Here is a 144,179-nt window from a genome sequence, read left to right as displayed (position 1 = left end):
ATTATTGTAAACCATTTTATTATCTTCCTGGGCACCAAGCATAATGATTTAACCAGCCCCCTCCCACCCCATACTTGAGAGGGGTCATAAAACTAATTCTGACTGATGAAGTGTGGGCAGATATGATGTACTGATATGACACTTTCAGGCTAGCCCATTAACATATCATGCACACCTAATCCTTTGTCTCTTCTGTGGCAAATTTAGAGTCACATGTTGGAGAGTGAAGTATTCCAAGATGGAAGGAGTCACCAAGATCTCCGACTCACTGCCTGAAGGGGCTGTGCTAACTGGAAAATTCTCATTAAACATTGGGTGGATGAGAAATGAACATATATTTTATTGAGCCACTGAAATGTGGGGATCATTTGCAATAACTAGAATGATGTATTTAATACCATGGAAATTGGTATCTTGCAATCAGTTGCTGCTGTGGCAAAACAAAAGGGGGGAGCATTTTCTCACCAGTTTGGCAAGAGGTGAGTAAGAAACAAAGCATGGTGCTGGGTGGCTGGACATTTGTGTTATGTTGTGACAAACCATTTGGCAAAATGGTCACCTACAGAGAAGACTAGGAAGGCAGACCCTGTAACTATGTGCATGTAGGGGGAGTCATTGGAAAATGGATTGTTAGAAATTTGTCTTAATTGGAATTGGCTCTGTTTGGAAAGGCAAAATAAGGAAGAGATGAAGTTAAGAAGTAATTGGCTGTTTTGTAAGCAGAAAATGGAAGGTAATAGAGAGCCCAAACTGCAGGGCATTGTAGGGGTGTAATAGGTAACTACTTCTAGTCTCCAAACAGTTAAATATGGTAAATGAAAAAATAATTTGAGCTGACAAAGTTATGATGAACTTTATGAATGAAATAAAATGTCTCAGGTAAAGGTGTGAGTAAGCATGTAGACTTCTCACTCAAGGCAATGTCCTCAAAGAGGCGACCATTATGTTGAGAGAGAATCATAGGGGTGAGGAGGCAAGGAAATATAGGCAATTCCAGAATGATGTCCAGGAAAGGTTTTGGAGTATGGTTATTGGTACATGGAACTGACTGAAGGCAAATAGATCAGAAGTCACTAAGTTTTTGAGATGATTGTGCTACTGAGAATACCATGAGTCTGGATCAAAACATCCTTTGATTGTTTGGGACTTCAAAACAATCTTAGCATTCTCAAATGTTTCCTAAACAGGATGTGAGCTTCCAAAGCTGTACTGTTCCAAGAAGAACTCATTATGTAAAGTTTATTATTATGTGGCCGTGGATAATAATGAGCGAGGAGCCCCCCAAAGGGTGAACTCTGCAGCCTTATCCACAGAGTTCCAGATAGCAAATACAGGGTCTAATCAGAGTTTCCCCAGTGTCCAGAGTAGGGAACTATCAGCACACCTGTCCTGCAAGACTGAAGTACACCTATGGGCCAGTGATGGCGGTGAGATTTTCGTTCTTCTTTTCTCCAAATTGGAAAGTTTCATGCAGGTCTCCTGTCCTGATCCATTGCTGTATTTTGGAGATCACGAAAGTGGGGCGGCAGATCTTGTCTCTCAGATTATAGAAGACAAGATCAAAAAGAACTGCTGTGGTTTTCATGGAGAGGCCGGAACTATGCAAAAATCCTGGGCTCTGAGTTGCATACTATAACTGGATGTATGTCTGAGTTCTCTCTCTTGGGAAGAAGGTGAGCAAGTGGTATGATGTGGGGAGAAAAAAATAAAGCAATTTTGTGACTAGAGGGTGGCCAGTGGCAGAGAAATGCTGTAACTTCATTTTCCTCCTGGGATCCAGGAAACTACACTTCCCTAATCTGTTGCATGACCATATGATTAATTTAGACCAATGTAATATGGGAAGAAATTATGTGAATATGTATTGGCTTGTGTTTTATATATATCTCTATCTATCTCAAACATATATCACACACACACACACATATGACAAACTTCGAAATGCACTTCTTTTTCCTCCCTTCTGTGGTGATCTTAGAGGCTATTTGTTGAGGATGGCAGTGCCCCGAGATGTTTCCACCACTTGGAGGAGAACTTCCCAGGAGAACCACCCAACCAGGGATATCCACATGAGAACTTAAGTGACAGAAATGAACTGTTGTGATGTTTAGGCACTAAGATGTGGGGGCTTTGTAGCTTCCAGCATTGCTTGCCTGAATAATCGTTGTCGGCAGCCGTCCGTCTCGAGAGACGATGGTGTAGCTTCTTAAGAGTCTATCTGCACCGCCGAGAATGGTTGTGCAGTCCAACTCGGGAGTGACACGGTATCTGTCTCCTCCCGTGTTGAATCAACATCTTGTGATGACGCTGGAGTGTCCTCTCCAGTGAAGCTGAAGCTACAGAGCCTGGGCAGGGTGATATGGAGGGTCTGCTGTTGCCCATGCAGCAGACCCCCCCTCACTTCGCAGCTGAAGGGTCCAAGGGAAGGACGGAATCAATACAGCTTGGCTTCAGGTGCGCCGCAGGAGTTGCCGGTGTTGACTACAACGTCGAACCGCCTTAGGGACTCCGGCTCCGGATTTTCTGTTGGGGTTTACTCCCTTAGCCTTTCCCCTGAAGAGGTATGCCACAAGGCAGCGGAGGTGCCTGAATAATAGTGTCTTGAATAATGCTAGGAGTTCACATGATGGATATGGAGGAAGGAAAATCAGATTTTAAGTGTAGTGAGGATGAAGATGCTGGAGCATATTTATTAGAGGGGGTTCAGGATGACTGCAGAATTAACTGGTTCTAAAGGCTATGAAGAGGATGAAATGACAGATCAAATGATCAAGAGTCCATTTGTCCAGATGGAAAGTTTAAGGTATTATTCTGTAAGTGATATGGAAATAGATAGGAATTTTAAGCTAGAGGTAATATGATGTAATATTGTCTTTTAAAATACTTCACATGATACATATTGAGAGACATTCTGAAATACCTAACTGGTATTCTTCAAATTTCCCCTGGCTGGTTTGGCTCAGTGGATTGAGCGTCGGCCTGCGAGCTAAGTGTCGCTGGTTCGATCTTCCAGTCAGGGCACATCAGAGAAGGAAAACTCTGACTCCAAAAAACCTCCGCTGCCTTGCGGCATACCTCTTCAGGGGAAAGGCTAAGGGAGTAAACCCCAACAGAAAATCCGGAGCCGGAGTCCCTAAGGCGGTTTGACGTTGTAGTCAACACCGGCAACTCCTGCGGCGCACCTGAAGCCAAGCTGTATTGACTCCGTCCTTCCCTTGGACCCTTCAGCTGCGAAGTGAGGGGGGGTCTGCTGCATGGGCAACAGCAGACCCTCCATATCACCCTGCCCAGGCTCTGTAGCTTCAGCTCCACTGGAGAGGACACTCCAGCGTCATCGCAAGACGTCGATTCAACACGGGAGGAGACAGATACCGTGTCACTCCCGAGTCGGACTGCACAGCCATTCTCGGCGGTGCAGATAGACTCTTTTTTTTTTTTTTTTTTTGACACTGTAGTTTTATTTTAACTGATTTTATACATACAGCATGTATTATTTTTTTTTAAAGTATATTTTATTGATTATGTTGTTACAGTAGTTCCAATTTTTTCCCCTTTACTCCCCTCCACCCAGTATCTCCCTCCCCCAGCATCCCCCCCCAAGTCCGTACGCATGGTTCGTAAAAAATAACTATCCCTCCCTCTCAGATATTAAGACCCTTTGTAATCTTGTAAAGGACAATGGGCGAAGGTCTCAAGCTCCTCTAGCTGCTTCAAGCTGGACATGGTCGTCGTCCTACCTACCCTTGGGTCCAGAAATCCCTAATAATAGTGGGGGTGTGGAGGGGAGGGTGGCCTTCCCACATGGGGAAGGATTGTGCAGACTCCAGGTCAGTTGGCTATCTCCGGACAACGGCGTGCTTGGTTTAGCAGGTTGGCATCCTTGTTGTGTTCTGGGGGGAACAGATTTGGCAAAAAGGGTTAAAAAGCATCATTCAATCCATAACTACTAGGTGACAAAAGGCAGGGATTAATTTTTCAATGTTCCACATTAGGAGAAAAAAAAAAGGGGGGGGGCTTCTTTGGAGGAAGGTGTGCTAGGCACATCTCTCCTGTCCAAAACCCTTTTGCCCATTATATTTAGTTTGGGCTGAGGGAAATAGTTTATGTTTCCCCCTTCTCAGACCTCTGGGCCCTTTCTGTCCAAGCCATTAGGATAGAAAAGAGAATTCAGTTTTAAAGTGAAGCCCACAGACCACCCTATTCTTCATCAACCCAGCCATTTAGTTCAGCCAAACCGTTGAGTCTCAGGAGGCAGCGCTGCAGAGAGGATTAAGTGAGCCTTTTGCGTACAGACAATCACTGAGGTAATGCGGTCATAGGCTTATGCCCTTTGAAAACAGAAAACACATGTTAATTTATGTAACATAGCCAACAAACAAGTCTCTAAATCTGTAAGACTGTCTTATTGGGAAGACATCCAGTTGCAAGGCACTTGACATTCTACTTGCCTGCAACTTGAATCTCTTTGGTGATATCACAGATATGGTTTAATTTTCAAGTGAAACCATTTTTTAAGTGAGAAGAAACTTTTAAGACGGTTAGCTGCCCTACTTTACAGTCTGCCACTGGTCATTGTGATTTTCCTTGAATAATGATTTTTCTCCCTAAGATTACTCTCCTTGTCTTTAAAGGGGCTACATTAAGTCCATTTTTAATTTATCCTGTTCGTTTGCATAAACATAACCAGAGCAGCAAATGATCACTTATGATCTTTAGTTCTGTTTTGCTGGAACTTACCCAAGGAACATTTAGGGTGGCCCTCAGTCTGCTCTTCAGGGCACAGAAGCTGGGCCACATACCTGGCATTCATCCTTGCCTGTACACACCTGTCCTTTCCAAGTCTTTCTGGTTTTCCATTGTGCCTTAAGGTCCCTTCTAGCCATCTTTCAGGAAAACAACCTTCATTCTTTCCCTGGAGAGATTGCTGTGGACCGCACAACCAACCATGGCAGCAGGCCTTTTATTTCGCGGGCTTTTATTACCTTTGAAAGTCATTCCCAGTCATTCCCATGCCCATTTGCTTGAAATACTTTTTTCCATCCCTTTACTTTCAGTCTGTGTAGATCTTTTGTTCTAAGGTGGGTCTCTTGTAGACAGCATATATGTGGGTCATTCTTTCTAATCCATTCAGCTACCCTATGTCTTTTAATTGGAGCATTTAATGCATTTACATTTAAGGTTATTACCGATAAGTACTTATTCACTGTCATTTTTCCCCTTTGTACTTGTGTTCTTCTCTGTCTCTCTCTGTTTCTTTATCTTCTTAGAGCAGACCCTTTAGCATCTCTTGCATTGCTGGTTTGGTGGAGATGTATTCTTTTAGCCTTCTTTTGTCTTGGAAGCTCCTTATTTCACCCTCCATTTTGAATGAGAGTTTTGCTGGGTATAGTATTCTAGGTTGTAGACCTTTGTTTTTCATTGCTTGGAATATTTTTTGCCATTCCCTTCTGGCTTGTAGTGTTTCTGCTGAGAAATCTGATGATAGCCTTATTGGAGTACCCTTGTATGTTATTAGTTGTTTTTCTCTTGCTGCTTTTAGGATCCTCTCTTTGTCTTTGAATGTTGCCATTTTAATTATGATGTGTCTTGAGGTGGGCCTGTTGGGGTTCATCTTCATTGGGACCCTCTGTGCTTCCTGGACTTGCGTGACTCTTTCTCTCGTCATGTTAGGGAAGTTTTCTGTCATTAGTTTTTCAAAGAGGTTTTCTATCCCTTGCTCTTCTTCTTCTCCTTCTGGAATTCCTATGATACGGATATTATTACGTTTCATGTTGTCCTGCAGCTGTCTTAGAACCTCTTCAGTCTTGTTCAGTCTTTTTTCATTTTGTTGCATTGTCTGGGAGTTTTTGTGTAGGTTGTCCTCCAGCTCGCTGATCCGATCTTCTGCTTCCTCTAGCCTGCTTTTAATTCCTTCTACTGTGTTCTTCAATTCAGAGATCGTATTCTTCATTTCCTCCTGGCTCTTATTGATAGCTTCTATGTCCTTTTTCATGCTCACGTAATTTTCTGTGAGTTCCTTGTAGTTTTTCTGGAGTTCTTTGAAGTTTCCGCTGAGCTCATTCAGCTTCTCCATAATCCATGTTTTGAATTCCATATCTGATAGTTCGCTCCCCTCTATTTCATTTAGCACTCTTTCTGGGGATTCTACCTTTCCTTTTGATGGGAGGTTGTTTCTCTGTCTCCCCATTTTTTTGACTCCTATTGTTTGTTGGTGCTTCCTAGAATGATCTGCACTTCCTGGATCTGCCTCTGGTGGCGTCAGATCATGTACCAGTCTGGCCCTAGGCAGCCTGTTGGAGACTTCCAGGGATCTACTGCTGTTGTCTGTCTTCTTTGATTGTTAATCTGCTCAATCTGTGATTAGCTGTCAGGCTTAAGGACTGTGGGTGTGGCAGCTTAATTCCCGTCGGCAGGGCTTTTGCTTCCCCTCAGGCTGACGCCACTTGGAGGGGAATGGTCTACCCGCAGCACTGGGGATGAGTCAGCACCGGGACCCAGTCGGCCGCTCCTCCAGTTCTTCCCCCAAAGCCACCGTGCCAAACTCTCCCCAAGTGTCTCCAGTCCCCTCTGCCCTCCCTCTGCTTGAGCCCAGGGTAAGTGGTGGCCAAAATATTTTCGTATGTGATCCACTTAAGAGCTCTTTTTCTCCTGCTGTTTCTCTCCGGCTAGCAAGAAACCCTGTGGCTTTTCGCTTTTCACAGCTGATACTGTTTTACTTTCCACTCTGTTGCTGTAGGCTGGGAAGCCCAGCTGGGGGTTTAGACCCTGCCCTTCTCAGGGGGAATCCCCGGCTGCTGAGCTGTTTCTCAGTCCCTTCAGCTGCCACCCATGTGAGCCCAGCCAGCCCTTCCGCGTCTCCGCACTCCCTACCGGTCACGTTGTGATGTAGCGGCCCTTTCTGTCTCTCCGTGGTTATAAGACTTCTTTCCAGCTAGTGTTCGTTGGTTGTTCCAGATGATTTCTCCAAAATTAAGTTGTGAACCCAGACTGGTCCTGGGAGGAGGTTAGTGTAGCTTCCATTTACTCCTCCGCCATCTTGGATCTCCGCAGATAGACTCTTAAGAAGCTACACCATCGTCTCTCGAGACGGACGGCTGCCGACGACGATTCTTCAAATATGTCAGGATCATGAAGAGAAGTAAAGACTGAAGAACTGTCACAGACTGAAGAAGAAGGCTAAAGAGACATCACAATTAAATGAGGTGGAATCCTGGATTGTGTACTGGGAGAGTAAAAGGACATTCATAGGGGGAAAAAAACACCTAAATTTCAACAAGATCAATGGTTAATGAAGTGAGCTCTACCTTCATTAGTTTCCTAGTTTGATAATTGCAGGAAGAATATATGAGAAATTTCTACTATTTTGTAACTTTTCTGTGATTATCTAAACTTATTACAAAGTAAAAGAATTGGAAAATATGTTGCAAAGCATGGTATCAAATTGAATATCTAAGCAGGTATCAAGATATTCTGTCAAAAGGGCCTCTGGCAAGAGGTGGGCAGGGGGGCAGATGAGTGGGGCAGAAGGAGGCAAGTGGGATCCTATCCAGCAAATTACCACCTAAAGCCGAGGCCTCAAACTCTAAGGCACCAGATGTCCAAGAACTTGTATGGGGCATGAATTCTGAGTCAAATGGATGTCAAAGGTGACTTGATATTCAGTCTCAGAGAGTGGGCTGGTGATTCTTTAATCCTTTTTGTTTATCCAAGATTCACCCTTAGAGCTGAGACTTGGGAAAACTCAGACATGAAGGCCAGTGAGGTAAGTAGGGGAAAAGAGACTGTCTTCACCAAAAGAGGTTGAGAGATGGCCAAGATTCAGTAATCTGGATACCTAAGATCTGGTCCCATCAAGTTGTCACCAATGGGGAGACCCAGGAACACAGACGCACCCTTGGGTACTGGGCACTCTTCATGACTGGTCTTGAGGATCTTTGGTTCCAAACCTTTGTGTGAGCTGGACCGAGAGCTGAGTGTGTTCCTTTCCCACAACTCTTTCCTGGTTCATTCATTTGGAAGGTACTCATGTGCTGCCTCTGTGTCAGGCACTATGCTTAGTTCTGGGAATATGAGGATGAGCCAAGTGACATAACCCCTGTGTTTATGTAGTTCAAGAGAGAACCATCATTTAACAAATAATTGCATGACTGGAGACTCTGAGACTTTGCCACAAGTATATTCTGTAAATCACCCTCCAAGCTTTCCCCAAAAGGACCAGTACCCATTTAGTAGGATGGAAGTGCAGTGGAGAAACAGCAACTCTCAGACTTTTGTGGGTCAATAGACACTGACTTGGAATTGATGCTAATTTTTGGAAATAATAATGCCACTGTGTTTCATCAAAGTGAAGACTTATGCTGGTCAAATATTAAATGGGGTGTAGTCCAAATCCCACAGTGGGTCCAGTTGGCTCATAGACCCAGTTTGTTGTTATTTTTCCAGTGTCTGACAGTAGTGATTGGAGTACACACTAGAAGACTCTGCACATTGTGTCTCTCATGCTTGGATAGCAGGAAGTAACAAGTGAAAGTCCCTTGAACTTTTCCTTTATTCTAAGAGAATAAACAAACAAACAAGCAAAATACCATGGCTCTGAGTGGATTGCAGAGATTACTATGATCATCAAAGACTTGAAAGATTCAGCAGTGGTGACTTAATAGTATTTCTGTAGTAAGTTTTGCCCAGGTTATTCTTTTTGTGTAACCTAAAAGAGCATTACATTACTATTTAACTTACTTCTTGGGCCTTCTTGGAAAGTAATGGAACTATGGACACCATAAATTTAATTACATGGTGAATCCAGTAGCAGCTGTTTTTCCAGATGTGGTATCTTTACTGGACAATATCAGCACATCTGGTATTTGATCATTTGATACATAACTATTATTCTAACAACATATATATATACATATATACATATGTATATATATATATACATATATACATATGTGTATATATATATATGTGTGTGTGTGTGTGTGTGTATGTGTGTATTTCTCCCTCCCTCCCTCTGTTTTTTTTCCTAACTTGCTCTCACTTGGCAGGGCCAACAGTATGCCTTTATAATCTTGCCTCAGAGTTATGTGTATCTTTTTTCTCTGCCATAATCCAGTCTGTGGAGAGCTTGATTATTTTGATACCCTACAAAATATTACACTGACCCTCTAATTCTTGGAATTATTCAGATTTAATCTGATGATAAAAAGGTAACAAGTACCTTAAATGCTGTCTTAGTTTGGGCTGACATAACAAAATACCACAGTAGGTGGATTAAACAACAGAAATTTATTTTCTCACGGTTTTGGAGGCTAGATGTCCAAGTTTAAAGTGCCAGCGGGATTGGTTTCTGGCAAGACTTCTCTTCCTGGTTTGCAGTTGGCTGCCTTCTCTCTGTGTCCTCATATGGCCTTTTCTTTGTGCACTGCATGGGGAGAGCTCCAATACCTCCTCTGCTTCTTATAAGAACACCAGTCCTATAGGATTAGGGCCCCACATTCTGATCTTATCTATCCTTAATGACCTCTTCAAAGGCCCTCTCTCCAAATACAGTAATAGTTGGGGTTAGAGCATCAGTCTAGAAATTGGGGTGGGAAGGCAAACCAACTCAGCCCATAATAGATGCCTTACAAAAATCCATGACAGTCAGAGGACAAGAGATAAATGCCAGCACAATTCATAGGACCACACCCTGAATAAGCTTCCTGAGCATCTAGTAGTCTGGAGCATGTCAGAATATTCTTTTCCAGGATAAAGAAAAGTTGCTATGTGTTGTTCCACCCACAATTTAAAAAATGTTCCACACTTAGGGGGCTTCTGGATTTTGGAGGCAATATTTATTACATTTACTGAATAACCTGAAAGGTTACCACTTTTTAATGGGGTTTCTGAGCAAGAGAAGATTCTGTAGCAAGTCCAGGTTGCAATGCAAATTGCACTGTCACTTGAGACTTATGACAGAGCAGATCAAATGATGCTTTAAGAGAGTGGCATTTCTGGCAAGCTCCAACAATAGAACTGTAGCACCAAGCCACAGAATTTTGGAGTCAAGATCTGTCTTCTGCCGAGCAATATTCTCCATTTTGAATAGAAGTGTCTTGATTGTTACTTTGCCCTGAAAAATACCGAACTTCTGACCACAGAATCAGCGTCAGTGTCCATGAGACCAGACTTTCCATTGTAGAACTAGGTACTATTTGATCAAGTGATTTTGGGTGAGGGCAGCAGCATTTCGTCATCAGGTGGACATTGCATATCTATGTAATTGGCCTCTAGCAGGTACAGGAGGCACAAATAAGTTGCATAAGCACATGTTTCAGGCTCTGACACCTGTGCCTACTGCAATGCCTCTGTTTCCTTATGGAGTTCTTTATGTGTAGTTGACTGGGGAGGAAAAGCCCCCCTGTTTGCTTTAAAGTTGGTTCTGCACAACAGGAAGGAACCAACTGGAACAAGTGCAGTATGTCAACCCAACCAGGAAAGTCCCAAGAAAACTGGGCCTGAGGGAGATCTTCTCAAAGGGCAGAATGTTAGGCAATTCATTTGCTTGTCCACGTTGTCCAGATAAAATGACTAGAAGAACAGATCTGCACTCATTTATGGATGTCAGCTACTGATTTGTGTGGATGCTCAGAGACTTATAAGGCAAAAAACTGGAAGACTGGTCACAAGGAGGTGTGAGAGAGAATGATATGCCTGATTCTCTCAAAATTTCATATGAAATCTTTGGGTTTTTAAATGTGAGCAACTAATTCAAAAATATCAAAACATTGCACAGGCCAAAAGATGTCCTTGGGCTTAACCTGGGCTTTGGGACACTTGTAGATTATAAAAACAATATTAAACAAAATAAAAATTAGAATTAGAGAGCCGACATGTACCCAAGCCTGCCAACAATCAGGACAAATGAGACAAAAGGGTAAATGTGTGGATTTCTTCACCTTGGGCTCCAAAGATTGAGTCTGGGAATTCAAGAGAACAGGGGATGCTGTGGAATGGCTGTGACACAATCTATGGCATGATACACATCATATTTCTTGACATTATATACAGTCAGTTTTGTTATTCTCATTAGTGATATTCTATACAGCTGCCACAAGCACCAAATTGGCAAATACTGAACCATTGTTCCTAAAGGAAATGCAATTAGGTTTCTATGAGCTTCTGGTTACAATATCTTTATCAGCCCACCAATATAACTTTGTTTTATTGTTTGTTAATTGTTTATTAAATACATATATTTAATATATATTTTTGATCAATTAACATTGAATTCATAGTCAATAGCACTATAATTTATGCCCGGATAAAGCTTATCTAACATACAAGTATGGTTTTACTACCTTTTACATTCAACCTTTCTATGTTCTGATAACTAAAGGCTGTTTCTTCTAAGCAGAACATAATTGGATAGTGTTTATTTTTAAATTATATTTTATTGATTATGCTATTATAGGTGTCCCAATTTTCCACTTTTTCCCACCTCTACCCAGCACCACCCAATCCCTCAGGCAATCCCCACACCTTTGTTCGTGTCCATTGGTCATGTGTATTAGTACTTTGGCTACTCCATTTCTTATACCATAGTACTTTACATTCTGTAACTACCTATTTGTACTTCTTAGTCACCTTACCACTTCACCCATTCCCCCATACCCACCTCCCATCTGGCAACCATCAAAACATTCTCTGTATTTATGATTCTGTCTTTGTTCTTCTGTTTGCTTAGTTTGTTTTTTAGATTCAGTTGCTGATAGATATGTATTTATTGTCATTTTATTGTTCAGAATTTTTATCTTTTTCTTAAATAAGTCCCTTTAACATTTCATATAATAATGGTTTGGTGATGATGATCTTCTTTAGCTTTACCTTGCCTGGGAAGCACTTTATCTGCCCTTTAATTCTAAATGATAGCTTTGCTGGGTAGAGCAATATTGGCTATAGGTCTCTGCTTTTCATAACTTTGAATATTTCTTGCCAATCCATTTTGGCCTGCAAAGTTTCTTTTGACAAATCAGCTGTCTTACAGAAACTCCCTTGTAGGTAACTAACTGGTTTTCTTTTGCTGCTTTTAAGATTCTCTCTTTATCTTTAACATTTGGCATGTTAATTATGATGTGTCTTTGAATGGGTCTCTTTATATCCATCTTGTTTGAGATGCCCTATGCTTCCTGGACTTGCATGTCTATTTCCTTCACTAAATTAGGGAAGTTTTCTTACATTATTTTTTCAAATAGATTTCCAATTTCTTGTTCTTGCTCTTCTCCTTCTGGCACCCCTATGATGTGAATATTGGATCTCTTGAAATTGTCCCAGAAGCTGCTTATACTGCACTCATTTTTTTGCTTCTCCGTTCTTCTTGTTGTTCTGATAGGTTGTTTTTTGTTTCCTTGTGTCCCACATCATTGATTTGTTTCTCAGCTCCATCCACTCTACTGTTGATTCCCTGTAAATTGTTGGTTATTTCAATTAGTGTACCCTTCATTTCTGACTGGATATTTTTTATGCTGTTGAGGTCCTCACTAAGTTCCCTGAGCATCCTTATACCAGTGTTTTGAACTCTGCATCTGATAGATTGCTTACCCCCATTTTGTTTAGTTCTTTTCCTGGCATTTTGATCTCTTCTTTCATTTGGGCCATGTTTCTTTGTCTTCTCATTTGGCAGCCTCCTGTGTTTGTTTCTATGTATTAGGTAGAGCTGCTATGACTCCCTGACTTGGTAGTACGGCCTAATGTAGTAAGTGTCCTATAGGGTCCAGAGGCACAGCCTCCCCTATCACCCAAGCTGTGTACTTAAGGTGTGTCCTCCGTGTGGGCTGAGTACACCTTCCTCTTGTAGTTGAGGCTTGGTTGCTGTTGGTAGATCAATGGGAGGGATTTACACAGGACAGTCAGCTGCAAGGACTGGCTGTAACCACTGACCAGCAACCTCTGTCCTCCATGGGTGGTGGTGCTCCAATGTGGTCTGTATCTGTCCACTAAGTGCACTAGCCCTGGGGTTTCCTGGGTAGTGCAGGACAAGATCAGTCCCCAGCTGTGTTCTGCCAGAGGCCACACTGCCTGAGCTACAAAGCAATCTGAAATGGCTGCTACTTGTGCTGGGTTAGGAGGTTCCCAAGTGAAGTTAAGCTGTAAACCTAGGCTGGCTGTTGCTAGTGCAGGGTCTGGGGCCACTTAGCAAGAGGTAAGGAGGCTGGGGGCTCACTGAGGATAGCTGTTGCTTGTTTGAGAGAATTTAAGAAGTTGTGAAGCATGAGCCAAGACCAGCCATTTATATGGAAAAACCACTCTTGACAGCTTTGGTGGGCTCATAAGTTGGGTGAGGAGGAGTCTCAGGGTATCTCTATGGCAGGGCAGTGTTAGATAGGTTGATGGAATCTCATATACGGCACTCTGTCGGGAGGTGGGGTTCAGAAAAGGAACAATGGCCACTGCCTGCAGTTCTGACTGGGAAAAAGCTGTCCCTCAGCTCTTGTCTTGATGCCAGATACTTCAGTTCCTCCCCGTGTGCCACTGGTCTCTTTCAAGCTGCTACCCCAGTCCTGGATCTCAGAGGGGGTGAGTTTTAGTAAGTCCATGTTGAGTTCTTTAAGAGGAACTGCTTGAGACTCCAGAAGTTTCTTCCACCAATTCAATCCCCACTGGTTTTGCAGCCATAGGTTATGTGGACTTATCTTCCTGGCAATGGAACCCTGGGTTGGGGGGCCTGGTGTGGGGCTGGTACTCCTCATTCCCAAGATATCCCTCCTAAATTTTTATCCACTACACGTGGGTGTAGAACCAGCCCATCCCACATCTCTAAGTCTTTGCCTTTTCTACCAATTTGGATGGATGTGGTTTCTTTAATTTTGTAGTTGCCAGATTTCCATTCAACTCAATTTCTGAGCGTTCTGAGTGATGGTTGTTCTCTAGTTTAGTTTAATTTTGATGTGATTGTGTGAGGAGGCAAGCCTTGTTTGCCTACACCTCCATCTTGACTGGAAGTCTCACATCATTGGATTTTAAAAGCTTTGACTGACAGTCTTAATCTTTTTCATGAAATATTTAGACCACTTATATTTAATGTAATTACTGATATAGTTTTATTTATATCTGCCATCTTATTATTTGCTTGTTATTTTCCTTTTCCTCTTTTCGTAACTTATGAATTAATTGAATATTTGCAACATTTTATTTCTTCTATATTTACATGATGGTTACACATTCTTTTTACCCTGGCTGGTTTGGCTCAGTGGATTGAGCGTTGGCCTGCGAGCTAAGTGTCGCTGGTTCGATCTTCCAGTCAGGGCACATCAAAGAAGGAAAACTCTGACTCCAAAAAACCTCCGCTGCCTTGCGGCATACCTCTTCAGGGGAAAGGCTAAGGGAGTAAACCCTGACAGAAAATCCGGAGCCGGAGTCCCTAAGGCGGTTTGACGTTGTAGTCAACACCGGCAACTCCTGCGGTGCACCTGAAGCTAAGCTGTATTGACTCCGTCTTTCCCTTGGACCCTTCAGCTGCAAAGAGAGGGGGGGTCTGCTGCATGGGCAAGAGCAGACCCTCCATATCACCCTGCCCAGGCTCTGTAGCTTCAGCTTCACTGGAGAGGACACTCCAGCGTCATCGCAAGATGTCGATTCAACACGGGAGGAGACAGATACCGTGTCACTCCCGAGTCGGACTGCACAGCCATTCTCGGCGGTGCAGATAGACTCTTAAGAAGCTACACCATCGTCTCTCGAGACGGACGGCTGCCGATATTACACATTCTTTTATTCTATTAGTGATTAGAGAACTTATTATTTTAAAATCAGAAAAACTATTAAACAAGTATCAAAGTATGCTCTAAGACATATTGGGAAAATACATCAAAATAAAAATAGCCATTACAAATTAATATTAGACAAAATATAATATAATGTGTTGGCTTAAGTTATATAAACTTGGTGAAGGCTGTGAACTACATTTTATAGAATCGCCTTCTCTGTGTGATTTTGGTTAGAGTTGAGCAAAGAAGAAATGTACAAAATTTGGAAGGTGGAAATCATTAATCTTAGAAATAGAAATCACTGATCTTAGAAGGTTACCATGGTCTGGTATAATGATAGAGAAATGCAAAGACAACTTGTCAACTCTTGTTTGTCTTTACTCTCTCTTGCTCTGAATCTAACTCATCCTCATGACTGCTGGTCCTGTTGACCAACCGTATCCGTGGGCCAGCACCAGGTACTTGGTTGTGGACTTTCACAGGTAGCAGTTAATTAGGGACAACATTTTTATTGAAGCAGTTTACCTAGACCTTTCCATAGGTTTTCCCTTTGTGGTCCCAAGTCAGAGGCTAAATCAGCAAGCTCCCATTTGTCTACCAGCTCCTATACTTCAGGTGAGCTAGCGAGCAATTGTTTCTCTGATCCTCCACTTCCCTTTACAGACCTTCACTCCCTTAGCTTTTCCCACTCCATTAGGCCCTAATTCCTGGAAATCCCTTATGTTAATAATACTGATAGTGGCTCTCTTGTTCTGAAAGAACAAGGCAAAAATAATTAAAAGGAGAACAGGAGGTCATTTTGTACTGTTAGATTGTACAATTCAGAATAATATATAACTTTAGTGAATCATCAGTTACCAAGCAACAGTGCTTAAAAACAGACAAAAACAATTTAGAAATACAAAAACCATATTGGTAGAAAAGAAATTGATAGACAACTTTTCGCCCTACATATAACTAGAAAACACCGATATTTTGCTAGAAAGATGGATTTGATAAGAATAGAAAATCAGAAAAGAACTATTAAAATTCTAACTTTTCAAAATTCTGTCTTCAATAATGTTGTTGCAGCCAGATTTTACAAATCATCACCATAAAATCTTTAAGAAAAAAAGTGCCACTATTTAAACTATGTAAGAGTCTTACAGATACAAGCACTTAAATAAAATATTCATGTGTTTAGTAGTCTATTCCAGTGATAACCCACTATGTCTAAATATATTTGATTACTGGAATGTAAGAATTATTTAACATAAATGAAGATATTCTATATTTATTTATTTTCTACTTTATTTTTTATTGTTTATTCTACTACAGTTGTCCCATTTTTCCCTTTTGCCCCCTTCCACCCAGCCACCCCCTTGACCACAGTCAATCTCCTCTCTGTTGTCAATTTCCATGAATCATTCATACACGTCCTTTGACTAATCTCTTCCCCTTCCTTTCCCCACTCCTCCCTCCCTCTTCCTTTCTTCCAGCTATCAGTCTGTTCCAAGTTTTCCTATCTCTGGACTTGCATGACTTTTTCCCTCATCAGGTTAGGAAAGTTTTCTGTCATTATTTTTTCAAAAAGGTTTTCTATCTCTTGTTCCTTTTCTTCTCTTTCTGATATTCCTATGAAGCAAATTTTGTTACATTTCATGTTGTCCTGAAGTTATCTTCAGGACAGTCCTTAAATTATCTTCATATTTCTTGAGTCTTTCTGTTTTGTTGCTCTGACTAGGTATTTCTTTCTACCTTGTCTTCCAGCTCGCTGATTTGGTCCTCTGCGTCATCTAGCCTGCTTTTAATTCCTCCTCGTGTATTCTTCACTTCTTCCTGGTTCTTACTCATAGTTTCTATGTCCTTTATCATTCTGCTGTAGTTCCCACTAAGTTCCTTGTAGCTGCCATAAAGTTCCTTGTGGTTCTCACTGAGTTCCTTGAGCATCTTTATAACCATTATTTTGAATTCTATGTCTGATAGCTTGCTTGCCTCAATTTCATTTAGCTCTTTTTTCTGGGGAGTCCTCCTTTTCTTTCAATTGGGGGGTTACTTCTTTGTCTCCACATTTTCTTTTTTTGTCTCCACATTTTAGGTGACTCTTTTGTTTGCTCCTGCATCTCAGTTGGCTCAGCTTTGCCTGCCTGTCTTTGTAGGGGTGGACTTCTATGGAAGAAGTCTGTGGGATTCAGTGGTGCAGTCTCTTTGGCCTTGTGATCTGGCTGCTCTAGGATTGCCCTTTATTCAGTTTATGTGGGCTCTCCTTTTGTACTTGGGCTTTGATTATTGAGGCTCATTCATTGTTGGATTCTCCCCTCTGGCTGGCTAACTGGGAGTCAACCCCTGCCACATCCTGTATGCTGTTGTACAGGTGCTGATTGACAAAGCAATATACCCAGAAAACAAACCCACACCTCCAAAAGTACCCCCTCCCACATCAGTAATATCAATAGTATTGAGCTAGATTAATAAAGGTGGAGAGAGATTAAGAATATTATAAGATAGGAAAAAGGGACTATGAGATGACTAGAGGAGAGAAAAATGATTTTGAGCAGGAAGAGGGAGGAGAAATAATAAGAGTAGGGAATAGAAACAAGGCAAAGAAAGGGAGAAAAATAGTAAAAATGTAACTAAAACAGGGAAGGGCAATGGCCAAATGGAGTAAGAAAAGGGAAGAGTATAATCTGAGCTTTGAAATAAAATTTAAAATGTAGTGAGCCAAAGGAACAAAATTGCAGAAAAACCACAGCAGGGCTAATAACAATGACAGGTGAGCAAAGATTAATAAAGGTGGAAAGAGAATAAGAATATTATACAAAAGAGAATATGAGATGTCTACAGTAAAGAAAAATGATTTTGAGAAGATGGGGGGAGGAGAAATAATGAAAGTAAGGAATAGAACCTAGGCTCAGAAAGGGAAAACAAATAAAAATCCAAACTCCAATAAGCAAGTTCAGGAGGAAGGCAAAACGAAATAAGATGGGGAGAGTAACCTATGAGATTTGAAATTTAAAAAATAATGAACAAATAGGAATACAGTTGAAGAAGAACAGCAATGACTGTAATATCCACACCAAATGAGCCACGATTTATAAAGGTGGGAAGGAAATAAGAATTTTATAAGAAGGGGAAAATGAATGTGAGCTGGCTAAAGGAAAGAAGAATGCTTTTGAGAAGATAGAGGGAGGAGAAATAGTAAGGAATAGGAACAAGGCATAGCGTGGAGGAAAATAAAACTTACAACGCAAATAAGTAAGGACAGGAAGAAGGCAAGATGGAGTAAGACAAGGGAAGGCTACAATGTGGCATATAAAATATAAATAAAAAGATTAAAATTAAAAGACAAAGAATAGTGAATTAGTTGGAATACAACTGAAGCAAAAGAAGAAATACTAAAAAGCTATGTGAAAGGAAGAAAAAAAACACAAATTCTGAAGGAGAATGAGGTGAAATTCATCTCAGCAGTTTGCTGTTTGCCTTTTGACTTCTCTTTCTGTATCTGCTTCTGGCTTTTTTCAGCTCAAGATCCCAGGGTGGGTTGTCCAATTTTTGGCAGCACCACCTGTACCACCTTCACCAGCCTCTAGAGGGAGCTTCTGATGCGACAGGAAGGGTGGGACCTCTGAGTCTCCCCTGGGAGACACTGTTCAGTCTTCTGGGAAATTGTGGGTGTGGATTACCCGTCTTGGTCTGTCCCAGCTTATATCCAATAATGTATAGTTTCTTCTGAATTAGCTGTCCATTTCAAAGGAGCTGATCTGTGTAGAAGGGTCAGTTCTCTCCGGCTTGGTGTTGATGGCAGCTTTGCGTGTGAGGCAAGGCTGGGCGGGGCCCTGATAACCCTTTGCTGCCCCAATTTCTGATCTCCCTCCTTTGCTGGCCTCAGTGAAATTGGGCCTTAGGAACCAGTGTATTTTGTCTCACTGAGAGAAGTTCAAAATTGGCCCTTTGGGTGTTCCTCTCTCTGTCTTCCTCTTGCGGATATGCACCATGCAGGGAATTCTTGAGCCTGATCTACCTGTTTTGAGGATCTTCCCCTTTGGTGGTGCTTTCGATCCTGCTGGAGGTGGGGGCTGGGTATGACTTTCCCTTCCTGGAGGTTTGATCTCTACTAGGGAAGGGGGCTCTGTCTGGCTGTAAATAATCTCAGGTGCTCAACTCCCGCCCTTCCAGTTCCCAGTCCACTGCCTGCCCTCCCAACGGAGTCCCAAACTCTCCACTCTGTGCAGCCTCTGCCCTGCCAGCTGCACCAGACTGGAGCTGAGAAACCCCCTCGCTGTGCACCTTTCTGATCTCTCTGCTCAGCTGCACTCAGTGGGAGCAAATGAAGCCCTCGATCCTCTCTCCTTGTTGGCAGGGCAGCTGCACGTGGGGTCCCTGCCCAGCATGCATCAGCTCTCCTTTTAAAAACTTTCTCTGGGCACTCCCACTGCAGCACTGAGTCACTGTCTGGCTTTCTGTACACACCATCTCTCCAAAAAGCCAAGAATCTCCCACAGTCATGGCTGGCCTTGACCCACCTCCTCTGCCTGTCTCTCAGGTGCAGATAGAATCTCTCTCTCTCTCTCTCTCTCTCTCTGTCTCTCTCTCTCTCTCTCTCTCTGACTGTCCCACTTGGTATTTGCCACTGCAGCTATGGGTGTGCTGCTCGGTGTGTGTACTCCTTGGCTTCCAAACTTCGTATCAGCTAAGATTCTGTTGAATGTTCAGTTTATTTTTTGGAAGATCAGCCAAGTCTCCAGGTTGGGGGCAGAGCGAGTGGACTCAGCTTACACCTACTTGGCCGTCATATTTACCCCAATTGCTCAAGAGTTGGTTCTTTAAAAGGGTAAACAAGATTTGACAGACCTCTAACCAGATTCATCAAGAAAAAAAGAGAGAGGACCCAAATAAATTAAATCAGAAATAAAAGAGGAGAAGTAACAACTGACACCAAGAAATACAAAGGATTGTCAGAAGATATTATGAATAACTATATGCCAACAAATTGGATAACCTGGGAGAAATTGATAAATTCCTAGAAGCATACAATCTTCCAAAGCTTAATGAGGAAAAAGCAAAAAACCAGAATAGATCAATTATAACTAATGAAACTGAAGTGGTAATCAAAAAACTCCCTGCAAACAAGTCCTGGAATGAATGGCTTTGCAGGCAAATTTCACCAAACTTTCAAAGCAGAACTAACACCTATCCTTCTCAAACTATTCCAAAAAATTCGAGAGGGAAAACTTCCAAGCCATTTTTACAAGGCCAGCATTATCCTAATTCCAAAACCAAATAAAGCCATTACAGAGAAAGAAAATTATAGGCCAATACTCCTGATGAACATAAATGCTAAAATCCTCAACAAAATATTAGTAAACTGGATCCAGCAATATATTAAAAAAGTCATACTCCATAATCAAGTGGGGTACAATAAAGTTGGTACAATATTTTCTAAGAAATAAACATGATACACCACATAAAAAAGAAAGATAAAAATTATATGATCCTATCAATAGATGCAGGGAAAGAATCTAATAAAATCCAGGACCCATTTATGATAAAAACTCTCAGCAAAGTGGGAATAGAGGGATTATACCTCAACATAATAAAGGCCATCTATTACGAACCCATAGCCAACATCATGCTCAATAGGCAAAAACTGAAAACAGTTTCACTTAAGATCAGAAACAAGATAGGGATGCCTGCTTTCACCACTCCTATTTAACATAGTACTGGAAGTACTAGCCACAATAATCAGACAAGAAGAAGAAATAAAAGGCATCCAAGTTGAAAAAGAGGTAGCAAAATTGTCATTATTCATAGATGACATGATAGTGTACATAAAAAACCCCAAATATTCCACCAGAAAAACTACTATAGCCAATAAAATGAATCTGGCGAAATAGCAGGATACAAAATTAACATTCAGAAATGGTTGAGTAAATTCTAAGCATGACTCACAATAGAAAAAATATTCTTAGAATAGTTCTCTTTACCTTGGTTCATTATTCTTAAAATATTACACTAACCCATTGAACCATTGTTTTATGCTTCATGATCCACCAGGTGAAAACAGTATGCATGTTTTTTTCCCTCAAATTATTTCCTCATTAAAAACTCACTAGAATCTGGACAAGAGGTGGCATAGGCAGACCTAGCTCACCTCTTTGCACAACCACATCAAAATTACAACTAAAATATAGAACCACCACCACCAGCCAGAACTGTCAGAAATCAAGATGAGTGAAAGTCTGACAACTACAGAATTAAAGAAACAACGTTCACTGAAATGGGTAGGAGGGTTATAGATGCTGAATGGGCTGGTCTCTTACCCACATGTGATGGATAAAAACTCAGGAGGGATATTTCAGGAGCAAGGAGTCCCAGCCTCACACCAGGTCCACCAGCCCAGGGTTCCAGTGTCAGGAAGATAAGTCTCCACAACTTCTGTTGCAAAAACCAGAAGGGACTGAGTCAGTGGAAGAAACTTCTGGAGACTCAAGCAGTTCCTCTTTAAAAACCCACACAAGGACTTACCTACTCAGACTCACTCCCTCTGAGCTGTAGCACTCGGGTAGCAGTTTGCTACCAGTGGCACACAGGAAGAAACTGAAGCGTCTGGCATCAAGGTGAGCAGAGGCCATTGTCTCTTTCCTAAACCCTTCCCCCACAGAGCAGGCAAGCTGGTACTATATCTGAGACCCCATCAAGCTGGCTAACACTGTTTGATCCATCTTGGAAATCCCCAGAGACTCCACTCCACCCAACTTAGGAGCCCACCCAAGTTGCTTTTCTATATGAATAGCTGGTCTTGGCTCATGCTCCCCAACTTCCTAAACCCTCTCAAACAAGTAACAGCTGGCCTCAGTGAGCTCCAGGCCCAGCACTAGAGCAGCCAGCTTAGATTCACAGCTTGACTTTGCCTAGGAATCTCCAAGCTCAGTATAAGTAGCAGCCATCTCAGATCGCTTTGTAGCTCAGGCAGGGTGCCTCAGGCGAAACACAGGTTGGGGCTCACGTTGGCCTGAACCACCTTGGAAACCCCAGGGCCAACATATGCAGTGGACAGCTATAGACCATGTCAAAGCACAACCTGCACAGTGATCCTTCATGGACGGCAGAGATTGGTGGTCAGTGATCACAGCCAGTCCTTGCAGCTGACTTTCCTATGTAAATCCCTCCCATTGATCTACCAACAGCAACTAAAGCTCAACTACAAGAGGAGGGTATACTCAGGCCACATGGAGTGTGCACCACAAGGACCCAGTTTAGGTGATAGGGGAGACTGTGTCCCTGGACCTTACAGATACCTACTACATTAGGCTATACTACCAAGACAGAGTCAAAGCAGCTCTATGCAAAACACAGAAACAAATACAGGGAGGCTTCCAAATTGAGGAGGCAAAGAAATACGGCCCATATGAAAGAACAGAACAAAACCCAAGAAAAAGAATGAAACAAAATGGAGATAGCCAACCAGCAGATGCACAATTCAAAATACTGGTGATCAGGATGTTCAAAGAAATGATTAATTATGGCCACGAAATAAAGGAAGAAGTGAAGGTTATACAAAGTGAAATAAAGAAAAATATACCTGGAAGCAACAGTAATGGGAAGGAAGGCAGGATTCAAATCAACCATTTGGAATAAAAGGAAGAAATAAACATTCACTCAGAACAGAAAGAAGAAACAAGAATTGAAAAAAAAAAAAAAAAAAACGAGGAGAGGAACCTCTGGGGCAACTTTAAGTGTACCAACATCTGAATCATAGGAGAGGCAGAAGGAGAAGAGGAAGAGCAAGAAATTGAAAAATTATTTGAAAAAATAATGAAAGAAAACTTTCTTAATTTGGTGAAGCAAATAGACAAGTCCAGGAAGCACAGAGAGTCCCAAAGAAGATGGATGCAAAGAGGACCACACCAAGACACATCACAATTAAAATGCCAAAGGTTAAAGATAAAGAGAGAATCTTAAAAGCAGCAAGAGAAAAGCAGAGAGTACCTACAAAGGAGTTCCCATAAGACAGTCAGCTGATTTCTCAAAAGAAACTTTGCAGGCAAGAGGGACTGGCAACAAGTATTCAAAGTGATGAAAAGCAAGGACCTACAACCTAGATTACTCTATCCAACAAAGCTATCATTCAGAATGGAAGGGCAGATAAAGTGCTTCCCAGACAAGGTAAAGCTAAAGGAGTTCATCATTACCAAGCCATTATTATATGAAATGCTAAAGAGACTTATTTAAGAAAAAGAAGAAGGTCAAATAAAAACAAAAACAAACTAAGCAAAGAACTGAACAGGAACAGAATCATAGGCATGGGGATCATTTATAGGGTTATCAACTGGGAGGGGGAAGGGGAAGAAAGGAGGAAAAGGTGCAAGGATCAAGAAGCATAGCTGGTAGGTATAAAATAAACAGGGGAGATGTTAAGAATAGCAAAGGAAATGGAGAAGTCAAAGAACTTACATGCATGACCCATGGACATGAACTAAGGTGGGGGTATTATTGGAGGGAAGGGGTGACTGGGTGGAGGGGGCAAAGGGAAAAAATTGGGACAACTGTAACAGAATAATTAATAAAATATAGTTAAAAATGTAAATGTAGAAGATAGTTTTCTAGTGTTGGGCTTATATTTACCATAATGTTTTCCCCCATGAACTTATATGTTGTATTTTAGACATGAGGAGACTGGGTCTTAAATGGTCACAATTTGAATTTAAACTTGTCTAGCTTTTAAAAACGTTAACTAGCAGATTATAAATAATATGCTAGTTTGGCAATGATCATTCACAGTTATTTTAATATTTTGAATTCTGGAAATGCCTTTACCTTCACAGCATGTTTTGTTCACTTTAGATAGTTTGCAAATAAAATGCTCTTGGAATGGAACTTTCTCTCTCACCCTGAAATAATCTGAGAAACACACCCATGCTTGTGTCTTTGTCACTAATTAAGCCCTTATTAACTAATAACACAATTACAGCATTTATACATATATGTCCAGTGACACGTCAAATTTCACAAACTCATTCTTAGAAATTCTTAGAAGAACAAAGTGAAAGTCACTCTCCCCTCCCCCTCATTGCTGTGTGTCCTGTATAAAACATTTGCTATGATCTGTGTCTCTAAAATATGCTAAATGCATTGTCCTGAAGAGCCAGCTTCTTTGGGGAAAAATAAGAAATAAGAAATCTGAACCAAGATCACTCTCTCTTACTTTATGATAAAATGTAGTGTTCAGATTAAAGAGCACATATTCTATTTGAAAATAAATGAAAATAAATTTTAGAAATATTTAATTGAGCCAATGATGAAGAAAAAATAAATAGAATACCTTCTTTTACTCTAACTGACATTTTCTTTATAAGTTTTGGCACTCAGATTTCAGCAATTTTATTGAATCATAAATACTACTTGACCAATATAATTAAGTGACTCATTTCAACCTTTTAATTTTTATTTAATAACTGCTTACATTTTCAAACCAGTGTGAAAAACCTCTTTCTCTCTTGCTCTCTCTCTAGTTCCCTAAGTTGAGGTCGTCTGGAAGGTAGCTGGTTCAGAGCCTGGCACCCTTGGAATGGAGTAGTTGCTCCTTAAATATTATGGATTCAAATGCATGTCTGTCCTCAGACTCTTCCTTCTGCTCTCTGGAGCATTTGGAGGAGAACACTGTCTGTCTCATGTTACTTTGGGAATTCTGTAGTTCTTTTAAAATATCTATACCAATTGCTATTAGGCATGTTTCTTCCCACTTGATTGTGGGGTTGCCTGTTGCAGTCCCAGGACCACCCTCACCTGCTCTGCCTGATGAGAGACAGAGGAGCAGAGAAGCTGGCAGGCAAATTCATTACCATCCACTGGTATTGAGCGCCTCCTGTCTGCAAGTGGAGGGTTGGGGCCAGTGAAGAGATCAGATCCCCAGGAGGTAAGATACCTGCTATAATACAGCCTACAGTCCAGTTGGGACACTGAATTAATGAGTGAAATTTGAAGCAGAGCAAGGTTTACCTAATTCCAGGCGATGATAGCAGCCCATCGCTAATTTTCAAAATCACTATGGTTATTTTCACACTGACTAAATCTCTACATGCGGAAGAAGGGCTGTTCCATGACATGACCACTGTGTCTTGTGAGCTAGACCCAGGCAAAAATGAAGGTTGCTTTCCACAACACCCCCTTAGAGACTGTCTGATCATAACTGATGTTCATTCTGACATAAATCAGCACCCCTGCACTGCCTCCTGCTATATGCTAGTTCCTGGAACAGGCTATTGTCCTGACCTAGACAAGAGAGTAAAGTAGTTTTTCTAGCTGGTAGCATTCATGTACTAGCATCCATGACTGTCTCTTTCCCCTATATAATTCTCTGGTAACTGCCAAGCGGTTTGGGAAACTATTTCACCCTGCATCCATCCAAGACATGCCTTGTATGTAAGTTTCCCTTAATGAAGTCCATTGCTTTTCAGACTGGAGTTGCCATCCTCTTTCTTTGGTCTTTCCTTGCCTTCCTACACAGAGGTAGAGTTTCAGTCTCCACATATACTAAGACTAACCTCCTAATTCTATCACTTTAGGTTGATGTGGCCAAGAAAACTTTACAAAAGTTTTCACTGGACCTTGGTCCAGGTTTGGGCTGCACTGGGAGAGGCAAAGACCATATTGAGAAAAGCTTCCAAAAAACTGGTGCATTCTGAACCAAAGGTCAGAGACAGCAAAGCCGGTGGCTTGCTCAGGGGCCATAAGCAAAGAGATCTGAGGCCTTGGGCTTCAGCAAATGATGAGTGGTTGGAGATTGAGGTCTGGCTGGGAAGATCTTGAATATCAGTTCTTTTATTCAGCTGACATTGTGTATAGGACACAGCTCTCAGCCAGGCCTCTGTTCTGAGTGGACAGGGCTGGCACTCTCCCTGACCCCAGTAGGGGGTCACTTTTGGAGGAACATAAATGTGTAAACTTACAGTGACCTGACACATAAAATGGAAAACAGCATATTAGCACAATGCAAATAACAGTGTGTGCCAACAGTGTGTCTTCTCTACTGTTTCTATCCCTTAGAAACTCTGGTTTCAGAACGATTAGTGGAAAACACCAACTTCTCTTCCCTATGAGATGGCTCACATTCCATCCATTGCATACATTGTCCGTCACACTGGGATTTTGTTTACCCAGAATATTTAGCACCTGCTCTGAAGGATTTGCCTTTTACTCAGAGGTAAGTGTCCAATTTCCATCCAGGTGACCTGAGACTCCTTCCATTGTCACTTTGAGATATCATACTTTTCCAAAGTGTCTGTGTGGGGACAGGTGGATACAGCCTGGGAAACCCCCAGGCAGGAGTAGACCTTCTTCAGCCCTTTTGTGCAGGGGGATTTGTTCACCTAGCCCACCCCCTTTGAATGGCGGACTCTTGAAATGCAGTTGCCAACCAGAGTCCAGATCAGGAATTGGGCCCTCAAACTCCAAGGAATGACCATGTTCTCTAAGCTGCACTAAGGCCTTTAATGACTGAAATCAAACACTCCTCCCCTTCAAGGGAGTAAATAAATGGAGAACAACAATGAAGAACACCTTCTCCTGTGCTTTTTAATTAAATGTTGGTACCTGTCATTAGTTCTTTGCTGGTGGTGAAAGCCACACCTTTTTCACAACTGATGTGATCTATTAGGAAACACTGTAGCATCATTTACTAAATTGAAACTTAGCAATGGATTCCTTCAATTACACATCCATTTTAAGAGATGTCACCCTGTGTTTTTCCCATCTGTCATCTTGTTTCTGTTGTGGTTGTCCATTGAGATGGGGACCTCCAACCACCGTCCCTTCATGACTTTGAATTCCAAGGGAAGGCAACATTATGATGAGCACTTTTTTTCCCACAAATAGCCGATTGGTGGACTAGTAAGAGCCCAGACATCACCTATGTCTGTTTTTCTGGCTGCACAGAATTCACTGGAAAGGTCTCTGCCAGTGAGTCTCTGTGTCCATCCTCTGTAGGTGCCTCTAAGGGGGGGCCTGGCCTCCCAGGCTGCCTGGCTGGGACTTGTAGGCTTCACTGTCATGAGAAAAGAATCCACAGGTCTGTAAACTCACTATTTTTAGGCCTCAGTGGATTTGAGCCAGCTTCCCAAGTGCAGTACTTACCCAAATATTTTATTGAATAGGGCCTTGAAAACTGACAACACACATCTTAAAAATCTACTCAGAAATTTAAGCAGGTTTAAATTGCCATGCAGCTAATTCACAAAGACAAATGGCAAGCCTCCTGGTTCTGGTCCCACCCAGCCCTGCTCTTCTGCTCTTGTCCCTCCACCCACTGGGTGAGCTCACCCAGAGCTGCAGGTTACATGCCAGCCAGCAGGAAAGTGCTCACTCCCAGACACGCCTTTCCAAACCAACTTGTCTGCCAAACACAGGACTTGTGCATCTAACTGCCTCCTGGATATCTCAAATCTAATGTTCCCAAAAGGGACTATTTCCTGCTCCCCTGAGCAAGCTCCACCTGGGGAAAGGAAGACCTCCTTCAGTCGCTCAGACCACCAACCAGGGATGGACCCTTTCTTCTTCCCTTTGCCTCATGCCCCATTTGATCCTGATGCCTCTACCTTCAAACTCCAAGCTGAATCTGCCTCAAGGTCCTCCTCATCCCTCACCCTCCCTCCACCCCTGGACCAGTGCCCGTGTCTCTTTCTGTGGAATGGCCTTAATCCCAAAATGGCTTCCTCCCTCCCTCGCTCTGCTGCTCAGTTACGGTTCACATAGTGTGTTGGTGAACTGTTAGAGAATGTAAATTCCATCTTGTTTGATGGGCATGGAATCCTCCAGTTTTTCACCGCTAGTCCTGGACTGTGATGAAAGATATGCATGTCTGTGGGTCTTGAGTGTGCTCTTGTCTCTGGTTGTCCAATGTCAGGCATAGAAGCTAATGACTTGAGTGATGCTTTAGCATCATAGGAATTAGAGGCACCTCCAGCCTCCTTTCCGTGTTCTGGTATGCTCAACAGAACAACACACACCCAGAAGGATCAGCTAAGAGCAGGGAACAGTTAGAGAAATAGAAAAATTAATCAGTTCATTAGACCTGGGGAGAAATAAGATAGTCAATTCCATCAACATGGAAGTTGGAGCCTGACCAAGAGTGGCAAGTGGGGAGCAGCACCCTCACTGTGTCTTCCCCTTAATTAGAGGAGATAAGTAGGAGACAAAAGATACAAACAGAATTTTAGCTTCATTAAGAATCTCAGAGAAATAACATCAGAAACACACCTGTAGTACTGGTACTGTGTGCTGATCACTCTGCTAAGCCCCTCATGTCTTCACTCAGTGCTAAGCATAAGTTATAACTATTGTCCCCGTTCTGTAGATAAGGAAACTGAGGCCTTTGAGGTTAATCAGCTTGCCCAAAGCCTCACAGTGAGGAAATAGCAGTGATTGCAAAGTAAACTGGCTCTGCAGTCTCTGTTCTTAACCAAAGAAACAGATCTGAGTTTTAGAATGGGCTGTGTGCCCTGATTCAAGTCCTAAAACAGACGGAAATTTTAGCAACCTCCGTGAGACAGTCAGGATTTGTTTACCTAGAACTGCTTCCCTGTACAAAGCCACAGTTTACTAATACCTTGGGCTATGGCAATAAGGTTTAGACTGACTGTTAATGACCTCAGTGGGAGAGGGGTACAGCAGCCCAGGGATGTCTCCAGCTGCAGGTGGTGTCTGGAATGGCAGTGCCAGCTGAGGAGCTGGTGTGTAAACACTAAGTGCTTCTTGCTGTGAAGATTAACACCAGGGTGTAGGAGAAATAATGAAGTGAAGGGGCCTATACTAGATAAGAATGAAATACTGAAAAGTGAGACTTTCCCTGTTTTACAATGTCTTTTTACATCACAGGTTTATGTATATTCATTTATATGATTCCATTACGTCAATTTAAATAAGATCCCTACCTTCAACCATGTTCATCACAATTCCATCTGCTAAGGCAGAGTAAGCCTCTCAAATATATATACGGAAGTATTTCTCCTATAAATGGAATGCAGGTCACACAGTAAAACAGGCAGTAAATGCTAAGTGTTCTATGGTGCTTTTAAAATAGACTACTGACTTCTTTGCTAAGGCAGTGGCTCTCGTGTTGACCATCCAGGGTGTCCTGCCCTAAGCTCCTCAGTGGAAACCTGGATGCTCTCCAGATTCTCCCCTTCCTCCACGTGGAATCAATTATACGGCTCTGATGATTTTACCTCCAAAACATTTTGTGGCAGAGTTTTTATTGCTGTGTTAGCCAGACCCATTTCCTTTCTGTTCTGAGCTCTCAACTCCACTACATTTGCTAGACTCCCGCACATTGGGTTGGGCCATGAGTCTGAGTTCTGACAACTGGGATGTGGGATGGAGTTGTGTGTTGGCCAGTAAGTTGGGTGAGCTCCAGATACTGTGTTTTAACTAACCAGCATATCTAATTCTGATGCAGGTAGTCCATGGTAGGCCACAGTTTGGAAACCATTTGTCTGTGAGAACAAACCATTGAGACCATAATGTAATCTCTACGATTAATCCTCCTCTAATGAGAGAGAGAGAGAGAGAGAGAGAGAGAAAGAGAGAGAGAGAGAGAGAGAGAGAGAGAGAGAGAGAGAGAGAGAGAGAGAGAGAGAGAGAGAGAGAGAGAGAGAGAGAGAGACGGATTTTGGCCAAAAACAGAAAATGCTGGGATTATCTGTGAAACTAGGTAAGCAATGAGAAAGACCTCCCCTGCCCAGAGTCTCAGGGACTGCAGTTTACTCTCAGTATTGCTTCCTGATTTACATTAAGAAATACATATATTGCTTCTAATCTACATAAAAAGATTTATGACCAAATATACAAAGAGTAAAATGCCAGATCTAATTCAGGAAGTTGACTGGTGGCTAATGAATCAAACTGAGATTAGCTACAGGCAAACAGCAAAGATGGAACATGAGGCCATAGGCAAAAAAGCTTAAAATGTTGAAAAGAAATAAACAATGAAAACCCATATAATAGATCTTGGAAGCTGGTAAGGCAAGTGCCTGCTTTCTTTCCCATTGGGTCAGTCAGCAGACCTTTCATCATTCCACCAGTGTTCACTGAGGACCCAGTCCTCGAGGTGACCCACAGCAAGGAAAAGGACAAATGAAAATTCTTCTTTTTGGAACTTACATTCTAGTGGGGAGGGGTGGCACAGATGATAAAAAAGATAAGTAAAATTTATATTAGATGGTGTAGAGGGATTAAGTTGTCTTCCCCCAAAAGATATGTTTAAGTACTAAACTTGGGTACCAGTAAAATGTAACCTCATTTAGAAATAGGGTCTTTGCAGATGTAGTCAAGTTAAGATGAGGCTATTAGGGAGCCCTAATCCAATATGACTGATGTCCTTACAACAAGAAGAGAAGAGATCTGAGAATTCCATGCACTGACACAGGATGCAGAGATTGGAGATTAGAATGATGCATCTATAAGCCGAAAAGTCCCAAGAATTGCCCCAACACCAGAAGCTAAGAGACAACAGATTCCCCCTTACAGCCCTTAGAGACAGCATGGCCCTACCAACAACTTGATTTCAGACTTTTAGCCTCTAGAACTATGAGAGAATTTCTGTTGTTTTAAGCCACCCAGCTTGTGGTATTTTGTTACATGCCCCTAGGAAACTAATGGAGATAAATGCTAACAGAAAAATAAAGCAAGGAAGGGAAGTAGAGTGTTGAGGGTTAGGTTTGTAGTTTAAATAATCACTTGGAAGTCTTCACCAAGACCTGAGATCGGGAGAGGGAGCCATGTGGATGTCTGAGGGAGGAGTACCCCAAGGATGGAACGGTAAGTGCAAAGGCTCTGAGGAGGGAGTGTATTACCTGTGCTGTGGCTGGAGTAGGCTGGGTTAAGGGAAGAGCTGGGAAAGGAGGTGGGAGGAAGAGGGAGGACCAGACTTGCAGGCCATAGTAAAGTTGAGTAAGAAAGAAAGCCACTGGAGGGTTGTGAGTACAAGAGCGAAAAGATCTGAATTTTTAGAGTAACACTTTTGAAAAAAAAAAATAACCCAAGCTGCTGTTTTGAGAAAATGCCAAAAAAAAAAAATGGGCAAGAATGGAATATGGGAAACTAGCTAGGAGGCACTCTTTTACAATAGGCTAGAAAAAGTGGTGGCTTAAAGAAGGTATAGGTGGGGGACTGAAAGGGGTAGGTAGCTTTTGGATTTTGGCTGTTACTTGCAGGTGGAGCCAAGAGGATGTGTGGGTTATGGAGAGAGAGGAGCCTGGTATGGCTGCAAGGATTTTGGCCTGAGTCAGTAGAAGCAGAGTTCTAGAATAATGACTGAACTTTGTGTGATTTTCTGTAGTTTATTTAAAGCACATATTCTAATCTTTGTCATAATTTCCACATGTATAATATACAAGTATTGAAAAATGTATGAACCAAAATATTTTTTAAAATATTAACACCATTTGCTGTAAAGCCACAGTATGCAACACACGATCTTTCGTGTTGGCACAATGTTTGAAGTGCCAAGCACTTAGTAGTATGTACTCACCTATGGCGTACACGGGGAAGAGAGCATTTAACATATAACGCTGTTAAAAAGACCTTGCTTAGGTTATGTTTAAAAGCAATGGTGCTCGTGTTGTGGCGCTGGGGAGCAAGGCAAACACTTTCAGGGAACTGGCTCTGGTTTCTTGAAGTTGCCTGCCAGGGAGTGCAATCATTGGGCTCAGACCAGAAAGGGCGGGGTCACTCTGTGGCCCTGGAGTCGGGTGGGGACTGTGGTGTTTCGTCACACTGTCTGCGCTTGCAAGGCATGTCCAGGTTTATATGAACTCTGGCGTTTGCTTTGGACTTCACAAAATGTGTGGTTAGCCTTGTATTCCAAACAATATCATTGTCAAACGTGGCTCACAGCATCCTCTGGACACCGGGACCTCAAACAGCAGACAGCTGGGTGATTCTCTAAGTCCTGCCAACACTGTGCCAGCTTGAATAATCAAAGCCACGAGGCCCCACAGCTAAGTACACTAGCTGTTTCTCTGATGGGCAGCACTGCCAAGTTTAGCTCTGGAAATCGCACCAGTGAGTTGACTTGGAAATCTGAATTTCGTTTAACGCACACAAAACCATTGAAAAAAAACCGAAACAAATAAAACCGGTAGGGTGACCCGAAGAGGATACTGCCAGGCCACCCTCGGGTCCTGCTCGGGTGCAGTGCTGCCCAGGCCGCAAGGTGTAGGACAGTCTCCTTCGGGAGGACGCTGGAGAGCACGTGTGCCGGAGCGGACACGAGTGACTGTAACGTGACCGGCTACACACGGAACCCTGATGATGGACAGGAAGGGGCTTGGGGCATTTTTGTCTTTTCCCCGGAGCAGCCGGCGCAGCGCGGTTAAGCTGGCCTGGCCCTTACATAACGCGGGCGGGCACGGCTCGAGGCTGCGTCCGCGGTCCCCACCCGACTGCACGGAAACTTCCACTCAGCGGCAGAGACCTCTTGCTTTTGCGCATGCGCAGCGTGTCGGGCATCTGAAAGGGACCCCACTCCCACCTCCAAGTCTCGGTCTGCGTACAGCGGTAGGAGGTGGGACAGGCGGACGCATCAGGGCAAAGGAAGCGCACTGGGCTCCCTGATACTCTTACTACAGCTAAATCTAGGCTAGAAGGGTCCACACCACTACTGCCGCCAACCCTTCAGCTCCTCCCAGTCGCGTAACCTTCCGAGACACTGCTCTCCCCACCCGCACCGAGGAGCACACAGTACGCAGGCGCGGTAACCAAGGCGGCGGTGTCTAGTGAGGGTTTGAAATTAGCCGCGCGTGCGCGCTGGCGTGCCGGCCTCGCAAGGGAGGCCGTACTCCCCCGGCGCCCGCCCCGCCCCCGCCCCGCTTCCTCTCCGCCCCTCATTGGAGCGGAGGCGGCGGCGCCCCCTCCTGCTCCTGCTCCCTGTCGCCGCCGAGAGTGTCTTTTCGCCGCCACCGCTGCCGCCGCTGCAGGAGCACGGAGCCAGCGGCGCGAGCGTGACTGAGGGCCCGGCGCACGGCGGCGACCGTCCCTTGGGTCCCGGGCTGCGCGGCGCCTGGGCCCGCCCCCTCGGCCCGGCCGCCCGCCCCACTCCCATGGCCTCTCTTCGCGGCCCTTGTGGAACGCCGCCGCCGCGACCCCCGCGCCCGCCCCGCGCCGCCTGAAGGAGCCCGACAGGCCCGAGACAACCCGCGGCCAGCTCGGGCCGACCTGCGCTGCGCCGGAATCCTGCAAACCGCCTACGCGAGCCGGCCGGAACCGCAGGGCAGGTCCGTCTGCCCGCCCGTCTGTCCACCCGCAGCCCGTCCGTCGGTCCGTGCGCGGCGCGGCCGGGCTCGGGGCGCGGCGGGGGCGGGGCCGCGGCGGGGCGGGCGGGCGCGCGGGCCCGCGGGGCGGCGCGTGGATGGATCCGCGCGTGGCCTGGATCCAGCCGGAGCAGAAGGGGCCGGCCAATGCCCTGTGGATGCAGATCTGGGAGACCTCGCAGGGCGTGGGCCGCGGCGGCTCGGGCTTTGCGTCCTACTTCTGTCTCAACTCGCCCGCGCTAGACACGGCGGCCGCGGCGGGGGCTGCCGGGCTGGGCGGCGGCGGCGGCGGCCTGGCCGGGCCGGTGCTGCCCGCCGCGTCGCCCCCGCCGCCCGCGCCTGGCCCCGCCGCGCTGCCCCCAGCGCTGCTCACGGCGCTCGGGCCTTCAGCAGAGGGTGCTCGGCGCCTACACAAGTCGCCGTCGCTGTCGTCGTCGTCCTCGTCTTCGTCCAACGCCGAGTCAGGCACCGAGAGCCCTGGGTGCTCCTCGTCGTCCTCAAGCAGCGCTTCGCTCGGACGAGCGGGCGGCGGCCGCGGCGGTGCCTTCTTCCACTTCGCAGACGGCTCGCCCAGCACCCCCGGCGCGGCCAACGGGCATTCCGGGCCACGCGGCCCCGCGCCCGCCGGCTCCCCGTCGCAGCACCAGTTCCACCCGGGCCGCCGGAAACGCGAGAACAAGGCCAGCACGTATGGCCTCAACTATCTGCTGTCAGGCAGCCGCGCGGCCGCGCTGAGCGGAGGGGGCGGCCCCGGATCCCAGGCACCCCGGCCCGGCACACCGTGGAAGAGCCGGGAATACAGCCCAGGCATCCAGGGGTGAGTGCGTGCGGGCGGCGGCGGCGGCGGCGGCGACGACGACGACGACAACAACATAGGGCCGGAGGAGGGACCGGCAGGGCAGGGCACCGGAGGGGGCGGGGAGGTTGGGACCCCGGCCTGGCGGGTGCGCAATCCGGAGGTGGATGCCGCGGACGCTCGGACATCCCCTTCTGGGCTCCCGTTTTATTTCAGAGATGGATGTTGGAGGCTAAGGTTCTACTCTGCTATAAGGTTTTAATTTATTTTTGGAAATATTAGTTTTCAGACTCCTGGTATTGCCTAGTTGTGTTACCATATTTGCAGATCCTATGACCCTTGAATAAATATCATGTATTTCCAAAAAAAAAAAAAAAAAAATACCGACTTGTGCAGATGTTTGCCTTATTTGCCTCTTGAGATTGCAAAGGGGTATCGGATACTTTCCTCTTTTTTCTTCTGCAAGACATACTAGGGACCCTTTGTCAAAGTGGGGTGAAGATAAATGTTGCGTTTTATGTAAGTTAAGTTGCGCAGTACTGCTAGGAACTTGAATCAAAGTGCAGGTAAACACGTAACATTTTTTCTTTTTTGGCGAAGTGTTAAAAAAGAGATGACTTTTTTTTGAGGGGGAAGTAGTGATAAAATTTAACCTAACAATGGATTTAAAGGTGACTCTTTGGGATGGAGCTTGTCTATTATGATTTAATTTTGTCCTGAAATTAACATAAAAAGCATCAATGTAGCTTTATTTTTAAACGAATAGTGTTCCAATAAAAACGTTTGTTGCACATATTTACTCTTTGGAAGATAACTACCTTTCTTTTAAATGTTTCTTCATTAGACTAGAGGGACTTAGAAATTCTACTTCAGTTTAGTGCGATTACAGATGGGCAGGGCTGGTAAAAACGAGTGTGGTTGGGTGGAGCTGTCCCAGGTGAGACTGCTCAGGTGCGAATATTACTTACCCAGTCCCTATGCCTTTCTGTGATTTTCTCAGCATCCAGAAATAAAATATTTGTACGTAGGTTTTATTTCAATATTTTAAGACTTACATCAGAAACTTTCCTTGCACAATTGTGTGCTTATTTAAAGGGCACCAGAGGACTTCTCAGGGTATTGGGTTAGCACAAACATTAGAATCCTACTATTGCGCAGTTGTTAGGTATTGGGATTATTTTTTAAAGGAACTCTTTTTTATAGTTCTGTTTATTCTCATTGGAAGTGTGTTGGATAACTGATTGATCCTACTTTAAAGCATGTGTGGTACATATTAAAACTGCATGTTCTGCAACTTGTTTCACCTGGTTTCATTTCGAAGTATTAACTTTCTTAATTCCCTGAAGCCTGAGTGTGCACTTCAGACCCAAGTAGGAGCCCAGTCTCCTCTTCCTCTTTCCTTCCAGTTCTTTCTTGTAGAACTTGCTTAGAAGAGGTGGTGGGAGCAGTTTCTTGATGTATGACATTATACCTAGAGTTATTTGGGAGACTTCCAGGTTTCCAAGCCTGCCATGTAACTGGAATTGACTCTGTGTCTTAGTACTAGGAAGTAGAAAGATCTGTGGTCTTCACTGTAGAGCATTTTTGGACCCAGGCAGCTGAGAGTCCCACTTCTTCCCTTTGTGAGCTTCTAGCAGTGGCAGCATCATGCCCTTGTGCAGATCACTGGGGCTTTGCATGCTCTTGCCTCATCTGTAGGTTTCTATCTGGTAAGCCTCAGTATGTACCTTGCTGCTGCTTTTCTTAATTAATGAGCCAACTACATGTCAGGTCTCTGCTAGGATCTGGGGCAGGGGTTGGCGTGAGAGACAGTCTTATGATCCTGACCCCAAAACCTGGCGCTCCTCTGAGAGTACCCCTGCCTAGTGCACGTGATCACTGTGTCCAGGTATGCACATCTCATGCCCATTACTCTCGTGTCCAGTGTTTCATCACTGTCCTGTTTAATCACTCTGCATCTCATCCTCCTTGTCCTTATGCAGACTGCTGTTATCTCTAGTGGAGAGTCTCAAGTAGCCCCAGGTGGTTGTCTTGCATGCACTCTTGCCCTACTCTGGGCCTTTCCCATCACTGTCAATGCAGTGATCTCCTGCTAGCAGGTTTGATCAGGTCCCACCTCCTTGGAACCCTGATGGCACCACTTCCATTGCCCTTTGGTTAAACTCTCAGCACTGCTGCTCTGGGACCTGCCCCAGTCTGCCCCCCATCTCTGCCAGCATCCCACCCTGCCACCCCCTGCCATCCTGTTATATCTCAGCTCAGAGGCCATGTTGTATAAGAGCTAAGGGTGGGTGCTGAAGCAGCCAGAAGGTCTGTTTGTTTTAACCCATCTAATAGGGACTTCTGCAGTAATGCTTATGTTAATGCTTTTCTTTTTTTCTCTTTTGCTGGCCATCCTTTCTTGTTTGCCTGGGGTGGGGGTGGGGTGTTGTACAATGCCCCCAGTATGGCCTTAGTGAATCCATTTCCTGCTACCTCTGCCTAGAGGAGAGCCTGCTGGGATTGCCTGCCATGCGCATGAAAGGGCAGGTGCCCTCTGCTTGGTTTGCTACTCCCCATCCTTCTATTAGACTGCCCTTTCAGAGGGGACAGGGAGGAGGAATAGTAAACCAGAGTAGTGGTTGAGCTGTGCCTATGATTATAGGAGGAAGGTGACTGATGATCATTAATGTGGGGCCCCTGGGCTGAAGGGAACTAACCTTTTGATATCAAGAAATAGCTCTGTCTGGAACTTGCTCCTCCTGGCTACTAGCTTACCCAGAATGATGGGAAAGCCACTGAAAACTTTCACTTGTGCCTTAGAAAGGGAAAGACCTGAGATAAGAGAGCCCCTGGCCTGGCCAGTAGAAAAGGACCTTCTTGATGAGACACTGCTCAGACTTACTGCATTGTCCTAGGACAAGCATTTCTGGAAAGACAGTCTGTAGTCCTCAAGAGAGGATAAGCAGTTGCCTGGTGTGGTGGGAGTTTGAGTAGCATCAACTGAACCCAAATGGGCTTTTGCGTGGTGGTCCATGTAGTAGCAGCCTGCACTGTTAGTTCTTTTCTGGAGAGGAGGTTTCTGCTCTTGGAAATCTTGCCTGGTGACCTGGCTTTGTGGGCTTGCCATTCTGGTTTCATCCTTGAGTGAGATAAAGAAAAAGTAGGTGAGAGGATAGGGATTAGTACAAGAACCTTTGGAGCAGTGAAGGTGAAATGCTTGTTCTGGAGCTGCCATTGGCTCTAGTTCTTATTTCATCTTTTGGTTGAACTCTCACACTTTTTGAGAACGTGGGCAGTGTGAGATGTGCTCTCTACCTGGGCTTTGACATAGAGTTGTGGGCAGGCTTGTGGGCCTGTGCATCTGGGCCTCTGGTTACTGTCGCTTTCACATGCTCTCACCTCCTGAGCGCTCACTCATCTTCTGACCCAGTAGTGCTTTGTTACTTTGCACCTCATCAATTTAAAGGTAAAGAAAAGTTCTGCTCAAGTGAGGGTGGGAGCATGGACCTCAGATACTTTGCCGCGTCCTTACCAGTGCCCTGTAAAGCCCCAGGAAGGGCATAGTGAAACAAGGGAAGTCCCCCAGCCCCTTAGCAGACCCCTTCAGTCCTGGACTCTGACCAGGCCTCAGTTGGAGGCTTGGCCCTTTGAACGTTGTCCTCTCAGGCATGCTTGCAGTGTACAGTAGTCATAAGTAGTATCCTCTCTGCAGATTCTGACCGTGTTTAATTTTTAACGTTTTTATTCCCCTAAAAAGAATTCTGTTCTTCTTGTGAAGTTTGTGAGAAACTGATAGATGCCATTCGTAGGACATGGTCTGCCACATGCTCGGGGTCCCAGGCATGGATTCTTTCTAATTCCATGTGTGTTCTCGTTCCTCTGTTCTCCTGAGGGAATCAGAGCCTGGAGGAGCAGCCAAGATCCCTCCTCTCTATGTGGCTCCAGCCTGACTTGCACTAACTAAAGTAGAGCCAATGTGACCTCCCCCAGCACATCCTTAGGGGGACCAAGTGGGAGGGCACAGGTGAGAGTCCAGCAGGGCCTGCCTCGGACTGAAGTCATCATCACTCTAGTTTTCTTTCTCTAACTCTAATCCCATCCTGTAAACATCATGAATGCAGGGAGGACTTATTGTGAAATCTGCCTCAGAAGGTGGTGGGGGCACAAGTGGGCCTTATTTCCTGATTGTTCATTCTTGAGACCCCAAGAGTATAAGGTTGTAAAGGGGAAGCAAGAATGATCACACTTTGCACTTACCATTTATGAAATGAGTGCAAACACTCCTCCCTACCTAATAATAGCATCACTCATTCCTGCCCATTGCACTGCCTCCAGTTTCTTCTGCAAAGTGAAATTGAAAATCTAGTGCAAGAGGCTGGCTGTGACAAAATTGAGAAAAGTTATGCCTGTTCACTGATAAAGGAGATTGGATGAAGTTAGGACAGCCGACACTCGAGGAAGGGGCTGCTGATGAGGAGGAAGAGAAGGGTTGAGGGTAGGACAGATGCTCTAGAAAAGGAGGATTGGAATATCCAACAGGCTGGGGAGCGTCCCTTGGGAAAATGGAGGCTTTGAATACTGTATTTCTGCAAAAAATCGCCACCTTAATGCTTAGGCCCTAGAGGTCAGAGTGAAGTAAAATGGAGCCCGTCTTGCTGCCATAGCATTGGCTTCCTGGAATAACACATGATTGTGACTCAATGCTTTTGTAAGTAAATATTTTAAGTAAAAAGTTACGTTTTTATAATTTACTTTCAAGTTAAAGTTTCAGATCTTTAGGTCAGTAATATGAAATTTTGGTCTCCATTTTAAATGGATTCCTATAAGCGGTTTATGGGAGGAGAGATAACAGTTAGACCTAGAAAAGAAGGACTTTCTGTGCCTTTGTTAGGTCCTTAGAGTTTAGGATCTGGCTTTTTAGTTGTGAAGTAAGAGGGCTGTAGTAAAAAAAACCAAAAAACTTTGTAATGTTCAAATTCAGAAACTTGATTTTGATGATGCGGCCAGAATCAGGCTAATAGGAGAGGGGTGACCGAGTCACACTAACCAGATTCATAGGAGGTTGTGAAAGCTGCAGTATCACCTAGAAATTGCCACTGGTCAGTGTGACTCTAGAGAAGCCTATCTAGAAGGCTCTAGTTAGCTTGTCAGTGATTTTTCCTCTCAAAAGGCTGCTGAGTGAGTGTGGCACCTGAATGAGGGCAGAGAGGGCGTCACAGTCGTGGAAACAGATGCTCCAGACCCCTACCCCCAGTGCAAATGTACCTCGCAAGTGAGATGGTCAGGGTCCATCTCCCCCGACAGTTTGGGACTTGCACTACAAATTAAATGTCTCACCCTAAGATTTCCATGCTGCACTAGTTTTCTGTGGCTGTGTAACAGGCAATTCAGTGCCTTAAAACACTTGTTTATTGTCTCACAGTTTCTGTGGGTTAGAAGTCGGGGACGGCTGGGTCAGACTCAAGGTTTTGGTTGCTGTGTCCTCAGTTGGAGCTCAGGGTCCTTTTGCAAGCTCATTCCTGTTATTGGCACAATTCAATTCCTTGCAGTTGTCGGCTGGGATCCCTTGCTGGCAGCCAGCTGGGGGCCTCTCTCAGCTACTTTAGGCCTCTGGTATTCCTTGGCTTGTGGCCTCTCTATCTTCAAATTGGCAACAGCTCCCTGAATCTCTCTGACCATCTCTTTGCCAACTGGAGGAAGCCCTCTGCCTTAAGGGCTCATGTAATTGGGTCAGGCCCACCCAGGTACTATCTTAAAGGCATGTCACATGATTGATGATGATCTCATCATAGTCACAGGTTCCAGGGATTAAGGTATTGAATTTTCTGGGGCTGTGTGCCACATGCAGACATTCTCCTAAAGGTAGACTCCCCCGCCATGGTAAAACAGGCTACGAGGAGGTGGTGGCTTTCTTTTCCAGCACATCTGTCTTTTGACTCCAACCCATTAGGATGACTCTTAATAGATTGCTGGTTTTGTCCTCTGGCTTGGTTGTCACCGTTGAACTCGGGCAACCGGAGTGACCATTGCTATGAGTGCTTTCCTATGCCTCTATTATGTAGACAGTTCTTAAAATATGTCATCTAAGAAAAGTTTTCATGAAAGCCATGTGAATGAATACATGAAAATTACAGTAATTGAAAAGTCCTGTTCGTGAGGTAGTCTGCATTGACCAGACTAGGAAAGGTGCCATTCCTCTGCTGGGAGAAAGGGTTGGTTGGTAACTCACCCAAGTTGTCTCTGGAATCTGGTGCTGAGTACATACCAGTCCATCTTTGAAAAAGACCCCATAGTAGTTGTTCTGCAGCCCAGAGCCCCACTTCAGTGCCCTGTGCTTCCTTCAGAAGAAGGAGAAAGAGGAATCCCACGTGGTTCTCCTGTGGTCCCTTTCTATGGCTTTACCACTGCTCTTAACAAAACTGACCACTGGTCCCCTGCATTCCCTCAGGGGAAGAAGAGCAGTGTCTCAGTCTGCATTTTCAGAGCCAAGTATGTTAGCTGCTACATCTGAATAGATGTTGGGTGGATGGATGGATGAAAAAAGAAGAAGAAAGGATCTGCCAGCTTAGATGAGCAAGTAAGGAGTGGCAAGTCTGCATAATTTAAATAAACCAAGTTCTTATTTTATTGGAATTTCTAAAGATTTGATTGTTATGTCTGAAATTATTTGAATGCAAAATATTTAGATCCATTGCAGTTTTATTTGCCCATTTTCCTGAAGAGTGTGGTAAAGGCAGTTTTATCCCTTGCAATATCAAATGCAAAACAAAACATTCAAAAAATTATCCTGTATTTGAAAGACATCCTCATTTAGTTGTAATTGTCCTCTTAATATAAAAGTAATACCTAACATGAAAAATTAAAGAACTTTGCCTGTGACCAGTTCATGCATGGCTTTAGAGGTGTGTGTTCCTTTTGTTGTAGTGTAGGAGGAGAAAGAGGAGGTGGCAGCAGGGGATGAAATTGGTGCTGGGTCAGGTGAGTCGTTATGCAGAGATTTGTCCATCTCCCACTGATCGATGGACTAGATGGGAGAGGCACCGAGTTCCCATTGGCAGGAAATATGTTTGACTAGCAGCAACATGACTTTTTATGTTGGGTTTCTGCTCTTTTTAATTACCAAATCAGCTGTTCTGTACAGTCACTTAGGCTTTTCTGTGAGTCAAGATTACAGTTAACTTCCTAAGTGATAACATATGCGTATAGGTAGTTTGTAGCTTTCCAAGTTTGAAAGATTTCAGACTATAATAATGTTTCTTGGATCTTGGGGGTCTGAAGGAATGACTAGAATGCAGGGCTTGAAGGGCAATGAAAAATCAGATTATTTCCTTTTTTTTTTTTTGGTTTGAACCCTTTGGCTGGTATTTGTTTCCCAGCATTGGGAAGCATGCATATAGCCATGAGCTTGCTTGGTTAGCCTGCATCATGCTCTTGTATTCCTGGTTGACAGGTCTGGTTTTGACTGACTTTATCCTGGGTTCTGACTTCTGAGCCTCAGTTTCCCCACCTGTGAAGTGGGGTGTAGGACATCCTTATCGAAGGACATGTTAAATTGAGGAGACTTGGAAGCACTGTGTGACTTGTCATATGAGGGATTAGAAAAACTTCTGCTTTCCTTTTCTTCTCTTTTCTGAGGAAATTGAAACCGAAAATTAGGTGGTTTCTTTTGCCAGCTGGACTGAAAAACCCTTTTGCTTGGTTTTTGAAAATACAGACAAATTTCACTCTCAGGCCAAAACTTTTCTCTTGGAGAAGCTATTAAAGATTGAAGTTTGAGTCTTCAGAGAAAGCTGTGGACACAGCTGGAGGCCAACATGAAGCTTTGGAAATACTTTCTCCCTTTGAATCAAGATATACTTTTCTATTTTTAAAAATGTAAACAATGCCCAAATAATGTCTTCTCTAGTTCATAAATAAGAACCTTACCTCCCCAGAGCTTTAAGGCTACTCTTGAAGTATTTTATCAGGTATGCGGGTGTTGCTGTATGTAACCTGTTTTAAGTTATTCAGAAATTTTCTTTTTGTTCTATGCACATGGTATTATTTCTCTGAGCTCTGAAGCTCTGACGTATTTGGTGTACAATGGAGAAAACAAAAGTAAGAGGAAAGGGAAGTTAGAGCTAGAGCAGCTCTGTCCTGTAGATGGTCTGTGAAGATGGGAGAGTCCTAGTTTTGTGTGGTACAATGCAATAGCCCTTGAGCACTTGAAATGTGACCAGCGCAACTGAGGAACTGGATTTTAATTGTATTTAATTTAAATTTAAATAGCCTTATGTTTGGACTGCACGGAACTGGAGTAACTTTAGACTATTCGAAACACAGTGTTTGATTCAGTGACTATTGCCTAAACACATTCAAACTCAAAAAACAGCAAAAGCTATGCTAACCAGCAAGTCACCACTATAAAGCTCTAGGAATTGTCTCTGAGTTTCTAGTGAAAATCCTTACAAAGGGCTGCTGTTCAATAACACATGAAGCATAAAAACAGGTTCATAGCAGAGTGTGACCTGGCACAACTTTTATGGCCTGGAGTGCCTAGTCCAAGAATGCAGGTGATAGGTCTTGGCACTTTTGCACTCTGGGTTACTGACATCATCCAACAGTCTACCTGGTCCTCAGTTATGCAGCAACAGCAGCAGCAATTCACAGTACACAGAGCTCTTGTGGGACTCGTCTCTGCCTGAGTGTCACCTCTGAGTTCTCAGAGCAGGCTCATGAAACAGGTAATGTTACTCCTGTCTTTAGACAGAAAACCAAAGGCTAGCCTTTGGCATGGCACTGCACTTGGAAATGTCAGTCAGTGCTGACTTCTGGGAGCTCCAAGCGGTGTTAAGTGAAGAAGACATCCTCAAGATGTAGGGGATGGAAGCTAGCAAGTTATGCAACCTGCAAACCTGGTTTCAATGTGTCTGTAGAGACCAGATTCGAGGGAGGTGGTGGCTAGCTCCTCCTGGAAGGACTCTGACAGTCAAGTACAGAATGAAGAAGATGGGGAGCATTGCAGGGGGATTCCAGGGACGGGAAACCAGTCCTGCTCTCTAGTATGTTGGAACCTCCTGCTTTCAGAGGCATTCCAGAACTGGCCTGGAGAGAAGTTGGGGAAGAGGGAGCAGGACTCCTACCATCTGGATTATTCTTAGAAATTACATTCTACCAAAAAAGGAGCATTTGCTGAATTGCTGCTTTATCTGAAGACAATGGAAAGACCAAAAGCAGGACCAGTGAGCATCTGCCGACTGCCTCCTTGGTGTCAGGTGCTGCCCTGGTGTGCAACCTGCATTCTCATTCTTCTTGACAACAGCTCATTTTAAAGAGAGACAAATTAAGCTTCAGTAGGTGTAAGGGTCTTGCTTGAGGTGCAACCAGAAAATATTTAAAAGAACTGGACTCGAAGTAATGGAGTACTGATTGATAAAAAAGCCCATGCACTTCATTACTGTCTCCTCAGGGAAGGAATTAGTGCACTTGAGTTAAGAGGGAAAAGCAAGAACCTGGTGAATTGGCAAAGGTGGGAACCATGATGCAATGCCCTAAAGTCTATTTCTGTTATGGGCATCTTTAAATTTAAGCAAACAGATTTTTAAGGATTGAAGGGCAACTCTATAAAGTGATGGCCAAAAATATAAAAGAGAATAGCCTTGTATGGCCTGTGAAAAGTTAAGAAATTCAAAAGTAATGTTATAAGTTATCTCATGGAAGAAGAGCAGAAGATGAATCTGTCTAAAGAGTTTGTGGCTTTAGCAAAGACTCACAGGAAACTGATGTACAAACCTCAGTACAAGCATGAAGGATAGGAATAAGAATAAAGAACTGAGACCAAATTCCAAAGAATGGGAACCTGTGAGGACTGTCACAGGGTAAGGCTTAGAATGAACTGAAGCCTGCAAAATTGTTAAGAGTACAAAGGGTCTTTTAGGGTGGATTTTAGAGTAAGGCCAGAGGAAATAAAAGGCCTGTGGATGGGGAAAAGGGTTCATTGTGCGTAGAGCCTTCCTTAGCTGGTGGGTGCTTCAGCTTTTCCTCTGTCTCATCAAGTGAGTGGTCTTCAGTACCTGTCACAGTAACAATCGTCACTGGCCCTACTGAACCCTCACCTTCTTTCTATGCAATATCTCCTGCAGCCCGCCCTGGACAGGGAGAAGGTCTTGTTTTCTCACCTAGCATAAGATGAAGTGAAGCTTGGTGAAACGGCCTGCCCAGGCTCACACATTGCTTATATGTGCAGAAGTGGCATTGGAGTCCAGGTGATTTGATCTATAGCCCATCTTTTTAACCACTGGACCTGTAGAACAAAGAGGGACTTGTCTAAAGAGGTATAATAGGAAGAATACATTTAATTACATTAAGTTCCAGATCTCTAAGCCCATCTGTGAATGGATACATGGATTAACCAAAAGAAATACTTACATCACAATTCATACCCTCTTTAAATAGAGTTGAGATTAAGTTAAAAAAAAAGATTAAAACCAAAGTGGTTAGGTACAAAAAAAAAAAGAAAATTAGAGTAAAAGTAATGAAACCATAGTGACTTACTTGCTTTCTGTTATGTAGGATAGAGATGTTAGCCCTTGCTATGAACTGAATTGTATCCCACCAAATTCATATGTTGAAGCCCCAGACCTTAATGTCATGGTATTTGGAGCTGTGCTTTAGGGAGGTGATTAGCTTCATATGAGGTGATAGGGCTGGGGCCTCATCGTGGGCTTAGAGCCCTTGTAAGGAGAGGCCAGGGAGCTCAGTAGTGTTCTCTTTCCACCATATGAGGACACAATAAGAGCGTGGCTGTCTGCAAGCTAGGAAGAGGGCCCTCCCCATAACCTGGCCATATTGGTACGCTGATCTTGGACTGTAGCTTCCAGAACTGTGAGAAATAAATGTCTCTTATTTAAGATGGCCAGTCTGTGGTATAGCAGCCCAACCTGACTAAGCCCTTTTGAATATCTTCCCACCTCCTGATTTGCATTATCTTGTTTGTTACCATGAGTTAAATATTTGTATTTTGTTCTGTAATTATAATTGCTACTGTTTACTGAGCCCTTACTGTAGTGCCAGGCCCTATTCTGAGTACTTTGACTGCATTCATTAAATCCTCATGACAGTGTCACATGGGAGGTACCATTGACATTCTCATGTTTCACGTGAGGAAACTGAGGCAGAGAGCAGCTGAGAGTCCTGGGAGTTCTCTTAGCTGTAAAGCAGCTGGCAGATCTGACCCCAGGTAGTCTTGGTTCTGGATGACTCTGCCATCCTGCCTCAACACAGGAAACCAGAGTTTGCAATTCATTAGTCATGGTTTTATGTTTACATAGACTTCATGCTCCCTGCCAGGACTTTTATGGGGACTCCTTCAGATCTCAAAGTTTTGTGTGGTCCAGGTTCTGGTGGGCTTCACTGAGGGTGTGTCTTGCTTTGGCAGGGCTGATAGGCATGGGCCTGTCTTTGTTGCCTTTGTGGGCCATATCAGCTTTGCAGGGTCTTGCAGGGTCAGCGCCTTCCTTGGACACAGCTGGCAGTGCTCCTCTGGCTCTGACCCTGCGCCATGCTTCACTTTGACCAGGTGCCATGCTCCTCCCACTGAGACCCTCCAAGTTGCCTGGGGCGTGGGCAGCCCTTCAGCTGCAGCTCTTCCACCTGTCAGTATCTTTTTGTTTTGTGTGTTAATTGGCCAATTTTCTAAAGAGGAGCTAATTGATGCCATATTCCCTGAAGACCGATGTGTGATATGCCTGAGTGACAGGTTTCTATGCCTCAGAACTTCTAATAGTCCCTGGTGCCTCTGGCTTTGAATGTTGTGGAGAAATCTGAAGCAGGTTTGATTCCACCTTTGGGAATGCCCACTGTGTGCATGTCCACAGGCACACAGAACTGGACATGATTCAGGTTTCACCTGGTGCTTTTTCAGCTTTGGTGATGTGGAAGGTGATTGTCAAGTCCTCCATCAGTTGTGTTCCATGCATGGGCTGTCCTGCTCTGAGGGGTTTTGAGATGACTCCTACCAGGACATCAGCACTGGTACTTGTGAGAGGCTGTGTCTATCTGCTGCTGCTGTTAAATGCTCAGGGCCCGTCAAATAGCTGGCAGGGAAGGAGCAGCTTAACGAGGTGCAGGTAGATGGGGTTCAGAGCTCTCAGAGTTCTGCAGGAAGCAGACAGGGAGACTACACGGAGTGCTTTGAGCAGCAGGGAGACAGGTGCTGTAGAGGTGATGTCCTGCTCCGAACATGCTGCTCAGGCAGGTGGTTTAACTTCTGAGCTGTCTGGAAACGGGTGATGATGGTGGTTATCAGCCCGTACTTGGTGAAGTGTGTTAAGTAGTGCCTGGACAGAGTAAGCAGGTGGTAAATCTCAGCTAATAATATTGATGATGGTATCACTAATGAATTTTAAGTTTTTTTCTACTAAGTCAGAATACAGCTGCAGAATTATGCTCAGCACAGCCCTGTGGCAGCATTGCCTTTAATGAGAGCTGGCACAGGGTAGAAAGCCTGTTTGTCGTCGCTGGTGTGGCATGGCCAGAGAGATGGGGTACTGGAGAGACCCCCCTGCTCTTGCTCACTCACACCTCATCTGGGTTCGGTCTTCCACATCTGCGGAGGTTTTTCTGGGATTGTGGGGCAGCTTCTTCAGGAGGTATCTTTTGGGGGGGGAGGGGTATATGCTGCTGTGAGGGGTAGCTTCCTAAACCAGTAGCTGAAGAAAGGGAGAGGAAGGGAGAGAGAAACATTGATGTAAGAGAGAGCCATTGATTGATTGTCTCCCATACACTCCCAGATCAGGGATCAGACCTGCAACCTAGGTATGTGCCCTGACCGGGAATTGAACCTGTAATCCGCAAGCTTTTGATTACGGGACGATGCTCCAACTAACTGAGCCACACATTCCAGATTCTTAAAGAAGACTTAAGATCTTAAGATAAGTATTGTGATATTTGCCCTTTGACCTTCAGAGGTAAGGTCAATGTGAGAGAAAAGCTTTAAGGTGTCTTGAACGTATTTTTCTTACTAACAACTAACTCTATCTATACATAAGTATAGAAAATCTTACTAATTGCTAAACCTCATTCCAGACATGTTGCAACCACAAAGGAAGAGGGGAAGGACAGTAAGCATAAAATAGCTTATTTTTAGATTTAGGAAAACAGTTATGCATGGCACAATAAATAGGAGAAAGAGCTCATTTACTCACAAAAAGGGAAGTCTGACAAAAGATTATTGCTAGAGAGAACAAGGGGAAAATATCCAATAAAAATTAGACACATTTGGACTAGATTGTAACTCTGTAGTACCCGGCCAATGGGGGAACAGAGGAGGGCACCTTGCGTTAGGGTTTTAAAACCAACATCTTCCTTACTTCAGTGTGCCTACCCCAGGTTGTGCACCTGTTTCTGCAGAAATCGTGAATAAAAGCCTCGCTTTGCTGCTAAGTCCTGTGTCCGGGTGTTCTATTGTGATCGTTTTTCACAAGTGTTAGTTAGTAAAGATGAAATGGTAACACTTTGTTTTGGTTATGATTATAAAAGCAATAATGCACTTATTGAAGAGATCTGGAAAATAGAGAAAAGTAACTACTTATAATTTTCCTGCTAGCATTTGAGCATATTTTGTTGTTATTTTTAATGCTGCTTTAAATTTGTTGCAAAGGTATCTTTTTTTGTTTGTTTAAATCTAATTTTAGATAAGTGGTTTCTCCTGTCATTGAAATGCTTTTATAAACAATTTTTAAATACTATATGGATGGACATTATTTCATAAACAATTAGAAAATTATATTTACAACTTTTTATTCTTCATAAAGGGACTACAGTGAGCTTTCACACATGTTTCTGTAGTCGGGTCACCTAAGTGTGGCTTTCCAGCTCTGTGGCTAAACACTCATCTTGGAGAGCTATATACTCTGGGTTTGAGTCCTGGCCATGTGATCCTGGACCAGTTACCATCGGTCTAATGAATACTTAGTTTGTAAATTGGAGACAATAGTATTTGCTTCAAAGACAGTTTGCGTGGCTCTAATGAAAATGCTGGTAACGTGAATAGTATTGTATAACATCTCAGAATATTAATGTTATCAGACTTATTACATCTTGCTTTCTCACCTTCCCATCTAAGCTAAGGATCTCGGGGAAGATGACAGAAAATAGAATTATTTTCATTCCAAAATTGATTCAGCTACTTGAGGTAGTAAGCAAGGCTTGGGGACCCTGATTTTCAGATGTAGCCATGTAGTTCCCTCTGAACACCCCAGAGGGGGCCTGCAGTGGTTTGTAATTGTGCTGTTAATCGCATGCAAGGCTGGGTGGCACGTGGCCTCAGCCAGCACACAGGGTTCAGCCAAGTGTCTTCTTGGTGCTTTCCTTGTGCCCCAGCAGCTTGCCTGGCTGTAATCCTCTCCATTGCATTGTGGGTTCCTTGGGATACCAGTGTCAGGAGACTTAGGCCCTTTGGTAATTTGTGCCTTGTGGTAGGTTGAGGACATACTAATCAAGTGGGATGCTTCTGCTATGTTTGCTCTGATGGGTGCTTGTGGCATGGGGTAGTCCTTGGGGTTATAATGCAAAATGGCATAGTAATGATTCTGAGCAGTTGTTAACTACCCTGCAACATTTGCTCACTCCGTTTGTGAAGTGCTAGAGTGGGCTTTCTCCTGGTCTGTGGGAACCTTTCAGGTGCCTCCCCCCCTACCCCCCAAGTTCTCTCTGTAGAAATGTGTCAGCACATTTTCTCTAGCGCTGGGTTCAGAGGAAATGCACTCAATTAAATACTCTGCCATGGCTTAATCGTATGCTTCAGGTACCTGAGCTCTTGCTTTCTGTTCTGAGGGGAAGAGATTGTTGTTCTCTGGTCTCCAAGTGGACCCAACACCTTTACCTGGTATTTGTAGTGTGCCTGAGTTTGCTCTGCCAGGGAGGGTGTCATTTCCTCTGTTCCTCTCACTTTAGGTTCTGAAAAGCTCTTGGACATCTCCCTGCACCAGGAGTCAATGGGATTCCAGGGAAGGTCTTGAAGGGAAGAGGAGAGTAAGCTCACTTCTGCTGGGGGCTGAATTACATGGGTCTCAGTTACTACATTGATGATTCCAAAGCTGCAGAGCCCTTCTGTCCTGTTTTGTGAATGCTAGTAGGTCTTAGCCTTTTCAGCCTTGTGGTTAGCCTTGTACTGCCACACACCAGCAGTGCTCTCCCAGCGCAGCTCCTGCCTGCTTCTCCTTGGAGATGCACCCTCCTCCTGTCTGTTGCTGAGCCCTCAGGTCCTCTCTCTGCATCAGCTTCTTCCAGGGGCCTCATTCTTCCATTAACATTTTAAAACCATACACCCTTGCAGCTTTTTTTAAAGCCCCTCTGAAGAAAGACAGACGCACAAGTATGTGTCTGCGAGGAGGGGTGAGAGCTGAAGACCAGACTGAGAACGGGCTCATGGGAGCCCTGGCTCGGCAGCCATCACACTAGAACATACAAGGACGCTCTGGGAACACAGGTCTCTACCTTGCGGTTTCAGTAATTTCCTTCCACTTTTGAGCTTAGATTTTTAAAAAATCTTTGAAAGCCTGATGCGAGGTTTTCCAAGTAATTGGAGCAGATATTGTCTTGTAACATGATTAAAAAGAAATAAAAATGATTTATAATTAGCTCATTAACTGTATTAGTAAACAAACAGGTACTTTAAAGAGGGTGGCCTACCCCTGACAATAGAAGTGATTTAGCCATTCATTCCCTCATTTGCTTAGCAGCCCATTCTTTCTAGTTAGTGAAGAGGGTGCTAACTCAGACCCTAACTATGTGGTGAAGTGGACTCTGAATCCGCCCTCTCACTGTAGAAGCATCGAATTGTGCTTTAAAATCTATAAAACTTCAGTAAGTAATTCCAAATATTTTAACTAAGGCATGGGTTTGCAAAAAAGACAACTTTGTGGAGCTGAGGGGAGGGAGCTCTAATTTCTGAGAAATCATTGGTTTTTTAAAACTTGAAGTTTTTATGTTGGAGGGAGGGGAAAGAGTAACAGTTGAAGACAGTTTCTAGTATTTTCTGTTGCATTTTACATCATAATGGAAAAGCCTGGATTTTCTCCAAGCATTTGGAATTGACCAGGTTCATGGAGGATATTAAACGTAAACTACCTCACCTGGTTAACAAGATGACACATGATTAACAGTGGGAACAGGTACTGTGGGGACCAGTGTGTAGAATTCTAAGAGTTCTAAGAGTTCAGTGAGTTGGAAAGATTGGACATGTTAACACTTCAGAGCACAGCCCTATTTGGTGGGTTGAGGTGCTAAAACTTCTTATAAGCACACCAGAGGAGGGTGTATTCATTCATCTGGCTTCTCTCTTTCCTTAACAAAATGATGAATGAAATCTGAACTCTTGACCATAGCTTTGCTCAGAAGCAGCCATGGGATTTACAGTCTAGATGAGCCGGCAAACATGCCTGTACTTCCCCCTTGCTGAATAGACCAGACCAGCATTCCTGACTGATTGAAGTGTTTCCTTTGCCCCTTTTGTTTCCACAGTTTTATTATGAACACATGTTGTTGTCCTCCTTGGTCAAGTACAAAGAGGTCACCTTTAAACTGGCTACAGATTATAGAGGTGGGAGCGGGAGGTTGGGGTGGGGAGCCAGCTCTGCCTGGGGCTGGATACCAAGTCTCCCTGGTGGAAGAGTCACAGTAACAGGGAGGGATAGGCCTGCCTCCTCTCCCTGCACCCTTTCAGAGCCAGCCAGACCTTTTCAGATTTAGACACTGTTGGGAACCATGAACCCTGTCAGCTGAGCTCCTAAAATCAAAAACCATCTCCTCAAATGGCCATCTGTTTTCATCAGTAGCTTCATTAGCTATGAAATTAGGTAGTTTGGTTCTCTAACAGAGTAATCCATCTTGTGCTCTTTAAAACAGCTCTCAGGAGGATTTTATAAATATTTACTGCAGCCATGTACCAAATACTGTATGTCCTAGGATAGATACTAAAACATTGCCGATCTTATATTTGCTACTAAAAGCAGAAGTTAAATTTAGGAAATATGCTAAAAATTGAGAAGTTGGTCATTACCTTTTGAATGGGTCTGTACTCTTATAAGAGAGACTTTGTAGATGAGAATGTTTGGTTTAAAAGTACCCTAGAAAACAATGCTTCAGAAGTCTGTTCTCCAGAAGTTTTGTGATTAAAACAAATTCACTGAAAATGAAAACCAGAAAAGGAATCATTCAAACCTTTTTCCATTATGATGTGTCAATCTGAGATACTTCCAGTATGAATCTCAAAGTCGCACCTGATCTGTAACGGCAAGTAGTCATCACCAGAGTCTCAGAATTCCTCTTCTCAGAGGCAAGCCATCAGAGGTGAGCCGCATTCACACATCCCGATGCTTGCAGTGCTCCTTTGTACACCTGACAGCAATCCTTCTTTCCCCCATGCATGTCCACATTGATAACAAAACCTAAGATGAGGCTAAAGCCACCACTACAAAGCATTTGGACACTCTGCTCCCCTTCCATTGTCTCTTGCAGCCCCACAGCAGTCTGGACATGCAGTTTATGGAGTTTGTTCATTACCCCATAGCTGGAGAGTGGCAGGGCAGGCCTCATGCCGCAGTGGGTTCTTGCTGTTACTCTTGCTGCCTCCCCAAGATGCCTTGTGGTCAACATCTAGTTCCCATATTTTGTTGGATATTAAGTGCCATTGCTTGCAAAAAGTTGACCTATTTGAAATTGTTTTCAGTGGGTCAGAAATATAAGCTCCATAGAGACAACTTCCTATAGATCAGCTGACCTAAAAAGATGCACGTTTGTGAAATGTACCATGAAGAAAGAAAAGCATTTAATTTTAAACTGATCTGATGCTTAGCCATTAATTGTTTTGATGCTCTCAACTGAAATCATACATGACATGTTACATTAAGAAAAAGGAGAATTTTAGTGATGATGGAAGAATAGTCTGTGCTTTGCTCAATTCCATAATTACATCAGTTACTTTGGAAAGTGCCCAAATTTAGCACCATTGTTACTAACATCTAGTTAAGCTATTAAACCATAGTTTCATAATTGTAGCAGTATTGTGTTTATATCAAGAACTATAATGCTTAATTTTGACTCACATTGCTCTTATTTGTCCACATTTAACCCTAAGATTTTAAAATGTTTATTTTAGAGAAAGTTTGGAGAGAGGGCCTCTAGACCTACTATAAAGTGTTTTATCACTTGACTTGGTCTCCTCTGGTGGGTGTGTGCAGGTGGTGAGGGCTGCTCAAGTCAGGCCTGGCATTCTCTAGGGGGGGCCACTTCTTATTTCCTTGGCTTCTGTGCCTCCAAGGATGAAAGGAAGGAGTGAGGATCTGGGAGAGGAGATGGAGACCATTTGTCCAGTTTGGAAAACCTCAAGAAATGTGTTCTCGTGGGGCTGTCCACGTCAGCCTTCTTTTGAGTTTAGCATTGCTCAGCTGTCTTGGGTTGAGTTAAGGAAGAAACAGCCAGAACTGCGCAATTCCAGATGGTAGCCACTGGCCACATATGACTATTTAGATCAGGAAATTAAAAATCGAGGTCCTCAGTTACCACATTCCAAGTGCTCCATGCAGGAAGTCTTCTCCGCAGTGTCCTGCTAGATTCGCATGGGTTGTGTCTCTCCTTTCCCTGTGGCAGCACTGCTAGCCTGTTGGGTTGCTGCTCATGCTATTGCCAGGGCCTGGCCTCCATAACCCACACTCGGGTGGACTGGTCACACTCTGTCAGTGCGCTGCTTTTTATGAGCTGGAATGGGAAGGGGCATTAGGGCTTAGAAGCCTGACTGACTTGATATTCTTTTTCTTCTAAAAGTAAGGAATCTGTATTCGTTGTTAAAATCAGAAAATGCACATAGCAAAAAGACTATCAAAGTCACAGGTAATCTTGTGAGTAGAAAGATAGCTGACTTGTTTTGTATTGTATTTAACACTTTGTTATTTTAAAATGTTAAATATAAGTAATGATGTAATGAAAATTTTCATGGGTGAACTTTTGTGTATGCCTTTATTGTCTTTCTTCTAGAAAGTACAATCTTTTTTTCCTTTTCCTTTTTAAATTTGTGTGTATGATGAGTACATTCTTGTAAAAACAACTCAAGCAGTACAAAGGTATCTGGAGCAGAAAGTGGGTGTTCTTCTGCCCAGCTCACCCCGGTCTCCTGTTGGTATGTGGTCTTTTAGACCTTTGGTGTGTTCAGGTGCATATGCAGCTAACATTCTTCTCTAAGTGGGGCCATGCCTTTCCTTTGTCTTTACACAGAGAATCTGTTGTGAGATTGTTCCATATCAGCGCACACATCATTCTCCTTCTTAAGGAGTAGACAGCGTCTCCTCATGTGGGAATGTCCTTATAACCAATAGTCCTGCAGTGAGCATGCCTTACAGATTCTCATGTATGTTTCAGTGTTTTGGAGCACTGGTTTCCAGAAGTGGAATTGTGTGGGCTCAGAGACGAATGAATTGCCAGCTTCTTGTAGAGTGTGCCGGGTCCAGATCCCCATGCACTTTGTGAGAGGACTGTTCTTTCTGCATAGTCAGATCCTTTTTATTTTTGCCGTGTGGAGTTGTCATTTGCTTTTGAATTTGTTTACACTCAGCATGTTTTCTGATGTGATTTCTTTATAATTATTTGAGTCTATCAGTTTTTGCATTGTGATTGCTGTTTTTGAATTGGAGTCTGGAAAGTCCTCCTTCAAGTTGGTGGTAGCTAAAGGGTCCTTGTGGTATCTTTCTTCTTCTGTTTGATTATTTTCAGGTAAAATTTTAAACTCTGTGTCTGTAACATTTTCAAATGTAGAACAAAGTGGCAATCTAACTTTGTTGTTTTTAGTCTACTCTGTGAGGATTAGTTTTGGCTACAAAGAACAAAAGTAATGGAATAATGGTGATGTAATTCCATTGGGATTTGACCTGCCTTCTGGCTGCACACCTGGCTGCTGTTTGCAGAGCCACATGGGGATTGTGGTTCTGGAACCCAGCCACAGCCCGGCACTCCATGACTGAGGAAGGGGAGAGCAAAAGGACTATGGGAACTACCCGCTAAAGAAAGCTTCTGAGAAAGTCTCCTGGTAGCTTCTTCCTGGAGCTGCTGGAGAGGGTGGTCCGTGTGTCCTGTTAGCACACTAGGTGGGCAGTCAGCAGCCTCTGCCACTGAAGTAGGGTTGGAACAATGTCCCAGGGCCTCCTGATAGATGAACTTAGGTTCTTGCTGGTTTTTGAGATACCATCTCTGTGATTTCATTTGAGAGATTTTTCTGTGATGGTCACAGCCGAGAAAGCTTCTTAGAAGATTTGAAGACTGAATTCTAGTGGACTGATATTGAGCTGTAAGAGATAACAATGCCTAAATTATCTGTTGGTAAGGTGACTTAGTGTAGTTTTTATGTAGCTCACTTGTTATCTGTGAAATTCCTTTGATATTTTGATATGTGAGAAGAGTATACTTATTTTTGTTTTTGAGGAGAAATGATCAAAACTTTTTATGGACATAATTCGGTGAAACTAGAGAATCGAGTGTATGGGTATATTCAGTATTGCAAGTAATAGATTAATAAAATGACCTGTGTTGTATCTGATGCTGGCGGCTAGACACGTGACTGGTAGCACCCAATTGTGAAGTATATTTTTCTTACCCAAATATGCAGTTTCTTAAAGTGATGAAAACTACTCGTAATGTTAGTATTGAGTGAAGTAATCCAAACTGTTTTATTTACACCGTTTATATTTCTAAAAGGACAGTTGGCCATTTAAATGGGTTCTCCTAACAAATCAAGTTAACCACTATAGGGGTAAAATATTATTTCTTGGGATGTTAATTTTTGATGTCATTTTGTAGGGAACGTAGGTTTTAAATGACAAGGTCATAACAAAATACTTACCAAACTTGATTCATTCCACACATTTATTGAATGAGCAAACACTGTTCTGGTGCTGGAGATCAGTCAGTGAGCAGGTGAACCCTTTTTCTTCTAGAGGTTGGTAGGTTGCCTTCCCTGGGTGGAGACAGACTCCAATATATTACCACTTGGCCCTGAAGAATGCAGGGGGGTGGGGGCAGAGGGAGTGTGGGGCACTGCCTCCCCTGTCCTGTGGCGTCTGTTGATTGCTCTGATCCACAGTTCTGTGGCTGAACAGCAATCCTCCCTCATTGCCTGATCCCCCTATCTCTCACCCTTGGTGCTTCCTTTCTCCTTTGAGGGTTCCACCTAGAGCCCCAACAGGAGGAGGCAGCCTTGGTCGCATTTCGAGTCTACCCAGAGGTCATGATGGCTGTTAGACCTTCCTTTGTCTTTCTGTGCTGAAGGTGTCATCACAGCCCAGAGCCATGCAGTCCTCTCTGGTGTTTCTGGGAATCACACAGTGCCTTTAAGGTCCTGGCTTGCCTCAAGGAAGGACCAGTGGGGCTTGGCCAGTCAGAGCCTTCTAGTCCAGCCAGTTCCCCAGCAGTATCTCTTGTATTCCAAGAAGGCAAAGTCAAAATACTCTTATATGTAATGTTTGTTAGAGTAGTTGCTGGCTTTGAGATCCACATTAATGCGTACTTCAGATACGTATATTACAGTGTTTAGTACTGGCCGAACATGCTACGGAAATCAGAGGGCCTGTGTGTCCCACTTGGCACCTTCCTGCTCTGGGAATGTGGGCACGCTGAAGCCCCATCATTGATTTCTCCTAAAAGATGGTGAGGTGGGGGTGCTAGACGACCCCTCTTATGTCAAGAACCAGTCAGCAGCCATGTGAGAAAACTGACACTGGAACACAGATTGGGTAGCGTCTGTGCAGACTGGCAGCACAGGTTCCCATCACGCCTCTCCTCTCCTGGTACATCTAGGGTCCTGGGAAGCTGAGGAGGGCCTGTCTTATGTCGTTATTTCAGATGTGCACAACTTAAGAGAACGTTGACAGGATGTTCTACTCTGCAAGTGCAGACCTGCAGTGACATTTGGCAAATTGTAATACCCCATTTACAAGATGATTTAATGTATTACATTTGTGGGACGTGGAGAGAATTTTAGCACATTGGCTTTGGTATCCTTCTTCCATCACTTTGGGTCAGTTGTTTAATTATTCTAGGCCCATATCTTAATTTTTGTCTCTAAAGTTCTTTCCCTTTTTTAAAAGATTTTATTTATTTATTTTTAGAGAGAGAGAGGAAGGGAGAGAGAAAAAGAGGGAGAGAGAAAAAGAGGGAGAGTAAAATCAGTGTGTGGTTGCCTCTCATGTGGCCCCAACTGGGGACCGGGCCTGCAGCCCAGGCATGTGCCCTGACTGGGAATCGAACTGGAGACCCTTTGGTTCACTGGCTGGCACTCATTCCACTGAGTCATACCAGCCAGGGCTTAATTTTTGTCTCTGACTTTCTTTACTTCTGTTGTTATCCAAAGAGAACTAAAAGGTGCAGGAGAGCATGTGCCCTTAGTGCTTCAGGTGCACTAATTTCTTACCCAGGGGGATAGCTGGGCCCGTAGGACAAACTGTTGTCACAAAGAGCCCAGTGCTCCTTCCAGACTGCTCTCTACAGCCAGGTCCTGCTAACAGGGGAGGAGTCACCTGTGTGCAGTAACCTGTTAACCAGACACATCTAGTCCTACTAACAACATTGCCAAATGGTTGGGAATTTTAGGTAACATCTTGGACTTTAACATGTCTGCTGAGCTCTTGTAAGAAATATGGTTAAATGCTTAGTGTGTAGTTGGTGCTCAGTAACTGTTGAAACAATAGAAGGTTTACCCTCAATATCTTAGAGTTTGATATTTTGGAAAACTGATGGCATTTTAGTGTTGCATACTTTTTACCTTTCTTGATTTATTAAAAAATTGGATCCTGCTGGCTAAATCGGCAGTGTGCTTGGGTAAGGTGTTTTGTTTTTGTTTTTGTTTTTTAAGTCAAATGTGGTGAACAAAATTAGGTTCCAGTGATGGCCTAACTGAGATTGCAGATATACTGTGAACAAGAGTGTTGAGGGTTTAGTTCCTGCTGGAGTCCACTCTGTTCTTTCAGGGGCCTCGAGTAGCCTTTAGACCTGCTGAGAGTGTCAGAAATGGTCACTCCAAATGAATTTGGGGGGTGGGGGAGGTAGTACTTCAGGTGAGAAAATTGAAGTTGGACTTAAACAAGAGCCCCGGGTAAGATAATACATAAGATGATATGATGCTTCTTACCTTTGTAACTTGACATTAAAGAAGTATTGTTAAGTATTGCCTGCTGTTATATAGACCATTTTACTAGCTGTTGTGCTAACATTATTATTATATAATTATTGAGCTAATTTTGTTTTGTCTTTTATTTGCTTTTCTAAACAAACTTGGAAGCAGGTGAATTTGATTTGTGATAATTTCTCAGATTGGCTCATTCTCCTCCCTTTTAATCTCTAAAAGAAATGGAGGATACCATCTTCCCCTCTCCAGAAGGACTCTGTGGACCAGGTCATTGGCCCTGAAACTTAACTCCACAAGTTGTTGCCACCCCTACAGGACTGGCTTTTTGCTCATGGGGCTGACAGTGGCAGAAGTGACTTTTGAGGGAGAGGTGAGGTGTAAGGTGGCCTTTGGAGCTCATTCCTCTCTGCTAAAGACCTTTGTTAGGAAAGGAAGGGAGAGCCATACCTGCCTATAAGCATTTGGTTGTTGGCATCCTTGTGTCTGAGAGAACACTTGAGTGTTGAGTTAAATGGGGCTTTTGTGCCTTCAGGGACAATGTTTCTGTGTAACAAGGTTGGGAGGCACTGGACACTGATCTAGCACATTGTCAGTGGGTGGGAGGGCAGAGCCTGACTGCTGAGACTTAACCCTCAGGCTTGCTGAGCACACATGTCTTCCTTGTCTTGCATGTCCCTGTCCCTCTCCAGTCCATCTTTGCTTAGCATGGGCACCAAAGGTGCTCACAGCTCAGAGCACCTCAGAGCTGGGGTGATGTGCCTGGGGTGACCGTGCTTTACTGTGACAGATCAACTGGAATTGTTTTCCATCTTTCATGGGTGGAATTCTCTTGTTTCTTAATGTAAAGTCACCGAAATGATTCTTTTGATTAAGTCTTAAGATGCCAATCAAAAGTTTTGGTATGTGTTATTAACAAAATTCACTTGTGTTAATCTGTGGTGCTAAACAACTGTGTAATTAATTGGTCCGTCACAGAGTGTTCATTATGTACTTTCAGAAAAGAGAAACTGGATTGTAAGTGGCCAGAAATAATATTGTAGTGTCATGCTGATCTAATGAAAGAGTAAAAAGTGTGGTTAAGTTTAATTGTAACTCTAGTATATTTTCTCTTTTGTTCACTAGACTTCACGAGGAAATAATTGACTTTTATAACTTCATGTCCCCTTGTCCTGAAGAAGCAGCCATGAGAAGAGAGGTGGTGAAACGGATTGAAACTGTGGTTAAAGATCTTTGGCCAACGGCTGATGTGAGTATAGTCTTTGTACTTCTTTGTACATATAAGTAAACATAAGCATCTGACATTGTAACATGTCTGTCCTGTCTGTGCAGACCTGTGTCCAAGGCAGAGTTCTCCAGGTGAGGTCCTGGGCCAGGTGGCAGCATGTCACCTAGAAGCATGTTAGAAATGCACCTGCTGAGTCAGACACCTTGGGGTCAGGCAGGGGTCTGTGTTTAACATGCCCTCCTAACCGTTTAAGTATGAGGACCATTGGCCTAACAGAACGTGTTTTGGAATGGTGTGATTATTTTTCTCTTAAATTTACCTTAAGGTTAGAAATTTTACCCCTTCTCCCACCACTCATCATAGCCTAAGTTAATTTTTATGAAAATTGAAAGTATTTCCTCACACACCATTTTGACAGTAAATGAACTAGTGTTCATTGAGGTGAGGGCCACTGGTGTTTCTAGTGCTTGGTGCAGGCAGCATGAACGTGTCCTTTGGCCAAGTTATGATGGCCCCACCCAGTCTCCTGTCCTAATTGGCCAGCCTCCCCTACAGGTGACCAATGACTGACTGGTCACCTACCAGTGATGGAGATGAGCTGGGCTGCTGAAGGGCACCTGTATTCCTAGTGAGCCAGGCAGCAACTCGATTCCTTTCCTTTTTTCAAGTAACTTACCACATCCTTGGCTTTAAAATTCAGTGCCCTGGGATACCCCTCCACCTCTGTGTCCGAGCTATGGGTTTAGGTTTGAAAATTGTTGGAAGGTTTGAACGAAGTTCCAAAAAGTCCTTGGCTTTGGCAGGTGTGGGTGAGGCCAATCATTGTTGTATCTCTTAATTTTGAATTTTTAAAATTCCTTTTTGGGACAGGTCTTTAATTTAAAGATTAGGTAGGTTTTGTTGGGTTGTTTTTGTGTCCTCCCCGATGTGTGCAGGGCAGTTTTAATTTTAACCAGGAGTAGGAGTGAGGCCTTTCTTGCAGTGAGAAGTGATGGAAGTATGACTGAATTATCACCTATTTTAAGACAATCATTCTTTCTTTCAGGTACAAATATTTGGCAGCTTTAGTACTGGTCTCTATCTTCCAACAAGGTGAGTGCTGGTTGTGTTAATGTTTATGGGGGTGGGAGATGGTGGTGTTTCTGTCTGTATTCAGGGCTCAGAGTAGTTTCCTTGTATTTAAATCTAAAGCTAGACGTGTGAGCTAAAGAAAAGACTATGGGGCACAGAGCGGGGGAATAAAATTTGATTTACTATTATGATGATTGATTGCTTTGTATTTTTCCTCTTGAACTTAATTTGATGGGGTACAAAAGTGCTGGACTCTAGAAACATAAAAATGAGTAAGAGGCCTGGGGGGGAAATACAATAGAAAACATTCTGCTGGTAGTTTTGGATATGTTTTAAAATTTTGATTTTATGTTTTAATGAAGATTCAAGCAAAATTCTAATTAAACAGTATTTTGTTAGGATTTTTATTTGATAGAGAAATGTCAAACAAGTTTGCGTTCTAAAGTCATTCTTCAGTGTTTCCCCATCAAGGACTTTTAATATCCAAATCAATTTTATGTATATTGTTTAATTAAAAGTCTTATTTTTTGTTTACCTGTTGTTAGCATTCAGAGACTAAAGAGGCTATAATGTCAGGGTTTGGAGTTGGCATTGGCAGGGCTGGTGGAGAACTGAGCAGATTCGAGGAATCCAGGAGTCTGGGTCAGCAAGAGTGATCCAGTGTAGACAGCACAGAAGTAAGGACACAGAAACCTCAGAGGTGTAGGCACTTGATTTCAGTTGTGATGTTGGGAGAATGTTACTCTTTTGCTTTCAGTCTTTATGTTACAAATACTTCATAAACTACATTTCCTCTCCCTGAGAGGGATATGCATAATAAGATTATGTATGTATGGCCCTTGAAGGAGGTGGGAGTGTGCTCACTGCAGCACTAGCCCACCCCAGATGCCTGTGTTACTGCGTAGCAAGGTGAGCGGTTCACAGCCACTTTTCTTTTGTCCAGTGACATCGACTTAGTGGTCTTTGGAAAATGGGAGCGTCCTCCTCTCCAGCTATTGGAGCAGGCCCTGAGGAAGCACAATGTGGCTGAGCCAGGCTCCATCAAAGTCTTGGACAAAGCTACAGTAAGTGTGGGCTTGTCCCAATGCCTGTGTGATTAACTAAGCTTGTCTACAGCAGGTGTCGGTTATGTGTCTGAAGACTTCTCTATTTCTGGTATAAACGTGCCTCCACCATTGTTTTCCTATAGGTGGGATCACCATGTTCGATGACAGTGTTGTGAGAGCATCCAGCTGTTTTCAGCACTAGAGTACTTTAGTGTTGACCTCTGTTAGGATGTGTAAGGAAAGGATGTTAGTGCCCTTTCTGGAGTATGTAACTGTATTATTAAACCGTGGCTTTTATTACATAGACAAAGGTTACTATTTGCCAAGTTATGCTTCTGAAACTTATCTGTTTCTTGCATTTTCTAAAAATATAGATTTATGATAAACCTCTTATCTTGGGGAGAAGCTGGGAGTGTACACACTTACCAAGGTTCCTCTAAGTCCAAGATTAGAAACAGTGCAGGAACTGTAAGTTACTTGTCTGCTTGGCAATAGTTATTAGCTCACCTGTACTACAGGCTAACATTTCCTGTTAAATTGTGTTTCAGCCTAGATGAAGTCAGGCTACATTCTGTTAGTCGTAGGAAGGCTGTCAGGCATTCGGGTGGACGCTTTATCTTGCTTGTGTTGTAGAGCCACTTGCTCGTCTCCTTCCAGCACACTGCGTTCGTTGCCGGCCTTTTTAGAACCTCCTACAGGCGATCCTCCAAGCCAGTCTTGTTGGCAGAAACTATTGTCTTTCACATTTTACAGCAGAGGAAACTGAGGCATGAGAAATTAGTCCAGAGTGGGTTCCTGAGGCACAAGGAATTAGCCCAGGGTGGGTCCAACAGCCACGCCTTTTCCTCGGTCACCAGAGGCCCACTCTCAACTTGGGTGTCCTTGACATTCAGCCCCAGGTGAACATCTTATTTTAGATCAGGCTGAGCATGGAAAAGTGTTTCTGTACTGACTTCTAGATGTTGTAAACCGTTAACTAGACCCAGTTGTTTCGGTGAAGGGAGCCTCCTTTTTATTCCTTAGAGGCTGAATAAATAAAACATTACTTTTTCTTCTGGAAAAACACAATTTCTTTTCGTAGCGGGGATGATCTGAATGGTTGCTTGGGCATCTTTGATGAGGCCAGTTTTGAGTGCCTTTTGATGATAATTTCTGTTGGTGAGTATTTCCGAAATGGCCTTTTATCCTCTGATTTTTAGGGGAAAAATTTTTAAGTTTATTTTAAAGATTGAAACCCAAAGTAAAATAGTTTGGAGAAACAACATCAGTACAAATTATAATTTTAAAAATGGCTTTGAAGTTTCTTTGAATGTTTTCAGAAATTTTAGCAAGCATATTTTAGGGACCAGGAGTTCCTCCCCATCACCAGGCACTCATGGTGGAACCAGGGCTTAGCTGGCTTCTTCTCATGGTAGGCAGGCGTTTAGAGCTGGGCCTTCCACCCCTCTTTCTCCTTCCCTCCAGCACCTGTTCCCCTTGGCCCTCACCCCCTTGGCAGAAGCATATGGTGTCTGATTGATGCTCGGTCACTGGCAAGGTGCTGAGTCATGCCAGCAAGGCTGGGCAGATGTGTTGGTGGGACTGCGGGTGGTAGTCTTGGGTCTCAGGGACTAATGAAGTTAAGCCTGGCAAAGTCTCTTTTCTTTTTATCTCTAAAATCTTGGGTTCATAATCCCTAAGTACACTTTGTGAATAATTTTTTAAAAGTATCTCTGTACAGCTTTGGAAACATTTTATTGCCTGATCATGGAGACTGCTGCATATTGAAGCACAATTTTTCATATTAAATTTTTGCAGGTACCAATAATAAAACTCACAGACCAGGAGACTGAAGTTAAAGTCGACATCAGCTTCAACATGGAGACTGGGGTCCGGGCAGCGGAGTTCATCAAGAATTATATGAAGGTACTGCTATCAGCAAGTTAGCACAATAAAAATCAGGGGCTTAAGATGTTATGCTGAGTGTTCTTTGTGAAATATTCTTTCTGGTTATTACAAAATGACCATCCTTGCAGCTCCGTGTGCCTGATTTGCAAGTGAGTTCAGGGCCCACTGGGCAGTGAATGCATCATGATGCACTTTAGATTTACTTACTTGGTCTCGAGCCTGAGGGTGGCAGAGCAGACTTCGTTATTGAGGGGACTGATCTTGGACTCTGCCCAGGTCCCTGGTCCAGTTAAACAGATGGTCTTTCCTCCTATTACAGTGGAAGTGGTGACATCCTTGGTAGAGGCCACCGAGCACCTGTAGTTTGGGTACTGCCTCTTCCCGCAGTTTCAGAGACCTTGCTCCTTTCGTTTCCCTTTTTTCTGCATCATGTCCTGTTGGAAGGCTCTTTTCTACTTCAGCAGACTTGAAAACAACAGAGGTTTCCGCTGTTCTCCACCCTTTCTCCAGTCTCTGCATTTCCTTGTTGCCTTCACCCTGCTCTCTCTTCGGAGGCCACTCATCCTACTGTTGCCCCCCATCTCATGAGCGGTCCCCCCTCCACTCCCTCTTGCTTTTCTCTGGGTGCCTCTGAGCGTTGAAGTTCTTGTGTTGGTTCCAGTACTTCCCCTCGCTCACTGCTGCATCCCCCCACCTTCTCCTGGCATGCAGTGAGCTGTGGGAAGTACCTGAAGAAATGTGCTCATTCATCCTTGAGTTTCTCTTCGTGCAGAGTTCCCCACCTCAAAACCTGGGGAGGGGCTCCCCAATGGGATCTTAACGAGCCCCTCACATAATTCACTCTCAGGCTCTCTGGTTTGAGGATGATTAACCTAGAGGTTTCTAGGGGACAGGAGGATGGAGGAGGCCTTCTTTTTTACCATGTAAAATTGCTCTGTGAGAAGTCTTCAGAGGTATATGAACTAACCAGTAAATATTTTCTTTTGGAATTTACAGAAATATTCATTGCTGCCTTACTTGATTTTAGTATTGAAACAGTTCCTTCTGCAGAGGGACCTGAATGAAGTTTTTACCGGTGGAATTAGCTCATACAGCCTAATTTTAATGGCCATTAGCTTTCTACAGGTGAGTATGCTTTCTCTCACGAAAGGCTTCTAGTGAGACACACGGAGGAGTAGCCTCTTGCTCGGTGTTCTGACCAGGTGCTGTGTGGGTCCCAGCAGTCCTTCTCGCCCTTCACCAGTCTCTTTTGGTTTAGGAGAGATAGATTTCTAGTTTTCATAATAAAACCCTATTTTGATTACTGCTTCTTTCCTGTTGTTCCTTTATAGCTTATTTTGTAGCTGATTTATCTGTTAGAGGAGGAAGGGCTTATCTGGTTGTCAGTTAAGTGTATGTCAGTCTACACTTTCATACCTTGAAAGACAATAAAAAAAGATTTTTCTTGGTGCTTGACTATACTGAAAAATCTATCTCAGAAAAAAGTTTGACACCGTATATGATTAAAAATATTGAAAAGAACTTTTTCATTTAGATTGACAGAGCTTCAATATTTTTTCTTAAATTATATATTGCCCTTATTTTGTTGAGTACCATGGAGAAAACCTGTCAATAGAAAACATACCCAAGTGTTAAATGCTATGGTGTACTGATAAACTACACTCGTAATATAAAATAGTCTTTAAGTTAATTGAAACATCTTATAGTTTTTTGAATTAAGGGTTCTGTTATTTACAAGACCTTGTCTTTATATTTTTGCTGCACAGCACTTTTCCTCCAGGTTTATTATTTTATATTTGGGGTTGGGCTTTGTGAGGGCTTTATGTCTAGATTTTGGTTTTTCTCATTATCAAGAATACTGCTAGCAGTCAGTACAACTCCTGGTTACACAGCTTTCAGCTATTTGGATTTCCTTGGCCTGTCTTTGCAGAGATGCTTTAAGAATAACGAAAATGGAAATCTTTGTGTTTTCTTAGTTTTGATCCTGTTGCCTTGTTTTCCACTCTCACCTCCATGATGCTGTCCTTATAGCCATTCTTCCCTATTTTTGGACATGACTTTGAACTAGACACACCCTTTTCTTTGCTTACTTCCTCATGTATTCCTGATATGAACTCATTACTATTTACTTTTATTGCTCTGGGCTAAGTGCTTCCTGTTGGATCCTCACAGGAGTCTTGCCTAGCAGGGATGGGATTGCCATTGTCATGTCCCCATCCCTTTGTGTCTTGTCCCTTCTGCCTCAAGCTGTGAGTGACTGTTGTAGCACCTGAGTTCATTTCATGGCTAATTGAGGAAAGAAGACCTGACCTCGCCATGGGCAGTTCTCAGGTATTTGGTCAATACCTGACTAGAAGACAAGGAATAAGGAAGGAAGGAAGATATGGCAAAAATAAGAATGTTACATTTGTGCTTTTAGAACATGAAAATCCCTAGAAGTCAAAGTTCTGAATCCTAAAAATGCTTCTAGAATTTCCTCATGGAGCTCTGTGTTGTAAATTGTTCTTCTGTCAGGACTTTTACTTTCCTGTGCTGCCCAGTGTAACTGTGCAGCTGGCAGTATCCTCTGTCCAGTCCAGTAAGGTAGCCATGGGCCAGTGGGCAACAGATGCCTGTTGAGCACTTGCATGCCGCTAGCAAGACTGACAAATGGAATTTTTAATTAATTTGTCTTAATTTATATAAATATAAATAGCCACATGTGCCTCGTGGCTATCCTCGTGGGCAGCACAGGTCTGCATTGTTCAGATTTGAGAGTTTCTTAAATCAGTGACTCAGGAGCACATCAGTAGTCAGTGGCGTATGTTCAGAAGTCCATTGCCCATTTAAAGAAATTGTGCTGCTGAACTGAGGCTGATGCTAATCTCTATGACAAGCAAGTTGTAAGTTTGCTGTAAATATTATGATACAATACAAATTCTTAAACAGTTAAAATTAATCCTTTTCACATTCTGGTTTTCTGTGGTACTGTTCAATCTAATACTGCCCCCTATTGATTATATTTTGGAACAATAGAATTAAGATCAGAACCTGTAAAATTACTTCCACTGTCTAGATCACTGATTTTCAAGTTTTCCCATCTCATGGCAAACATAAATCAATTACTAAAATTCTGCAGCACTCCAAGAAATATATTTTTGGCTAATCTGACAAAAAATAAAAAACAGGTATAATTTTGATTTACACAAGGTGGCTATTGTTGTGTTGGCTATTATTTTTTTGACATTCTAAGGGAAAAGAGGTCAGTGCCCCTGACTAAATAGTTAAGTATGGCCCACATTCATATCAGTAGTTGGGAACCTGTCATTAATCAGATGTCTGTGTCTGTAGGGAGTTGCTGTATGGATTGCCAATTTCAGAGAATTAAAGTATAATAAAAAACACTCAGGTAGAAGGTTTTCTTTCTTTTGAACTCTCTTTATTGAGAAGGGCTCTCCAGGCTCTGTTAGTGCCTCCTCAAAGTATCCCAGCGATGGTGTATGAGCGAGTGCCTAGACAGCAGATTTCATCACATGCAATCTTCTTTAGAAATGACTGGAATTCATTGCTTTTACAGTTGCATCCAAGAATTGATGCCCGGAGAGCTGATGAAAACCTTGGAATGCTTCTTGTAGAATTTTTTGAACTCTATGGAAGAAATTTTAATTACTTAAAAACTGGTATTAGAATAAAAGAAGGAGGTGCCTATATTGCCAAAGAAGAGATCATGAAAGCCATGACCAGCGGGTACAGACCATCGATGCTGTGCATTGAGGACCCCCTGCTGCCGGGTAAGGACACCTTGCTCTGCACTGGCCCCAGTGATGCAGGAGCATCAGTTCTCTGGTGCACCAGTTGGTGGCAGTGGCGGTGGTGGTGGCGGTGGCGGTGGCAATGGTGTATCCTTGGGGCCTGCAAGCCAAGGGCAGTTCATTGGATATGATGCAGACTCCTACTATCCTAACAGTTAGTAGTGACAGTTTACAATTCCTTATTTAATGCTTCTAATTACTTATTGCAAAGTTGCAGTTTTTATTATAGTCTGTAGTGAATCAGAAAAATGTGGATGGTGAGAATGAAGAAAAAAATGTTTACTTTTTCATTGTAAAACTATTACATATGCATCATAAACCATTTAATTCCCAGAAGTATGTAACAGAGAAAAGGGAAGTATGCCATAGTCTTCTCCCGTTTTGGTGTGTATTTTTTCATTTTTTCCTACATGGAAATTAACATTCATTATTGTAGCCTTATTAATAAGTGGCATCAGATAATACAGACAGATTTGCAGCTTGTTTTTTACTTAAAATGTGTCCAAGATGCCTTTTTTATGGGTGTAGGGTCTGTTCTGTAACAAGGATTGCCACCTTGCAGAACCCAAGACAGGTCTCCGGTTTTCCAGTTTTATTCCTTGTAGCGTATTTAAGGGTACTCATATTTCCAAACTTTGGTGATAGTCTTTTAAGTCTTTACCAATCTGATAAAACCATGCAATATAAATTTTATTTAATTTACATAATTTACATTTCTTTAATGATAGTGAGGTTAAACACATTGTTATTTATCAATTCCACAAATGTTTATTGAGCATCTATTAGGTGAGACACTGTTCTTAACTGTTGGTGATAAAGTCAGTGACGGACAGGTGACAGAAAAGGTGTTGGAGATGTCAGCTCCAGGTACACTGCCCCTTTGTATTTCTTTTCGTGTGAGTTCATGTGCTTTGTCCTTTTGTCTGCTGTACTGTTCCCTTACTGATTTTGTGAGACCCGTGTCTGTTAGGGAAGCCTGTTTTTGTTGTACATGCTGTACTTTTATTCTCTTCAGTTTGTTATTTGCATCTGGATATGGTATTTTTTTACTTCTCTATTTAATATCCTCATATTTAATAATTTTTGTTTTATGGCTTTTGGGGTATGCACTTCCTTTTTGTTTTCCAAAGAAAACATACTGACTGTTCTTTTCTGTTGTTGTTTGTAAATGACATGATTTATACTATGCCTTTTCAGCAGTCATTTTCCCAGCAGCATAGTATGACAGGTTTTCATCATCTGTTGTCTGGGGTAATAAGTTAAATTGGACACATTTCTTTTGTCTTCAGTGTTTGCTGAAATGTACTTGAAAACAGAACCCCACCTTATCACTAGGTTATATTATATAATTAAATCTGAAAAAGATAATATTCTAATACTTAGAATACAGCTCCTAAAAAAAATCTTTACTTACCTAACTTGTGGAGAAATTTCATGTAAATGAAAATTAAAGTTAGGCTCCTTGACTGTGGCTTGCTTGGTGACTTCAGTGGCAGCTTCATTTGATTTGCTCCTCAAACCGGAAACATTCAGACCTGGAACATTCTATTGTAGAGGATTTGCTCTGCAGGTCCCATTGGTGCTGACTGAACTGTGTGGTGTGTTTTTGTTAACTTCCTGCTACAGGGGGCTCCCAGTCAGTGCGGCGGCAGTCTGATGCAGGTTGCTGCTTTGACTTCCTTGTGTTCTTTGCCACCTGGGGAATTACTTGACTCTCTTATAAACTATCACTCTGTTTTGTGAATGACATCTCTGTTCATGGAGGTAGACCTTGATCTGGTGACGCAGATCAGGCCCCTCAGACTGTGAACACTGTAAGATGTGTGCGATGATTAGCTAAGGTGTGTTTGCAGGTGCCTGATTCAGCTTTGCTATTGGGGTCTGGATGTGTTTGAGTGGGGAGTGCCCCACTTCGGAATAACTTACATGAGAAGATCAAAAACATCTGATGGTTCAAGTGTTTGGTAGAGTTTTCCAGCTGTCTTTCTGTTTCAGGAAATGATGTTGGCCGAAGCTCCTATGGGGCCATGCAGGTGAAGCAGGTTTTTGACTACGCCTACATTGTTCTCAGTCATGCCGTGTCACCACTTGCGAGGTCCTATCCAAACAGAGATTCTGAAAGGTAACAGAAGTCAATCGACACCTTTGTTGGGCTCCAAGAGCATGGTAGTTGCACCCTCATTAGCCTCTGCAAAGCTGGTACCTCTTGCCTCTGTCATTTGCTTTCATGAGGTTTACTAACGGATGTGCCATCAGATTTTAGTAAAACTTGAAGATAACATAAAGGAAGACCTTTTAGGAATTCAGGATGGCCATATTTGATTCATTCCAAGTTTATGAGTTGAAAATCTTATTTGAGGAGTTAACATATTTTTTCTTCAGAATATTTTTGGGAAGGCAATTCCTGGCTTTTAAAACTTTATGGAACATACCCTGACCAGTATGGCTCAGTTGGTTGGAGCATCGTCCTGTACACTGAAAGGTTTTGGGTTTGATTCCCGGTCAGGGCACATACCTAGGTTGCAGGTTCAATCCCCAGATGAGATGCATATGGTAGGCAACCAATCGATGTTTCTGTCTCACATCAGTGTTCCTCTCTCCTCATTTCCTCTCATTCTTCCTCTGTCTCTAAAAGCAATGAAGAAATATCCTTGGGTGAGGATAAAAAATAAAATAAATATTATAAAACTTCAGGACATGATACTTTTTCTTAAAGCAGTCTTCAAAATGTGGATAGTCAGCTCTATATGAATGTGTGTTCACTTCTACAGGCCCCATCCCTTTTAGACACAGCTGTCCATCATTCTCTATTCTGGAACACTTATAGGGTGCACCTTCAGTACTAGTGAGAAATATTTATTTCTGATCCTAGAAGTGGGGCAGCACGGTCCCCCTGGCGCTCAGCCTTGGTGAGAGATCAGTTCGCTTGGGTTATTAACATGAAGTGGGAAGTGGGAACATTAGACCTTTATGACCATCTTGGTTGGGAGCGTGGACTTCCCTACTTAGGCACTGGATTTAAACAGTCTTTTGTAGATCCGTTTAGGTTCAAGGACTTCTACATAAGTGAATCGAGTTTTGCTATATGTGATCTCAAAGTACGTTTAGGCTCGAACATCAGAAGTCATATATATTTTGTAAAATTATTTAAAATTTTTCCTGTGCTTTAGTTAGCAAAGCAATCTATTGTTAAATGTATAAAGTAGCTACTAGAGAGGGTTTATGAGCTTCACAGGCCTACTGTGTTATGTTGACTTCCCTCCTTGTTCTTTTGTAGTACTCTAGGAAGAATTGTCAAAGTAACTCAGGAAGTGATTGATTACCGGAGGTGGATCAAGGAGAAATGGGGCAGCAAGGTCCACTCAGCGCCTGACCTTGGTGAGAGATTAATTCATTTGGATTATCCTTCACCTTCCGACCACTCATGCAGGAGTATCTCTTTGTCCCTTCATGGGAAATTGTTCAAACTAAGACAAATACCTAGTTTTTCTATTAGAGTTTAATTTAAAACTATAAGACTTAAGACAGCACTATCTAGTAGAAATATAAGGTGTGCCACATGGAATTTTAAAGTTTGTAGTAACTGCCTTAAAAATGTGAAAAGAAACAGGTGAAATTAATTTTGATAATATGATTTGTTCAATTTAGTGTACAAAATATTAACATTCAAGATGTAATCAATATAAAAAGTCATCGAGATACAAGGTCTGTCCAGAAAACATCCAGTCATTGTTAATGTAACAAGAATGGTTTGTGCAACATGATGTGACCTGGCAGCCAAGGAGATTGGACTGGAATGCGCATGTGTGAGCAATAACAACTTCACTGTACTAGTCATTGGGGGTGGTAGACACTGTTGAGTGAGCATGTGTACTGTGTGGCTGTTACATTCAAAATGACTGAGTAAAGCAACGATTCTGCATCAAATTTTACATTAAGTTCGAACATTCCTCCATGAAAACTAATCAGATGATTCAGAAGGCCACAGCTATGGGCAACTGGTGATTGGTAGCTTCATCATGACAGTGTGCCCACTCATGCATCACGTCTTATGCAGAGGTTTTTGATGAAACATCAAAACACTCAGGTGGCTCAGCTCCACTACAGCCCAGATTTGGCACCCTGAGACTTCTGGCTTTTCCTGAAACTGAAATCACCTTTGAAAGGGAAGAAATTTCAGACCGTCAATGAGATTCAGGAAAATATGGTGGGGCAGCTGATGGCAATTGGGAGAACTGTGTGAGGTCCCAAAGTGCCTACTTAGAAGGGGATTGAGGCATTATTGTCTTATATACAATGTTTCCTGTATCTTCTTCAGTGTCTCTGTTTTTCATATTACATCGCTGGATACCTTCTGGACAGATCTCATATTTTGCAGCCTTCTTTTATATAAAATACTGAAATCCAGTGTGTATTTAAACTTGTAGCACATTGCAGTTAGGATGCTAAATTTCCATCAGAAATACTTGATTTGTAAATTAGATTTCATAAAATGTGCAATTGAAAACTATTTACATACACAAGTCATTTCAAATATATTTAAGTGTTTTCCAAGAACTGAAACAAAATAATTTTAAAAGCTAAATTAAAATTAAATAAAATTAGAAATTCAATTTGTCAGTCTCATTAGAATCTTTTCAAGGCTCAGTCACACCTGTGGCTGGTGGTTGTCCCATTGGGTCCGCATATCTGCACTCCTAGAAAGTGACTTACCCAGGCTGTTTTTTCCTTCACAGACAATAGAATTAAAATAAAAGAGCGAATAAGCACATGCGATGGGGAGCAGCCGCAGTGCCGAGACCCGGAGCCGCCCTACAGCCAGCGCCTGACCTTGTCTCTGCCTAGCCCCCAGCTTCTCTCCTCGGGCTCCTCTGCGTCTTCTGTGTCTTCACTTTCTGGAAGTGACATTGTGAGTGTGTCTGCTGGGTGGTCTATGTTTGTGGAAAACATCTATGGAAAGGATTTTCATTACTCTCTTTATGTGTGTTTGAGACCACCCCAAATGTGCAGCAAGTGGTCCTCTCTCTGCTGTGACCCCAGTCTCAGTGGCGCAGGTGGCCTCTTGTCAACACTAATGCCACTGACAGAATTACAGTGGAGTTCTTTGAATAGTTTTTAAAAAACTTACTTGGAAATAAAACATTTAAGTCTATGTGTCCCTTCTATATTTCTTTTACATTTTTCTTCAGTTTGAAATGAAGGAAATGTGAGCAGCTCTGGGCTGCCTGTAGTTGAGCAGCAGGAATGGACAGATTCTGGCAGCCTTGCATAGCGAGTGTGCTGCAGGCCTTTCTTTCCTGACTTGTAGAGGCCATGTGCCTCCTGGTACAGCTCTCCCTGTTCTTCCTCCTCGCAGGATTCTGACACTCCACCCTGCACGACACCCAGCATTTACCAGTTCAGTCTGCAAGCGACCACTCCTCTGCTGGCCAGCTTGCCCACCGCCTTGCCTATCTCGAGTGGCAAACCTCAGTCCACTACTTCCAGAACATTGGTCATGACAACTAACACTCAGGTATGTGGTTGCTGGTGCCCATCCTGTGATGGGCCCTTGGGAACTGTGTAGGAATGGCTGACACTTTGATTTATGAAAAGAACTTTAAAAGTCTTTGGAAGATACATTTCTGTCTTATAGAAATTCTTATCTTTTGTGGATCTGATAGCATGTAATCCCTGTTATTCTTTAAGAGACAGTGTTATCAAGGTCCACCATGCTCAGTGTTTGCAGTGAGGGGACTCAGTTCTTGAACACTGAAATGGCTTTTGACAAGGTCCAAATGGACTGTCATTCTGCAAATTACATTGATACACAGTGGGAGACTCCTCTCCTGGGGTTGTGTTGGAGAGAGGGACGCTGATGCGGTCCCTGTTTCCTTAGAATCATAGTGTTTACATGCTTGTAAAGTTTAATATGAACTTTAACTTTTTCACATTGTTAGGGCTTTTTCTATTAGAATATGTCCTCTTTTTAAAAAAAATTTACATAAAATTAGAAGTCTCTAAGACAATTTCAGAAATATTAAATTTTGTACCTACCTCCCAATTATACATCAATTGAATATATGAGGTCTGTCCAGAAAGTATCCAGCCATGTGATATGAAAATAGAAACATTTACTGAAGAAGATACAAGAAACATTGTACATAGGACAATGACACCTCATTCCCTTTCAAAAGTAGGCACCTTGGGATCTCACACAGTTCTCCCAGTTGCCATCATCTGCCCTGTTGTATTTTCTTGAATCTCAAAAACAGTCTGAAATCTCTTTCCTTTCAAGAGTTGTTTTAGTTTTAGGAAAAGCCAGAAGTCGCAGGGTGCCAAATCTGGGCTGTAGTGGAGCTGAACCACCTGGGTGTTTTGATATTTCACCAAAAACCTCTGCATGAGACATGATACATGAGCAGGTGCGCTGTGATGAAGCTGCCAGTCACCAATTGCCCATAGCCATGGCCTTCTGAATCATCTGACTAGTTTCCATGGAGGACAGTTCAAGCTTAATGCAAAATTTGGTGCAGATTTGTTGTTCTACTTGCTCAGTCATTTTGGATGCGACGGTCACACAGCACATATGTTCGTTCAGCAGCGTCTACTGCCCCCACTGACTAGTACAGTGAAGTCGTTATTGTTCGTGCATGTGCATCTCAGTCTACTCCACTTGGCTGCCAGGTTACATCAATGTTGCACAAAACGTTCTTGTTATATTAACAGTGGTTGGACTTTTTCTGGACAAACCTCTATGTGTGTATAAAACCTATCACATTGATTTACTTTAAAAGTAAAGCCAGTCTCTAAAATGTAGTTATAATTTTGAATGTAAAACGACATAGATGATGTGCCGGGAGGGCTACCGTCACTCTCCAGAGGTCTCTGGGCAAAGGACTGTGGGATGTGAGCAGTGAGGTTTTCAAAGGTCTAAGGAGAGGGATTCCCGCAGCATCCTATGCTGTGACGGGATGGTATGCAGACATCAGAGCAGCTCACAAACTGTGGAGAGGGGCAGGGGTCGCCTTGCCTTCGCGCACATCCTCAGGCTCTCACTGCTGTAGACTCTCCCCAGATATTCCAGGCACAGTTACTCTGATGACTAGGTTTTTTTGTTTGTTTGTTTTTTAATTGTTGTTTGGTCTTGTTTGGCCTTAATGAACATTGAAACTTTCTGACTTGAGTTCTTACTGTGATTGCTGTTTAAGAACATAAAATGTTTCTGATTCAAAACAAATCTTGTGAGGTTATAGTTAAACACACACCGGATTTATGATCCTTTTTGCAAATGGCAGCTTTCTTGGTGCTCAGCCCTGGAACTGGGATGATTGACCTGTGTCGGATTTGTACCTTATGAATGTTTCTGGTGGTTCCAACCCTAGACCAGGTTTACTATACCTCCGCCGACCCTGGGAGTGGCCCCTGTTCCTTGCAGACAAGTTGGTGTTGAAGGAACTCCCGCACTGAAGGCTGTGCACCACATGTCTTCCCCAGCCATTCCGTCAGCATCTCCCAACCCGCTCTCCAGCCCTCACCTCTATCATAAGGTAAGTTTTCCATCCAGCTCAGGCCCCCGGTACCCACCAAAGCAGGTTCATGATAGGCAGTGCTTTTCTTTGCCAAAGAGAGCCTTCCACAGACTTTTTAAAAGGGAGTTTGTTTTCTGATCATTCAGCTTCACGCTTTCCCTTATAACCAACAAAACTTTAAAAGTGATAAGACATTATTTTAAAATTGAATATAGTTTAATTACTCTCATTATATATTAATTTCTCTGTTGAACTTGTTAGCATAAAACTGAAGTTCAAAGTGAAGATTATTTTGTTTTTCCATTTATCTATGTGCTGAAAACTTTGGTTTTCAGGAAGCAAACAATAGAATTAAGAAAAATTGTGATGCAGCCCCTTGCGGTGTTTTCATTCCCACGGCATCACGCCCTCCGCAGTGCTTTGCCCGGGTACCCGGCAGAGGGCAAGGAGGGCTGGAGGGCCCAAAGTTCATTTGCTTCCTGGGTCCTGGGGATCCCTGCAAATGCTTTTTTCTATTTTCCTGTGGCTAATCTAAGTCCAGATCCCACACATTAGAAAGTGGTGCATAGTAAGAAAATAGGCCAATATGAAGTTCCTGGGCTCTTGAAGCACCCAGGTATTTGAAAGAGCTCTGACTGGCATCTCCCATGAGGAACAAGCTTCAGTGTCTGAGGCCAGTGTTCCCCTGGGCCCTGATGGGATGTATTTGCTGCTGCGCTTGTCACTGTTCCCCTGTTGCTTATCTAACCATATTTTGCCAGCAAATTTCATTGCATTACCAGGTGTGTCATGCTGACCTGTTACAAATAGCATGAAGCACTAACTACACAAAGAAAAAGCAGCCTTCATTAATTGCATTTTGGCTTTCCTTCTCAACTCCCTTCTGCTGCCTGTTTTGCTCTGAAACCTTCCTGAAACTGGCTGTTTTCTCCTGGTCTGCCTTGCGTGGAGCCTTTGCAGTGTAGGAGCAACCTGACCACATGCTGCTGCATGTGAAGATGGCACCTCACTGAGATGTGCGGCTCACTCATGTGTTTCCAGAATGTCATGGTTGAAGCTGTGGGCAAGAAGATGAGAGGGACTCTCCTGTTTCTTGGGTAGATAGAACCAGTTAGAAGTGAGATTCTAGATAGATATGGAGATGAATGTGTATAGTTTGATACAGACCCACAGTTCTTACCTTGAATGGGTCACTGAATGGGAATAGTATTTTTTGCCTCAAATATCATAGTTGTTATGAAATCTAAGATTTGGATTTCTATCAGATAGAGCCTTTGTGTTTAATATGTGCACACTTCCCACGTGCAGTGGTCACAGGATGTGTTACAGTTGTGTGTGCAGCATTTGTATTCTCACTGTCCGCAGTTTCTGCCTTTTCTCCAGTGTGTGTGTGTGTGTGTGTGTGTGTGTGTGTGTGTCACAGCTTATGGTCCCTTAGGCTCACTGCCCCGAGACTGAGCTTGCCGGAGCTGGGATTGGGGGTGTCCTGTGGCCGTGGTGTCTGCTGTTCCCAGGTCACAATCCATCGTTGCTGTCCCTCTTTATCTCTTCAGCAGCACAGTGGCATGAAGCTGGCCATGAAAGGCTCTCACAACCACAGCCAAGGTGGCAGCTACAGCTCCGTGGGCAGTGGAGGTGTGCGGCCCCCCGTGGGCAATCGGGGACACCACCAATATAACCGTACCGGCTGGAGGAGGAAAAAACACACGCACACGAGGGACAGCCTGCCCGTCAGTCTCAGCAGATAATAGCTCCTGGCGGCGTCTCCTGGCCCCCACCCTTCCAAGACTGACCCGGGAGGCCTCGGCGCCCGGCGGGAACTGAGACCAGCATCTAGCACATCAGCCGGGCCCCTTGAACGCCTGCTGCTGATCACTCTGCATGTTCCTTGTGTGGTGGTCACGTCCATCTTAAAGAACAGCTCCTTGTGCTCATCTGTGAAGCCTTATTCAACGTGGACGCTGTTTTCTGCCTTCCCAGGATCCTTCCAGAAGCAGGTCTGGACCTGGAGCTGCAGGGGCTAAAGTCGGCTTTGGCGTTTGTTTCTCAGTAGCCGTGTCTGTTCCTTTCAGGTTGGGTGTTGTCATTTTATGTTTGTCAGAGCCACAGTGATCAACCCCTTACTCAGTTCTTCCTTGGTGGACAGGATGGGAGGTCGCCATTGTTTTCCTGCCCTCGCATTTTGTTTCAAATTTCAGAACTGTTTTTCTATGTAAATATTGAAAACTTATGATTTGTGCAATAACTCAGATATTTTTTATTTAATTTCATATTTTCACATAAGTTATATTTAAGGGAGGAGGGAATTTTTTAAAACAAGCTTAGATCCTTTCCCCAGTTGCATTTTCTAAGTTGGGTTCATCGAGTCGGCTGGTTGTCTGATGAGCACCGCTGCAAACACCGTGAGTGAGGGGCATGAGGTTTTTTTTTATATTTATTCTTTGGGTCAGAGGGGAGGCCTCTCAGTTCGTGATGAAGGAGCCAAGTTGACCCCCACGGTTTTCTGAAGTGGTCCGGCCCCCAAGTTTCTGACCAGCTGCCTGCCGGCTCTGCCGTCCGGCCTGTCTGTTGTCTCGCTCTGACCATGGATTTTTAATGTTTTGGTTTTTGGTTCTTTTAAGCTAGACAACAAATCCAGCATTTAAAGTGCCAGAAGCATAACTTTCTAAGGGGAGAAGAGGTTGTCACATTATAAAATCTTTTAAAAAATGTGAACTTCTACATGCTTCAGTCAGTTTTAGTAACATAGCCTGTAATGATGGGTCTGGTGAATATCATTACGGACAATGGTGCCCAGTTTTAGGAATGTGGAGAAAGGAATTATGTTGATTCCATTAAGGAATCTGTGTAGCAGTATGCATTTGTTCTGTTAAGAGCAAATATAGGAGAAGTACTTCAGCTGCTCAGTGCACTGTGGGGAGTATTCCTAATGTATTGCCGGAGAGCACAGCCCAGTGTTGGGGCCAGGGAATGGCTGGCACCCGACTTGAGAAGCATATAGGTATACTATGCAAGTGTATTCTGCCATGACAACCACTGTCTTTGTTACCTTTTTTTGAACAAGAATATACCCATCCTGCCTAACCCTGAGTTTTTGGAGCACCACAGTTGTCCTGGGAGTTAGCTGCATCTCATAGGTCATCTGACTTCCCATTTCTAACAGGGGCGTATTGGCCCTGCGGAAACTACAGGGAGGCCGGCCTTTGAAGTCCGCTAGTGGCGAATGTTGAGACGAGAAACTTATTACCATGACACCTGATGGATATGCAGAGGGATATCTGAATGTGATGGACACCCAGCAAGGACAAGCTTTAAAATGTCTACGATCTGTTTGTTTTTTATTTTACTTTGTTTTATTTTTTTTAAAGCAGGACTGGCCCACATTATTATTGAGAGCTGCCAGCTGTGACTGCAGGCTCTCTAGGAGGCATTCCAGAATAGAGTAGCACATTTTGTCTGCAGTTCTTAATGATCGAAAGCTATCAAAAATATTTAAAGATATTTAAATTGTGAACCTATTGATAAAGAAATATTTATAAAAACTGATATGTCGGCCTGTACTAATCTCTACGCATTAGCAATACCGACGGTAACACTACATTAAGGACATCACTGCGTGGACAGCGGTGAGTGTCCTGTGGGTGGGTGCCATTTTAAAGCTCGGTTCCCAGTCACCATGTCTGCCTCGTCATGGTGAGCCGAATGAATTGGCCTGGCTGCCACTGTGGTCACGTGCTACAGGGTTAACAAGAAGATATATCATGTTTCGATTTTTTTTGTGTGAGGACAACAATGTGGAAGCTAAAATTGACATATTTTTATGTAAAGTTTTTCTATTCTTTGATTTTTAATAAACTTTGGAAACCAGGTAGTGTTTGAGTGTGAGCTTTCCTTTCACGGGGAAGGGTGGCTTCTACAGTTGAACATTCTTGAGTTTTCTAAATTAGGGCAATGAAAGATTATTTTATCCCTTGGTTCAGTAAATTTGGAACTTACTTGAGGTTCCAGGTTATATATGAAAGATGCGGAATTGAAACATAGTCTTTGCTGTCTTGCTGTGCTGATGAGGACTCAGTAAAACCATTTAAGTGATACTATGTGATTTTTGACAAACTGATACTAGCATAGTATGTACTTAGACTTCTTAGTGAAACATGTTTCTTCTGTATCACTCTTAGGTCAACATTTATATTGATATCACTTTTAAAAGACACATTTTAAGCTGTCAAATAATCATAATGTATCTTGAAATGTAACTTATGTATAGACTTTAAAAGGAAGTTTATAAAAATTCTTAAAAACCAGTGACTGAACGACTTGTCTCAGGCTACACGGTCCCTTAGAGTGTGTGTTTGTTTCAGAACAATTGACAATGTTGTGAAGGTGGGAGTCGTGGGTACAGCCACACATTCAGTTGGTCCTTCCACAAAAGGTTTCCAAGGGTTCTCTGAGCAGGTACTGCTGGAGACCACTGAGGCCCCTCCTCTCAGCACTGCGTTTCGTTCCCTTGAGGGTGCAGGAAATCTCAGCGTTCCCGCGAAAGCTGGATGCAAAGTGACCTGTGCTGATGGGTTTCAATAGTTACAGTAATACACTTGGCTCAGGAAATGGGGTGATTCCCTCTAGGATTGGGTTTTCATGGTTGATATTTATAAGATGCTGGCTTTCATCAAGACGGGTCCTAGAGAAATGTGCTGTGATTGTTTTAAACTTTCACTGACCTTAACATGCGGTCATTTTAGTTCCTTTCTCACTTACCCCACCTAAGGCTATTGGGCCTCCTGTTCTGTCCTCCTGGTACCCTGCTGCCTCCTTATCCAGCTACATGGCCCATGTTTCACATACCTGCAGCCCCTCATGGTAAAATGTCTCACCCACTGTCAGTTGATTCTCCTGGCAAGACCCCAACCCTGGGTTCTCGTCCCTGCTATCTCCCTCAGCCCTGTGTGCCAGGTAAGGAATACTGGGGGCTTTAGCCAGGACCCTGCAAGGGACGTGGTTGATGTTGGTTAGTGCTTAGTGGGTGCCCAGACTGTGGCACAGGTTTGGTTCTCATTTACAGGTGAGTAAACTGAGGCACAGGGAGGTAAGTAACCAAGTCAAGGTTATTCAGTAAGTGTCCAAGTGGGGATGGGACACATTTCCCTGTGCCCTCAGCACTCAGGCACTCCTTGTCCTTTCCCGGTGATGGCTTTTAACCTCCACTTAGTCCAGATTTCCCCAACCCCCTGTTCCCCTCACTTCCTCTTGGCCATTGGCCTTGCCTCCCCTGTTAGAAAGGAAACTCCTCTGTACTGCAGCCTCCGTCAGCCTTAAATCTTAGAACTCCATCTTACGAGTGAGGCCAAACCATTCTTCATCCACACAGTCCTGGGCTTGTCCCAGCCGCCCCATCCTCACTCACCTCTTCAAGACACCACACTGCCACCCAACCAGCCTTTTGTCCTCACCTCAGGGTAGCCCTGGCTGGGGTGGTGGGGTGCAGCTTTCATCACAGACCCAGCCTGCATCTTCAACCCCTGGAGAGCTGTGGCGGGGCCACGGAGGCCAGCCGTGGCCCCTTTAGTGGGGCCATGTGTCCCTTCTGAGGAGAAAGCCATGGTTTCCCTTGGCCTCTGGGTGCTTGCCTCTCAAATGGTCTGTACCGAAGGACTTGTTTATTTTTTAATATTCAGTTGGTCATGCACCAATAGTCTTGTAAAATAATAAAATGAATTAACTTGAAAAGTGAAACAAAAAAACTGCAGCTATACGGAATAAAAGCCCATTTTCGTACTGGATTGGGCAGATGTAAGCCATGTTTTCAAGAGTTCCACGTCTCTGCTTCTGGTCATTGCCAACGTCCCTGGGCGGCCATGGCTGGGGTTCCGGGACCCACTGGGCCGCATGCTCTGGACACTGGACAGCAGCTCAGGGCTTTCCAGGCCCTCCCTCCCAGGGAGCATCCTTCCTGTGTCCTTGGAACTAAGGACCAGTGGACTTCATGGCCCGAGGAAAGCCCCTAACCACCACACTATTTGTGCTGATTCCTTTCTGTTGGGTGGCCAGTTGGAGTCCACACTGTGCTATTGTTGTTGACAAAGTAATTTTAAGACCTGTATGCATGTTTTCAAGGACTGCTGGGGCCCCAGCTCCAGAGATGTGCATTCACTGGTGTAGACAGATAAGCACCCACGGAACTTGCAACCCCGGTGATTCTCCCGGGTGGCCAGGTCTGAGAGCTGTTGCTCTAAAGCACCATTTTTCATATTTCTCTGAAGCCTCACCCGAAGTGGTACATTTTACTTTGTCACCATGTGCATATAACCATGCCACTCTTCATATGATGCCTATTCTGTTCTCTTCTATTTCATGCAACAACAACCAAATGCTGATGGGCGGGGATGAGGAGTGTTGCCTCAGATGAGACTGAGAGATGGGGCAGAGCTTGCCTCCTTCCTCCAGGATCTCCAGCTGGGCTAGCATCATCTGCTTTTCAAGAGATACCCTGGTGTGTGTGGGGGTCCACAGGACTCAGCCCTTTGATGAGAAGCATCTCACTGGTTGGAGGTGACACTGTGGTCAGGTCTAAATGTTGCTACTATCCATCCTGGGTGCAGAACAAAGGACAGCTGAGACATTTTTTTGGCTGGTCTCTCTTGTCTTCATGCCCTGAATTTCCAGCTCATTGTGAAGTTTGAGAAGCCCAGGGGTAGGTCTGTTGTAGGCAAGGGTCTGCCTAAGTGTGGGAGGTCCTGACATCCCTAGTCTCGATCTGTGTGACCCATGACCCCTCTGGGCACAGGGTGAGTATTGGGAACTATGGGCAGTCACCCCTCTTTTCCTGTCCACCTTTTTGGGGCCAGCTCCTTTATCCATGTCTATGGGGTCCCTCCTCCCCTCCAAGCCATCTGGAGGGGTCTAGGTGGTGGTTTTTCTGTTTTCTGCTATTGGGCCCAGAATATTCAGTGGCAAAAAAAATTTTTTTTTTGACAATGTATCAATGTATCATGGTAAGAAAGTAATATTTCTTCTGTGTTGTTTAACTTTTCATATTTTTCTTCTTTATTGACTAGACTGTGAACTTTGTGAGGTGTGTGTGTATGTGTGTGTGGGTCCCTCACCAGCTCAGCACCATCCTGGACACCCAAAAGTTGCTGGACAGGACACAGGTTAATGGGAGGCATCCTGCTTCCCTTGCTGTGGTTGTCCCACATCAGATCAAGTCTGGAGCAAATAAACTGCAAAGCGTCAGTGAATTTTAAAAAATTATGTGGAGAAAAGCAGCAGGAAATGGAGTCAAGACTCCAGGTTCATTTTTTAAAGAATATTGGAATCTAGATACGTACTAAACTTATTTTGAAGTGTTTTGTCCTTTTAGCTGAAATGAAGCCCATTCGAGTGTGCCCCGCCCTGGAGGGTTTTGTTTGCCTTTTTTTTTTTTTTTTTTTGACAGAGTGCCTGCTAGTCAATGAGCATGGAATGAAGAAAAGTAGGAGCCACAAGGAAGCCTGATAATTGCCAACATTTGCTTTGTTGTTTTGCTTTCATTTTGTTTCATTTCGTTTCATCCAATTTCATCTCAAGTTCCTGGGTGGGTGTGTCTACTCGTGAGTCTGGCTCTCTGGCAGGTTCTCCAGGCCTCCATTCTTTCCTGCTGCTGACTGCTCAGGCGATCTTTGCGCCTTGACCCAAGGTCGGGGGCGGGGGTGGGGGTGTGGGGGGGGGTGTGGCTGAGAGCTCCCTCCCTCCCTCCCTGGCAGCCCTCCTTTGCAGGTCCTTCAGGAAGTGCTGGCTGCGTGCAGTCTCACTGAGAGACGACAGGGGGCGCTCTTGTCTCAGGAGCAGGTTCTCTTGCGCTGCTAATCTCCGTGCTCCTGAGTCCCTCCCTCCCGCAGGGGTTGGAGGCCTGCACATCACTGAGGGGCAGGAGGGTCCCTTCCCTGTGAGAGGACAGCCGGCCCCCTGAGGTAGGCTGTGAATTAAGTTAGTATTTGAAAAACCTTTTGCTCAGGTTTAAAAAATAACAGGACGATAAGGCTGCATTTTTTTCTTCTGTTGAAAAAAGAAAGATCTGTAAAATCCCAACAGTGACAATGAGGTTGCCAGGTGGGGGTCTGGACCACTCCTGTTGCCTCAGGGGTTGCTGAAACCAGACTTCCACTCTCCCTGCAGAACCTGCCGGCCAGACTCTGTCATCAGGGTCCCCATGTGCTGGGAGGGAACCGGTGCTTGATGGGTAAAGGTGGCTGTGTCCCAGGGACCTGCCCCCAGGGTGTCATTCTTTGAAGGAGGGACTCATGGTGGGAAGGGGACAGGAGCTGCCTGTGGGTTGAGGACCGTGTCCTGTTCCATCTCTCTCTCATTGTGAGCTCCCGCAAGGCAAGTGACCATCTGTCTCAGCCCCCCACCCATGTGTCAGCCTCTGTGCAAAAGCACTTTGTAAATTGAAGTTGCTCTGCAAAGGTTACTCACAGAGACCTTCTCTGACCCAAGGCCTTCGGGATGCAGGATTCCTGACCTTCACTTCCTTCTCTAACTCCCTCCCCTCCCTGTGGCTCTCTGTCCAGCTGCCTTGCACTGACTCCATTGGGAGCTGCACAATAGCACATGTGTACTTATTTATGTGCACACACACAAGAAAACACATGGTTAGATTCAATGGAGAATGTGTCAAACAACACACTGGGTGCTTGTGATGGGGCCTGTTGATTTTATCTTCTAATTACATTTTCCCCTGAAACAATTTTCAGTTAAGTTTCTGTTTGGCAGTGTACCAAGTGAAACGCTTTGACCTAGAAAATGACAGAAACACTTAATCCTTCCAACTTACCCTTTTCATCCTGACTTAACCTTTTCCTTCTGACATAAATGAACGAATGAGGGCTCTGTACTATTATGATTTGAGGATATTAGAGGCAAGGCTTGGGAAAATTTAGGAGAGTTTAGCTTCTCTTGGAGGCTGAAAGAAGATGCTCTGTATTTGGCTGGGGGGTGCTCAGACCTCTGGGTAGAGGCTTTTCAGCCAAAGGCACAGCCTTGTTCTTGGTCCTGTAGGGAGCGTACCGACTTGACAATGCTGACTTGACCTCTTGACTGCTGTTAGAACCAGGTGAGTCTTTATTCTGACTCACTATGTGCCAGGACCCACTCTGAGCACTTGGCGTGTTTGTGGTGCTTTGCTAGGGTGGCCCTGGGACCCTAGCACGGCTGCTGTGAGATGGCCTTGTTCATCTGGGCCATTCTCTGGGTGGCAGCACCCCTCCCCTGCCAGTGGTGCTGTGCTGAAGGAACAGGGCATTTCAGGAGGTCAGACCTCCACGCTGCCCCTGCTAATGGGGCTCGGGGAGCTCCTGCACATCTGCCACCTCCTGTCCTCACCCACAGCTACTGGTCATACCAGCGCCCCTCTCCTGGGGTTTTGGGGGCATTAAATAAACCAGTGCTTTAATCAGTACTGGATCAGATATGGAGAGGAGAAAACACATTCCCATTTGCCTCATTTTTTTCATTCCTATTGGGTGCATAATGTAAGAAATAAAAATATTTCCTTTGACTTCTACACGGCCAATGAGATGAGAAAGTCATTTGGAGAAAATGTACTGGAAAGAGAATTCCATCCATATCCTCAAGAAAATCACTGTGTGTTTGAGTGTGCCCCCAAGAGCCTGCACAGATTAAGGACAAGAGATAAAGTAAATAAAAATCTTTCTGTTGGAGCTTCAAACAAGCCCAGTAATCACTATTTAATTCTGGGCTCCTTGTAAACAGTGTTTGGTTCCACAAGAATCTTTCCATTGGGGAGTAAACCCCAATCAGCTGAGCTGATCACGGCATCAGCCACTAATGACTGACATTAGCTTAAATCCTTTTTCTGATTATAAATATGGTGTGCATGCTAATATTAACACACTTGGAAAATATAGGACAATATAAAGAGTATCAGAACCACCTAGAATTCCAACAGGCGTAGATAACCATTGAGATCATTTGGTGCATTTTGGGGGCATGACTCAGTAAACAATGCCCCATCGCTCAAATGGAGCCTGCTGCCTGGTTTTATAAGTTCTGTGAAGTTTTATTAGAATGTGTCCACATTTATTTTTTTAAATATTGTCTAGGGCCATTTTTCATCTTCAGTAGTGGAATTGAGTCAGGACGGATACTGCATGGCTGGCAAAGCTTAAGATATTCACTATTTGGTCCTTTATATATATAAGCGGTTTGGCAACCTGGCTTTTGGGCAGTTTTTACCGTGTGAGTGTTGAGAATGTTGTGTGTGCACCTGCAAGCGCACATGCACAAGGCAGACCCATTGAGCTGATAGATTCAGTGTGTCTTAGCAGGGGCCTCTAAGAAGAACCAGTTTCAAAGTTTCTGGGAACATCATGAGCTCAGTTTGGCCATGCTGAATGGGAGGTAGTGAGACAGAATCCATGGGTTGTTCATTTAGGAGGGGCTCGATTGCCTGTTGCCAAAAGCGTAACTCCCAATACTGAAGTTTGGTGAAAAGGAAAGGAATTGTTTATTTAAAGGTTACACAGATTTAGATTAATGGCGATTCCCGCCATTAAGTCTCACTTTCTTTAAAACACTCAAAAGCACATAGTTCTGCCTCCCCCTGTCAAACCAGGCTAGTTTCAGAAGAGAAAAGTCAGAGGTACTGTTTCCCTCTAGGAAAATAGAAGTCTGTGGCTTTGTGTTTTCCAGACACAGTTCAGCTTTACCGGCAGCTGCCTTTCACTTGTGCCTGATTGGGGAGGTTTTCCCTGTGTCGTGGTGTTTCTCAGCTCTCAATCCAGAACCCCATGGCACCTTCTTACCCACCCAACCTTATGGCCAGCTGGTGGGGTGCTTCTGCTCTTTTTCAAACTGAATGACTTTCTCCCGCTTAGTGGCTGCTGCCTCATTTTTAAATCCCTGACTGCAACCCATGACGCAGTGGGTATGGTGACCAGTCATGGCCATTTGTACAATTTTGCACAGGCCCTGTAAGCTTTTCCTCACAATTCTGTGGTCAAAGCCCCTCCCATCTCCTTGGTGCCTTGGAAGGCCATGGACATTTGCATAACTAAGACACTAGCTATTAATCAGATATGCAAAGGCATCTCTTAGGAAAAATGGCTGTGTCCCACTGAGTGCCATCCCCCATTCCCCAAACTACAGGCTGTGGGGAATTTTGAGGATAGCCTTTTTCCACCGTGTAACAGTAGCTCAGAGGGAGGCGGTGGTGAGGAGGGTGGTCTTGATGGAGGAGGGTCTTGGTAAACTTGGAAGCTATGGGCATGAGTAATGACTGAAGTTCAGAGAGAAAGAAAAGACCAGAGATGGGCTATGGGGGACGTGATGTGATGAGCTGTTCTTGTGTGGGAGGGACTGGAGAGAAAAAATATGAGCGATTCCACATCCTCGGGAGGAGAGTTTCATTAACAGGGACCAAGGCTGTAGAGAAGGTGACCGAGCTAAGGAGTGTGAAGAGGGCACTGGACTGGAAAGTTGGCAGGTGGTTAGTGAGTTGTGTAATCCCACATGCTACAGAGAAACACAGACCAGAGAGGGTTTGGGAGAGGGGCATAGAGATGGGGAAATGGTAGGGAAGGGGGAGTCCCATGTTCTGGAAAATAATAGGTGTTTCTTGGAATAAAAAGTGCCCTGACAATTTTGTACACATATGCAAAACTAGTTAGTGGAAAGTTATTTTTTCCCCCATTATTTTAATATAGATCCAAGTAAAATCTTGTCTGTGGTTTATGGATCTTTTTGAATAAAGATGTTGTTATAATATGTAAGAAATTTTAATGTGGTATTATTCATTAGGTTATGCATACTTTATGTTGCCTTAGTGTGCATATAAATAAAATCTATATTTTTAATTGCCATAATGAATCACAAACCCCAGGGAGAGAAATTATAATATGAATCATTTTACAAAGCCAATAATTGCAACCCAATTTTGTGTGAATCTGTATTTTAACATGTCAATTGGTGTGAAGAGATGCATTTATTAAGCATCTTAAAGTTTCAGTAGTAAATGTTTACTTTTAAAGAGGCATAGAAAATAGTTTAGAATTTAATGAAAAATGTCCCCCTATTTTTAATAATCTAGAACTGGATGCCAATATTTGGGGTATCTTGTCATTGAGGACCACCTAGTCAGTAGTTGTGTGATTTTTAACTGTCCCATCATTTTTCTTAGGTCAAGTGTCACAGGTATAGTAGTTTTTATTAATCATGCTCAGCCAAGTAGAGTGGTCTCAGGGGTGGCTCTGAGAGAAAAGGGGTGTGTGTAAGGGGGAAAATGTTTCTACTTGTGGGAAGAGCTTTGTGGGAGATGCGAGATGGGGGGCATGAGAGATGGAGTGGAGGAGGGGGAAGGGAAATGGTAAGGGATGGGAGGTGGGGGAGGTTTTGAAGAAGATCCTTGAGAAGATGACTACTTGTAATTTCACCAATAAGAGATCATTTTTTCTGTTTATTATGCAGTCAACAGGCCCTGATTTTTCTAATTGATCCCCACATAGGGTGGGGTTTGCTGGACGTGGATGAAAAAGGGGCCATATATTAAACCTGACAAGCTCAGGGGAGATCTGCATGGTGGGCCTTACAAACTCACAGACCGAAAATAACCACATAGGATGATCTGAAATTAAAACTTCCTAACTAAAGGTGAGTCATGATAGGTAGTTATGTCCTTGGCCAATATCTTCCTTGATAAAGGTCAGTCTTTACCTTAATTGAGCCTGTATCTTGTCTTTTTGTGTCTATGATAACATAACTTTTAGAATATCACAGTATCTCCTTTTTCCAGACCGCTCTGGGCACAATTCACCAGAGTGGAGACCACAGAACCCCTCATTGTTATCCTGTTCCCTGCATACCATCTCTGTGTGCTGTAAATGTTGTCAACTGTCCTGTGCTCACCAATGTAAAAAAAATTATATGTCTTTCCACTTTACTTTTTTATCCAATGCCAGAGATTTCCTGCTTTGCTTTCTTCCCTAGTTTATCACCAATGGATTTCATGTAACCTCCCCTTACGTCTCCTCCTTTGATTCTGATGTATAAAATAAGTGGGTAAGGGTCCTGGGAAAGTGAAAGGCAGGGGTTTGTGTCTAACCTAATGGTCTGCAATCTGGCCTACAGTGGAAAGCTGGAGGAGTTGAAGGAGGAGATCTTGGCCGAAAAGTCCTTGGCTACTAGAACTGCCCAGGACAGCAGAACTGCACTGCGTTGGGCATGCTCAACTGGACATAGAGAAACTGTTGAATTCTTGCTGCAACTTGGAGTGCCAATGAATGATAAAGATGATGCCAGTTGGTTTCCTCTTCATATTGCTGCTTCTGCTGGACAGGATGAGATTGTAAAAGCCCTTCTGAGAAGAGGTATTCAAGTGAATGCTGTCAATCAAAATGGCTGTCCTCCACTACATTATGAGGCTTCCAGAAACAGTCACGAGATCACTGTCATGTTGCTGGAAGGTGAGGCTCATACAGATTCTAAGGACCGTTATGAGGTTACTGCAATGCACTGCAGAGCAACTAAGGGTAACTTGAAGGTGATTCATATCCTTCTATAGTACAAAGCATCCACAAACATCCAAGACACTGAGAGTAACACTCCTGTACACTTAGCTTGTGATGAGGAGAGGTGGAAGAAGGGAAACTGCTGGTGTCCCAGGGAGCAAATATTTATATTGAGAATAAAGAAGAAAAGACACCCCTGCAAGTGGCCAAAGGTGGCCTGGGTTTAGCACTCAAGGGAATAGTGGAAGGCTAGGCAGCTTGAATTCAGTCTTACTTTGTATATTTGGTGGTCGTCGCCAGTGTCCTGGAAACAACTGTACTTGTCCATAAGACATCATTTATTAATGATGACTTTTTTTGCCTTCAAAGTCTTATAAACATTTTGAATATTGTTCCTGTTGAGATATTTGTTCTGAGCTTATAATTTGTTTTCCAGGCATTGAATAACTGTTAAGATTGTTCTACTGTTTTTGTATATTCTATATAGAATGTTGGTTAATTTTGAGTAAGTGATTCTGTGGCTATTGTGAGAATTTAGCACTTTCCCATGTACCCTGTGTCCTCCTCTGAGGCAGAACAACCCCAGTAGCCTCAAGCCAGTTGTTCAGCCAAATGTTTTTAGGTGGATTCTAGAATGCTCCTTCTGTACAGTTGAAACATATCCTAATTCACTTTTCAAGCTCACTCAGAGGCCTATACCAAAAATTTCTGTTTTTTTCAATAGTATGTTTAATTTACTTTTGTTATAGGAGGAATATTTATAATTTTAGAAGGCCAGATTTTCTATTGGAGAGCCTACTATTCCAAGTTTGGCATTCATAAGCACTAAAATAATAAAAAATCATAACCTATGTACCCATGTATCTTTTCAGTGAGCTCTTTCCCTCTATAAAAAGTGTTGTTTTTAAAAAGGGAGTTTCGAAGTACCTTAATATAAGTCATCCTGTATTGAAAAGAATGTAAAGCTTGTTAACGTGCTATGTTCTAAAAATGTACTTTGATCTATGTTACAGAAACTAAAAAGTAAAATGTTGAATTTTTTTAAAATGTGTTTTATTGATTACAGTGTTACATTTGTTCCAATTTCCCTTCCCTCTGCGCCCGTCCACCCGGTGGCCCCCCTCCCTCCCCTTGTCCCCCCCTTTTAGTCCATGTCCATTGGTTGTGCATATAGTTCTTCTCGACCTCTGTCTATTCCATTCCCTCCTACGATGTTTCTTGATTCCTATACCATCTCCCTCCTTCTCCCCCTTCCCTGCTGACCTCCCCCCAATATGCTCCCCATACCTATAGTTCTTTTTCCACTCTCATTGCCTATTTAGTTCGCCTTTGTTTCAATTCCCTAGCTTGTGTCGTTGTTTCTTGTGATGCAGTTTTCATTTTAGTGTTCATAGTTTTGACCCTCCTGCAGGGTCTCCCTTGAGAAGTCAGCTGATAGTCTAATTGGGACCCCTTTGTACATGATTCTTTTCTTCTCTCTTGCTGCTTTTAAGATTCTCTCTTTATCTTTAACTTTTGACATTTTGATTATAACGTGTCTTGGAGTGGTTCTCCCTGGGTCCAGTTTTTCTGGAACTCTCTGTGCTTCCTGGACCTGTAAGTCTATTTCCTTCCCCAAGTTTGGGAAGTCCTGCTTTATTATATTTTCACTTAATTTTTCAATTTCTAGTTCTTCTTCTTCGCCCTCTGGTAATCCGATAATCCGTATGTTCAATCTCTTATAGCTCTCCCAGAGGTTTCTGATCCTCTCATCATTTTCCTTGCTTCCCGTTTCCTCTCTCTGCACTGGTTGACTGTTTGTTCCTTCTCTATGTTCTGGTTTGTTGATTTGAACTCTGGATTTTATTTCCTCACCATCTGTCTCGTATGTGGTTTTGTTCCATTCAGTATGAGTGTTTTTCAATTCTTTCTCATCTTTTTCCAGATCTTTTGTTAATTCTGTAAGCCACCTGATAACAATGGCCTTGAACTGAGCCTCTGACAGGTTTCTTATTTGTTCATCTGTCAGGTTCTTCATCTGTTGCCTGGTGAGCTGCGCCACCGGGATTTCTATAGTTGTCTGCCTCATTTTGACAGATGCGTTTTGTTTTCTTGGGCTGGCTATAGGGGGCAGTGCCTGTGTACTTGTCACAACCCAGAGACCGGCGGCGATCCGCAACCTTTCTCACCGCGCTGTGGCACTTTGTCGTCACTGCCCAGCGACCAGTGGCGATCCACAACCTATTTCGCAGCGCTATGGCGCTTTGTGTGGGGTCAGGGGTCCAAGATGGATTCCTGCAGTTATTCCTCTAGGAGACTGGGATCCGTCCTCCCGCCCTCTGGGCCTCACTGTTCAGGCGATGTGGTGGCTGCTTTTCCCAGCGTTGGGGTTGCAAGCTGCCGAGGTTTGACTGCAGCCGGGATTGTTCTCCCTGCAGCTGTCCCTGGTGTGACCGCAAACAGCACCGCCCACTTTCGCTCTTACCTGCCCAAAGGGCGCCGCTGGTTTATAACTTTGTACATTGGGCTTCCGTGTAGTTTTATTTTCTGGAATTTCTAGTTACCTTTTGTTTTGAAGTAGTTGTATTCCTCTCTAGTTGTAGGGGGAGACCGAGCGTGTCTGTCTAAGCCTCCATCTTGGCTGGAAGTCCGTTTATGGATAATCTTAAGCCTTTACCTCCAACTGGTGAAATCACGAAGCAGTGCTGTCCCTTCTAACACTTATGTTGTCCCAAATGTGCCTCGGGCAGCTAAGCTCTTGAGTGCATGAATGACCTCATTGCGGAGGGGGTGGTTCTCGAGAGAATTTTAAAAAGTGATAAAATTGCCCTTTTCTGGAGCATTTTCTCAATCCATTGAGATTTTGCTTCTTGGCAATTGTTGTCAGTTTGGTTCAAATAAACTCATAAAAATTCTCTACAGGTTTGGAGGTTTCTTACGTTGATTTGGGGCAGGACCAGTAGAACCGTCACAGCTGTCTTTTCCTGATGCCATCAGAAAGACAGGTCTGCATTAAATCCTTGGTTGTCAGACTTCCATACAGTTCAATTTTCTGGCAGTTCTAGTTACTCTTTGTTTTGAGGTTAGTTGTGATCCTCCTATGGTTGTGCAAGGAGGCAAACATGTCTACCTACACCTCCAATAAGAAGACCCTGGGACATCTCCACAAGTGCCATCATTAGAATCATAGGGATGCCAGAAGGAGAAGGAGAGGACTAAGACATTGAAAACTTACTTGAAAAGACTAATGAAAGAAAACTTTCCTAATTTGGCAAAGGAAATAGACATGCAAGTCCAGGAAGCACAGAGAGTCCCAAAAAAGTTGGACCCAAAGAGGACCACACCAAGACACATCATGACTAAAATGCCAATGGTTAAAGATAAAGAGAGAATCTTAAAAGCAGCAAGAGAAAACAGAGTTACCTACAAAAGAATTCCCATACGACTACCAGCTGGTTTCTCAAAAGAAACTTTGCAGGCAAGAAGGGACTAGCAAGAAGTATTCAAAGTGATGAAAAGCAAGAACCTACAACTAAGATTACTCCAGCAAAGCCATCATTTAGAATGGAAGGGCAAGTAAAGTGCTTCCCATACAAGGTAAAGCTCAAGGAGTTCATTACCACCAAGCCCATATTATATGAAATGTTAAAGGGGCTTATTTAAGAAACAGAAGATTAAAACTATGAACAGTAACATGAACAAACTCATAACTATCAACAACTGAGTCTAAGAAAAAAAAAACAAACTAAGCAAACAACCAGAACAGGAGCAGAATCACAGATATAGAGATCATTTGGAGGGTTATCAGTGGGGAGGAGGAAGGGGGAAAATGGGGGAAAAGATACAGGGATTAAGAAGCATAATTGGTAGATAAAAATTAGATAGGGGGATGTTAAGAATAGCATAGGAAATGGAGAAGCCAAAGAACTCATATGCAGCATAATCCATGGACATGAACTAAGGGGCAGGGGGATTGCTGGAGGGGAACGGGGTACCAGGTGGAGGGGGGCAAAGGGAAAAAAACTGGGACAACTTTAATAGCATAATCAATAAAATATACTTAAAAAAAAAAAAAAGACAGGTCTGCAGGGAGTTGGCTGTGTTTCCAACCAAAGTTGGTGGCTACTTTGTTCATCACATGCAAAGAAACCAGGTGTTGAGGCAACTTTTTTTTCTTCCAAGAAAAGTAGTTTTTATTCATGAGGCAACCAGATGAGGAGCCCAGAGAGGAAGCCCAAATAATTCTTGCCAATAAAGACTTGAAACAAATTTAAATAAGGTGAGGAGGGGCTACACATAATTATTAATTCTAATTTAGGGGGTCTGATTGGGTAGTTTTGGAACTAAGCCACCTAAGGTAAGGACTGTGAAGGATGGTAGGAGGGAACAAAGGAATTCCAATGTGGCTGAGTTTGATGGGTCAGTCCTACACGTGTTCATACTGGGCTGGGCACCTGATCTTTCTCATTGATGGGCCACTGGCTTCTTCATGGGCTCCAGATGAGAAACAGCGCCACCTCTGTTACTTTAGTTCCACGAATCTTGGTTCCACTGTGCTTTCTAGGTCAGTTTTGAGACACGTGGCTGCTAATTGGGCCTGCTCAAGCCTCCGGGCCCAGTTCGATCTGGCTGCTCTGGTGGTCTCTTGGGTGTTGTGATGAGGTCTGGTGTCATCTCCTGAAAACAGTAAAAAATGAGAAGGGGGAAGGAGAGAGAGAGAGAGAGGGAGAGAGGGAAAGAGAGAGAAAGAGGAGAGAGAGAAAGCGAGAAACCATAGGTTTCAGTGTTAGAGCCGGGTTTCAGCAGTGATGCAGAAACATGCCACCCCGCCCTCACACCCCATCCTGGACTCCCAGGGAGTGAGGATGAGCAGGAGGGTGCTGGGCAGCTCCTCCAGGTTCTGCCCCCTCCTGTCTCCACAGAAGAGCCTTATGAGGGCGTTGGGCCACCTGCCAGACCCGGATTCTCTGGACCAGTTGGGTGTTCTCAGGAACCTAGAAGCAGGGAGGCCTTGCTGGGGAAGGCGGTGGGGCAGTCCCAGGGGGTCTCCAGTCAAGCCCAGAGACCAGACTGCAGGGGTGTCATAGCAGAGTCCCCAACACCATCCGGGTGAGAACACTGAGGCTGCTGGTCCAGCCTGCCAGCCCCTCCCCGGGAGCTGCCCCAGCCCTGGGGATCTCTAGAGGCAGAGAAAACCCAGGGATGGTGTGTGGTGACAACTAGCCCTTCCTTTTCTGGGAGTGGTGGAAATGGCCCAGACGCTGCCTAACTTGTTTTTGACTGCAGTTGGACATTTGGGTGTGAATCTCCAGTCCGGGAGTCTGTGTCAGGATGCACCGCACCAGCCAGGCGGAGTCGTGCCTCTGCGGGGAGAGATGTGATTTTAACTAAATTTATCCTGAATTTCCTGCTGTGCCAGATCTGTCTCGACTCTGAACTTTAAGAACACAGATCCTTGGGTTATGTAACTGCACCACACTGGATGTGAGTTGAAGGCAGTGACAGGAAATTGTGCCCACAGAAGAGCTTTCTTCCTGCTCCAGGACAGCTGGTATCTGTGGCTTTGGCAAGGGGGCGCGGGAGGAGCCCTCTCCCTCCTTCGCCTCTCTGAGGCAGGGCCTACACTACGAACCGTTCCTCTTCCCACATTCCCTCCACCCCAACAAAACTTACCCCTCCTGGGCGCATTGCTTCAGGGCTCTGCAAGTAGCCAGCAGATTGATTCAAATGAATTTCAGTTAAGATGGAAGCCCTGTGAGAAAGCCAAGTGGTCAGGGTTCTGCCCTGGCTCTCATTACACTCACCTGAGCCACTCATAAACTAGTGCTGCTGAGGCCCCATTTCCAGAGATGAGCATTTAGTGAGTTGGGGTCCAGCCTAGATGCCAATGTTTTAAAACTCTCTTGGCATTTTTGATATGCAGGCAGGGTTGAGCTCCACTGATTGAAGGTATTACTCACCCAGGTAACATTTGTCCTTCTGCAGAAGCCTTGGAGCCTTCACTTCTTGAGTCTATAAACCAAGGAGTTTGGTTTATAAGATCACCTCGATCTGCTGGTCCCAGTGTTTTATGAATGCTGTGGGATTCCTAACAGTGCTTGTGGCCACAAAAGATGCCCTAAATGGCATTATAATATTGGTTGTGTTATACCTACAACCACCAATACACCTACAGGAAATTTCTGAATTTCTGCCGAGCTCATTTATTCATTGTTTAATTTATTCATTTATTCATCATGCAGCCCCATGAATTTTTCATATACCCCTGTAACTAATCACTTAGCCAGAGCTGGACACAGAGCTTTGCCAGGGCCCTGGAATTTTTCCTTGTACAGTAGGTCCTCAACATCATAGATGGTTCTTGGAACTGCAGCGAAACGGTAGATAATGAAACCAGTTTTAGCCTAGGCTAACTGGTGTAAAGTAGAGTTCCTATGGCATCTCATCCATGTTAGAACACAATGACGTGAACAAAAACGATGTTATTTGAGGACTCTGCTGTATTTTTCTTAAGTCACTACTCCCGTCCTCCAAGAGTAATATCTATCCCAGCCTTTATTACCATAGATTGTCTTTGCCTGGTCTTGAAGTTGACATAGGTGGCATGACACAAGACATTTTATTTTCTATATAGCTTCTTTCACTTAATCATGACTTGGAGATTTATTCATGTTGTTACAGACATCAGCAGTTCTTTCTTTTTCATCACTGTGTGCTATGGACTGAATGTTTGTATCCCTCCAATATTCATATGTTGAATTCTAAATCCCCAATGTAATGGTACCAGGAGGTGGGGCCTGTGGAAGGTGATTAAGTCATGAGGGTGGAGCACCAATGAATGGGATTAGTGCCCTGATAAGGAGAGAAGAGATTCAAGCTCTCCTTGTTCTCTTCCCTGTCAGGACACAATGAGAAGTCTGCCATCTGCAAACCAGGAAGTGGGTCCTCACCAGACATTGAATCTGCTGGAGCCTTGATCTTGAACTTCAAGCCTCAGGAACTGTGAGAAATAAATGTTTAAGCCACCCAGTCTGTGATCTTCCATTATAGCACCCTGACCTAAGACACTGTTTTACATTTCATTATCTGAATATAACCAGCATAGATTTATCCTTTCTCTGATGTACACTTGAGTTGTTTCTAGGCTGGGAGTATTTTAAAGCTGCTAGAAAGATTCCCATATTTATCTCTAAATTTTAGCAAACATTCTTAACTTGGATTTATTTAATCAGACCTTGGAAATGCTGGTCTGGACACTCAGGAGGAATATTGTACAGGAAATGAACCCACGAGAAATCTGTTTGGTTTGGATGCAATGTGAACAATGAATCATGATCACTGCATTCAGATTTAATTAAGCTGTTTGGTTTTAAAGATATCCTTGGCTAATGCTGTACTACCTAAAAAATGGACAGATGGAGTTTGTACTGGCAGCAGAAACTGGCATTGCTGTGGCTCATTCCCAATCCTCCTGTCCTGGGAGGTGGAGGCAATGGGGCCAAAAGTGACAGGTAAGATGGGGTGGAAGCAGAGGATAAATTACATTGCTGGAACTCACATACATCATGGATGTGTGTCCCACAGCACACAAGGGCAACCTCACATACTCTGAATTGTGCTTTCTGCTCAAGCTTGATATTGCCTTTGGAAAAAATAACATGAGTGTTTACAGGTGATTTGAGAAAACCATAGTTAAGGCTAATGACTACATTTTCTAAAGTTCCTCTGGGTCTCTGGCTGCATTGAGAAAATGGACCGACCTTGACTCCAAATCCTTGGTCACTTATTTAATGCAGGAAATATGTGGAAACATTGTCAGATGCAAGAGAAGAGCCGAGTCTTATTACATACCCTAAACTTGTCAATGCCTCCATCACCAGCCACTGGGTGCACCTGTTCTGAGAGAAGGGCATGAGGCCAGCATCATGCTGGTGGACCGCCATGCTCCCTGCACTGGAGGGCAGGGGCAGGAAGCTGTAGGTGCCCTGTGTGCCAACATTGCTGTCTCCATCCCTTTGATACTACCCCACTGGATGGAAATCACTTCTCCACTTCTGTCTATCACATTTGGCTGGCTTGGTACAACTGACGCTGCATCTTATAATCTGCCGATGATCTCAGCTGGAAGTGGTTACTCCCACGTTTTTACTTCTAAAGCACATGCCATCATTTATGGATCACCCTCCTTGTTACTCTACTCGTGACAGGCTTCTCTCTCTGCTTCACGGTGCAGCTTCAGGAGGGCGGTGTGTTCTAGTTGTAATGAGAACAGGCTCTGCATGCAGATTTCCTGGTACAAATCCCTGAATCTGCTCTCACTAGCTATCCTGAGGGCAAGTTAACATTCCCACCTGTAAAATGGGCCAGATCTTGGTAACCACTTAGAGTTTTTGAGTATTAAACAAGTCCTTAACATAAATTATTAATATATCCAAAGCACTTAGAGTACACTGAGTACTCAATAATGCTAGCTGCTACTTCTATTACTTTAATTTCATTAACACACACATAGCATTGCCCTTTAAATATGTTATTTTTTCCTTACTTGATTGTCAGCTCTTTGGTGACAGGCACTGCAGTGGGGTGTTAGTTAGGACACTGAGAGCATTTTTAATGGAAGGGCCTTCAGGTCCCCAGGAAAAAATACCCAAGGGGACTTTGTAAATGCTGGTTGGGCTTCCAGATCTACTGGGATCTTGAGCATAAACTGTTACAGTCAAGGTCTGAGGGTCTGCATGGGTGCGTGTGCTCACCTACAGGCCTGATTATTTGGGGTTTCCTAGAAGAAATGCAAAAACTCTGATGCCCGTGGAGGGGGGCCCTGAGGAAGGAAGGGAGGACAGGGAGCTGGCAGTCACAGTAGGACACAGGAGGGAACTGGAAACTCAATGCAACTGCCATAATACCCTGTGCTTGAACCGCCCTCTGAGGCTGGTAAGTGGAGGAAACTCTGCTTCCTGTTTCACTTTCCATGGGACCCATCATTGATGCTCAAAATGTATCTGCTGAATAAATAAAGTCAATGGCTTGAAGATGAAGGGCTGCTAGGAGTCAGCCCTTCCCTGACTACTGCAAGGCTCGCCTGTTGCTCTCCCTCGATTGAGGGTGGTCTCAGGCAGAAACTTGAGGGTGGTGGCAATGCCAGGCAAGATGGCAGAGCCTGGCTGTAAGCATGACATGTACAGCTCTGCCTAGATGCAGCGTCAGCCGCAGGACACCTGCCCCTGTGCCGAGGAACTGAGCTTACACAGTGAGATAAACCAAGCTGATCAGAGGAAAGAAATCATCCATCTTGCACTCTCAGGACTTTTAAAACAAAGAAATGGTAATTAAAAAATACATCATAAAAACAAATAAACTGGTAAATGTTTATAAAATATTTATAAGATGCAGGTTTCTTTATATGCAAGAATTTATTAACTAATTTTTATTCCAGGAAGAGCTATTTTTGGAACCAATGAAATTGTTCTGGAAGATTAAAAAAACACACCAGAAAGCCAAGACTTTAATTATTGTGATTTAATTATTTTTTTTGCAGGGGTGCTTACAAAAGCTATTTGCAGTTCTAATCTTGTGCCAACATTTCCCCCCACATTGACAGCAAGTGTGAACTTATCCAACTTAACAGGAAGAAAAACAATTCAGGAAGAAATCTGACTAAAATCACTTGGTCTTTTTCTTTTTCTTTTTTTTAATGATGTAAAACTCCATGATTCAGACTTGTTATATTAGTAAATGAATAAGTATCCTGGTTTATAGACCATTTTAAAAATGATTCGTATTTATTTCCCTTTGTCCCACGTTTCATGGAATTATTGCAGTTTCTGAGTTACATACTTGATCACTGAAAATGGCCAAAGGGAGCAGGACAGAGCAGGGAATCTAAGGACAGTGGGTGATTATGAACCATTCTGCAGGAGGAACAGCTGAGGACATTGGGCACTGCACATGAACCCCAGAATGCTGGGTGCAGAATCACAGGCCAGTCCCCCAAAGCCGGAGGGTTTAACTGTCCTTCTCTCTGTGTTCTTCCCGGGAGGGGTTCTTGGCTAGATGGTTCAGAGACCATGCATACAAGTCTTGCATGGAGTGGGGCCAAAACTTTTCCCTTTTTGCCCTGAAATTCCTTTTCCTGTGGGCATTGGCTACTCTGTCAGCCCAGCATGTGGGGGAAGGCCTGACTCCATTGCTCTGTCCCAGGGAGCAGAAGGCATGGGGGTGAGTGAACCTTGTGGAAGAGAGCCTGGCACCAGAAAACAGTCACCCCACACCTCACAAGACCCTGCCCCAGCTTGGGATATCACCCACTACCCTGCTGGGGAGGCACTCTTAAATTGAAATTCCCCAGCCCAGGGAACATGGGCAAACTACTGCCTGAGGCTCATCGGTCCCACTACCGTTCTCAGCTCCCTGCAAGTACAGAGTATCTGGACCTCCCTGAAGTTCCTCCTGTGATCGCCTGGATCAGAGATCTGAGAAGCCCCAGTTTCAGGGGCAGACACTCTCTCAAGACAGTAACTAGGAGAGGCAAGCTGAACCCCCACAGTCCCTCTTCTGTTTTTATCCTCCCAGTGTGCCAGGCTGCCCCTGCTCTAGGCCAAGTCCACTACCCCATGAATTCAAAACTATCCTCACCTCCATTTCTTGGTTTTTTTATCTCCAGAATTCTCTAGTTTAATCTTGGCCAAGGGAGCTTGGGGTCATGCTAGTTCCACATTTGGTAGAAATCAGAAACCTTCTATACAAAGAAAAGACTGTAAAAATTCTTTAATTAGAGCCTCACTTGTTTGTATATAATTAAGCCCTACAAAGTCTTTGTTCCCAGAGAGATAAACCCAGCTGGTGTCAAGCCAGACTCAGGCCTAATGCAAATTTTGTAATAATTTGGACAAAATTTAAGATGTTTTACAATATATTACAACATATCTTCGAATGTTCATTTTTAATAAAAACAAATTGGCATGTTGGCTGTGGCTGTTCTGACAGTGATTTATATAGAAGAATATGAAATAGGTCTTCCTTTCAGATAAAGTTAGCGGGAACATGTCTCTGCCTAAAACTCTGACAGTTAAGCTTATGGAAGTGACCTTGAAAAGCAATTGGATAGCTTGGGTGTGGTTTTAGCTCCTGGTTGCTATTGGTTAGAGCTTAATTTTGGTCTCAAGCAAATAATTCTTGTGTCTATAATTACCCAAACAGGAATTCTGCAGGGCAGGAAGCAAGATCGTATTTTTATTTCTAAGTTTCAGCCTCAAGACAGTTAACTTAAAGGAATGATGAAGAGTGTATACAAAGCAGCTTCAGAGGCTTCTGTGAGATTGTTAAAGAAATTTATCACTCACCGAAGACCATAATTTTTACATTTTGAAAGATTTGAAAACACAAAGTACAGAGGCATAGACATCTATGGTTTAACAAATATTAACACCTGGGCGAATTTCCTCCACACTATTGTTTTTATATTATGTTTTGCACTTTTCTGTATTTAATGAGTTTTTAAAAATGGCGACAAAAAATTACAAAGATAATCATAATCACACCTTTACTGAATATTCTTCAGCACTGCTAAGACAGACAAAAGAATGGAAGGACAAGGAGGCAAGAACTAGGAATCTGTCCCTTTGTGGATGGATTCGTGTCCGTCCACTCATCCTGAGACCTGCTTGGTCTCACCAACCACCTACGAATGTACATCAGGTAACCTGGTAAGGTTTTAACGTAGAACCATATAATCTTAGTGTGTGAAGGGCTTTCGGATTACTTAGTCTGACACCGAAGTTCACCCATGGGGAAACTGAGGCTCAGAGATAAAATGATACTAACAAGGTCATGTCATTCTAGTGACACACAGATTTCTTTCCCTGAAAGTCACCGCATGGATAAATTGAAAATGATAGCTTTGGGTCCGGAAAATGTTCTGAGAAATGAGACCTGCTTGAGAATGTGTGATAAATGGGAGCTTTGAAATAATCTATTTTCTAAATATTAACATTGAAAATGCTCAGCTATAGTCTCCCGAATGCACAAGCCAGAGAACAAAATCAGTCTTGGCTGGCGCCTCTTAATGTCCTCGCCATGGAACTCTTGGGGATGTAAGGACCTAGATTATTAATAAGTGACAGCATTACCTTCAGCAAAAAGGGAGTGGCATGGGGTGTAGTCAATTAACTTCTGGACGCACTTGGCTAAGACAATTTTTTTTAAGCTGTGGGACTTTCAGATTCTTTAGTATGCCAGTGTGCAGTGCTTCTCAAACCCACTTAATTAGCATACCCTTTCTGAATTATGCTGTAGGGCACTGCCCCACAGAATATAGGTTAGGGAATGGTGGTAAGAAGACGGCAGGAGTGGGGCAGTACAGACTTCAGGTGAAAATTATCAGGTTGCATATAAAGCATAAAAGAACATCGAATCTTGGCAACAGCTCCTCTGTAAGGCAGATACCAGATTACAGGTGAGGAAATAAGTACAGAAGTCCCTTAGGGACTCATCAGTGGCAGCTGCTACTAAGTGGCAGTCAGGCTCAGCTCCAGAGCCCAAGCTACTCAATCCTGGCCTCTGGGGCTGCCCTTGGCTCCCAGGTCTGCCTGTTTCTGGAGGTCGGTGTTTTCCTCACTTCCTGTCTCTGCATCTTCATTCCCTGTGCTCTTCTTACTGAAGAGCAAGTTGGGGTCCTGCTGCCCACCACCACCCTCTAGGCCAAATTCCAGATACAAAGGTTTGGTGATAAAGGAAAGGAGTCTTTATTGAAAAGTGGTCACATAAGCCTATCAAGTCAGCTTTAATTACTTAAGCCTATAAATTAAAGCTAAACTCTAACACCTGAGTTTTCCTATCATTCCCCTGTTAGTTTCTGTAGGGTTAGTTTACAAACAAAAACAACATAATACACAAAAGCTACACAATTTTGGAAGAATGACAGGCTTCTGCCTCAGAGCCTGTTGCCTCTAGAACATCCAAAGAATAAACCTGCCACTCTCTGACAGGTCGGTTTCATCCTAGGCTGTGCCCGGAGCTCCTTCCCATACAAAATAGCAATCATTGGGAAATGCAGGCAGCGGCAGCACCATCATTCAGGCATCCTCAAGGAAGAAGAGCCTGAGAGCCCAAGCCTGAGCCCGAGCCCGCGCCCGGGCCAGAGCCTCAAAGCCAGAGCCAGAGCCAGCTCAGGAGACAGAAAAGTTTCAGAGCCAAAGAACCAGCCTTCTTTTTATTTTCCATTGGCAGATTTCTCCCATCACTCTGGGCATTGTAATTTCCCCAGGGACCCATGCATCCGTTTCCCCACCCCGCCCCCTCTCCCCCTTCTCCTCCTCCTCGCCTTTGAACATCCTAGTCCCTCCTCCCTTTATTCCCAGTTAATACCTACTTACACTTTAGATGTCAACTGAAGGTCACTCCTTGGGAGGCCTTTTCTGATCCCTCAGATTGAGTCACGTTCTTCTGCGTTTAACCACCAGGCCAGAAACTTATCACAGGTCTAATGCGCTTCCCTCCAACGCAGGCAGGGGGCAGGCCTGGTCTACTGTGCATACAGCGTGCCAGAGGCAGGGGTTTAGCACAGGAGAGATAAGTCTCCCTGCCTACTGGTTAGTCTCTCAAATTTACAACAGTGCAGAAGACTGGAAAATTCATTTGTTAGGTGGTGAGGTACCTGCTTTGTATCTTGAATAGTTAACACATACTTAATGTTTATTATGGTTTGTGGTCTTCGAGTCTCTCTCTCTCTAAAATGGAGAACACACCTACAACTTGACATTTCTCTGTTTTCAAAAAACAAAACCATGTCCCAACGTACTAATCACAGCAGTAGCTTTCCTTGATCTTTATAGTTAATGGCATTTTAGATATGTATTTTGGTGATCTGGCTCTTATACAGTCAGAAGAAAAACACCACAGCTAACAAAATTTACTTCTCTCTTTTAACAACTTTAAAAGTGTCATTTTTATATAATGAAAGGGTTGTCACTTATTTCTAACTTTATTTGCTGTTATGCTTTCTCTATTTTACATGCTTCTCTGAGAAAACAGAAATAATCGTGCTGACCCTTACCTGCAGTGATTGTGAGCTATAATGATCAAAGCTGATTGACAAGCACTTCAAAGATGCCAGCTGTTACAGAAATGCTAAATTATTAATCATTACTGTTCACTCCTTACCCATGGTGAACTCTCTCTAGCAATGATAATTTTAAGAGGGGAGATTTTCTTTGTATGACTTAGAGAAAGCTTGAAAATCAAAATTGAGCTTACAAATGTTCTTTTAAATATACTCAAAAAACATCTTTATATGGCAAGTTGTTTTGCTCACACAAGTTTATCAAATGTCCATGTTCCCTGCAAGTGTTGACACTTGTCTGTCTGTCATTTTGCAATGATGGTCCCTTTCATTGCTAGTCATGGACCAATTCTCAGACTCTAATGGAAAGTGCATTGATGATGCATGCCTGCTGGAGGCCTGGACCTACCACCTGTCATGTACACAGGGCCAAGATTCCTGAGTGCAGGCCGTCAGACAGATGGGAGCCATCATTAACCTATGAGAATGAAGGTGGGCATCTTACAAAACTCACCCCTATGAAAGAGGCTGTCTGTCCTTTCAGACTTGCCGGTCCTCTCCACGTCTTGGAGAGTGGAAGCCTTCCCTCACCACAAAGCAGGTGAGTTGTGTGTGAACCCCTGTCCCTGGGTATCACAACAGCCACAGTTAATCCCAACCTGTTCACTCCTGTTTGGTTGCCAGTCAACTCCTTGCCCACCTGTCCCTGGCTCAAGGAGACAAGATGAAGTCTTTCTGAGCTACTTCAGATGGTCCCTCCTGAGGACATGAACTTGACATCACCCTTGAAAAAATGATGACTCCTTGGCTAGTCAATCCATTGTAACTGAGTGAGGACCTTAACAACAGTTTTGGTTTACTAGAAAGGTCAACCAAAGAACCTTGGAATATTAAGAACTTCGGAACTGCAAAAATGTTTGGTTAGGCCTCAGGACTTTTAAGATCAAGATTGGGCTTCTTCAGGTATACAGGTACATATCCAGTTATTTTATATATGTATATACACATATATACATATACACATTTCCCCTGGCTGGTTTGGCTCAGTGGATTGAGCGTCGGCCTGCGAGCTAAGTGTCGCTGGTTCGATCTTCCAGTCAGGGCACATCAGAGAAGGAAAACTCTGATTCCAAAAAACCTCCGCTGCCTTGCGGCATACCTCTTCAGGGGAAAGGCTAAGGGAGTAAACCCCGACAGAAAATCCGGAGCCGGAGTCCCTAAGGCGGTTTGACGTTGTAGTCAACACCGGCAACTCCTGCGGCGCACCTGAAGCCAAGCTGTATTGACTCCGTCTTTCCCTTGGACCCTTCAGCTGCGAAGAGAGGGGGGTGTGCTGCATGGGCAACAGCAGACCCTCCATATCACCCTGCCCAGGCTCTGTAGCTTCAGCTTCACTGGAGAGGACACTCCAGCGACATCGCAAGATGTCGATTCAACATGGGAGGAGACAGATACCGTGTCACTCCCGAGTCGGACTGCACAACCATTCTCGGCGGTGCAGATAGACTCTTAAGAAGCTACACCATCGTCTCTCGAGACGGACGGCTGCCGACGACATATACACATATGTATAGATACGTATATATAACACATACCTATGTAAATGACTCTATTGAAAATTTGAAGATAGATACCTAAATACAGAAAAACAATATAAAATTAGCAATTTATTAAATTTGGAATGTTTAAAATGTGTTTCAACTGTTTAAGTGAAAAAAGAAGTTATATTGTTATACTCTGACATTCTAGTTCTTGATTAAAGCCTTAATCAAAAATTGTAATTTGTGTGCCCAGACCCAGGCACAGGTATGCTGGAACCAGCTCCCACTAGTTAGTTCACCAAAGCCACTGTGACCATCTTCTTAACTCCACACTCAGTAGTAACAGCAAGTCGGTAGCTTGAAATCGGCCATATCAGAGAAGACTACAAACCAGGTCCTTTCCATTCTCGGGAGAGCTCGATGTTAAACATTTACCAGCACACCACTGCTTCTAACTTCCAGTATTTGGAAGAGTCCAACGTCAGTATGGAGGCTACAACTTCTACATGTAAAACCTGGAAATCTCTTTCAGAAACATGGTAGTGATTATTAAGTGGTATTAGAAGCACCTGTAGCCAGAGGGGGCCATTCTAACCCATGGCACACCTTGTATGAGAGCCAGAGGAGGTTGCTGTCACAGGTTTTTTTTTCCCCTGCAGGTCCAGTACTATCGTGCCCGTCCTGGTGGCATTTGGAACACATATATGTGTTATCTTGTGTTTTCCAGCTCCTTTTCAGAGCCCGAATGACAGTGTCAAAGCACACGTTTTAGTACCCGGTGAGAAGAGAGGTTTGCAAATAGGCTCCCTTGCAATGCTGCATGCTCCTTTGAGCATCTCAGGGGCCAGGACCTGTAACCTTCCCATCTTACTTTGTGGCTGAGCTGCCAGCACAGATACAAGCTATCTGATAAATAAAATGGAGCTAACACCTCTTCTAGAGGCACACATCTGGGATGCAGGGCCATCTTGGGACTGGATTTATTGATAGGTATATAGACACTTCCACTTTCCTTTGACACCAGAAATCAGTAACACAAATGAGAGTTAATTTGTTTAAGGAGGAACCCCATAATGAGTCTTAAAAGCATTTTTCAAATACACTCTTGACTGCACAACCATTGTTTGCAGGGTTTATTTTTAAACAGCTTTATTGAATTACAATTTACATAATATACACTTTATCACTGTAAGTATGTAAGGGGGAAAGTTCAATGATATTTTAATAAATATACAGTTCTACAACCATCACCTCAATCCAGTTCACTTCTCATCACCCCCAAGAACCTCCTCCAGGGCATTTACAGTGAATCCTGCTTTCACTCCCTGCCACAGGCAACTACAGCTCTTTTGATTTCCATATTTTTAGTTTTTTCTAGAAATTTTCACATAAATGGAATCATATAAAATGTACTCTTTTGTGTCTGGCTTCATTTAGCACAGTGGTTTGCAATTCCTTCATGCTGTTGCCTGTTTAATCATCTGTTTCTTTCAGCTGCTGAGTAGAATTTCATTGCATGGATACACCACATTTTGCTAGTTTGCCTGTTGACGGGCATTTAGATGGTTTCAAGTTTGAGGCTATAAAGAATGCTTCTGCTGCAAACATTTGTGCAAAATTCTTTGGTGGATGTATGTTTTCATTTTGGGGGGTTAGATACCGAGGAGCAGAATGGCTGGGCTGTATAATAAGGATATGTTTAACTTTTAAAGAAACTGCCAAACTATTTTCCAAAGTTACTTGAATATCATCAGTGATAGACAGTTATATAAGACTGTGGTTCACCAGTTCTTCTGGAAGCAATTTAAAATGCCCCGAAATATATTAGAGTTCAGCCAAGGCAATGAAGCCAAGACAGGGACTGTTGTGCCTGAGAGGGAACTCAGTTATATGAGGAAGCATCACTGGGAGGTGCTATTTCTCCACCGAGGCTAAAAGTGGCCAAGCCATTGAACTCTTAGCTCTAGTTAATTTTTCTCCTTTCTGTTCATAACTGTGTTACATTGTTTATACTACATGAAGAACTTTTCCAACGCTTGCCTGGTGGTTTATTACCGTCTGTTATTTTTCTTTTTTGTCATGCCTTACTTCCAATGTTTGAGCCTGTCTCTTTATCTCAGCAGTGGTATCTTGCTAATATTATTCCTCCGGGAGTTTACTTTGAAGGAAGCTGCTTTTCCTTTCTCTTTTTATATTTATGAAAGTAATACAGCAGTTTATAACTGGTTAAGATTGCATTTTCTCATGGATAGTGGTATTAGTGGGATTGAAATTCTGGTTTAGACCCACTCCTTCCTCAACATCAAACTTAAAATATTTTTGAAATATATTCTGTGACGAGGTATTTACTGCTCAGCGAATATGCATATGACTCCCAATTTTCCCAGCCCCTTGGAGTTAGGTTGTGGCAAGTTTGGGACAGTGAGCAGGATCATAAGCATCACTTCTGGACTTTGTAAGCACTTAAGAGAGGGTGCACTCTCTCTTCCACTGAGACAGTGAGCTGGAACCCATGGGTCCCAGATGGTGTAGCTGTAAGAAACAATTCACCTGGGCCTCTGAGCCACTGTCTGGAAGTAGGAGTCCCTCGAAAGTGGGTGAAATCATAGAAGATGTTGTGAGGGAGATAAATTAAGGCTTATATACAAAAACACTGAATTTCCAGATGAGTTTGTTACTACAGCGCAACCTACTCTATTCTGACTACTACACAAAACATTCACATAATAGCAAACACCACATTTCAAATAACTAATATAGAACTAATGCGTAAATAAAAGAGGAATCAACAATTTAATAGCGTTTTAAAAAGCTAGAATCCTGGTGCTTAGAATATGAAACTGGTGAAATTTCTGGGAATAAGCCTTGTAATAAGAATCAAGGACTAGCAGTGAGTGATGTTGTTTGACTTCATGTCAAAAGTCTCCATTTTTGTTACATTGATACAGTTTTCAAGCATAATTAGAGTAATTTTAATATTTTCACTTATAAGTAGAAATGAAAGGAAATAATTATTCTCCTTAGACGAGAATACTAAAATAGGAAAAGAAAGATATTTTCCACTAAAGTGTGAGAAAATGATTACTGTCACTGGAAATACCATGGAAATGGGCAGTACCAGAAGAGAAAGGAAAACGTCTGTCCATTCATGATTCTAAGCATGAATCTTCTAAAAACCTAGATGTTGAAAGCTTAAATTAAAGAGTTCCCTTTATTTGCCTTCAGGGGTCGCCATCACCCCACTACAGCTTAGTTGTATAGTGTTGTGCCTGCTGAGGATGACTACAAAAACAAGCTATTGTGTATTTTCTTTAGATATTCTGTAACTTTTACAGGTATCCCTAGAGTTCTTGCACATTTCCTGTTAGATGCACACTAAGTTCTTTAAATTCTTGTTACTGTGACTGAGACCTTCTTTTCCCGATTATACTTTCCAATTGCTTGTGACGAGTGCATAGAAAATTGTTTTGGGGAGTTTGTGCTAGCTGCTGTAACAAAAGTCCCAGCACATCAGCACTTTAATACCAAGAAGTTTTATTTTTTGTTATTGGACACTTGATGCAAGGGGGGTCATCTTCATCTGAGACATGCTTTTTAAGCCAAGTTCTTTCCATTCCAACCATGCAAGGCTGAGAATTTCTGGACTCAATTCCCTATGCTTACTGCCAGCACACAAGCTCCTTCTTTTCTGCACCCATCTTTTTCTTGTAATTGGTTCCAGGAGAAGTCGTAGCCAGTATACCCCACTAACATTCTTTGTTCATCTTCTTCTCTAGAGCTAAGGTCCATTGGCATGTGGCCTGCCTTCTACTAAATAAAAAGCCAAGAATTTTATCAAATATCTTGCCACAAGATAACATTGATCCATTTTTCCAGACTTAAGTAACTTTTTTTTTTTTTTTTTTGCCATCTGACTACTAACATAATGCTATATATTTTAGGTTTTATTATTTTTTAAGTTGTAAGTATTATATTTCAAGTTGCAAAGTTCTGTCTTAGTGTAATTAAAGTGAGCTGATGCAATAAAAAATCTAAAAAATTTCAACAGTCTCAACACTGAAGCTGTATTTCTTTCTTATGTCGTAGGCCTAATGGATTTGTTTTGTTTTTAAACATGTCTTTTCTTTGTTATTTCTAGAAATTTGAGGCAATGTTCTGTCTGATACTTTGATTCAATGTTGTCTTGGGAATTGGATTTGATCACTCTTAAAGTGTAATGCTCAGAATGGAACTCCGTACTCCTGGCCCTACCAGCTTCTGAGTTCTTGGACATAAATTATCATGCAGGAAGTGTATCTGCAGCTCCAACCTTACTTGCCAGTGTGAGCCTGAAATCATCATAGCTGCATGACTGTGTCCTTGGTAACTCGTGTTCCCGGCTTAAATGGGAAGCCTGGGAAGATTGACATTATAAGCTTCCTCTTTCTCACAAACAACATTGCTTCAGTAAACTAGACTTGAAACAGGGTACAGAGCCAGGGAGGGTTCCCCAAAGTCCCTACGGCCCATGATTAGAGATGGGGGAAGAAAATAATACAGCTTTTAAAGTACTTAGCATATCTATGGCAAATTGGTAAATAGATAATAGCTGTGCTACCACCCTGGGGCAAAAGTTGTACATGACTTTCAGGATTTAAAAGGAAGGGCAGACAGCCTTGAAAGGAGATGCATGATGAACGTGTGCCATGATGTGGGAGCAGGTTGCAGCAGCCATGTGGGAAGCAGCAAGCAGCAATACAATTTGTAGTCAAGATCTGGCCATGCAGCCTGGGCTAGTAAGAAAGCAGGCACGCTGCTGCTTTGACCCTGCCCACTCTAGCTGACGCTAAAGCCACCAAGGACTCTGTCTTGCAGACCCAGACTCTATCTGGACTCTTGGAACTTGGGACATACGGAGAGGACACTCTCTTAGGACTTGTGCCTTTCCTGGACTTCACCATGATCCAATGTAGCATGGCTCATGCTTTCCTGGACTACAATATGGAGGCTAAAGACAACATACCCTAGATCCTGAAGTAGAGAGCTGACAGATAAAGATTGGGCTTGGTTTTGGTTTATAGCCTTTTGGGGAGTAAGGGAAGTACTGGGTGTCATGAGAGAACAGGGCTCTGAGCAGGAGTGCTCCCAACCCCCACAGGGTTGGAATATTGTAAAGAAAGACCTGTTTTTCTCAACACAAATTGTTGGGTCATCCACCAAGGCGCCATGTAAACAAGCTCTACTTTGCTCGGTAACAGACCATTACCTTTTTGCTTCCCAATATAGTTCTGTGGCACAAGAAGAGCCTGAGACTAATCCCAGCTATCCCCACTGGGAGCTTGGCTCCTATATGGAAGCAGCCCCGACCCCAAGCACCTGCCAATCCGCAGGGGTATCCTGTGCTCCTTTTGGCCTCTCACCCCCACACCCTGCCCCACTGCCTTGTGGCCCCTGCCCTCCTGAGCTGCTCATGTCCTGTCCTTTGGAAACAAGGACTCAGCATGGCTTTCTGAGTGCTTATTGGCTCTGGCTTTTTCTTTTCCTCACAGAAAGGCTTCTTAGAGGAGCTGGCTGCTTCTCTTGCTCCTTCTCCTTTAGTTCATTCCTCTGGAGGCCTTGAAACTGAGGTGCAGGGTTCTGTGCCTTCTGGACCATCTGGGCTGATAATCATCCAGCATGCGGAAGCTCTTGTTAAAGGGGGATGTTCCTGGAGAAGGAGGCAGATGGATGAAGTCATTCCTTTCCAATAACACTTCAGCTCAAATTCATTGTCTTCTATGAATAACATGAAGTTGTAAATTGGAACTGATTAACTCTGGGCACACAGCGAGGCCTTCTTTATGCACTGAGAGGATTCCCTTAATTGAATTTTGCGTGTAACTGGAGGTTACTGCTTCCAGTGTTAGACTCATGAGGGGTTTCAGGGTAAGGCCCTGAAAAAATTAGAAATCATGGTGGGTGCAGAGGTAGGTGCTGGAAGGATGGGCTGAAGAGGGCAGGTGGCCCAGGCAGGAAAGGGGAGGTGGACCCCAGAGCACACTAAAGGGAGGTCATGGTTACTTCTGAGTTTTATTGCCAAGGGCCATTAGGAGGACGACAGACTGCCCTCTGGCAGCGCATCCCTGTTGCAGGTGCTCTGGGTGAGAGACTTGTCCACAATGGGCTCCATGTCATGCCCAAGCCTGAAGTCATCATTCAACACAACTGCATTCGACAGGGTCTCCCTGAGTCTCTTCCACAAGAGGGTCAATGACAGCGCTACTGCCACTGAAACGATTACTGCAGCTGGTTTTCCTGGTGTCGCTGGATAACTGACAACATGAGGCTGGGTCTGCCAAGTCGCCTTTCCCTCCTGCTCACTGTAGGAGATGTTCTCTGTGTGTCCCCGTGAGGGGCGAGCCTCTGCATCCTCACTCGCAGAATAAACTGGCATGCAGGCTAGCTCTTGGGAGATTGTGAGAGGAAATGTTCCTTCTCATTTTTTTCAGAGCTCTGGAAATGTACAGTGATAAAAACACTTCATGGAAAACAGTGTGTAAAAACACAGGCACAGTGTATATTTTTATATAAATGAGCAGAAGATAGAGAGCTCGTCCTGCTTACATGTGGTTCCTCCAAGAGCTGTTTTCAAAAGAGAAAAGCAAAAGACCAGTTAGAAGAGTGATGTCTATCAGTAAAAGTGAAAAGGAAAATAAAAATAACTTGCTCACCACTGGGAGAGATTAAAAACCCAAAATATGTGCAGAGCAGATGAGGAGTTCAGAAAGAAGGCTCTTTTATTCCATGCCCTTTTTTCTCAGTAAAATTTATATAGTTTAACATTTTCCTTTCTTATTTCTACTGGAAGTCGATTTTCCTTAGAAATTAAATGAGTGAGAATCATGCACTTGCCTGAGTGTTTTTTTTTTTTATTTTTAATTTTCACCTGAGGTTATTTTTTCATTGCTTCTAGACAGAGGAAGGGAGGGAGAAAGAGGGGGAGAGAAACATCAATCAGTTGCCTCTTGTATGCTTCTGACAGGGGATTGAACCTGCAACCCAGGCATGTGCTTTGGTGAGGAATCGAACTCACAGCTTTTCAGTGTACAGGACGATGCTCCAACCACCTGAGCCACACTGGCCAGGGTTCTTTTTTTAAATTAGTACTTTGTTTTCTTCTCACTTTCAGACCTATGTCTCTTGCTTTCACCCTTCAGTTCTTCGATCTGTAAAATTGTATCAGTTGGCACAGATGGGTAAAAAGAAATTAAAAATCAAGTTAAAAAGAAACTAAATTGGGGGTCTGCAAACTTTTCTTTAAAGGGTTAGAAAGCAAATCTTTTCTGTTTTGTGAACAAGGCGGTGTTTGTCACTGCTCAACTCTGCCCTTAGACAAATGAAATGAATGGGTGTGAGTGAGTTCCAAAAAAACTTCATTTATGGATGCTGAAATTTCAATTTTTTGTAATTTTTACATGTCACAAAATACTAATTGTAGTTTGATTTTTTAATACCATTTTTAAATGTAAGAATCATTTTTTAAAATTTATGTATTTATTTGTTTATTTTATTTTTAGAAAGAGGGGAAAGGAGAGAGGGAGAGAAACATCACTGTGTGGTTGCCTCTCACTTGCGCCCCCAAATGGAGACCTGATGTGCAACCTAGTCATGTGCCCTGACTGGGAATCAAACCAGCGACACTTGGCTTGCAGGCTGATGCTCAATCGACTGAGCCACAGCAGCCAGGTCTGTAAGAACCATTTTTATCTTATGGATTGTATCAAAACAAATGATGGGTTTGATTGGCTTGCCAGTTGTTGTTTGCTGACTTGAAGACAAAATCATAACTTTGACCCAATGTACCATTAAGGGTATGCTAACAAACATTTAAATATTCAAAAGTAGGCAGTACATTTACTTATTTTATTGAATATTTTTACCTTTGGTTATTGACCTCTGTTCTAGCTAAAGATGCCAAGAATTTAAATGTCACTTCCAGGACTCTTGACGGTGGCTGCATGTCCCAGGCAAGCAAGGACTGAGTACCCAGGGTCACATGGTGAGTTTCAGAGGTAACCATAGTAAAACTAATAATGAGGTAGAACTCACTGTGTCTATGGGACTGATTTTTAATACCAGCCCAGTGAGCCATCACAATAAACCCACAAGAAAGACCCCAACACTGTCACTGTGGAGATGAGGACACACACTGACTGCACACGGCCACACAGTCTGAGTGGTGGCTCCTGAGGGCCAGATCCAAGTGCTGTGCTGACCCATGGCTTTACAGATAAGAGTAGACACACCAGCAAAGATTAAACTTGGAACAGAAGGGCAACTGAATAAAAATTTGAGGAGTGCACCCACATGTAGCTGCTTCATCAAGAGTAACTCGTGATTGGGTTTTTATAAAATGATTGTCTAATATTCCAAATGAGGTTGTATGTTTTCCTTCTTACTCCTCCATGGCCCCTGCAACTTGATGCAAAATGTGGCACATGACGGGGACAATTCTGACCTATAAGACCCACATCCCATTGCCTCTCATTTGTTGGGAGAATCCTTCCTGAATTTGGTGGGTTCTACCAACTTCCTCGAGACATGCTGACATTCAAGGTCAACAGCTGGATTTCTTTATTAGATATATCCTTATAGGAGCCACCCGACTAGTGTGGCTATCGATGATCTTGTCCTCCATAGACACCTTTCTGATATACAAAGAACTGTGGTTCAGACAGCAGGTGAGCATCTGTATTACCAACATCTAAGCAGATGACAGACAGAGTTTGACAGAGCAGGCAGCCCACAACGCTTAGGAAATTCTACTTGCAGGAAACTAACCAGGTCTTCTTTCTCAGGTTTCACGGTGTCCCTGGGGTACAAATGTCATAGATTAGGGAATCTTTTCCCTTCCTTTCCCCCCTCCCTCCTTCCCTTCCCCCCTCCCTCCCTCCCTTCCTTCCTTCTTTTTACCAGCATTCTCTCTGGAATATAAAATTTAGAGGTCAATGTGGCACATTAGAGTTAATCTGGTCCAGGATAGCCCTTGCCAGGAGAGAACAGGGTGAGGCCTCCTCATTGAGATGCTTGGCCAAGTGCATAATGACAGTAGAAACACTCCTGGGCTGTCACTACTTCTTGCCTCGATGGGTTTGTTTTATTACACATAACAATGAATGACTCTACTTCCTGCTTCTTGTGAGCCAGGGACAGGAAATGATAAAATCACTATTTTGAGAACAAATAAAGTGACTCATAACAATCTCTTCAACTGCACAAACAGGAATACATATATCTACACTTCTACATTTTACGGAGTCTCTGTTCTCTCAGATAAGACATAATTGATTAAAGCAGATTCATAATGTTTCTGTGCAATCAGTCAATGCTATGGATCCATGATCATCATGACTATTTTAATTTGTGTCTGTGATGATATCAACTAAATACTTACATAGGGCTTACTATATGCCAGGAGCTACTCTCGGCTCCTTACATGAACTAACTTAGTCTCACAATCACCCAGTGAGTAGGTATAATTTTCATTCCTATTTTATAGATGAGGAAACTGAGGCACAGACTGAATCTGCATGAGCTCATACAGCTGGTAACTGGCAGAGAAATGACCTTCTGCTGCTGGATGAGTATTACCTGGTTTCATCAGGTACTGACAGGAAATAGGAGATGGGGAGCTCCACACCTCAGCTGGCCCATCCCTTTGGCTGGAGTTAGCTCTGACCATGCCTCCCCATCAGGAGATGGAGCTGTTTGGGGCTGGGGACATGGAGGTTAAGCTTTCACAAGAAGCAGATGGATTTCCTTGGGCCTGACTCCTCTGTCTGTTTACTTCCTTGGGAACACAGCACCACACAGGCAGACGGGGCCAACCCACTCCTCGGCATCTCAGCGGGGCTGGGTGGAAGTGGGGGTACCACTCAACACAGAAGAAGTGAGCCCTCTTCCAGGCAGGTGGTGTAGAGCAGGAGGTCTCCCCCACATCGTTCACCCCCCAGCTCAGCTCTTCTCAGACCGCCCCATTTGAAGACAGACACTGGAGCTGTGGCATTCATCTGGTGGCCATCTGGAATGTTCCTTCCTGCAGCTCAAAGGCAAGAGCTCTGTGGTCCACATTCACTTTAAATATGAGTAAATTCCATCTTCATTCTATTTCTAGAGTTAAGTGCATTATTTAAAGCACCTGAAACACCCATGGAAGTCTCCAACGGTGGCTTTAAACTCACTGACCTGGATGGAATGAGAACCCACTAGGGACACTTGGGGTGCGGTGACACCCCATGCTGATTCCTTTGGCTGGAGCCAACCTCTCCTTGGGAAGGGTGGGCCCTGTGTTGATCTGAGCCATCCAGGCTGTAAGTCCCTGGGGCAGTCTTCCATCCTTACCCAGTGAAGTGTGTTTTCATTAAAACGAAGTAATTAAAAACAACAGGAAAGCCTTTCTATTTATAGATGATTTTATAGACGCTCTTTAAAAAAACCCTCAATTTGGCTCCAATGATTTTGCTTGGCTCTTCTATGTCCTATATGAATTTTATTTTTAGTGGTACAGAATCATTTCTAAAGGCATTCAACTTTAATAACAGAAGAAGGCAACGGGCAGCCTTTGCAAAATACCAGGCTCCTTGTTTTGAAGTGAATGGCTGCAAGTAGAAAGAAGGCTACTTTGGTTACAATGCTAATTGTCTCAGACATAACTTGTTCATTGATATTATATTATGTGAATTAACACACTTTGAACATAATGAATGTTTTGTCATTGCTTATGCGAATGTTCACAAGAAATTGGAGGAAATTCATTTTTTTTTAAAGATTTTATTTATTTATTTTTAGGGAAAGAGGAAAGGAAGAAGAAAGAGAGGGAGAGAAACATCAATGTGTGGTTGCCTCTTGCATGTCCCCAACTGGGGACCTGACCTGCAACCCAGGCATCTGCCCTCACTCAGAATTGAACTGGTGACCCTTTGGTTCTCAGGCCAGTGCTCAATCCACTGAGTCACACCAGCCAGGGAGGAAATTGGGAGAAATTTCTGTCTTCTTTTTTTTTTTTAACATGTTTTTTTTTCACTTTATTAGATTTTATTAAAAGTTAATAATTTATAAATATAGTATTTTTAAGTATATTTTATTGATTATGTTGTCACAGTAGCCCCAATTTTTTTCCTTTGCTCCCTTCTGCCCAGTAGCACCCCCTCTACCAATCCCACCCCCCCTTAGTTCATGTCCATGGGTTATGCATGCATATAAGTTCTTTGGCTTCACCCTTTCCTATATTATCCTTAATTTTCCCGTCTATTTTGTACCAATCGATTATGCTTCTTAGTCCCTGCACCATTTCCCCTTTTCTCCCCCTCCCCCCTCCCAGCTGATAATCCTCCAAATGATCCCCATACCTATGATTCTGTTCCTATTCTGGTTTGCTTAGTTGGATTTTGTTTTTATTTTTTAGATTCAGTTGTTGATAGCTCTGAGTTCGTAGTCATTTTAATGTCCATAGTTTTGATCTTCTTTTTCTTAAATATGTTTCTTTGACATTTCATATAATAATGGCTTGGTGATGATGAACTCCTTTAGCTTTATCTTGTCTGGGAAGCACTTCATCTGCCCTTCCATTCTAACTGATAGCTTTGGTTGTAGGTCCTTGCTTTTCATCACATTGAGTACTTCTTGCCAGTCCTTTCTTGCCTGCAAAGTTTCTTTTGAGAAATCAGCTGATAGTCTTATAGGCACCCCTTTGTAGGTAACTCTCTGCTTTTCTTTTGCTGCTTTTAAGATTCTCCCTTTATCTTGAATCTTTGACATTTTAGTCATGATGTTTCTTGGTGTGGTCCTCCCTGAGTCTAGCTTGTTTGGGACTCTCTGTGCTTCCTGGACTTGTAATGTCTATTTCCTTCACTAAATTTGGGAAGTTTTCCTTAATTATATTTTCACTTAAGCTTTCAATTTCTTGCTCTTCCTCTTCTTCTGGCACCCCTGTGATTTGGATGTTGGTATGTTTAAAGTTGTCCCGGAGGTGCCTAAGCCTCTCATTTTTTTCAATCCTTTTTTCTTTCTTAAGTATATTTTATTCATTATGTTGTTAAAGTAGTTCCATTTTTTTCCCCTTTTTTCTCCTCTGCCCAGCACCCCTCTTCCTTCCAGCAATCCCACCCTCCCTTAGTTAATATCCATGGGTTGTGCATATAAGTTCTTTGGCTTCGCCCTTTCCTGTATTATTCTTAACTTCCCCCTGCCTATTTTATACCAACCGATTATGCTTCTTAGTCCCTGCACCATTTCCCCATTTCTCCCCCTCCCCTCTCCCAGCTGATAATCCTCCAAATGATCCCCATACCTATGATTCTGTTCCTATTCTGGTTTGCTTAGGTGGATTTTGTTTTTATTTTTTAGATTTAGTTGTTGATAGTTGTGAGTTTGTTGTCATTTTAGTGTTCATAGTTCTGATCTTCTATTTCTTAAGTAAGTCCTTTTGACATTTCATAAAATAATGGCTTGGTGATGATGAACTTCGTTAACTTCACCTTGTCTGGGAAGCACTTCATCTGCCCTTCCATTCCAAATGATAGCTTTGCTGGATAGAGTAATCTTGGTTGTAGGTTGCTTTTCGTCACATTGAGTACTTCTTGCCAGTCCCTTCCTTCCTGTAAAGTGTCCTCTGAGAAATCAGCTGATAATCCTATAGGCACCCCCCTGTAGACAACTCTCAGCCTCTCGCTTGCTGCCCCCAGGAGTCTGTCTTTATCTTTTACCTTTGACATCTTAGTCGTGATGCGTCCTGGTGTGATCCACTCTGGGTCTAGCTCACTCGGGACCCTCTGTGCTTCCCAGACCTGTATGTTCATCTCCTTCGCAAAATTTGGGAAGTTTTCCTCATTTTTTTCAATTCTTGTTTCCTCATTCTGCACTGTTTGACTGTTTTTTTCTTCCTTCTGTTCCAAATCACTGATTTGAACCCCGGTTTTCTTCCCTTCACCATTGGTCTTATGTGGATTTTCCTTCATTTCACTTAATATAGCCTTCACTTCTTCTCTTATGCGTTTGCCATACTCAAGCATATCTGTCAAGCTTGTGAGCATCTTTATCACCAATCTTTTGAATTCTGCGTCTCTTAGGTTGACTATCTCCTCATCTGTTAGGTTGGCTATCTCCTTGTCGCTTAGTTCTCCCACTGGAATCTTGATCTGTTCCATCTTTTGGACAATACTTCTCCGTCTCCTCATCTAGACAGGCTCCTGTGTTTGTTTGCCTCTGTGTCTTAGGTAGAGCTGTTGCACCTGTTATATTGTAAGGGGCGGAGCCTTAGGTATTTGTCAGTACAGGGTGACCCGTTTCATTATGTTGTGGTGCTGTGTGGGGTGGAGGGGTCTGAGGAAACAATGCCACCTGCTCAGCACTTGCCCCTTCCTTATGGAACTGGCGCACCTCTAGTTGTGGCCCTGGCTGTCGTTCCCAAGGTGAGTGGGTCTGCCGACGTTCTAGGACTGTTGGCCCTTTAAACAGCGGATTCTGCTGAAAGACTGGCAGCTTCTTCCTCCACCCCAACCCCCACTGCTTTGCACAGTCAAAAGCAATGAGGTTTGATTTTCCCCAGCGCTGGAACCGTGAGTTGTCGGGTCTGGTCTGGTGCTGGGAGCGCTCCCCAGGTGTCCCTCTCCACTTTTTAAAATGTGTGACTGCACTTTCTGCTGGCCTGTGGCTGCCACTGCTGCTGCTGCCGCCACACCGCATCCTCTCTGCCCCTCCTACCTGTCTGGATGAGTATTTCTTCTTTATATCTTTGTTTGTTGGACTTCCATACAGCTTGATTTTCTGGAACTTCTGGTTGTCTCTTGTTTTGAGGTAGTTGTATTCCTTCTCATTTGTGGAGGGAGACACAGCCTGTCTGTCTAAGCCTCCATCTTGGCCAGAAATCTGAACCTTTTTAGAAAATGATACTATTGCCATCGTGTTGACTAAGGATTGCTTGTCTTCTTATTTTTATGTGACAGATGAGAAAACTGAGTCACAACAGGCCAGGATAGGAATCAAAGCTGTGTTGAGAGTTAGTGTCAATATCTGTTCACCATGGGACACTATGAGGTCTTTAATAACTGAGATGAGAATTGGTGGGTCTTGGCATCCTTTGCCTCTGTGTTCTTGGAGTTTAATTCTCCCAGATTTTAGAGGATTCTTGGCTAGCTTATTAATCAGAGAAAACCAGAGTTAGTTTTGATTTGTTTTTTGGTGGTAAACCCTGCCAGTAGAGTAGAAATCTTTAATTTCATAGCTGTGCTGCATATATATTAAATAAATGAATGTCTCTCTTTTAGGGAACTCACTTGTTGTTCACAGCTGTTTCAGGGCAATGCAAATGGGGGAATAAAGTGTGGGAGTGGGCTACAAGGAGGGCTTTTGTTCAACTTTGTGTTGTGTGGAAAAACACACGATAAAACAATGGTCAGTGTTGTTTTGTGTAGAGTGTTAAAAAATGACCTGATAATATAACAGAAGTGGCTCCCAAAGCATAAACTGCGGTGGTAGAGAGCCTTTGCTCAGGTGGTCCATGGGCTCATTCAGGTTGCAAAGGTGACAATGGCTCCCAGAGAGGGAGAGGAGAGCTGTTCATTGTCAGTGTCTGCAATGCTAAGTAGGTGCTAAGCACAGCTTGAGAGCTTTGGGAAGATATGCTCTTACTTTCTCTCCTCTTGTGAGAAAGGCTTTGGGCAAACCTGCTTTCCAAACTCATCTTTGTATGAGGCAGGGTCCTCCAAAGAAATGAGGGAGGGAGGGAGGGAGGGAGAGAGAGAGAGAGAGAGAGAGAGAGAGGGAGAGAGAGAGAGAGAGAGAGAGAGAGAGAGAGAGAGAGAGAGAGAGAGAGAGAGAGAGAAGAGAGAGTGTAGAGATTTGGACTGAGAGAGATGTATTTAGGGAATTGGCTTATGTGGTATGGTGGCTTGGAGAGTCCAAAGTCTGATGGAGGAAGGCAGTGGGCTGAAGACACCGGGAAGAGTTGCATCTTAGCAGTGCAATTCCATAGGCCATCTGCTGCAGAATTTTTTTCTTTCTTGAGAAAAGTCAGCCTTTATTCTATCAGGTGTTTGACTGATTGGACAAGGCTTACCTCTAATATGGTGGGTAATCAGCTTTACTCAAAGTTCACTGCTTTAAATGTTAACCTCATCAAAAGAACACCATGACAGAAACATCCAGAATAATGTTAGGTCTTGGATCAGTCAAAAACATTAATGTATTTTATTAATAAAATTTATGAAATAATAAAATTAATCATTACATCCTTACTTGGAAGCATAGAACATGTTCATGAAGACTGGTTTATTTATCAGAGACTGCTCACCCAATATCTGTGGGCTCCCCAACATTTCCCAGACCCCTCTGGTCAGTGAGCTTTATTCTGTGTGAAGCATTTTGGCTTCAGAATTCTTCCTCTGTTTATTATTTTCTTGCCTTTGCTAGAAATAGGGAGTAATAGGTTAAAAGAGCAGAGTTATAGGATTGAAACTCATAGAAGCTTCTGCTTGTGTGAGTGAGAAATAAATTGTTTTTGTATTAAGCCACTGAGACTTTAGGGCACAGCCTGTTCTAGTCTTACCCAGACAGTGTCCAAGCTTTGTGTGCGTGTGAATGCGCAGGCATGTGTGTTTGACTGTGTAAAGTTGACTTGAAGTCCTGTATGCTCAGCCAGAACCACCTCATAATACGATTGTTACGCTGAGTAAAAATCTATTTGTCATGTCTTTACTAGCTGATTCTGATTTCTAGAGTTATTCTTTTTGGTCTTTTTTTTTTATGAGTTGAATTATATGAGTATTGTTACAGGCTCATCCTGGGTCTTTTGGAAGAAGCCAAAAATATTTTCTTACTCTGCTCTCTGAAGGTTGGCCACACCAGTTGTGTAGCCCTGTCTTGCTTTAATCTGCTTGGGATCCAATATTTGGAGGAGTGTCATTCTAATCCTTGTGTCCTGTGGGACTGGCAGTCACACGCTCTCCCCAGATATTGTGTTGAGTACTGGATAGAATGGGAAAATATAATTATAGCATCTACAGTGTTCACTCTGGGAGGATGTTTTACAAAAGCCAGGCAGCGTGGAGCAGTTCTCTGCACTTTCCCCTGGAATTGGATGGGAAATGGTCATTCTTAATTTAGTCATATATCCTACAAGAATGTAGGCTGGGCTGTTGGAAGCAATCTTCCCAGCCACGTGGACATTGTTTCATTGTAGTGGGAGCCAATGAGACCAACACATGGGGTGGAACAGACAGCAGAGCACAAAGGTGGACATGGACATGGTATTCTGATGACACCGATTTATCCTCCAGACCCAGCCTCTTGGGAATTCATCATAGGCGTCCTACTTAGGACACTTATGTCACTTGCCAGAAGTCCTGATATTTATGGAAGTTCTTCAGGGACGTCAGCATACAAGCTCTTCCTATCATTGGCTGCTGTCAAGGCGGGGTGCCAAGTGTCAGGAAAAGATGAAGCCAATTTTAAACAAAGCAAAAGAGAAAACTGGATCTTTTGAGAAAAGAAAACATTGAGGAGAGGAAAATGGATTTTTTGTCCCTTAATTTCCTTTTTATATTTTGGGGGAGGGGTGTTTAATCAGCACATCTTGGCTCTTGCACTAATTGCTCCTGTTGGGTACTAAGTGCAGGTGGTATCCTGTTTGCCTTTGAGTCTCCATAAGCAAAAACTTGACATAAGGACCTTAAACTATCTTACTTCCTTTTGGATCTTATTTCCCAAGTTTATACCAAAAATGGCCTTCTAAGCTGTCTTTCTTCTGTTCAGTCTATTTGCAGACACCTTGAGCTGGATGGAGGTGCTTGCACTTGGTCATGTGATGAGGAAGCTGTAGGATGTAGCCTCATGCATGTTCTGTGAACTGAAATTCGCTGAACATCTCACCTGGCACTTTCCCAGTAACTTGTCCCCAGGCTATTCCAGTGCTAGAAAATTTTCTTCAGAAGGATGTTGCAAATCCTTGTTTATGAGTTGCCAAAACTCCAGAGGCACTGCCTTCTCTGAGCAGTCTTATCTGTAGCTAATATTTTATAGTGACAGTACACTGGGTCTAAAATTCAATTTCCTGGTCCTCAGATATATGAGTAAGATGACACATGAGCCATTAGGTGACCCTTAAAATGTGTTTGGCCATGAGCAATCCTTTGTATGATGGATTAAAAGGGATGGTCTGAACAGGTGTCATGTAGAGAAAGCTGAAGTGCATAGAGCTAGTGAGTTGTCCTTTCTAAAAAGTGACACTGTTGAACATGCTGTTATTGCAGACTTTTAAAATTCAATAATTAGATGTACTTTAGATTTCTAAATGCTTTGTAAGATTACATTTGCTTGTGAGATGAAGAGAGATTTGGCTATGACCACTTGACAATCCCATGATCCCCCATCTGTCCTGAATGGATCCTATGGCTTGTCTTTAAATGACTGCAAACTTTCCTGACATATTTCTCACTGCTCACTGGGTGGCTCTTTGCCCCAACTGCCTACCAAGGGGAGGTTTTAGACACGTAAGTCATTAGCTCCTTGCTCTACATGGAATCGTTGCATTCTCAGAACTGGAAAGGACCTTAGAGAAGTATTCCAGAGTGGCTTCTTTTTTCACAGGTGACAAATGGACACCTGGAGAAGGAAAGACACTTGTTGAAGGTCTCAGTGTTTCCCAGGGCAGAGGATGCAGAGAAAAAGGAAAATGAAGAGGGAAGGTGTGTGCATCAGTCTTTATAGTGAGTCACGGACAGAAGTACTGGGTGGTGGGCATGTCTTTGGCTGTGCTGGGGCTTGACTGAGCAGTACTGTGCGGTGGCAGGACTGGGGTCCTTCTCACCACATTGTTCGTGTGCCCTGAGGAGTGAATATCAGCTGGCTGAAGTCAGGTGGGCTGGGGATTGCTTATGTAGGTTTAAGGGGCTTCACACCCTGAAGCAGCGATGCTCACGTACCTTCACTCACCTCAGCACGCAGCTGCGTGTGAGGGCTGGGAATGCCACATAAACATAAGCTGGAAGCCACAGTCTGAGTGTAAAAGAAAAGTCTCCAGTGTCATGGCTGTGAACAGAGATGGCAGCTGGACCATTAAATATATGTGGAAATATTTCAATAAAAATAAAGATGTCCTGCTCTGGCTGGTGTGGCTCAGTGGATTGAGTGTTGGCCTGCAAACCAAAGGGTCACTGGTTTGATTCCCAATTAGGGAACATGCCTGGGTTTTGGGCCAGGTCCCTGGTTGGGGACATACAACAGGCAGCCGATTAATGTGTCGCTCAGACATCATTGTTTCTCTCCCTCTCTTTCTCCCTCCCTTTCTCTCTCCCTCCCCCTTTCTCTAAAAATAAAAACAAATTTAAAAGAAATTGTGGTAAAACATAACATAAAATTTGCCATTAAAAAAATAAAGATGTCATTTTGTCACCCTCAGTTGTACTCATCAGTATTAACAAATATACAAATATTACTGGTTACATCTACATCTGCAAAGTAGGTTTTTTTTTTTTTTTTTTTTTTGAGGGGACCTTTCCTCAATGGCATAGACAGTAGGTGCACATTACATTTTTGTTTGATTTGCCCTAGGTCATTATTCCATGGCCAAGTCAGAGTGTGAAAATGGTTTGAAATACTGAAACACGTTGAAGTTCAGTTCAGACACCTAGAGATATATAACCTTGGAGAACTCGTTTGAACTTCTGAACCCCACTTTCTCAATATAAATGGAGACAAAAACACCACACCATCTGCACACCCATGTTCATAGCAGCGTTAATCACAATGGCCAAAAGGCAGAAGCCACCCAGGTATCTATAGACAGATGAATGGATTAAAAAAATGTGTCTATCCACACAGTGAAATATTATTCAACCGTAAAAAGGCAGGATATTCTGACATACACTGAAAGATGAATGAACCTTGAAGACATTGTGCTAAGTGAAATAAACCAGTTACTACAGTAGCCAAATTCATAGAGAACGTTGAAAGGTGGGTGCCAGGGTCTTGAGAAAGAGGGACAAGGCATTAGTGTTTAACGGGGCAGAGTTTTAGTTGGGGAAGGTGGAAAAGTTTTGGAGATGGGTTGCACAACAATGTGAATATACTTAACACTAAAATAAGGAAGAGAATCCTCTTCCTCCTGTGGCGCTCTCTCTATTGACAAATCTCAACATCAAGACTGCTGGTGAAGGAAGACTGTTTGCAGGGCCTAGATCCAGCACTGCATGCAGGCATGAAAGGGTGCACTGGGGCTACGAGGTAATGCATTAACTGGTGCCACGGCTAGTTCAGATGCAGAGGTACAGTCATGACTAAGCCTCCTCCCACAGGGACTTGCATTCTCACCAGATGAGACAGAGCGTAATGTAAACATGACAAATAAGGGAACAGATGTGTATGGGTGGTGATGAGTGCTTAGGAAAAATGCATACCAAGGAGCGTTCAGGAGTGCATATGTGTATATTTCCATGTGCATCCCTGTGAAGGTCAGGGGAAGATGCATGGAAAAAAGACCTGACAGGGTTGGGAAGACACATGTACAAAGTCTGAGGTGGACACACTACTGAAGTCTGAAGAAAAGCAAGAAGACCAGTGTCACTAGTGTGTAGTGAACACAGCAGAGAGAAGGGCAAAAAGTAGCTGGCATGGAGAAACTGTGTGCATGTTTGTGCATATGTGAGTTTGTGTGTATGAACATGTGTGGCTATGTGAGTATGTGTCTGTGCACATGCATGAGTATGCACAAATGTGTGTACCTGTGCAGAATATGCATGTGTGTTTGAAAGTGCATGTGTGTGAATTGGTAAAGGTGTGCATGAAAATGTGTACAAGAGTTTATGCATGCATGTGTGTATGTGTATATGCATGAGTGTGCATGTATGGAAATGTGTGCATGTGTTTGTATGTGCAGGCATATGTGTGTATGTGTTGTGGACAAGATTTAAGGGCCTTGCAGACTATTAGAGGAACACCAATTTTTACTCTGAAGAAGATAAGAAACTGCTGTGGAAGACTGGAGTAGAGAAGTGGCGGAATTTCTTGACACTTTAATAATAGGCTTCTCCAGCTGCTATGGGGAGAGCTGGCTGTGATGGGTGGGGTGTGAGCAGTGGACCAGTTGGAGGAATCTGGGGGCAATGCTGGCATGCAACAGAGAGGCAGCAATGCAGATGCTGAGAGGTTGACAGATGCTGGATGACTTTAAATGTGGAGCCACCTGGATTTGCTGAGGATAAGAACGAAGATGATGATTAGTCTGAGAGTTCCTAACTCAGGGATTGTCTGAGTTGACTGTTTTATAAAGAGGCAGAAAATGGGGCTGAGTCTGCAGGTTAAGATAAGAAAAAAGCAATGAATCACTTTTCAGAATCATACATCTCCTCTGTTATCTGCTTGAAGGTGCACCAGGAGAAGGCAGAGTGGCATCTGGCAGCTGAGCGAGGAGGGCGGCTCCTCAGAGACATTTTGCTCATTCAGGTAGTTCTCTCTTGAACTTGGCCATGTGACCTTGGCTCCAGCTGGACATTGACATTCAATTTGGGTGCCCACATTCTGAAAGCAAACATTCTTACTGGCGGGCTGAGCTGTTTCTTGGACAAGAGAAATCTTGTTCTGGAACTTGAAGAATAAACACAGACAAATCAAGATTTCTGCACTGTTGTCTTTTTTATCTACTAGGAGTGTGCTGAAGGCCAAAGGAATGCTATCTACATAAGTTTGTAACCACTTACTGACTCCTGTAAATTATTGGGTTAGAAGTGTGTCAGATATAAGGTCTTACTCATGGGTCAAGGGACAGAGGCAGGAACTCTATATGGTGCATTTTAACTACAGCAAATACTCTGAGCAGACATTTTAGAAAAAAATTGAGAGAAATAAGAGTATTTACTTGGGGTAGGGTGTGGGGTCTCACTCAAGTCCATGTGTATTAGTTGTATACTCCCTTAGTTTTACATAAACAAGCATCATCTTCTCTCCTGTTCTGCTGTCTCCTCAACTCCTCCTGGCTTAGCCCTGATCTGATATGTGAGTGTTCAGGGCCCCAATGTCACTCCAGGGCAGGGGATCAGATACTGCCCAGCTTAAGAGGGAGCACAATTCATCTTCAGTATCATGTGTGAAATGCAGGAAGGCAACACAGGCTGTCCTCCTCCAATAAGGATGTTATTCACCGTTTATCAGAATTATTAAACATCTTCAGAAGGTAGAACTTGCTCTCACTGAAATGTAAATGCAAATTACCTAGATACAATGTTTTAGCATTCATTCTTTTGAGTTATCCATGCCTCCTTCTACTAGCATTATCAGAGGTAATTGACAATTGACAGCACTTAAATTCATGGTTTTAAAAATGGCTCAGAAAGCTTGTGAACGTCTTAAGACCACTAGAGAACCATTTATTCCTGCCCAGAAGAGTCATCCAAGCTCTTTCCACCCAAACGTAGGAGCTCAAAATACCTGCCTCCTTTGGCCTTCAGAACACCCAAGGTAGAGACTTGGCTCTTCTTGTTTCGGATGTGTCTGGAGGTGATCAGGTCCCTTTTGTGATCATGAGAGGTTTTCTTTCAGTGAGGCCTATGGGACACATTTGAATGACTAGTGGCATTGGCTGTGCCCTGGGAGCTCTGGTCACCAGCGCTTGTGCCCAGCGAATGCAATGTGCTCCTGCATTGTGGGGGCCCCTCCTGAGTGCATTCAATCTTCTGCTGGTTTCAGCATGGTTCAGCCTGGCAGAGTCAGCCTGGCTCTGAGTCTGGTTTGAGAGAGGAGCATTTGGCTGTCTTGTCTTATGAAGGTTCGTCATGTGTTAAGATGCTAAATCATTGAAGCCAAGAATTGCTATTAATTAGAGATGATAAATATTTAGTCCTCGTGTTCTGGGAGCTGAAGATTTTCAGAGTCTAACGTTTGTGCACTGAAACTAGTAGTTTTAATAGGTTTAACACAGCTACAATTGGTGATTATTAAAGACACTTCTTGCTGGTCCCTAGTGAGCCATCTTTCCTTCTGAAATGTCTTCTGGGTGCTGTTTGATGACTGTCTCTCGTTGCTTTTGGCTGGCTTAAAATGAATACAAACACTCCTGCAAAATTACTGTTCAGAAGGACTTTTCTGAAAACTTGCTCCAAATGTTTATTTCACTGAGGAATAAGGGGTCAGAATTAGCAGTAAACATGGAGCTCAGTTCTCAGACTCCTTCATCATTAAACCTGTTCTCTATGGGTTGATTTTTATTTTTCTCTCTTTCAAACAATTGCCTTTTTATACTACACCATGCTATCAGCTCTTGGAAAATTATTATTTTTTTTTCAGATTTAATGTGTTTTATTGATTAAAATATTATATTTGTGCCAATTTCCTTTCCCTCTGCTCCCCTCCACCCGGTGGCCCCCTTCCCTCCAGTTGTCCCCCCCTTTTAGATTATGTCCATTAGTTGTGCATACAGTTCCTCCCAACCTCTCTCCGTCTATTCCATTCCCTCCTACCTTGATCCCCAATTCCTATATCATCTCCCTCCCTTTCCCCATTCCCCCTCCCTGTTGACCTCCCCCCAATATGCTTCCCGTACCCACAGTTCCTTTTCCACTCTCGTTGCCTATTTAGTTTGCCTTTGTTTCATCTCCCTAGCTTCTGTTTTTTAAACCAGTCCCTTTAACATCTCATATAACATTGGTTTGGATCTAATGAACTCTTTCAGTTTTATTTTGTCCTGGAAACACTTTCTCTGTCCTTCTATTCTGAATGACAATTTCGCTGGATAGAGTATTCGTGGTTGTAGGTTTTGGATTTTCATTACTTTGAATATTTCTTGCCAGTCCCTTCTTGCCTGTAGGGTTTCCCTTGAGAAGTCTGCTGATAGTCTAATTGGGACCCCTTTGTACATAATTCTTTTCTTCTCTCATATAACAGTGGTTTGGATCTAATGAACTCTTTCAGTTTTATTTTGTCCTGGAAACACTTTCTCTGTCCTTCTATTCTGAATGACAATTTCGCTGGATAGAGTATTCGTGGTTGTAGGTTTTGGATTTTCATTACTTTGAATATTTCTTGCCAGTCCCTTCTTGCCTGTAGGGTTTCCCTTGAGAAGTCTGCTGATAGTCTAATTGGGACTCCTTTGTACATAATTCTTTTCTTCTCTCTTGCTGCTTTTAAGATTCTCTCTTTATCTTTAATTTTTGACATTTTGATTATAATGTGTCTTGGAGTGGTTCTCCCTGGGTCCAGTCTCTTGGGAACTCTCCTTGCTTCCTGGACCTGCAGGTCTATTCCCTTCCCCAAGTCTGGGAAGTTCTCCTTTATTATATTTTCACTCAATTTTTCAAGTTCTAGTTCATCTTCCTCATTCTCTGGCAAACCAATGATTCTTATGTTGGGCCTTTTATAGCTGTCCCAGAGGTTTCTGATCCTCTCATTGTTGCTTCCCATTTCCTCTCGCTGCATTGGTTGACTGCTTGTTCCTTCTCCATATTCCAGTTTGTTGAAATGAACTCTGGATTTTTTTCCCTCACCATCAGTCTCGTATGCGGTTTTGTTCCTTTCGTTATGAAAGTTTTTTGCTTCTTTCTTATCTTTTTCCAAATCTTTTGTGAATTCTGTAAGCCACCTGATAACAATGGCCCAGAACTGAGCCTCTGACAGGTTTCTTATCTGTTCATCTGTCAGGTTCTCTATCTGTTGCCTGGTGAGTTGTGTCACCGGGATTTCTATAGTTGTCTGCCTCATTTTGACAGATGCGTTTTGTTTTCTTGGGCCGGCTGTAGGGGGCAGTGCCTGTGTATGCGTCACAAGTCAGCGACCGGCGCCTGTCTGCGACCTATTTCGCAGCCCTGTGGTGCTTTCTTTGGGGGCGGGGGTCCAAGATGGATTCACACAGTTATTCAGCTAGGAGACCGGGATCCGTCCTCCTGCCCCCCTGGGCCTCACTGTTCAAGGCGATGCGGTGGCCGCTCTCCCCAGCGCTGGGGTCGCGCACCGCCAGGGGCTTGACTGCCGCCGGGATTTTTCGCCGCCCCGCCGCTCCGCAAACAGCTTTGCCCTCTTTAACTCTTACCTGCCCAAATAGCACCGCTGGTTTATAACTTCATATGTTGGGCTTCCGTGTAGTTTTATTTTCTGGAATTTCTAGTTATCCTTTGTTTTGAAGTAGTTGTATTCCTCTCTAGTTGTAGAGGGAGACCTAGCGTGTCCGTCTAAGCCTCCATCTTGGCCGGAAGTCTCGAAGGGAAGTCGGAAAATTATTTTTATTATCAAATAATTTGCCTGATATAGGTTTTAAAGTCAGGTTTTTTTTTTTTCATAAAGAATTACAAGCCAGACCTAGAAAGGGCCACACCAAGACACATCACAATTAAAATGGTAAATGTTAAAAATAAAGAGAGAATATTAAAACCAGCAAGAGAAGAGCATTACCCACAAAGGAGTTCCCATAGATTGTCAGCTGATTTCTCAAAAGAAACTTTGTAGGTAAGAAGTGGCTGGCAAGAAATATTCAAAGCGATGAAAAAGAAGAATCTACAACCAAGATTACTCTATGCAGCAAAGCTATAATTTAGAATGAAAAGGAAGATAAAATGCTTCCCAGACAAGATAAAGCTAAAGGAGTACACCATCACCAAACCATTATTATGTGAAACATTAAAGAGTCTTATTTAAGAAAAAGAAGATAAAAACTATGAACATTAAAATTACAATAAATTCATAACTATCAACAATTGAATCTAAAAAAACAAAAACAAACTAAGCAAACAACTAGAAAAAGAACAGAACCATAGATACGGAGATTGTATGGAGGGTTGTCAGTGAGAAGGGGGAAGGGGTAGAATTGAGCAAAAGGTGCAGGGATCAAGAAGCATAACTGGTAGGTACAAAATAGATAGGGAAATGGTAAGAATAGTAAAGGAAATGGAGAAGCCAAAGAACTTATATGGATGGCCCATGGACATGAACTAAGGGGAGAATTTCTGGAGGGGAGGAAGGTGCCAGGCAAAGGGAGGCAAAGGGGAAAAAATCGGCACAACTATAATAGCATAATCAATAAAATATACTTAAAAAAGGAATAAAAAAAACAGTTTATGAATTCAGACTGTATTTATTGGTAAACTGGTAACCAAACCTGCATCTTTAACCCTTAAATGAGCATTTGTATGACCCGCATTTGGTGTGTATTCTTAAAGCCAGGAAAAATCAATGGAACTAGTTGCTGGCAGAGGAATTCAGAGCATGTTCTTATCTACAGGGACTTTGGCAATGGCAATGGGTAGAGGTGGTGATGCATCTTAATAAATGTGCCTGGAAGTACACTTCTCATTGACAGTGACTGTGATTCTGGGCTCTTGGTCATTGATGCAATGACACTTTGTCTGAAGACTTCCCAAGGCTGCACCCTTCCAGCGTGATTGAACTAAGATTTTTGAGTCTCACATTTCTACCCCTTTCCACCACTCTAGTGCCCCACAATCCACAACCCAGGACTTCAGAAAGAAACATTCTTCACCATTCTTCTGCCATGCTATAGCCTTACTTACCAAAATTTTCTGATAAAGTCTATTTGCCAGACCCAGGGAGTGGAGTAAAAGCCAATAAGGAAAGGGCAGAGAAAGAAAAAGGTAGAAATGGCCCGGGTCATTGACAACATTGTAGAACATGTAAACCCAAATCAGCAACCAGAAATCTCTGGATTTCTAATTGTGAGCATAAATAAATCAGTAGGCTTTTAAAAATTACTTTTTATTTTGAAATGGTTTAAGACTCAAAAGAAGTTACAAGAATAATACAAAAAATTCTCATGTATCACTTGTATGACCTTGCATAACTGTAACAGGGTACAGAGCATGGGTCTCTGAAAGTAGGAGTACCTCCCTCCCCAATGATCCTGCAAAAAGTGTGGGAAGGAAAGCCCTCAGAGGAGAAAGTACAGAGTTTGAGGCACATGGCATAAAAAAGGCAGATTAACAGCCTGTGCCTTCCTGAAGGGAGGAGCTGTGGAAGAAGGCTGCTACCCTGGGTGAATTGCATACGTGACTGTGAGAACAGGTACAGGCAGAGTGACTTGGCAGGGTGACTTATGACATAGTCAGGGGCAGGTGGGGCAGAACTCATACAGCACCTGCATGAGCTGCGGAGGTGGATGCCCACCCTGGATGCCTGTGGGTGGCTGAAAACTCTTGCCCTGACCCAAGATGGCAGCCAAAAGAGGGTCAAAGATACTGGGAAGCTGACAAAAATGGTGGACACTAATGTATCGTAAGAAGAGCTGGATGTTCAGTTGTGCGGGAAGTTCTGAGCCGAGGATTTAAAATTGGACTGGGCTGAGGAACACGAGGTCTGGAGGTCTGCCTGGAGGTAGGTCAGTCTGTCTGTGGGCTGTCTGTAGGGCTGCCTGTCTCTAGCTCCACTGGAAACATCCTCAGCAACCCCCACCCCCACACAGAAGATGATGGCAGAGCCGGCAGAGCTGTGGGGGACCTGCCTGACCAGGCATACAGATACCCTGGTGAACTGATTGCTGGAGTAAAGGCAGCTGCAGAAGAGAGAAACTCACACTGAGAGAAGGACTCAGGCCAGTGCACTCAGACTCATGAGGGATTCTTGGAGTTGAACTGGGTCCAGGAATGCTGATCTGCAGACTTCTGCGTTTCTGAAGGACAGTACTTCTGAGTGGCATATTCTGAAACTGGTCTGGTCTGATTCAACAGAGGGAGGCACGGCTATTCATTTTGGGGTTTTTTAAAGGGAGTGGCACTTAGTGGCAGAAATCTGTCATTATTCTAAATCTTTATAACTTTAAAATAAACAACCTTCTTCTTTTTCACCAAACTCTTGCCTTGGGAGTCACAGTTCTTGGCAGCTGGAATCAAACCCCACAGCTGTTCTAGAACACCATTGGCTGGTTCTGTAACATAATAATAACATTATTAAAAACAAGAAATTGATATCAGCACAATGCTATTAGCTTCACTACACCCTGATCCAGATGTCACCATCAACCTCTATTTTTAAACAGCATGGTTGATTGCATTTGTATTTTACTTGCAGCTTGAAGCATTCATATCTGAAATGTCGTGAAACAAAATATACAGACACACAGACACTCCATTTTGATTTTCTGATTGAACTGTCAGTTAGACACTTGGGAATGTTTACTTTGGAAAGTCTTTAATAGGAGTTTCTGCCTGACCCTCAGAGCACAGAGATGGACTTGTTTTGAGAAGCTATATGTTATGAGGGTTATCATGGAATAGGAATTTTTCTGAATCATAATTTTTAGAATTGATTAGGGTTTGCCCTCACTCCCGTGTCCTTTTGTTCCCTGCAAGCGATTATCTCTAAATCATCACATGCAAGTTTCTGCCCTGTGGGAGCCTGCACTCACCAGATCCTGCACCCACCCAAGGCATGGATCCTGCTACACTCATCTTTCTGTTCCCTGTGTGAAGCAGGGTCTGGAATATGTTAGCTGCTCAGTAGGAGTGAGTTAAGTGAACAGGTGAATAAATGACTTGATTTAGATGGAACGTGACATTGTGTTCAAAGTATGATGTGGATGAGTGGTGGGTGAGAAAATGGGTACTGCCGTGATGTCACTGCTGTGATGTCACCTGAATAAAACTTGCTCTTACATTCCTGGGTTCCCCTTTGGGCAATGAGTCCACTATTTTACTTCTCATGAGGAAGACTGCTTTATGGCAGAGTTGGCCAATCGTGTCCTTGTGTACATGGCTGGGGCTGGGCACGGGCCACCTATTCAGTTGCCCTTGGAGTGGTTTTGAGGAGTACTTGGGGATTCTCCACTAACCCATCTCTCCCATCCAAATATGATGGGTGCATTTGCCCCACCACTTAAGGTCACTTCACAAACCAAATGACCAAACGTGTCTTTCAAGATGGGTTTATTTTTAGGTTCTTTTGAAGGAGCAATAGGAGATGGGAGCTGCTCTTCTCAATGTTGATGCTGAAATAAATCTGGTGGGGATGAAGTTGTCTCCGTGTGGAGAAAGACTGGAGCTGAAGTACGGGGCTGGCAGTGGGAACCCTGCGGTGGGCAGCATGCAGCGAAGGGGGTTGAGAGGTGGGCGTGGAAGGAGGGGAGGCTGAAGAGAACAGGGGGCAGAGGGTGCAGTGCAGTGGATCCTGAAGACATGATCCATCTCTCAGTTTGGCCAGGCTGACCTGACTGACTGCAATTGGCCCCCTGTTTTGGGTCTTTCTCTTGCAGACTTCACTTTGGGGGCCTAGCACTGCACTGATCAGAGATGAGTCAATTGCTTTTAACAGAGAATGCAAAACATTGAACAAAATTTATCTTTATAAGTGAGTTCAGCCCAGGTATGATTCTTGATTACATCAGGGACCTGGACTCCTTGTCTCCTTTTGTGCTGCCGAGCATGGCCCTTGTAGTCACGGGCCAGGATGTAGTGTCAGCTTTCACACCCATGTTCCGAGCAGAAGGATGGAGAAAGAGGTTGAAGGAAGGGCACAGCGTACAAGCCAGATCTCCTAAGGCATGGACTAGCAGTGTCTCTCAATACTTCACTCACATCCCATTGGCTGGAAGATAGTCACAGAAACACCCTCACCTCTCAGGGAAGCTGCAAAGTGTAGTTATATTCTGGACAGCCACATGCCTGGTTCGATCTCTGCAGAAAAAATAGAACACATTTTAAGGAGGGCCTCTACCTGAAGTATCATTTACCTCACAGTATCAGTTACATACTCGAGAGCATATTCTCCAAAATTCTCAGCAATTGTTATCTAAATTCAGTGGCAAGAACTATGTGCGGTCCAAGCTTTTATCCTCCTTACAAGCTAAAATGTCAGCTTGTCATAACATCCTGGATGTTGCTGAAAGATTCAAAACTTGTGGATAAAAAAAAAAAAAGTTTCTTTTTCATGGTGATAATTATTGCAAGTATCAGCAATTTTGCACCTGTCCAAGTCCCACTTCCCACACAAGATGATGCAGAAAGGATCAGGTGACATGTGCCCACACAGTGGGCTGTTATAGGGAAGCAGTCCTGAGCTTAGGGGACCCAAATCATCTGCCAGTTGGCAGTAGGCGCACCTGTCCTTTGCTCTGGAAGAAGTCTGCCTGCATAGTCCAAGGCTGTTTGCTCTTCTGAACACACAGCCCAGGGTGAAGGCAGTTAGCACTTGCAGAAATGCCAGAAACCCATGGAGAGTTGTCCTGCCACGTTCCAGAAATACTGCCTAGACAACATTGTTCCTTAGCTTTTCCTTTTGTTTACAAGTCTGTTAGCATATTATATAGCATATGACATTCCCATGGTCTAAAATATTTTAAGAGAGAGGCTTAGCAAGAGGGTGAGGCTGGAAACCTTTCCTTTACCCTAGGTTTTAGTTTCTTCTGTTTCTTGCTCTCATCCGTGTTTGCAATTTGAAGATGCTAAATGGCCAGGAATAGGAGCTGCTTCTCTGGAACAGAAAGTCTTCACTCAGCTGGGATGAGGAAACCAGGCATTTCTTTGATAAGGTGATGTGCGTATTAATGGTGCTTTTTGGACAAGTGCTAATGTGGGCCTTTGTCTCTAGGGATAACAGTTTTTATTATTTTCAACACTAGCGAGGCCATCTATTTATATTTTTAAAGTAATGTCAGATCATTTTTAAAGCATTTTGAAGATCTAATTTCTCATCATATTGGGCCTGTTGCCAATTTTCTTTCTTCCAGAAAGTTTGGTCTCCCAGGTCTTCCTCCTTGTCCCCATGCAAGGTCCCTTCTGGTGGTGCCCTGGGCGTCCTCACACAGTGTCCCTCCAACATAAATATTTCCTTTCCTGTCCCATGGGCACAAAAGTAGGCAGGGTGAGTCCTTCAATAACACCATTGTCGACTGGTGACCTCATAGAATAAGGAGTCAAGTGACCCTGGCCCATGCCTCAAAACTGGCTGTCTGAGTGCATGTGACAGCTGCTGGTAAGGCCCAGCTGGGGTGAAAGTCCCCTTTGAATTGTCCATCCATTCACAGAGTCAGCTGCCAGCACAGAGGCTGAGCAGTAATCCAAAATTAGACGCTGCTGTTCTCACGCGTTAGTTAAAAATAGCTGTTCTGCATCCTTCATGTCATCAGCCAGGGGCTGTTTTCAGCAAATGTTTGTGATAAAGACATTTGTTAATTCACTGCTTACCCAAGGAGAATAGCACTTATTTGTTGTTCTCAAGCAAATAGACAGCCGGGGCTGCTGGTGGCAATTCACTTGCATTTCCTTTGGATTTTCTAGGTCATTTTATTTGGGGAGAATGGCTAGTGAGGAGAGAGGAAAAGCAGGACACACATTTAACCTGATTCTAAAGAAGAGGCAATTTACTGGGCTTCACTGCGGAGATGGCACAGTGTGCTGGGTAGTTTTCCTACAAAGGAAAGGACCCGAGCTTTCATTTAGATGGCAGTAAGCCCAAAGGAGCTGGCCACCTTGGAGATTTGCAGTCCCCACCCTGATTCCCCATGTTCCTCTGTCCTCAGAGAGTGTTCAGCCTCTGATGAAGGAGCTGAGAAGGGAGTTTCTGCCTTTCAGGTTCAAGCTTTCCTGTTATCTTTGTTTGGAGTCAGCTTTGCCTGCACATTCAAGGGTGACACCGCTGGGAGCCACCCTCTTTGTGAGTGGTCTGGTCCCTTCTCATTGCTGTGTCCTCTCCCCTTTCTCATCCTTGCTGTCTCCTGCTTCATACAAACCTGACTGATGGGAAGAGTTTAGAGGCCACCTGCTGAGGGTGGGGAGGGTGTTGGGAACCAGTGGTAGCCTTACTGGGGAGTTCGAGTTCTTTCTATTTTGGACAATAGTGACATAAAACTAGTGTAGGGGAAGTCCCAGTGTCAGGAATTTTAAAGTTCAATTTGCTAGGAATAGAGAGTCTGAAGACATTTATCTTCAAGGCAGCATGAACACTGAACTTTAAAAGGCCCTGCACAGAGAAAGGCCTCTGTAAAACATGGCTCTTGGATCTTGGGATTGGGGAAGGGAGCCTGCCAGGAGCCAAGACTCAATCTGTCTTAAGACGGGGAAGGAAAAACAGAGAGGAGTGGACACAGTGAAGGTATTGGTGATATATCCAGAATTATCACTGCAGGCCTCCTTCTTAGTCTCCATTCAGCAAGTGGTTTTGTTTTATTGAGATAGGGTAGAACTGGACATTGAAAAGCTAAAGTATGTCTAAAAGCATGATGAACCAGAGACACAGTAATATGGACATAAACACCTTTGTCATCCTTTAGAAAGTGTCATGGGGAAAAATGTGTTCTTTTCTGAGGAGTGATTATGCTGATTCTGGGCCCTCAAGTGTCTGAGTTATACCCTGCCTATAGATGGCATTTCTGTTTCCTTAAATTGTCAGGACTTATTGGTCAGCAGCAGGTGTGTGAGTGAAGAAGTCTAGTGAAGCAGGAGACAGTTAATGGAGACCATGACCTTGGTAGGAGAAACTGCAGGTAGGGCTGGGTTCCTGGGCATGAGCCCTGTGCAGTCACATGGGGCCCCATGCTCGGTGTTTTCTCTGCTATCACTATATTGAAATTCTTCAAAGTTTTGAATAAGGAGCTCCACATTGTCATTTTGCAATGGGACTCAAAATTTTTGTGGCAGGTCCTGACTCCAAGAATAGTAAGAAGGAAAGTAGGGAGGAAGGGGAAACAGAGGCAGATGGAAGTGGACTTGAAAGAAATTGAATATTTAAGGTGGAAGATAACCTCGCTGAGAGAGAGAAACCAAGAGAGGGGAGAAGAGAGAGCAAGAGCAGGGAGGGAACTTGACTACCTGGTTTTGAATCATAAATGAAAGACCTTCTGTTTTGTGGCTTCCAAGATACTTGCAGTTAAAAATATGGAGGAACGACTATGACTGACCCATGAACATGAACAACAGGCTAACGGGGTGGGGATGGACTATGGGAGAAGGTGTGGGTGGGGCAAGGGGGAGCAATAGGGGACAAAGTGGGACAACTGTAATAGAAAAGAACAATAAATAAATTAAAAAAAAAAAAGTACAAATAGGTAGTTACAGAATAGCCATGGGGGTGTAAAATACAGTATAGGAAATGGAGTAGCCAATGAACTTATAATCGTGACCCATGTACATGAACAAAGGTGTGGGAATTACCTGAGGGTGGAGGAGGGAAAAGAGGGAAAAATTGGTACAACTGTAATAACATAATCAACAAAATACAATAAAAATTTTTTAGAAAGAAAAAAAATGGGTTGGAACTGTATGATTCTTACACTAGGTGTTGCTTGGGTGGCGGCTCCGCTGGCATCGTCTGGAAGTAAAATAAATGTGAGAGTGTTTGTATGATCATCTCTCTTTATTTTCAGTAACAGCCAATTAAGAAATGGTTTTCCTCAAACAATACCAGCATCTTGGCTTTTTTTCTGAAAAGATTTGGTTGCTAAATGAAAGGGAAGATAAAATCATTTCCCCATTGTGTTTAATTCAGGAACCTTCCGTGTTTCAGGCCTTCCTGCAAGAGTTTTAGTTACACTGTCTTTTATTCTCCAGAGAGAGTTGTATAGTCTTCTGATTTATGTGGAGGTCACAAGAAGTTCTGCAAGTTTCTGCTGAACATAAATTATGGAACCTTCTGATGTAATTGTGGGGTCACAGTGAAGGGTGAGATTAATATGCCTTTAAGTGCTAATTTATTTCTCAAATGTGCAACTGGAAGTCTCTCTCTTAATGCTTATTAGGCCTGAGGTTGAGATTTTTCCATACTCATCTACCAGCTGCTGCAGGATAGGGACCCTGAGGCTCCGAGAGAAATGACTCACTGCTCATGAGAATTATTTCACAGACTCCAGGTGTTTGGGATGCGATTAGGATATCAAGACAGCGCATGTGCAGAGCTGCGTGTCTGGTACTCCACAGTGTGCTTCGTGTAGCCTGATGAGGAATGCACAGAGCTCCAGGGTTTGCAGTCCCACTGGGAGAGAAGACTCGTAGACCAGTCAGTAACTGGCAATAGAGTTATGGCTCTTGGCCTGCAGTAGGAACGCAAAGCCCTGCTAGAGGGAGAAAGGACTGGGTGTGAGATTCTTCTAGATGGTGGGTCTTAAACCAGCTAGGGAAGAGGTGGTTGGCAGAATGGGAAAAGACTGGAGGAGAACATGAAGGATGGATGACGGCATGACCAGTGTCTGAGGATAGTTTCATAGGGAAGCAGTGGGCACTGGGGTGGCAGGCAGAGCTGGCATGGACTCTGGGTAGAGTCCTAGTCTCCCTTTTTCTACACTGCCCAAAATGAACTCACTAGGGGCCTGGGATCCTGACAGAAGCTTCTGGGCTCTGCCTTCCAGCCCAGCGCGGCTCCAGTGCAGGCTCAGAATTCCAAGAGCAAAGGGCACTGATGTCCACTCATCCCTAGAGTCCAGGTGGGCACAGCATGGTGACCCCAGGAATGAAGAAGAGATGTGACAACACCCTTACAGATCCCTGTTACCAACAGCTCTGAGCTGAGCTTCTCCAGGTCCAAGCCACTGAGTGAACAACAGGGATTCAGGGAGGTATAAAACTCAGTTAAACTCACTACCTTGCAACCTAGGTAAGAAGGGAACCACACACATAGCGCTATGACTAAATGTCAGGAAGCTTCAGAGGAAGGAGGGAAAAGTGGACCTGGCATCAAATCACAGTCAAGGAGTGGAGGGGTCAAGGCCAAGCAGGGTCTCTGAGCAAGTGTTTCATTTATTCAATAAAGGATGAGGGGACAATGAACTCTGCTGGGTGCTGGGTGTACAGCAATGGGGGACACAGATAAGAGGCCAAATCTCATGAAACCTGAAGATGTACCAGTGGGAGACAGACCACAAACATGTACAGAGTAAGTCACTAATATGGTTTGAGGTGCTAAAAAGAAAATAGGACAGTGTGGTGGGATAAGGAATCATAGGGGAGGCGACAGTCGTCCTGGGTCACCAGGAAGCCCTGCTTGAGGAGTAGTCTTTTAGAGGAGACCCAGGGGTTGAGAAGGTGTCAGACTTCCAAGAGAGGTCTCCAGAAGTGATGGGTATATAGAAGGTATATGACATTATTATTTAATTAAAAAAAAGATTTCATTTATTTATTTTTAGAGATAGGGGAAGGGAGGGAGAAAGACAAGGAGAGAAACATCCATGCAAGAGAGAAATATCTATTGACTGCCTTGCATATGGTCCCCAATTGGAGTACCTACCCAGGCATGTACCCTGACTGGAATTGAACTGGTGACTTTTTGCTTTGTGGAATAATGCCCAACCAACTGAGCCACACTGGCCAGGGCAGGCATGTGGCATGTTTAGGAGGCAAGTCCAGTTTGCTGTGCACCTAGCACTGTTCTAAGAATTTCACATGCATGAATGCATTGATGCACAACTACACTAGGTGGGAGCAGAAACGTATTACAGGTCAGGAAACTGAGGCTTAGAGATGCTACTATGACTTCCAGGTCATAGCTGGAAATTAGTAAGGTTAGAGCACAAGCGTCACCCCCTGACTCCAGGGTCAGTTTACTACCTGCTTTGTCAACATGATCCTCAGCATAACCTCATCCATGAGCCAACTGAGATTGAGGGGTGAGCTTCACGCCCAAACCGAGCTCCACATCCAAGAAGGCCTGGCTTTCTAATATCCCTGTTCCAGGGGGCCCATTGGTCAAATTGCATCACAGGGTCTACACTAGTGACCTGTTTTTTCATCACTACATCTGTTAGCAGCTTGCAGCAACCAACCAATGACAGATGAGAGCACCTGTGACCAAGTATTTCACCTTAGACACAGCATCTGTCCTTCCTTGCCCCAGCCAGAACAGGCAGATAGAACTACAACCTTTAACATCAATGTCCTCAGAAATGTTTCCTGTCCATTCTTATGTATGATATAATAACTTATTTCCTCTGCCTCTCCCTTCTAGAACAAGATCTGGAATCAACCATTTCTTAGTTTGTCTGGGCTCCTGTCACAGAATGCCACAGACTGCGTTGCTTACAAAACACACATTTATTTCTCACAGTTCTGGTGGCTGGAAGTCCATGGTCAAGGTGCTGGCAGATCCAGTGTCTGGTGAGGGCTTACTTCCTGGCCTGCAGATGACTGTCTTCCCATGGTGTCCTTCCATGGCAGTGAGAGCAACATTATCTCTCTGGGGCCTCTTTTATCAGGACACTGATCCCAGTTATGGGGGCTCCACCCTCATGACCTAATCACCTCCAAAGGCCAACCTCCTGATACCATCACCTTGGGGGTTAGGCTTCAATACATAAATTTGGCAGAGACCCACACATTCAGTCCACAACACTTACATAAGTAGAAAGATCCCCTGGCATTATCCTGACTTAAAGCAAAAACTAAAGGCAGTGTTCCTACCCCACTCCCAAACAACAGCCCAGTATTTCTCCCCCAAATCAATTTCTTTGCTTTCTGATATGGATTGGTGAAGATTCAGGCAACTTTTATTTATTTGTTTTCTTAGATTTTGAGAGTATGTTTATAAAAGCTGGGGACAGGGAAACAAGTAAGGGCTTAGGGTAGAAGAAGCAACAGGAGGAAGTCTGGGCGGGGGTTGGGCTTTGGCTCTCTAGAAATGTTGCAGGAAAGAAAAGAAATAAGCCTGGGGCAGGGCTGCTTTGGCTCAGTGGAAAGTTAGAGAAAAGAAGGCATTGGAAACAGGTTCAGGGGGTTAGCCCTGAACAAGCTGCTGCTGCCCACTGCTCCCCTGTTTGCAAGTCTCGTGGGGTCCCTTAAGAGTTTAGAAGATGCTCACCTGAGAGGGAAGGAAGGTGTGAGTGTGCTCTTTGGAGGGACAGTGCTCCAGGCCACTTTTAAAAAAGAATACTTTCCCCATCATGTTCGTGTTATTGTCTTTCCTGATTTCAAAAGGTTAAGGAAGACTCCAGTGCTCTGTTCTCCTTTCTGCCTCCCTCCCTCCCCATAGCCCACCCTCTTTTGAATTCCAGGAGACCCTCCCAGACTCTCTCATCCTTCTCTCTGTTCATGATCCCAATCCTTTCACTTGAAATTCTCTTGTATGGCAAGCAGATGAATGGCCCTGGTTTTGAAGATGTTAAAAAAAAAAGGAAAGAAAAGAACCTCATAGAAGGTTCTCAAATGTCTTAAACTGTGTGATGTTTTGCTTGGACCTGTGGGAGTACAGGCCATTAAACCCTTCATCTTTTCTCACAAGTTCCCTCTGTAACAACAGATAATAATTTTGTGTGGTTTGCCTATTCCTGAGCAGAGTCTGTGCACAGCCTGGTCACCGGCTGTCAGCCTACATACATTGAAGACAGTGCCAGTTCTTTGCACTTACATGATCTGTTTTGTTAGTTTTTTCAGTATGCCATCTGGTAGACATTGCTTCTGGTGACAGCTGAAATGTCCCCAGGTGAGTGACAACTGTGAGCAGGATGGCACTTGCAGTGAGAAGTTGCCGGGTTATGAAAGTCTTTGTCAGGTTCCAGTGTTTTTGTTTTGTGTTTTAGGATCATGTTCTGTTTGCATCAAGAAACTGAGAGGTCCTCCCACCTGGTCAAGGCTCAACAGGCCGCAGCAGGTGTAGTTACCTGTGCAGGCAGAAGTCTTACAAGAGATAAGTCAATCACTTTACTGACAGTGGGACTCCAGAAAGCAACAGGGACTTCCAAATGGCACCCAGGACACAGAGATGCTGGGAGCTGAATATGATGAGGGGGAGACAAGTGCCTGTCACTCTCTGGACACACCCCTCTGCCTGTCCTCAAACCCACATTAGCCATCGAGGTAGACATTCTGGAATGGCAGAACCCAAGTCCCTGGTGGGGTGAGCCATGGCCATGAGACCAGTGAACTCCACCGTCTCAGTGCAAACCTTCTCACCACTGTCCCAAGTACTTGGCCTAATGTCCTACCTTCCCAGTTTACCCACTTGTTGCCATGGTATCTTCTGCCTGCCTGGTAAGTCATCCTATTCCTCCAAAATTCCTTCTCTTCAAGACTTGAAGAACAAACTCAAAGAATGTCACTAAGATCCCTCCCAGTCTGCCTTGCTGACCTGCTCCGAGTTAGGCCACTTTTACTTCCACGTATCACAGTCATTTATTCAGCCAATATTTCCTGAGTACCATCCTAGTGCAGGTCTTGGGTGGTACCAAGAATACCAACGTCAGCCAAAAAAGGACAATGTATCAGATTCCTATGGCGACTGTAACATATTACCATGAACCCAGTGGCTTAAAACAACATATTTATTACCTCACATTTCTGAAGGACAGAAGTCCTAAATCCATGTGTGGGTAGGGTGGGTTCTTTCTGGAGGCTCTGATTTAGGTGACAGCCAATAATCCTTGGCCATCCCTTAGCTAGTGGTTGTATGCCTGCAAGGCTTTTGTCTTCACATGGCCTTCTCTGGGGAAGATCTCCCTCTTCTTCCTCTTACAGGGACACAGACTATTGGATTTAGCACCCACCTAAATCCAGGAGGATCTCATCCTGAGCTTATCTTGAATTTAATTACATTTGCAAAGACCCTATTTCCAAATAGGGTCATCTTCACAGATAATAGAGTTTAGGACTTGGACATATCTTTTGGGGGAACACAAGTCAACCCCCTATAAGCAGAATATTATTTCTGTTCTCATGCAGGTTCCTGGGGATTAGGAGTTACGAGTGTCTGTCATGTTACCCTCATCATACTTGCTCCCCTGCTGGAGGAATATTTCCTTCTGTTCTCATCCATCCTTAAAGGCACGATTCAAGGAGACTTGCCTCTTGTGTCATTTCCTTCCTCGTCTTTCATAGTCAGAGTGCACTAGGGTTACCTGTCTGGGACTTCACTCCTGTGACCTGCTTGCAGAAAACTGGTATGTATCTGTGGTCGTCGGCAGCCGTCCGTCTCGAGAGACGATGGTGTAGCTTCTTAAGAGTCTATCTGCACCGCCGAAAATGGCTGTGCAGTCCGACTCGGGAGTGACAAGGTATCTGTCTCCTCCCGTGTTGAATCGACATCTTGCGATGACGCTGGAGTGTCCTCTCCAGTAAAGCTGAAGCTACAGAGCCTGGGCAGGGTGATATGGAGGGTCTGCTGTTGCCCATGCAGCAGACCCCCCCTCTCTTCGCAGCTGAAGGGTCCAAGGGAAAGACGGAGTCAATACAGCTTGGCTTCAGGTGCGCCGCAGGAGTTGCCGGTGTTGACTACAATGTCAAACCGCCTTAGGGACTCCGGCTCCGGATTTTCTGTCAGGGTTTACTCCCTTAGCCTTTCCCCTGAAGAGGTATGCCGCAAGGCAGCGGAGGTTTTTTGGAGTCAGAGTTTTCCTTCTCTGATGTGCCCTGACTGGAAGATCGAACCAGCAACACTTAGCTCGCAGGCCGACGCTCAATCCACTGAGCCAAACCAGCCAGGGGCTTGTATCTGTGGTACAGCATCCTATAGATGGTGTATACTCAGTAAATGCCAAATGGAACAGGGAATCTGTTTTTTTTTTTGAAAAAAAATCTAAAAATGCAGTTTAGATGTTGGTTAAAAACAGTTGCATGAATGATACTATTAACTATCTTAGCCCTGCATGCAATAATTTGTTACTAAGTAACATATCATGTTTCCCTTTTTAGAGCTAATATATCTTTGCTCTTAAGTACAGTTATTCAACTCTGTCCATTAAAAAGTCATGAATATAATGCATTTTAAGTATTTCTTTTTTATCCAGACTTACAATGCTGATGAAGAAAACCCCCAGAGGGAATATATATGAGAATATATTTTGGTTCATGGTTCTCCCTGCCTCATTTTTATTTATTGAAGTAACCATCTGTAGGTGTAATGACCCACATGCTATCACCATGGGTAAACATACGCAGCAGTTTATCTCATAATTTCTTCTATTGAGAAAGTTTCCTGCAGTCTTGTAAGCTTTATTTGTTGCTATAAATTTTACTGAAGCATTTGTTGCTTATTTCATGGATTACTAACTCCTCGGCCTTGGTTAGGATGGTTTATGTGCTTCTCTCTGGAGAAACAGAGAAAGGTCTCCCTTACACCCATTTGTCCATAAGACAGTGACACTATATGTTCTGTACATGTCACCTATCTGTCCCTGAGACAAACAGAAGGGAATCCAGAGCTCATATCATTGCTGTGTATGGAAGAGAATGAAGCTTATTATATTTGGTTTTAAAAAGAGATGCATATTTCCTTTCAATTGTTACTAAATGCACGTAGTACAACATACTTGTTATTCAATTGTCATCTCTCCTTCTGGAGATATTCTACCTCTCACAGATAAATTGGTGACACAACAACACACAGTTTTGAACTCTGCTATACTGTCTAACATAAGTATAGAATGGCACATCGACTTCTGTATCTGTCTAAGTCTCTTAGCAGGAATATCCTAACATTTATTTAACAGCTACATACTGAAGAACACTTAGTTTTTAATCTTTTGTTCATACAGACATTGTTCTGTCCTGAATGTCTTTGTAGGTAGACCATCTCATATATGTCTGAGCATTTCTGTAGAATAGATTTCTGAGAGATGAATTTACTGGGTCAAATTGATGTGAACCTCATATTTTTAATCATGCTGCTAAATTATTCTCTGAAGAATTTGTACCAGTTGATGCTTTTGCCAGAAAAGAATGACACTGCCTGTATTCCTGTTACAGAAACAGGGGAGTCCAAAAATCCCCAGAGTTTGCTGCTGGGGGATGGGGAGAAGTAAGCAGCTTTTCAAATGCTTCCACATGCCTGAGGCTGGTGACTACTGTCTTTCTTATGCAAAATGGCTTTAATGCATCCAAAGCCTCAGGCAGATGGGAGGAGTCTTGAACCAGGGGACGGTATGGAAAGCACACAGAGCCTACGTAAGGTTCTGTGAATGGTCAGAACTGTTTGCAACGCCCACTGCGTCAGATGACGCAGTCAGGGATATATAAGCAGCTGCAGACATTTTAGCTCAGACTCTCTCTGGCTCTCGCTCGTGCTCTGAGACTCTCTCAGACTCTTGCTCAGACTCTCTCAGACTCTTGCTCAGACTCTCTCTGGCTCTCGCTCGTGCTCTCACTCTGACTCTCTCTCGCTCTCGGACTCAGGCTCTCACTCGCGCTCTGGCTCTGGCGCTCTGACTCTCTCTCTGGCACGCTCGCGCGCTCGCTCTCGCTCTCTCGCTCTCTCGTGTGCTCCCTCCACGTGGCTTGGTGAAGGGGCCTTCTCCATGTGGCTTGGAGAAGGGGTCTCCAGGCTGCTTTAAGAGGCTCTCGCCATGCGGTTTTGAGAAGGAAAGGAGATCCGCGCAGTTTGCAGAAAGAAGGCAGTTTGCAAGGAGGCTGAGAATCCAGGTGGTTCTGCATTGAGAGCTGGAGGGCACCACAGCACAGAAAGGACCTCCCCAATCAGATTGAATGATTGGCAGCTGCTGGTAAAGCTGAACTGTGTTGGGAAAGTAGGGAAACGGTTTCTCTGACTTCCCTAAAACTAGCCTGGTTTGGAAGGGGGGGAGGCAAGGATATGTGTTTGTGGGTGTTTTAAAGAGCATAAGACTTAACAACGGAAATCCGCAAATAACTAAATCTATATAACTGTTAAATAAATAATTCGTTTTCTTTTCACCAAACTCTGGTATTGAGAGTTATAATTTTGGCGGCGGGCAATCGGGCCCCTAACTAAAGAGCCCGTGGGTTTGTTTTCAACTGGAGCATCCCAGGGGTTCTGTAACACCATGATTGTGTGAGCCAATTTATTAAAATAACTCTCTCTCTTTTTCTCATCCTCTCTTTTTATAGATATATAGGTATATAAAGATATAGATGTATAGAGATAGATGTAGAGCTATAGATAGGTAGAGGGGTGAATAGATAGATAAATATATGAATGATGGATATATAGGTAGATAGATCCATCTACATATATTGAAGTGTATATATATATCCTGGCCCTGGCTGGTTTGGCTCAGTGGATTGAGCGTCGGCCTGCGAGCTAAGTGTCGCTGGTTCGATCTTCCAGTCAGGGCACATCAGAGAAGGAAAACTCTGACTCCAAAAAACCTCCGCTGCCTTGCGGCATACCTCTTCAGGGGAAAGGCTAGGGGAGTAAACCCCGACAGAAAATCCGGAGCCGGAGTCCCTAAGGCGGTTCGACGTTGTAGTCAACACCGGCAACTCCTGCGGCGCACCTGAAGCCAAGCTGTATTGACTCCGTCTTTCCCTTGGACCCTTCAGCTGCGAAGAGAGGGGGGGTCTGCTGCATGGGCAACAGCAGACCCTCCATATCACCCTGCCCAGGCTCTGTAGCTTCAGCTTCACTGGAGAGGACACTCCAGCGTCATCGCAAGATGTCGATTCAACACGGGAGGAGACAGATACCGTGTCACTCCCGAGTTGGACTGCACAGCCATTCTCGGCGGTGCAGATAGACTCTTAAGAAGCTACACCATCGTCTCTCGAGACGGACGGCTGCCAACGAGAACGAGATATATATATCCTATTGGCTCTGTTTCTCCAGAGAACCCAAACTAATGTGTTACCCAATAAAGTGACCTTCTCTTTTGTCCCATGAAGAGGTAGCATTCATGCCCCTCCCCTGGGTGTTCACCTACTTTGATCAACAATTGTGAGATAGGTCAAAGCCATGCTGTGCCATCTTCCTGGACACCTCTCTGGATGCTACCTGGCTCTCTCCCTCAC

The 144,179-nt window shown here is 43.7% G+C and overlaps 1 protein-coding gene, 1 long non-coding RNA gene and 1 pseudogene across 3 annotated transcripts; 2 read left to right on the top strand and 1 right to left on the bottom strand.

Annotated features, from left to right (window-relative positions):
* Nucleotides 1–33,103: 33,103 nt before the first annotated feature.
* TENT4A (terminal nucleotidyltransferase 4A) lies at nt 33,104–77,357 on the top strand. 2 transcript variants are annotated; one of them, XM_090276240.1, is made up of 13 exons: nt 33,104–33,845; nt 58,078–58,201; nt 59,226–59,272; nt 60,195–60,315; nt 62,095–62,202; nt 63,181–63,309; nt 65,741–65,954; nt 67,971–68,097; nt 69,253–69,353; nt 70,712–70,884; nt 71,332–71,490; nt 73,340–73,504; nt 75,043–77,357. In XM_090276240.1, the coding sequence occupies exons 1-13, from the start codon at nt 33,127–33,129 to the stop codon at nt 75,232–75,234; spliced, it is 2,379 nt and encodes a 792-aa protein (XP_090132366.1). In that variant the 5' UTR covers nt 33,104–33,126; the 3' UTR covers nt 75,235–77,357. The 2 variants fall into 2 exon arrangements, with proteins under 2 accessions (XP_090132366.1, XP_090132365.1); XM_090276239.1 differs by having other exon boundaries at nt 75,040–77,357.
* An 8,446-nt stretch (nt 77,358–85,803) lies between these two features.
* Nucleotides 85,804–87,241, top strand: LOC150008324 (uncharacterized; annotated as a pseudogene).
* Nucleotides 87,242–91,206: 3,965 nt separating this feature from the next.
* LOC150008323 (uncharacterized) lies at nt 91,207–100,404 on the bottom strand. Its single transcript, XR_016511291.1, has 3 exons — nt 100,341–100,404; nt 92,641–92,719; nt 91,207–91,644 (listed from the first exon to the last, which is right to left on the bottom strand). It is a non-coding gene; the product is annotated as an uncharacterized LOC150008323 (long non-coding RNA).
* Nucleotides 100,405–144,179: the final 43,775 nt, after the last annotated feature.

Source organism: Furipterus horrens, unplaced genomic scaffold, assembly GCF_987537825.1.
Source record: "Furipterus horrens unplaced genomic scaffold, mFurHor1.1.pri manual_scaffold_5, whole genome shotgun sequence".
Taxonomy (NCBI): domain Eukaryota; kingdom Metazoa; phylum Chordata; class Mammalia; order Chiroptera; family Furipteridae; genus Furipterus; species Furipterus horrens.
Note: the sequence above shows the minus strand (reverse complement) of the source record. Positions and strands in the feature narration are given on the sequence as shown.

Excerpts from the sequence above, each read along its gene's own strand:
- TENT4A (XM_090276239.1), top strand. The coding sequence starts at position 33,127 with ATGGATCCGCGCGTGGCCTGGATCCAGCCGGAGCAGAAGGGGCCGGCC. Across the intron at positions 71,491-73,339 it reads TCATGACAACTAACACTCAG|ACCAGGTTTACTATACCTCC; the intron begins GTATGTGGTTGC and ends TTCCAACCCTAG. Across the intron at positions 73,505-75,039 it reads GCCCTCACCTCTATCATAAG|CAGCACAGTGGCATGAAGCT; the intron begins GTAAGTTTTCCA and ends TTATCTCTTCAG.